At 40.5% G+C, this 144,179-nt stretch overlaps 3 protein-coding genes across 5 annotated transcripts; 2 read left to right on the forward strand and 1 right to left on the reverse strand.

Moving 5' to 3' along the window:
* Window positions 1-9,601: 9,601 nt before the first annotated feature.
* LPXN (leupaxin) lies at window positions 9,602-72,749 on the reverse strand. 2 transcript variants are annotated; one of them, XM_049892010.1, is made up of 9 exons: window positions 69,441-72,749; window positions 45,320-45,474; window positions 37,762-37,808; window positions 31,632-31,731; window positions 27,858-28,025; window positions 26,654-26,827; window positions 26,454-26,535; window positions 10,883-11,031; window positions 9,602-10,551 (listed from the first exon to the last, which is right to left on the reverse strand). In XM_049892010.1, the coding sequence occupies exons 1-9, from the start codon at window positions 69,451-69,453 to the stop codon at window positions 10,282-10,284; spliced, it is 1,158 nt and encodes a 385-aa protein (XP_049747967.1). In that variant the 5' UTR covers window positions 69,454-72,749; the 3' UTR covers window positions 9,602-10,281. The 2 variants fall into 2 exon arrangements, with proteins under 2 accessions (XP_049747967.1, XP_049747966.1); XM_049892009.1 differs by lacking the exon at window positions 69,441-72,749 and adding an exon at window positions 67,760-69,431.
* A 51-nt stretch (window positions 72,750-72,800) lies between these two features.
* ZFP91 (ZFP91 zinc finger protein, atypical E3 ubiquitin ligase) lies at window positions 72,801-107,572 on the forward strand. 2 transcript variants are annotated; one of them, XM_049892007.1, is made up of 11 exons: window positions 72,801-73,266; window positions 78,590-78,618; window positions 93,861-94,073; window positions 94,329-94,365; window positions 95,213-95,314; window positions 95,865-95,999; window positions 96,969-97,019; window positions 97,629-97,707; window positions 98,643-98,757; window positions 103,445-103,544; window positions 103,840-107,572. In XM_049892007.1, exons 1-11 carry the CDS (start codon window positions 72,917-72,919, stop codon window positions 104,348-104,350), a joined length of 1,722 nt encoding a protein of 573 aa, XP_049747964.1. In that variant the 5' UTR covers window positions 72,801-72,916; the 3' UTR covers window positions 104,351-107,572. The 2 variants fall into 2 exon arrangements, with proteins under 2 accessions (XP_049747964.1, XP_049747963.1); XM_049892006.1 differs by having other exon boundaries at window positions 72,802-73,266; window positions 95,210-95,314; window positions 103,840-107,570.
* Window positions 107,573-107,723: 151 nt separating this feature from the next.
* On the forward strand, window positions 107,724-116,711 carry CNTF (ciliary neurotrophic factor). The gene is made up of 2 exons (XM_049892028.1): window positions 107,724-109,478; window positions 110,770-116,711. The coding sequence occupies exons 1-2, from the start codon at window positions 109,365-109,367 to the stop codon at window positions 111,229-111,231; spliced, it is 576 nt and encodes a 191-aa protein (XP_049747985.1). The 5' UTR covers window positions 107,724-109,364; the 3' UTR covers window positions 111,232-116,711.
* The last annotated feature ends 27,468 nt before the right edge of the window (window positions 116,712-144,179 follow it).

Below are 144,179 nucleotides of genomic sequence, written 5' to 3' on the forward strand. Positions count from 1 at the left end.
CAAGTCAAAGTAAAATTAACAATCAAGTCTTCCTGTATTTACTGTGATAATGTAAGCAAGAAGCGAAAGTAGGAGTCAGCACACCAGCATTCAATTTTCCCCATGGAATGGCAACGAGCAAGGGTCAGGTGAATCAATGCAGAAGGGGAAATAATTTTACTGTCCTGAACTCAGAGCTCCTGCTGTTTATGGATTCAGGCCAACAGGTGTGATACATATTGTACGGAAATCTCATAATCCCACTATTCTATCCTCAACTATGAGTATATAACAAATCCCCACTTTTCACTTCTCTGTTTATTTCTGACATCAGCTGCCCATGCACCATTTCTCTGGCTCTAGCCACTCAAAGCTAGGTCAGATCTCCGAAGTCAAAAGGACAACTCCCAAATTTGTGGGAGTCCAGGAGACACCCTCACTTCTGACCTGCTAGTCACAGATTCAGGGCTGGTTTCCCTCTAACCCTTCAGGATGTCAGCTACAAGTTCAGGAGTCTCCCCCCACCCCACCCCCCGGACTTCTTCACTTCTGACTTGCTGAATCTCACTACTCTTTTGTGTTTGATAATTTGCTGAAATGACTCAGAGAACTCACAGAGGTGCTATGCTTATGATTAGTTTTGTTATAGGAAAAAAGGACACAAACGAAGACAGAGTTCCCAGCACAAAGCTTTCATGTCCTAAAGGACATGCTACCCTACCACATTCATGGATGGCTTTCACCAACTTAGGTAGTCCATGTCCACAGCCTTTATGGGCTTCATTGCATACTAATGAATAACTGGATCAACCCCCCTTCATCCCCTTAGGTGGGCTGATATCAAGCCATGTGGTAGTCTTTCTGTTAAGTCTTACTCAACCCATTAGCATAAGCCCCTAGGTGTGGTCTAGAGGTTCAGATAACTAAGGCATCTCAATTACTAAGGAAATTCCAAGGGTTTTGGACTTTCAGGAACAAAGAACAAATGCCAAAAAATTGTTGTTGTTTTTAGGTGCCATCAAATCAGTTCCAATTCATAGCGGCCCTTTGTACAGCAGAAACACTGCCCTGGCCTGTGCCATCCTTACAATCATTGCTATGTTTGAGCCCATTGTTGCAGCCATTGTGTCAATTCATCTCGTTGAGGGTCTTCTTCTTTTCCTCTGACCCTTTACTTTACCAAGCATGTTGTCCTTCTCCAGGGACTTGTCCCTTCTGGTAACATGTCTAAAGTATTGAGATGAAGTCTCGCCATCCTCCTTTCTAAGGAGCATTCTGGTTGTACTTCTTCCAACATAGATTTGTTTGTTCCTCTGGCAGTCCATGGTATAGTCAATATTCTTCACCAAACACCATAATTCAAAAGACCTCTTTAAAGCATTAAAAAGCAAAGATGTCACTTTGAGGACTCAGGTACACCTGACCCAAGCCATGATATTTTCAATCACCGTATATGCATGTGAAAGCTGGGCAATGAATAAGGAAGACTGAAGAAAAATTATGGTGATGATCCTTAGAAGCGAGGATAGCAAGACTTCATCTCATGTACTTTGGACATGTTATCAGGAGGGACCAGTCCCTGAAGAAGGACATCATGCTTGGTAAAGTAGAGGGTAAGTAAAAAAGAGGAAGACCCTCAAAGAGATGGACTGACAGTGGCTGCAACAATGGGCTCAAACATAACAATTGTGAGGATGGCACAGGACTGGCAGTGTTTCATTCTGTTGTACATAGGATCACTATGAGTCAGGACCAATTCAATGGCACCTAACAACGACAAAAACATCTTTCTGGTATTCTCTGCCTTCCACCAAGGTCCATCTGACAACAGCAATGATACCCCTCTCTCTACATATTCTTCTGAATCTGGCTTGAGTTAATAATATTGTTCAATAGTTTCCACATTCTGTTGAATCACCTTTCTTTGGAACAGGCACAGATGTAGATCTCTGCCAGTTGGCTGGCCAGGAAGCTGTCTTCCAAATTACTTGGCATAGACGAATGAGCACTTCCAGCGCTGCACCCATTTACTGAAACATCTCAGTTGGTTTCCCACCAATGCCTTCAGCAAAGCTCAAATTTCTTCCTGAAGTATCATCAGTTCTTGATCATATGCTACCTCCTGAAACAGTTGAATGTCAACCAATTCTTTTTGGCACAGTGACTCAGTGTATTCTTTCCACCTTCATTTGATGCTACCTGCATCATTCAATATTTTGCCCATAGAATCCTTCACTAGGCTTGAATTTATTCTTCAGTTCTTTCAGCTTGAGAAATACTAAGCATGTTCTTCCCTTTCAGTTTTCTAATTCCAGGTCTTTGTACATTTCATTATAATACTTTGCTTTGTCTTCTTGATCTGCCCTTTGAAATCTTCTGTTCAGGTCTTTTACTTCATTATTTCTTCTATTTGTTTTAGCTACTCTACATTCAAAAGTAAATTTCAGAGTCTTTTCTGACACCCATTTAGGTCTTTTCTTTCTTCCCTTTGTAATGAGCTTTTGCTTTCTTCATGTATGATGTCCTTGATATCATCCTACAACTTGTCTGGTCTTCAGTCATTAGTGTTCAGTGCATCAAATCTTTCTTGAGATGGTCTCTAAATTCAGGTGAGATATACTCAGGGTCGTACTTTGGCTCTCATGGACTTGGTCTAATTTTCTTCAGCTTCAACGTGAACTTGTGTTTGAGCAATTGATGGTCTGATCTACAGTCAGCCGCTGACCTTGTTCTGACTGATGATATTGAGCTTCTGCATCACCTCTTTCCACAGATGTAGTCGATTTGATTCCTGTGTATTCCATCTGCTCAGGTCCATGTGTACAGTCATCATTTATGTTGTTGAAAAAAGGAATTTGCAATGAAGTCATTGGTCTTACAAAATTCTATCATGTGATCTCCGGTGTCATTTCTATCATCAAGGCCATATTTTTCAACTACTGATCCTTCTTTGTTTCCAACTTTTGCATTTCAATCACTAGTAATCATCAATGCTTACTGCTTGCATGTCTGATCAATTTCAGGCTGCAGAAGTTGGTTAAAATCTTCAGTTTCTTCATCTTTGCCATTAGTGGTTGGTGCAGAAATTTGAATAATAGTCATGGTCTTCCTTGTACGTAGGTATATGGATATTATCCTATCACTTGACAGCATTGTTCTTCAGGATAAATCTTCAAATATTCCTTTTGACGACGTTCCTCTTCAGTTTGTCATTCCCTACGTAGTAGACCCTATCGGGCAGTTCCATTCTGTCCTATAAGGTCACTATGAGTCAGAATCAACTTGATGACTATAGGACACGGTGACCTATAGGACAGAGTAGAACTGTCCCATAGGGTTTCCAAGGCTGTAATCTTTATGGAAGCACACTGCTAAATCTTTCACCTGCAGAGAGATAGGTGGGTTTGAAATGCTGCCCTTTTAGTTAACACCTGAGCACTTATTCTCTGCCACCAGGGCTCCTCGGAAAAGTATTGAATCAGAGTGGAGAAAAGTCTCTTAGTCAACCTCCCCCCACCCACACCATAAGGAGGCTTTTGTGGTACAATGGATCACTTTTGTGAGGCCTTTCTCAATATGGTCTTGAACTCTCATCCAAGTGATAGGGTAGGACTGTGCAAATAAGGTAAATATGACCCACCAAGGGGACTGATCAGTTTTGCCACCCCACTAGTCTTAAAATAAGCCATCCCAAGGGGCAAGAAAGAGAGGATCTCAGCACCACCAAGAAAGAATAGCCACAAATGGAGCATGTCCTTTGGACCTGGGATCCTTGTGCTGAGACCCTCCTGGAACCAGGGAACCGAGAGAAAGAGAGAGAGAGAGCTATAACACTGAAGACAGTGAGAAATGGTGGCAGAGAAGTGTCATTAGGAGAGACTGGCAGGAGATGTGGGCTTCTCAGCCCATGGAGCTAAAGCTGAGCACCTTCACCCAAGGCTTACTGGCAGGGTGGGATGCCTCAGGGCACATATCAGCAGAGCTAAAAGAACTTTGTAACACTTGCCTGAGCAGTGGCAGAGGCCAAGGGCCAGAGAGAGGTGTGCCTCTTGGCAAGGTGAGAAGAGGCTGTCCTGATGGAAGAACTGTATCCCAAGCATTCCTGAACCTGAATTGTAAACTGTTCCTTCCCTAATAAACCTCATAACCATAAGTTTGGTCTGTGAGTTCTGTGTGGCCGTTGCAGTGAATTACTGAACCTAGCAGAGAAGTAAAGAGTGCTGTGGGAGTGATGGCTGGTGTCAGAATTGGTAAAAATGGCAGAGAGAGAAGGTGTGTCTGACCTCTGCCTCAAATGAACAGCCTTTGGACTGTTGTTCTTGATTCTCCTTCCCCCTTGTGAAGTTAGAGGAGATCAGACACTGCCCCCATGCCATTTTTACAGCCTCTGAATTGAGGCATCTGAACTAGGAATATAGATATGCCTGTGAGCATGGCTGGCCTAGAGGGACCTGAGTTCTCGACTGCAAATCCTCCCAGAAAACTGCAAGCACTAGCTGTGAAACAAGTCTGGTGTGGGGAGGGCAGCTTTCCTCCATGAGGTTTACCAAGCAAAGCTTTAGTAATTAGCTATGATCTGGCCTAAAAGATCACACATAGGATTTTGGCCTGGAGCCAGACCACTCAGTCATCCCAACCTGACCACATGAACCAAGAATGAGGGTGTTGTGGTTTCTTTTGAGAAACCGAAGTGATTAAAAATAAGGTTGAAAAATCTACTCCCATTCTATTTCGCATCCCCACTTATGTCTAGCCACATTATTCAACACAGCATATCAACATCCAAAGGCATTGAAATCCAAAATCAAATTGTCTTACCTGCTCTGAGTTAGTGTTTAAAGGAAGTCAAGTTCTCTTCGATTTCTTGTTCTGCTCATTCTCAGCTATAAGGGTTGTTTCTTCAGCATCTGTAAGCTGAGCTGTCCCTCACTGGAATTGAGGTAGTTATCCCAGGCAAAATGGTGTTTCCAAACACAGTATTTGATGAGATTTGGTGATATTCAAAAGGAGAAGGGAAGATGGATTGCTCTCACTAGGATTCTGGAAGTCTATGCCAATAATCTAGAACCCTTGGTCTGTGAATTCAATTTAGGAGATATCTTCCCACAGAAAGTTAATGTAGGCACTATGAATTTACTATATCTGGGGTGGCGGGGATTCTCCCGCATAAACTGTCTCCTTTCTTACAGAGTCAAGTTAAGGCATTGAAGCCTTCTAATAATGTTAGAAATTTGCAAGCACAACTCCAAGCACCAGCTCTTATGTGAGGTTTCTTTCTCATCCAGTGGATCCCCACCCACTTATGTTTCCATTTTCCCTTTGTGTTTTGGGTTTCCAGCACTTACCTTCTGCATTGATGGTAGGGTCTCTCTAGTAATACACTCCCCACAATATCTTGGGGACAGGCAGTCACTTTTTTCAGTTCTGTATCTCAGTGGCTGCCAACACTGTTACGGTTAAGGAACTGTTTATGGAGTCCCTGGTGGCACAAATGGTTAAGCACTTGGCTACTAACTGAAAGATTGGCTACTAACCAAAAGGTTAGCAGTTCTAAACCACAAAGAGGTACCTTGGAAGAAAGGCCTAATGATCACTTCTGAAAGATCACAGCCATTGTAAATCTTATGCGTGGTTCTTCTCTGAAACACATGGATTCTCCGTGAGTCAAAATTGACTCAACAGCAACTTTTTTTCTTTTTTTTTTGCCCAAGGTACCTGCTTCTGAGGGAAATTGTCACTCCTTTTCACCTTTATTTCAGCTGGAAAATATCCCTGTTCGGGTTCCCAAATTGAAGCTGCTTTTGATGCTTCTTAATGCTGTGCTTCTAGGGGCCTACAGAAGACCATACCTCTGCCATGTGTTCCTTGTGACACCATCATTCCTACTGTCCTCTGCTTCTGAGTTCTGTACATTTCTCAGACGTGTTGCCTCTGGGCACTGGCAATACCTACTTGCTTATCTGCTGTAGCATCTTGAAACTCAGAAACTCTTTATTATCTTCATTCTTGAACATATATAATCATGTGAATTCAACATTCATTACTCCCTCCTGCCTTCCTACCAGTATCCAAATTTCTGTTTAATATTCATACCTCCTCCACAGACCCCTCATGTTTTCAGGAAACATAGTCCTACCCCCACTCCAAGAACGGTCCAGTTTGGTTTAAGCCAAGCTGTACAATGTACTCCCTCAGCAAAAATCATTGGTGGGCAGATAACCTAAGCTAGTCCCAAAACCAAACCAAGCACATTGCCATACAGTCAATTCCAATTCGTAGTGACCCTATAAGACAGAGTAGAACTGCCCCATAAGGCTTCCAAGGAGAGACTGGTAGATTCAAACTGCCAATATTTTGGTTAGCAGCCAAGCTCTTAAACACGAAGCCACCAGGGCTCCACAAAAAACTCCCCCAGCAAAAATAAGTGGTGGGCAGGTAACCTAAGCTACTCCAAAAAAAAAAAAAAAAAACCTCAGTGCTGTAGAGTCAATCCTAACTCATAGCAACCCTATAGGACAGAGTAGAACTGCCCCACAGGGTTTCCAAGGAGTAGCTGGAGGATTTGAACTTGCAATCTTTTGGTTAGTAGCCAAATGCTTAACCACAGTGCACCAAAACCCATTGCCATCAAGTCGATTCCAACTCACAGCAACCCTATAAGACACAATAGAACTGCCTCATAGGGTTTCCAAGGAATGGCTAGTGGATTTGACTGCCGACATTTTGGTTAACAGCCAAGCTCTTAACCACTCTACCACCAGGACTCCTATGAGTCAGAATCGACTTGACAGCAATGGGTTTTAAGCTAGTCCAGTTAGGATAAATCTTAGGACTTTTACTTGCAAAGCTAGAGCAAACTACTCTTTCTCCCCCCTTTTTGGTCATGAAAAAGGGAACATTTGGCTGGTGTCCATTCTGCAACCATAAGAGCAAACCAAAAACATAACCCATTGCCGTCGAGTCAATTCCAACTCATAGTAACCCTGTAGGACAGAGTAGAATTGCCCCAGAGTGTTTCCAAGGCTGTCTTCTTTACAGAAGCAGACTGCCACATCTTTCTTCAGCAGAGCGGCTGGTGGTTTCAAACCCCCGATCTTCAGGTTGTGCTACAAATTGTATGGAAAAATAATTATTGTCTCTGTCAAAATACCATCGTGGGGGACTCTTACTTATTCCAAAGAAGATCCTACTTCTGCTCAAACTCATTGAGGATGACTCTTTGAGCACATTATTTTTTATACATATACTCACTGGTGGAAAAGTCCTGTCTTTTGAGGGTGGATTTTCTTTTCTGAAACAGCTAAAAGTTATTCAGAATCAAGAGTGAATAGGTGGGTGATGAGGTTGAGTAATGATATTTCTGGGTTAAAAAAAAAGTAGAACTTCTTACATATGGGTGGTTTTCTTGTTGCTTACACACTGGTTCTGAAGGCAAATCTTTTTTTGGACAACTATGGCCACAATTTCATTTTGAAAAGAAAAAGTTTTCATTTCTTACTTTTACCCTAGTGAACTCTGGCTTTTCTCAGACATTTTTAAATATTTAGATTCAACTGAAATTTTAAAACAAAGCCAATTCTTAAAAAATAATAATAACATCTGAACATGACTTCTTAAGGGCTAAAACCCCAAGTTTACTTTGTCAAGTTGCCAAGGTAACCATTAACATGGCCATATTAACACCCGCATATGACCTCATAGCATGAGGACACTGTAAAGAAGGTGTTTAGAAGTCGAACAAGTATTTTACTAAGTCTGGTACTCTCAGCCAACCAAAAAAGGACGCAAGTCCAGATGGTTTCATAACTGTGTAGCCTCCCACATGTCTTGGATGCATTTAGAGTTTGTGTTTTATAGAATTAACTGTTGCCATTTCCTTTTAACTTTTGAAATCCCTTTACCATCCATTCCAACAAAGATAATATATATAACAAAGCTTGGAAAGAATCATTTAATCCATTACATTTCTCCAAGAAGTACTGTCCGCAAGCAGCCAAAAGATGCCAAATTCTGTCCTATTTTTAAAAATACTTCCAATGAAGGAGTTTGCCTCAGTAACTTATTGCTGAACCATGGATCCTAAAATTCTGGTTTTGTTATAACAAATAATCAGACAATTATTTTGAGGACCATGGTAAGAAAGTACAGTAGAGGTCTTATCAGTGCTGTCTTTTGAGGAAGCATGATTCCTTGTAAATCTTACTTTTATAAATAAATTAAACTGATAGGATACAAGAAAATCAGATTGAATAATCTGACAAACTTTTCTACCAATTCACTTATAATATTTTGCAGAGAAGCAAATAATTAAATGGAGATTTCTCTTTGGAGTTTGGATTTCCCAATACAGACTAGAAGATGATCAAGCGATATTTTATAACACCTTTCTTCGGTGAGGCTCTGAGAACAGACATCTTATTTGTTTCCATGAGACAATTGTGAAGTTGGGGCAGATGCATGTTGCATTTTTTTTACTTTAGAAATGAATTTTTAAAGTGCCGAGGGGAGAGACACTTTTTTTTCTTATTTAAATGGAGTGATGAAAACGATTTTAAGAAGCTTTGCCATCTTTTTAGATGATTCAATCATCTAAGTCCAAAAAATAAAATGAGTGTTATAAATTGGACTAAACCAAAAGCAAATAAGTTTCTTGAATAAACTGAATGCTTCAAAGGCCAGTGTAGCAGGGGCAGGGGTCTGGAGACCATGGTTCCAGGGGACATCTAAGTCAATTGGCATAATAAAATCTATTAACAAAACATTCTGGATCCCACTTTGAAGATGCATCAATTGGTCTCAACCCACCTGGATCAAAGGATAATAACGAACACCAAGGACACAAGGCAATTGCGAGCCCAAGAGACAGACAGGGCCACATGAACCAGAGACTACCTCATCCTGAGACCAGAAGAACTAGATGGTGCTTGGCTACAACCAGTGACTGCTCTGAAAGGGAACACAATAAAGAACCCCTGAGGGAGCAGAGCAGTGGGATGCAGACCCCAAATACTCATAAGACCAGACTTAATGGTCTGACTGAGACTAGAAGGACCCCGGTGATCATGGCCCCCAGACCTTCTGTTGGCCCAGGACAGGAACCATTCCGGAAGCCAACTCTTCAGGCAGGGGCTGGGCTGGACAATGGGTTGGAGAGGGATGCTGGTGAGGAGTGAGCTTCTTGGATCAGGTGGCCACTTGAGACTATGTTGGCATCTCATGCCTGGAAGGAAAATGAGAGGGTGGAGGGGGCTAGAAGCTGGAGAAATGGACACAAAAGGAGAGAGTGGAGGGAGAGAGCAGGCTGTCTCATCAGGGGGAGAGTAATTGGGAGTGTGTAGCCAGGTGAATATGGGTTTTTGTGTGAGAGACTGACTTGATTTGTAAACTTTCACTTAAAGCACAATAAAAATTATTTTAAAAAATGAGTGCTATAGATTGAAACTAAAGAGAAAAATTAGTAAACAGGAGTCCTTTTAATCTCTTCTGATTTTAAAAAAAAGCGCATGCTGTATGGAAGGAACAAGAGGTATTATACAGGTTTAGGTTCACATAGTGCAATATATATACACACACATATGGGAAGCAGAAAGTTTATCTCTCAAACAAATACGACAATGAGTCATTCAAACTGCAAGCCATTTTATTTATCAGTGATGTCAGGACTCAGCATTGTCCAGTTAAAATCCACTTCCCCTTGAGAAAGAGAAATACACTGAGGGAAGATATAGTTTAAGAGAGGTATCACAATTCTCGATAATGGGGATAAAGGCCACAGCAGTGACTGTGGGAAAGTGAGGCACTGGAAAATGGGAAACTGAAAGGGGAGAGTTACGAGGGCCACAGGGGAGAGGATATAAGCTGGGCCATCAGTAGGGGGTAAAAATTGAGAAATGTGAGAAAACCAGTGGCACACTGATTATGTGCATGTGGAAAATACATCTGCAGAGGGATTAGACAGCAGGACCCAGATCTAAATTCAGGCACCTGATTAGAAGAAGAAGTTGAAGAAGAAGAGAAGGAGGAGGGGGAGGAAGAAGAAGGAAAAGGGGAAGGATGAGAACTGGAATTGATCAGCACTGTTAGGATTTCCAGAGAACACATAATTGGCTTGTTGCCTTATTTAGTGACAACATAGATTGCTAGCATGGAGGGTAATACTGAAATTTTTAAGCCCTGTCATGGCCTAAACTTACTTTCTCTATAAGCCTATTAAGCAGAAGGTCAGTAACAGCAACTGTGCTCTTTCATCTCTTGGTTTAAATTTTCTAGAGGGTCTGAAGCTGCTGTGGGTTCAAGGTAAGATTACAGGGGGAAGAGCTTATTGAAGCAAGGTAGGCAATAAGTCTTGTCATTCTGCTCCCTGAAGATGCCCTTTGACAACTGTGTCAGGCAGAAAGAACACACAAAGTGCTCCGGATGGAACTTGTGCCCCATGGCACTGATGCAGCGGCCAGTGATGGGCTGACCACACCCACGGCACAGGGTTCCTCGGCGGTGATGGTAATGAAGCTCGCAGAACGGACGTCCATCCAGTTCAAAGAAGGAACCAGTAGAAAAAGTGCTGAAGCAGTCCTGGGGGTGCGAAGAGGACAGGGAAAAGGAACACAGAGGTCAAGAAGCAAAACTCTCCAGCAAAGTAAAACTTTAGTCTTGAAATTCCTGCCAGTACCTGCCAGTCCCAGGGATTTCACTTGGGTCCTTGGCAAGTGGGGGCTAGAGTAGTGCCCACTTGGAAAGCAGACAAGCAAATGCCCACAATAGATGTTACGGTTTGTTTCTCCTTAGGAAACCGACATGAGTTCCTTAGCCAGGACTGTGAACACTTCACTACCTGCAGCTCTGCCTCTCAGAGAGGAGAACCCCTGGCTTTCCCTAAATCCAAAAGATAAGTGAGTATACAGACCCCACACACAAAGCACTCTGGGTGCCAGACAGTGTCCATGGCTGACAGGTAGTTCTCCAACACTGGGCGATTGCATCCACCACACTTGGGTGAGAACATGGCTAAGAAATCCTTCCGGCAATATGGCTTGTTGTCCTTCTCATGAAAGCCTGCGGAGATAAAATCAAGGATTCATGGCTGTAGTTTGAGCCCTTAAAGCTAAGTTGGAGTCTGAGAAGAGGCCAATGATCTAACCTCTCCCTATCTTATAGTCAAAATGTGGCTAACAATAGAGACCTACCTCAAAGGGCTGTTGTAAGAAATACCTGAGACAATGCAGGTAAAATGTTTTCATGTTGTGCCTGGTTCATAACAAGCATGTAATAAGCATTGGTGGCTGTTCCTTTTCAGTGCCTTTCCACTAGGTATCCCCTGGGCCTGGACAGTTCTGCCCCAGACCTTGAAATGGCTGCTCCTTTTTGTGATTCAGGAATTGGCTCAAAGATCAACTTATCAGAGAGGCCTCTCCTCGTTCCTTCTCTATCACTTCATCTTCTTTCCCTCCCCCTTCTTATCATTTACCACCATCTAAAGTCATCTTGTTTCTGTTCCACCTTCCCTCATTGGAACATGAGCTCTGAGAGAGACTAGATATTGTTGTTCTTGTCACCATTACATCTCTCTCCAGAATCTAAAACAGCACTTGGAAAAAAGTGCTTAATATTTAAAATAAGATACTACTAAATAATAATAATACTCCTTATCCAAAAACTCAACTTATGACAGCAAGAATAGCTAGGAATAGCAAGAATTCTCAAAAAAGAAAAGACAATTCTAGGTGGCTTAGCCCTACGTGTATTATGTATTGTCGTGGTTGTTGTTAGGTGCCATCGAGTGAATTCCGACTCATAGTGACCCCATGTGACAGAGTAGAACTGCCCATAGGGTTTTCTAAGGCTGAAATCTTTACAATAGCAGACTGCCAGGTCTTTTTCCCACAGAGCCACTGAGTGGGTTTCAGCCACCAACCTTTGGTTAGCAGTCAAGTGCTTAACCGACATGCCATCGGAGCTCCTTAAATGTCATTCCAACTCACTGCAACCTTATAAGACAGAGTAGAACTGCCCTATGCACAGGGTTTCCAAGGCTGCAAATCTTTACAGAAGAAGACTGTCACATATATTTCTCCTGCAGAGAAGCTGGTGGGTTCGAACCACCAACCTTTTAGTTAGCAGCCGAGCACTTTAACCACTGCACCAGCAGGGCTCCTTACATGTATTATAAGCCTCTATAATTAAATGAGTGGAATACTTGCACATAAGTAGACAGACCAATGAAACAGAATAGAAAGTTCAGAAACTGACCCAAGTGCATACGAAAATTTAGTATATAGTAAGGTAACATCTCAAATCAGTAAGAGAAGATACATGTCAGTACTGGGACAACAGGGGTGTCATGTGTAAGACAGAGAGACAGACAGATGGGGGTGAGGAGGAGAGAAAGGGAACTGGATACATTCCCCATATCATATGCCAGAAGGATTTCCAAATGAATCCAAGATCTACGTGTAATCATTGAAACCATACAAATACTTGAATTAAAAACAGCTAGATTCATGTCCCTGGTTAAATTTATTCCTAGATATTTTATTCTCTTAGATGCTATTGTAAATGGAATTGCTTCCCTAACTCCCCTTTCAGATTTCTCATTGCTGTGTATAGAAACTCAACTATTTTTTGTTTGTTGCCCTTACACCCTGACACTTTGCTAAATTCCTCTATTAGCTCTAGAGGTTTTCTTGCAGACAGTGAATTCTACATGTAGAAACTGCTGAATTGGAGTATGTTTTGCTGTGCATATTCTCAACAACAACAAAACAAATAAAATTTTAAGAAAATGGAGGGATTCCTCTTTAATATGGGAAGTAGAAAACTGTATAAATAGGTATCATATTTCAAAAGCAATTAAAGATTGGTAAATTTATCTACATTAAAAAAAAAGCATGACCAAAAAACACCATAAGCAAAGTCAAAAGACAAGCTGAAAAAAATATTTGCTAATTATACCCCAGAAAAGAATAGCTAATATGCCTAAAATAAAAAGAGCTCTTAAAAATTGTAAAAGAAAAAAAATTAAGTCCAAAAGAAAAATGGACAAAATTATGCAGAGACAGTGAATAGATTTATAAAGGGCAAATGGCTCATTAACCTATGGAAAGGTACACACCCTTACTTACAAAAGGAGAAATACAAAACTAATGTAAAATATATACATTTCTTACTTTTCAAATTGGCAAAAATCCAAAGGTTTGACAATTTACTCTAAAAATAGCCCCTCTTGTACATTGCTGGAGGAGCCCTGGTGGCACACTGGTTAACCACTCAGCTACTAACCAAAAGGTTGGCTGTTTGAACCCACCAGCCACTCCTTGGTAGAAAGATGTGGCAGTCTGTTTCCATAAAGATTAATAGCTTTGGAGACCCTATGGGTCAGTGCTATTCTGTCCTATAAGGATACTAGGATTTGGAATCAATTCAATGGCAATGGGTTTGGTTTTTTGGTATACATTGCTAGTGGAAACACAAAACAGTACAACCACTCTGAAGGGGTATTTGGCAATACCCAATAAAATTACATATACATAAAAAATATATATTTACCCTTTAATCCATCATCCTAATTTCTAAAAAACCTATCCCAATGATATACTAGTGAAAATTCTTTTAAAAATCATGTACACAAATCTATTCACTGCAATAATATTTATAATAGCAAAAGACAGGAAACAACTCTAAAATCCATTACTAAGGGATTGGTTGAATAAACTATGGTATATCTTCACAATGGAGTACTATGCAGTTGTTAAAAGGAAGGATGAAGATCTCTTTATATGACATAGAATGATTTTCTGGATACAGGTAGTTCTGACTTACAACATATTTGAGGTACGTCCACCACACTTACAATCATCCTTTTTTTTTTCTTTTGTGTGTATTATCATTAGTAATATGTACTACATACAATGTTGCAACATGTAATTTCCTGGTGTTATCATTCTCAGATGTAATGTTTCCAACTCCCAAAGACAAATACAGATGGGATTTATAAAGACTTTGATAATAAAAGGCAATAATAATGAAAAGTAAAAAAAAAAAAAAATGAAGCATTCTACTTGTGTCAGACCCAACTTATGACACAGTAACTGTTGGAACGGAGCCCTGTTGTAAGTTGGGGACTACCTGTATATTTTTACGTCAAAGAAGCAAGTTGCATCAGAGCGGTCCAGTGTGCTACTTTTTGTGTAAGAAAGGGGGCAGAGTGTACATTGTTATCTGCAATTGCTTATAATTTCAAAAAAGAAACAATGAGGGGATAAACTAATCTAAATTGGTTACCAATCAGCAGAAGGTAGGAACAAGGTTGGGGGAACAGGAAAAGAAGCAAAACATCACTGAGTACACTTTGTTCCATGCTACATACTTACAAAATGTGTTGTGTTGTTGGGTCCATTGAGTCGATTCCTACCCATAGCGACCCCATGTAAGAGAGTAGAACTGTCCCACAGGGTTTTCTTGGCTGTAATCTTTACAGAAGCAGATCACCAGGTCTTTCTCCTACAGAGCTGCTGGGTGGTTTGAACCACCAACGTTTTGGTTAGCAGTGAAGTGCTTAACCTTTGAGCCACCAGGGCTCCTTTTACAAAATAAGATGTTTTATAAAATTTCAAAACAAAATAAATAAATAAAAAGGAAAAAATAAACCCCTAAAAAGTTGAACTGAATTGAAACTAACTGTATATCTAATTGATTAAATGACCAAAGAAATTCATTCATTCATTCAAGTGGCTTTAAAACACAGCACTATAATTCTACCTACATATGTATCACACAGTACTATGTGTAAAACAGGATTATAATGGATATATTCTAAAGACAGAAAGTTACAAAGAAATCTTAAACTGTTTTCAATAATCTTATTTGCAATGTTTATATTGCTGTTTTCAAATTATTATATGTAGAATATTATTATACATATAATAATAATATTATATTGTAGAATAAAGCAAAAAAGCAACTATAGTAATATTTTTGGAAAGCAAGATTTTCCATGCAAAAATAGCAGAAATACAAGTATAACTTTAAAAGTCATGTAAAAGAACAAGTAACTTACATTTCAATTAGAAAAAGCAGTATGAACTTGTGAGTTTTCTTTTTTTTTTAAAAAAAAAGAGTATTCCAAGCCTTGTCCACTGAAAAGCCTAGAATTAATGACATATCAGAAGCAAAGAATACTCCTAGCACCCAGAGGTATTCTTTAAATGTTCTTTCTCACTAAAAGAAACCAGTTTCATTGGAGAATGGCTGATACCCAGTGTGGGGCAGGTCTCACAAGATGGGCCTGATACACCTTGATGTGCCAAGGAGAAGGGGCCATGTTAAAATGATATAGTAACCAACATGAAGGGGCTACCACTGGTCTCAGATAAAACAATTCGAGCATTAAAAAATATTATTGCAATTAATCAAATCACACGAAATATATAAACTCCATGTGTTTAAATTTATATTAAAACAATAGAAACAAATTGGTTCACCACTGGGTGCTGTTAATGAACCCTTTCATTACTCTTATAAAGGAAAAGGATCAAACATCATTTATCCCACCTTTCCTTTCTGAAATGTATTTTGACTGTCTTGAAGATATTTGGTGGGGGTAACCAGTTGATGAAGAAAAATTACTTTTTATATAATTCCAGCTAATAAGTATAGAAGGAATGATAGGAAAAAATGCCATTTTGCAACACCTAGTGAATTAATGGAAACCCTGGTTGCATAGTGGTTACATGCTACAGCTGCTAACCAAGAGGTCGGCACTTCAAATCCACCAGACGCTCCTTGGAAACTCTATGGGGCAGTTCTACTCTGTCCTATAGGGTCGCTATGAGTCGGAATCGACTGCACAGCAGTGGGTTTGGTTTTTCGGTTTAGTGAATTAATGCATCTAGGCTAGGCAATGATCGGGTTGACACTGTTTAAAAGCTGAGGTCAATTTTACATCAACGAAAGTGTGACAACCAGTCGTTACATACCTCTTGATACGATACAATATCAAGAGGTATATTAGGCATGCAAAGCACCCACCATGTATAAATTATTCCTTTCAAAAAAAAAGGAGCACTGGTGACGAAGTGGTTAAGAGCTCTGCTGCCAACCAGAGGTCAGCAGTTGGGTTCCACCAGTTGCTCTTTGGAAACTCAAGCCCCTTAAAAAAAAAAAGGAATCTGAATCTAATCAAGTCTCTAGATCTAAATTAACAGTTTAAAGAAAATACAGGGGGATAAAGCAAGTAAGTTAAACAATATCAACAGGAAGCAGCCAGACAAACCAAGAACTTGGGACATTTTGCAGGACATAGGTGCCAGGTTCTTAACAATCAGTGGTATGAAAAAGTGGAAGAAGGGGGGATTCTTATAGAATTTTAGAAATTTGAGGAGATAAAGCAGGCGAATAAAATGCATACATTTTTCTTGTGTCTTAATTCCAATAAACTAAGTAAATTAAACCTTTTTTAGAAATTTAAGGATTTTGGATATGGGTTTTAGGTGATAATAGAAAATTATTGTTAATTTTGTTAAGTGCGAAGGTGGTCACGTTTCAGAAAAAAAAAAAAGTCCCTATCAGCTAAAGATGCATACTGAAATATTCATAGTGAGATTACATGAATTCCAGGATTTGCTTTTAAACACCCCAGTAAAAAAAAAAAAAAAAAAAAGGTGAATGGGTAGGTGGGTAATTAATTTGGTGAAAGATTGATATTTATTGAGGCTAAGTAAATAAGTCTTTTTGTGTTTGAAAATTTCCATAATAAAAAGTTAAAAAATCAATTCGTTCAGTGTAAGTACTTTCTCTTCAATGTGTGAAATTTTCATCATTAGACACATATAAAAAAATTCCTGGCTCGGGTCTTACTGATCCCTGCATTCAGGATGAGAAAACCTATGTTGCTTGTTTTTTTTAAATCTTTCCCCCTTACAAATTGACAAATAGCCAAGAAGAAATAATTTTAGTAAGATGTTCAACATTATGAGTAAGCCAAGAAACTCAAAAGAATGAAGTTCTATTTTTTGCTAACTAAGTAGTAAGAATAGTGCTGGAAAATACATGGAGAAGTTCACATATTTGTATATCCCTGATGATAAAGTTAAATGTTTTCATTCTTTTGGAAAGTTATTTGATAATGTGAATCAACAGTAATGAGTAACAGACAGATATCTCAATCCTGGGAATTAATCTATACAGATAATTCAAAAGAAGGAAATATGAAGTTTAAATATATTTATCACAGCACTACTAAAACACAGAAGTAATCTAAATCTACTATTATGAACACATTTAGTTGTTTCCAAAATTTAGAACTATAAAATTATGCCACAATGAACATCTTTAGCATATAACATTTTATCTTTTATAATTTGTTGACATAAAGCCCTAATGGAATAACGGATATTATAAAAATTGTGGTCATAAAACTATGAAGCAACATGGAGAAATGCTTAAGTGGAAAAAAAGGAATGTTAGGTATAACTTCATGTATAAATATGAATATAGACAAATATTGGTAGAGAAAAGACTTACTAAGCTTATTAGAATAACTAATAGATTATGAGTAAAATTTTCTGCAAGGTATTTTTATCTTCTCTACACAAAAAAAGAAAGAAAGAAAAATATAATAAACTAATTCCTCTGCAAGCCCTTAGTCAAGTAATATGTCCTCTCTGCTTTGAAACTCATTTCCCCCAGGTACCCAGGTGCCTTGGTCCTTCGCTTAACTCAGTTGTCTGCTTAGGAGAACAACTGATCTCACTACCATAGCTCAAATAGCACCGCATCACTCTCTCTGCTAACACACAGAATAAGTTAGTGAGCCAGTTAGTTGGCTAGTTTGATACTTGTCTGTCTCTCCTATATGATTATAAGTACCATGAAGGCAGGACTTTGTTTTGGTCACTGTGTCCCCATTACCTAGGGCATTATCTGACACAGGCATAGTAGTCACTCAGTAAAAAACTGTTAAATATAAATGAATGAGTAGACATGTGGACAACATTACAACAGCAAAATTGAGACCACTATCTCCAAAAGTATGTTGCAGTTTGGAGCCTCACTCCAGATTTGCATAGAAGATGTACAAACAGGTATGCTTTTCTGTAAGGAATTCTCCTTAGCATGCTCTTGGAGAAGCTGCCTAAGGTGTAGGTGATACCATTAGCAATTCCACTTATGGAGCACCTGCTTTGTATTGGTTCCAAATGAGGGCCTTACCTACAGTTCTGAATGTAAACGGGATTCTGCACAGCAACCCTCTGAAGTAGGTATTAGCCCCATTTTACATATGAGAAAAAAGAAGCTCTGAGAAGAAACATATATAACTAGTCAGAAGAGGTGCTGAGATTCAAATCTAGGCCTAGCTTCAGAGCCTAACTTAAGTGCCACTCCCCTAATTTTAATTCATCCTGACCTTGAGGTTTCTGTGAATAATATAAAGCTGAGTATAAGTATCACAGCCCAATAACTTCATACATATAAGAGCGCTACTCCTGCTCCACTAAAATAACATGTAACCAAAGTGTGCGCCATGTGGTGGGAAGTAGCCCAGTCAAGAAAGTCCACTTTGATAGTCGTGGCCCTCTCAAAAAAGGCAACAGGAGCACCCAGGGGTTGGGATCCAAATCATGTAGCTTCAGGCTTTTCATTCCCATGTCACTTTCGGACATACCTTGCCTTGTTCAACTATCTGTTTGACAATTTATCAGACGATTTAGCAGACTTTTGAGGCCCAGGGATCTAAGAATCTCGGGTAGTAATTGTATAAGCTGTCCTGTGTTCTTCCTCTAAACCTCTGAGACACAGCTCACTTTCCTCTTTTTCATTTTATTACAGACTTTCTAGAGTCTGACTAAGAGGGCGGTTCAGTGGTTAAGTGGTTCGAACCCACCAGCTGCTCCCCGGGAGGAAGATGTGGGAGTCTGCTTCCATAAAGATTACAGCCTTGGGAACCCTATGGGGCTGTTCTACTCTGTCCTGTAGGGTCGCTATGAGTCACAATCAACTGGACAGCAATGGGTTTGGAATACAGGAAGGCCCACTATTTAAGAAAAACAGACACACACTCACAACCATCTTTCTTGCTATTGTGTGTGGCACAGTCATTCTCAAAACTTTAGCATGCATGAATCACCTGGAGGGCTTGTTAACACAAAGACTGTTAGGCCCTGTTCCCCGTTTCTGATTCTATAGGTCTGGGATAACCAAAAAAAAAAAAAAAGAAAAACCAAACCCATTGCCATTGAGTTGATTCGGACACATAGCGACCCTATAGGATAGAGTAGAACTGCCCCATAGAGTTTCTGAGGAGTGCCTGCTGGATTTGAACTGCTGACCTTTTGGTTAGCAGCTGTAGTTCTTAACCACTATCCCACCAGGGTTTCCAGGTCTGGTATGGGACCCAAGAATTTGCATTTTTAACAAGTCCTTAGGTGATACTGATGCTACATAAAGCAAATGATATAAAACTCACCTTGCCTATAACTAGGTGGGACTTGAGAAAATTATAAGGCATGCCAGCTAACCTAGAAATGACCCTCATCTAGGCCTCTGCAGGGTAGCTGGTCTCAGGAGTCGGACAGCAGGGAAGTAACAGCCTCTCCTTCAACTTGGGTGAGTCTCCGGGGAAGAAACAAAAGCAATCAGCCAAACGTGCTGTGATACCCCTCCATTTAGTAATTCAACAAGTTGAGAAAGTTTCAAGACTTACTTTCCTGGAGCCTCTCTCTGGGGCCAATTACCTCAGGAGGGCTGTTCAGAAACACTGACAATTAAAAGTGCCAATGAGATGGGAAGGGTGTTTATACTCTGGTGGGGCTCTTAGCCACAAGGGAAATTAGCAAGCACCTGAATGGCCCAGATAATGAACAATTAAAAACAAAGACAGGCACTGAGGACCTGCTCCCTGTGGGAGGATGCTAAGGGCCTGATGTGGTTAGAAACTTGAGCCTTAAAGAGGAATTCTCTGCACTGAAACAAAAATGTAGATGAATTTAATTTCCCAGGAGGCTCGGTAGTTAAGCTGTCATTATAGAAACTCTGTGTAACTATGTGGCTTGGGGTAAGGCAGGGCACCATCTGATTAGTGGACTGACCATATGGTAGGAAACCCACTTCCAGAAAGCCAACAGTCAAAACAGAAATTCAAACCAAGACGAGCTGTTGATTAATAAATGGCCCTTTTTGTCAGGTGTCACAATGTATAAATGTGGCTTCCTATTTACGTAAAGTCATAAACGACCCAAACCAGTATGCGAGAAGCCTTGCTGTTTTAGAAGGAGCCCAAGTCAAGCACAATGAGAACTAGTTCCCTCCACGGTGCTTTCTGGTCATCCTATAAATATTTTTCTTTTGTATCTAACTGATGTCTCTCCTTGAAATGTGTCTGTATTGCGTTATTTTACTCTCAGACAATGCCCACATAATCATTCATGGGCAGTATTCACTTGCTGACTGTTCTACTCAACTAACTCTCAGACTTCTGTGGCTATCCATACAACATAAATTTACCATGACACATTTTAATAAGACTTAGATTGAGTCTCAATGGAAAATGCTGCTTAACTAGAGTGCAGTCTAGAAATAAAATACATAATGATTTGTGAAAAGCATCGAGCAAGCTTCACTGAACCAGCAAATTACTACAAGACACTTTGCTAGTGGATTATGTCCCTGCCACTGCCTCCAGGTTTGCTGCCAAATAAAGCATAACGTGATGGTACCAACGAAGTAAGGAAATCCAACAGCAGAAGCAGAACTGAGTCTCAGTCAAAGGGCAGCTGTGATGTGGTAGAAAGAACATGGAACTTGGAGAAATGAGACCTGAGTTTAAATCCTAACTCTTTGACTTTCTAGTCTAAATAAACAACTTGGGGCCAAGACACCACCTTTGGCAGCCTTTGACAAAGGCCAGTATAACAAGATGTAAGGTATCAAGACATAACAGATACCAAATTCCAAACTGAGCTGCAAGACATCCCCCAAAATAGACAGCCAAGGGACTGTTTGTGTAATTTTTGAACTCCTCATCCACACTGAGGACATAAAATGAGTAAAAAGAAAAGGTAAACTGAGAGGTATTTCTTTGGAGAAAACTGTGTTATATGATAGGGAAGGTGCCCCATCATTACTACCGGGAGGGGTGGGGTATGGTTCCTGTGTCACCTCCAGTCAAGAGACAGGCTTCAATGGGACCACTCAGGGAGCTAGATATGTATCCCCCATTAGTGGGACACAGTTGATGGTATCTGACTTTTCCCTGAAAAAATTCCGTAGGTGAGAATCTGGCTGATGTGGCCTCTGACAGGAGAATAGAGAGATGCAATTCAAAATTAACTATAACTCCATTGACTGAGAAAGAAAGGTGCAAATTTTCCACGGTCCACATATGGACATGAGAGAGAAAGAGATGGCCTGGAAGTATTTTAATTATTTTTAAGGGATCAGCTGGAGGGAAAAATGAGAACCCCAAGAAAAACAATCTGTGCAGAGCGGATTGTCAAAAAAGTGTGCTGAGAGAAGAACAGCTAGCCGAGACATGTAAAGAGCACTCAAGAGTTCACGATGGAGCCTGTACCAAATGCACAAAGCATCCAAGAAAAAAATGTTAGAAGTCAACATCTGCCAGGCCCAGGGAACACAAAGCCAACTTAGGAGAGGGCTAGACAAGTCAGGACTTCCTTGCCCTGCATTCTCATCTCCTTCCTCCCCCATGCTTCAATTCTGGGGGGTCAGAAATCAAGGTCAACAAAAGGGGTGAGGGTGATGTATGCCAAAGAAGGCAGGCAAGGAGGAAGGAAAGGCCACACTACCCTCCCCTGGCCTCCTGCAGCTTGAAGGCCCCATTAGGGCAGAAGACCTGGCTGTCACTTTAAATAATAAGCTTTAGCGATTACATAGACTGAATTGCCTAAAGACGTAGCTTTTGTGTTTTTTAACTTGAACTGATTTTCTATTTAAAACTTTTTATTAAGGGTAATCAGAAAACACATGAGACTACCTAAGTTTTTATTTAGGAGAAAACCTTCTCACTAAATTAATTTAAAAGGATAGAAAAAGAAAAAATAAAGAAGCTTTTTGATTCCATGCATGAGTCATATTTATTCAAAACAAACATAAAAGAAAGGAGCCAGAAAAAAATTAAGAAAATGCAGTAAACAGAAGGAAAAAAAAAAAAAAACTTGCAAAGAGGGAAAAACAGGTCACATAGAAAGGATCAGGAGTAAGAATAAAACAAAACTTCTCAACCACAGAAGCTAGAAGTAATGTCTTTAGGCTTACGAAGAAAAATAGTTTCTATCTAGAATTCTATGCCCAGGCAACTTAATCATAGGATAATAGGATAAAAATATTTTCAGGCGATCAAGGTCTCAAAAATTTTACCTCCTATTCATTTTTTCTCAGGAAGCTACTGGAGTATGCATTCCACAAAAATGTAGAAGATAACATGCATGTATTAAAAGATATGGGATCCAGAAAACAAGAGGTCTAAATAGGAGAATAGTGAAAGGAATTCCTAGGATAACAACCCAGAATAGTTACTTCTCAGCAGGCCTGAAGAACATTGAAACAAAAGGTCTCCTGGAGGAATGGTTCCAAAAAAAAAAAACAGTGGAACTGACAAAGTATCAGATGTGGTTGACCATTTTGAGAAGGATTTCACAATTCCATCAAATAAATTAGTGGTAAGTACAATGAAATCTACAATGTTCCGCTGCTATTCATAATGTTTTCACTGGCTAATGCTTTTCAGAAGTAGACTGCCGGGTTCTTCTTCCTAGTCTGTCTTAGTCTGGAAGCTCAGCTGAAACCTGTTCTCCATGGGTGACCCTGCTGGTATTTGAATACCGGTGGCATGGCTTCCAGCATCACAGCAACACACAAGCCACACAAGCCCCCACAGTACAACAAACTGACAGACACGTTTGCAGCAAACAGATGCAGCGCTAGAAGTGCTCACTGGTCTATGCCAAGAAATATGGAAGACAGCTTCCTGGACAACTGATTGGAAGAGATCCATATTTATGCCTATTCCCAAGAAAGGTGATCCAACCAAATGTGGAAATTAGAGAACAATCTCATTAATATCACACATAAGCAAAATTCTGCTGAAGATCATTCAAAAATGGCTGCAGCAGTATATCGACAGGGAACTACCAGATATTCAGGCTGGTTCCAGATGAGGATGTGGAATCAGGGATATCATTGCAGATGTCAGATGGATCCTGGCTGAAAGCAGAGAATACCAGAAGGATGTTTACCTGTGTTTTATTGACTGTGCAAAGGCATTCAACTGCGTGGATCATAAAAAACTATAGATAACACTGCAAAGAATGGGAATTCCAGAACACTTAATTGTGCTCATGAGGGACCTTTACATAGATCAAGAGGCAGTTGTTTGGATAGAACAAGGGGATACTGATTGGTTTAAAGTCAGGAAAGGTGTGCGCCAGGGTTGTACTCTTTCACTATACCTATTCAATCTGTATGCTGAGGAAACAATCCGAGAAGCTGGACTATATGAAGAAGAATGGGGCATCAGGTTTGGAGGAAGACTCATTAACAACGTGTGTTATGCAGATGACACAACCTTGGTTGCTGAAAGTGAAGAGGACTTGAAGCACTTACTAATGAAGATCAAAGACCACAGCCTTCAGTATGGATTGCATCTCAACATAAAGAAAACAAAAATCCTCACAACTGGACTGATGAGCAACATCACGATAAACGGAGAAAAGACTGAAGTTGTCAAGGATTTCATTTTACTTGGATCCACAATCAACATCCATGGAAGCAGCAGTCAAGAAATCAAAAGACTCAGTGCATTGGGTGAATCTGCTGCAAAGGACCTCTTCAAAGTGTCGAAGAGCAAAGATGTCACCCTGAAGACTAAGGTGCGCCTGACCCAAAAAAAAACTAGTGACCCAAGCCATGGTATTTTCAATCACATCATATGCATATGAAAGCTGGACAATGAATAAGGAAGACCAAAGAAGAATTGACACTTTGAATTGTGGTGTTGGTGAAGAATATTGAATATACCATGGACTGCCAAAAGAACGAACAAATCTGTCTTAGAAGAAGTACAGCTAGAATGCTCCTTAGAGGCAAGGATGGCGAGACTGCGTCATACCTACTTTGGACATGTTGTCAGGAGGGATGAGTCCCTGGAAAAGGACATTACGCTTGGCAGAGTACAGGGTCAGCGGAAAAGAGGAAGACCCTCAACAAGGTGGATTGACACAGCGGCTGCAACAATGAGTTCAAACATAACAACGATTGTGAGGATGGCTTAGGACCGGGCAGTGTTTCGTTCTGTTGTGCATGGGGTCACTGTGAGTTGGAGCCGACTTTACGGCACCTAACAGCAACAACAACAACACAATGAAATCTAAATTAATGGAAAAGGGATCCAAACATTAACTCCAAAAAAAAAAAAAATTTATACAAAATGACCACCGTGATAATAATAATTACAAAAAAAATTTTTTTTTTTTTTTTAATCATCAGTCATTACTATAAAGTCCCTGGGTGGCTCATAAAAAAAAAAAAAAAGAAAGAAAAAAGTTTTTTTTTACTAACCTAAAGGTTGGTTTTTTGAATCAACTCAGCGACACTATGGAAGAAAGGTATGGCAATCTGCTTCTGTAAAGAGCACAGCCAAAAAAACCCTATGGAGCGGTTCTACTCTAAAAAAAAAAAAGCAAAAAAAAAACCACATGGGGTCACCATAAGTCAGAATCGACTTGACGATGACCCGTTATACCTCCGTGTGCCGGTTACTGTTTTAAATACTAAACTGGTATTGTCTCTTAAAATCCCTATAATGTCCCATAACATCTCTTCTGGGAGTTATTTTTACTGATGAGGTAAGTGAGGCACAGTGAGGTTAATGGCTTGAACAACATCGTACAGCTAATAAAACTCACAGCCCAAATATGAACCAGGCGGTCTGATCCAAAAGCCATGCTCCACTATAATCATGCTTTGCTACATAGCTCAACTGGGAGCAATATGTACATGACTGCCAATGATATGTACCCACTGAATACTAATCTAACCTGGAAGTCTGACATTATTACCTATTGAGAGAATGGGGAATGGTGAAGAGGGATGCGTTGGAGGTGAGATGGAGCAATAATAACATTTCTAAATCCCATCTTCCCTTGTAGAAAGTCAATATACAAGAGTTACAAGTGAAAAAAAATTCAAGTTATAGCAATATAAATATATTATTTAAAACACAAGTAAATAACAAAAAGTAACAGAAGGATCAGCTAAAAGAATTTTGAGAGGAGGACTGGATTTAAGGGTAGGGAAGGGAAAAGCAGGCATCTGCTCTTTTTCCTTATTAATTTTGAAGTAATAGTTGAGTTTCATAGTATTTCTTTTTTTTTTAATTGTACTTTAGATGAAGGTTTACACAGCGATTTAGTTTCTCATTAAACGATTAATATGCATATTGTTTTGTGACATTGGTTGCCGACCCCATGACATGTCAACACTCTCCATCTCTTGACCTTGGATTCCCCATTAACACCTTTCCTGTCCCCTCCTGCCTTCTAGTCCTTGCCCCTGACCTGGTATGCCCATTTAATCTTGTTTTGTTTTATGAGCCTGCCTAATCTTTGGCTGAAAGGTGAACCTCAGAAGCGACTTCAGTACCGAGTTAAAATGGTGTCCAGGGACCATACTCTCTGGGTTTTTCTAATCTCTGTCAGATCATTAAGTCTGATCTTTTTTTGTGAGTTAGAATTCTGTTCTACACTTTTCTCCAGCTCTGTTTGGGACCCTCTATTGTGATCCCTGTCAGAATAGTTGGTGATGGTAGCTGGGCACCATCTAGTTTTGCTGAACTCAGTCTGGTAGAGGTTGTGGCAGTTGTGGTCCATTAGTCCTTTGGACTTTCCCTTGTGTCTTTGGTTTTATTCATTCTCCCTTGCTCCAGATATAGTGGGATCAGTGCAACATCTTAGATGGCCACTCACAAGCTTTTAAGACCCCAGATGCTACTCACCAAAGTAGGGTGTAGAACATTTTCTTTATAAACTATGTTATGCCAATTGAGCTAGATGTCCCCCAAGACCATGGTCCCTAGCCCTCAGCCCTGTAATTCAGTCCCTCAGGGAGTTTGGGTGTGTCTGTGAAGCTTCATGACCTTGCCTTGGTCAAAGTGCTGACTTCCCCCAGAATTGTGTACTGTCTTACCCTTTACCAAAGCTACCACTTATCTATTGTCTAGTAGTGTCTTCTCCTCCCCATCCCCACATCCCTGTACTATTTCTCCTACTAAAAAATTCAATTTAAACAAAAATTATGAAGTTGGGGGAAGGTGGGGAGAGAGGGCATCTAGCACTAAAATGAGCACTTGGACGGTAGTGTAGGAACCATGAACACCACACAGATCGGGCAGCAGAATACAAGGAAAAGTTCTACCAGTCTTCTTGTAAGCAACCCCTGGGCTTTGGGATGCAGCACCCTGGTTGTACCTTCTGTTCCAAACACCTCTCCACAGTGAGAGCAGAAGAAGTGCTCTGGGTGCCAGGTCTGGTTCATTGCCGTCAGCACTTTCTGGAAAAGGAGCACATAGAAAGATATCAGAATTTTGCAGAGCAAAAGCACAACCCCCGTTCTGAATGAGTAATTCAATGCTGCATGAAAGCAGATTGGGGAGAGGGGCTTTACTTACATCCAGGATGGGAGCAGCACAGTAGGCACAGCGTGGAGAAAAAAGGTGGTGGTAATCCTTGGAGCAGTAAGCCAAGCCACCCCGCTCAAAAAAGGGGCTGGAGCTGATCTCTCCTTTGCAGTGAGTGCAGACAAAGTGCTCTGGATGCCATGCTTGCCCTAGAGCATGGATCACCTGGGGAATGAAATAAAGCCAGGCATGGAGGCCCAGTAAGGTGCTCTAGGCCCTATAGCCTGCACAACTCCAGAAGGTAAAATTCACACTGTATTCTGTGTAAATGGCACTCCCTGGAACTATGCAACACCTAGGTTCTACCTAAGACTGTTGTCCGTGTTTTATAGATGGCAAAAGGGTGCCCACTTTCCTGACTGATCATGCTGACAAAAAGCTTATGAATGTTGGTTACCAGTCTGTCTCCCCAGAGGGTGGTAGAAACAGCAGACAGCCTGGTGGTGATTGACAAGGTGACTACAGCCCTGGCATTGAAGGAGCCCCTGGAAGAGGAAAAGGCCTAATGACAGTTTTTATTCTTCTGGTCTGAACACTCATTTCAAGCCCCATGCAAAGTCAAGACTCAAGACCCTTTATCATGGCTTTGGTAAAGGACGATTCAGAGCAGAATTTTGTGGATATGATTTGTAACTGAGCTCATCTAAAAATTGTAATCAATTCATTTAGACAGGGAATGTTTGGACAGAAGGAACAATAACAAAGCTCCTCTCAATAAAGGCAGTACAGAAAAACGTTTAAGAGCTCAAACTCGGGAGTCAGACTCTCGTGAGTTCAAATCTCACCTCTACCTCTTACTAGACCTTAGGCAAGTCAGTTAATGTCTCTGAGCCCTCGGTTTCCTTATCTTTACAAAGGGAAGAATAATAGAGTTTCCCTTGACATACTGAAGTGACCACTGAAAGAGCGAATGCTTGTAGCAGTAGCTTATGCCTTGAGCACTACCAGTGATCAGTAATTATTAACTATTAACTAAAATGGTGATCTGTTTCCGTTAAGATTACAGCCATGAAAACCCTATGGAGCAGTTCTACTCTACATACATGGAGTCACCATGAGTCGGAACAACAACTCATAGTAACTAACAATAACTGAAATGTCTTAGAATATGAGGAGAAAGAGCAATCCTTGGGAGGACAGAGACAGACATACACACAGACATAAATGGCTGTAGGACCATCTTGGCCCGTCCCACCTTTCCAGCAATCGGTTTCTGGCAGGAAGCACAGTGACCCTTGGGCACTGTGGCAATCCCAAGGTCCTGCAAGTCCTGCTCCAAACCCCCTAGCATGGAGTCCAGGGAGGCCTTGTGATCCTGCTTGTCTGATAAGTGCTTCTTGCCCACATCTGCTTTTACTACAACCTGATACCAAGGAAAGAACAACGAAAAGGATCAGCCTTGTGTAACTTTACCATCATTGACATCTTCTACATGACTCGATAAGCTCACCTCCACTGATTAATCACTTAGCCCTTCCTTTACCTCTTCCAAGACACTGAAAGAATCCAACATTTTAACTCCAATAAAAATGCTTTCATGTCCCTTTCATTCTTAGATCCTTGAGTTGAATAAAATCTGATTAGTCTTCCTCCATTTGTAAATCTTTTCTAACTGTAGAAAATTGAATGTATAAAGATGATACTCTTTCTGGCTCTTACAATCAACAACTAGTCATATTATCCTTTTATTCATTTATTCTGCAATATTTATTGAGCATCTGGTTTTATTGTTGTTGTTATTGTTGTTAGGTGTCATCGAGTTGGCTCTGACTCATAGTGACCTTATATATAACACTGTCTGGGTCCTGCACCATCTTCATGATCACTGTTGTGTTTCAGTCAATTCTTTTGGCTATAGTGTCAGTCTATCTCATCGAGGGTTTCCCTCGTTTTCACTGACGCAATGTCCTTTTCTAGTAATTCATCTTTCCTGATACTATGTACAAATTGAGCCAAAATCTCTCCATCCTTGCTTCTAAGGAGCCATTCTGGTTTTACTTCTTCTGTGACTGATATTGAGTATACAATTTGTGTCAATCACTGTTGTAAGCGCTTAGTGCAGAGCAGTGCACAAGAAAGACTGAGTATCTACTTACAAACCAAAACCAAACCCAGTGCCGTTGAGTTGATTCCAACTCATAGCGACCCTATAGGACAGAGTAGAACTGCCCCCCATAGAGTTTCCAAGGAGCGCCTGGCGATTCAAACTGCCGACCCTTTGGTTAGCAGCCATCATAGCACTTAACCACTACACCACCATGGTTTCCTGAGTATCTACTTACCCTCACGGAATTTACATTCTATGGCGTGATAGGCAATAAACAAACAAATAAATATATGATTTAATGTCAGGAAGAGATGAGTTATAAGTTGTATATGGAGACAGAAGTGACAGAGGGTGGGATAGTGAAGAAGTGTTGACTTAGATGAGGGTGTTAAGAGAAGGTTTCTCCAAAGAGGTGATATTTGAGCAGATATTTGAGTGATACACTTGAGGACCCAGAAATACTGACTGATATTTACAGGAGGAGCATTGCAGGTGGGAGAGAAGGCCTTGAGGAAGGAAACAATTTGGCGCATTGGAAGAAGAGTATAAAGGTCAGTGGAGCAAGAGCAGAGAGTGAGACGGCGTGTGGCAGGAGAAGATGATGGAGAGAGAGCCAAAGTTCACAAGGTCCTTTGTAGTAAAAGCTTGGTTATATTCTAAGTGTAATGAGTATTTCAAGGGTAAGAGCGAAGGAATCTGATTGATAAGATCCTTGTGGTAGCTGAGCAGAGAATTAAGGGCGCACAAGCAAGAGTGAAAGCAGACTAGGAGGGAGGCTAACAGTTTACACCAGAAGTGATGACTTTGGCCAGTGTTAAGAGAGAAGGTGGTGAGAAGTGGTCAGATAAAATTTGCTGATGGATTGGATTTATTTAAACCCAACTCCAAAACAGTTATTAAAAACTAGTCAAAGGAAAGGTCTCAAATTACAAAAAAGATGCCTAGCTTATCCTTCATTGCCTCATGTCCTGGTTCTGTCTCTCTCCACTCCTTTCCAACTGGGCTACTGCTACCATCTGCCTACTACTCTGCTTCAAATCTGCACTCATCAGCCAGGTGTTCAAAGTCTCCAGTCCACTGCCTTCCTTTACCTTCTCCATCTCATCTTTTATTACTCAGTAAAAGGCCTCAGTTATTTAAGCCCAGCCAGGCTCCCTACAGTGTCCTGAATGCAATGTGTTACTGTCTCTCTCCAGGCTTCTCCTTATCCTAATTTTAATGCCTGGAATAACCTCACATTATCTCTTTAATCCAAAATGCTCACTTCCCTTCAAGAAACTTTCATCATCTGACAGAATTCCTTCCTCCTCTCTTATAAAATGGCAATTAACATTAACAGGTTAATGTTTAAAAGGCTAATATCTGAAAGGCCTGACAGGATGACCGATATTAAGTATGAGAACTAAGTAAAAACATAAAAATACACCTATAGCTATATCTACATCTATATTTATATCTGTATCTATATCTATTTGCTCGTACATTCCAAAATACTTCTAGACAGATATGTAAGAAACAGGTAACATTGACTACCTCGGGGCAGGAGGGCAGGGTGAGGTGGAGAAGGAGGCTGGATGGCTGGGGGACAGAGATGATAGGAGGCCTGATGGCACAATGGTTAAGCTCTGGGCCAGTAACCATAAGATCTGTAGTTCAAACCCACCCAGCAGCCCCATAAAAGAAAACAGCTGGAGACCTGTTCCTATAAAGATTAAAGATTTGGAAACCCTATGTGGCAGTTCTACTCTGTCCTATAGGGTCTCTTTGAGTCAGAATCAACTCGATGGCAAACAACAACAACATACTTTTTGTACTTTTGATTCTTGTACAATGTGAATGTATGGACTTTTCAGAAAATAAACAGATATTTTTAATTAAAATTTTAAATAAATCAAGACCAATGCTAAATTGATTCAAAAACACAACTAAAACTCCTAATGTTGTTTTATTTCTATCATTTTCAGATATACTGTACAATGAGCCAATCCACCCAGCTTATTGTTGACATTAGCCCATCAAAGAACATCAGTCATTAATGAAAACTTGTTCGTGATGTTTATTCATTTGTCCCTTTAGTAGAGATGTACTATTATGTGCCAGGCTCTGTGCAGTCCAAAGATGAGCCAGAAAGATAAGATCACTGCCCCCTCATCACCCATATTGTTATACACAGCCTTCAAATTATTTCATTGTCACTTCATGTGTATATATCAAATCCTCGAACCAGATTTAGAACTTCTTTCGTTTAAGAACGCCCAGCTGTATTTTCCTTAATAAATCCTTAAGCCTACTTCTCAGATTTACATTCCCTGCCAGGCCACATGAGCTTGCCACTTATGATTTTGAGGGTAGAACAAGGAAGAGGGTATTATCTCAATATGAAGCTTAGGACTCCTCATCCTTTCAGAGACACTTGACCTTCCCTTGCTCTATCTCAGTTTGCGCACTGGTCGCCTCTAGCCTGCTAGGCAGGTCTCCTTAATAGTCCTTCCACATTATACCTGGCCTTTTTTGCCTATGCTTTCCGGGCTCACTCCAAATAAAAAAGCCTCCCCTTCCATCTCTTTACATTCAAACCCTACCTATCCACCCCGGGTCCCATTCCCCCTCTCTGATAAAATCTCCATGGTCCCTCTACATCCCTAATGTATGCTCCACATATTTTAGCAAACCACTTGTCTTTTATTCTATAAATATTGCAGAAATATATGCCTTATTTTACCATGCACACTCCAAGCTCCTTGAGATTAGGGCTATCATATTTAACCTTTCGTGTCTAGATAATACACAGCACAAAGTTAAGCTCATCCACTGTATTATACTTAGTCTAGAAAAATGAATGACAACATAGAAGACTTCCTACAGGAAATAAGCCAATGCTATTCTGGGTCCTGGAAGTTTTACCACAGGGACTGTACTCACCTCGGGCTGCATTTCACACAGGTGGGCCATGAGCTCATCCAATTGAGCAGCTGCTGCGGTTTTAGGAGGTGGTGGTGATTTCTTTGGCTTTTGGAGCTTGCTACAGGGAAGAACAAAAAATCACACCAAGGCCTCAAAATTCAAATGCTAAATCACACATAAAATACCAAAAAATGCTTTTTCTTCCTTAGATATTGAGTCTAAAACCAACGACAGAGGGTATTTTTAAAATGGGTAAACTAGACTAAAAATCTGAACAAGGTCTCTCTGCCTCTTGTCTCTATTTCTTTCTCTGATCATGTCAAAAACTGACCTTGATCTCATGTGCATAAAGGAAAGGGTTGGCCATGTACCTGGTAGGCCATTCTCCCTGTCATGGATTGAGCTGTGTCCCCCAAAAATATGTGTCCACTTGGTTAGGCCATGATACCCAGTATTGTGTGGTTGTCCTCCTTTTTGTGATTGTAATTTTATGTTAGAGGATTACTGTGGGATTGTAACACCACCCTTACTCAGGTCACATCCCTGATCCAATGTAAAGCAGTTTCCTTGGGGCATGACCTGCACCACCTTTTATCTCTCAAGAGAGAAAAAGGAAAGGGAAGAGAGCAGAGTTGGGGACCTCATACCACCAAGAAAGCAGTGCCCAGAGCAGAGCGCATCCTTCGGACTCAGGGTCCCTGCGCCTGAGAAGCTCCTAGTCTGGGGGAAGATTGATGAGAAGGCCAACAGAGAAAGGAAGCCTGCGCCTGGAGCTGACACCCTGAATTTGGACTTGTAGCTCACTAGACAGTGAGAGAATAAATTTTTCTTTTTTAAAGGCATCCACTTGTGGTATTTCCGTTACAGAAAAACTAACTGACTAAGACACTCTCCCAACACCTTGGTACAAAGAGACCCCTGAACAGAGCTTTAAGACCATGGCCCTGTATTTTTCATTTGAATAGCATTTTTTTGCTATTATTATAAAGAATTATGTCTTCTCTCAGTTACAGCCAGACAAAGATAAAAGATAAGAATAGAGAGTAGGCATCAGCAACCTAAGGAGTCTGGGCCAAATCCAGCCATGTTATCTAAAGGTTATTTACATTTGCATGTTATCTACAGCTGCTTCCTGTAGAGCTGAGTAGATTCAACACAGACCCGTTGGCCCATAAAGCCTAAAATATCTACTATCTGGCCCTTTACAGAAAAGTTTTACAGACCCCTAATATAGATTTAGGTAATGTACATGATGTTGGTTTTATACCCATATTATATGATTGTAAATAAATTATTAATAAATAAAACTTTGGATCCAAAAAAAGAAAATACAGGTTGTATTCAAATACCTGTGCAATCACTAGAAAGATTCATCATGTTTGAGGACACCAAATCAATCTTCATAAATTCTAAGTAAATCATACAAGTAATATTCTTTGCTAGCAGTGAATAAAAGTGCAAATCAACCATTAAAAAAAAAAAAATCTATCCACTTAAGAAAAAATAAAGTGCTTCTAAGTAGCTCTTGGCATGATGAAAAAACAAAATTAATGGAATTTTCAGACTATTTAGAAATAGCAATGAAACACATACATACACCCCTTGGAGTTGAAGGCAAAATGGCATTGAAAGGAAAATATACACAGTCCTAAGTACAATTACTGAAAAATAAGAAAGATCAAAAACAAAACATCCAATGCAAAAATCTCAAAAAAAACCCAAAAACAACTAAATAATTAAACAGAAGAAATATAACATAAATTAATGAAACGTAAAAAAAACAAAAAGCTGTTTTATCAACTATTTGAGTATATAGAAAAATATGGAAAATTACCCAAGTCATTCTATGAACCTAGCAGAAACTTGACACTAAAACTGGACAAAGACAGAACAACAGATGTGTGTGCATGTGTATGGAAAGCTTAAATAAAAACAACAGAAATGTGTTTTAAAAAATTATACAGCGTAGCCAGATAATATTTATTCCAGACATCCATATTAGGGAAAGGATTAACGTAATTCATTACACTACCAAATAATAGAAAAATTTTCTAAACATAACGATAAAAGAAAAAATCCCATTGCCATCAGATAGTCCATTCTGACTCACAGTGACCCTATAGGACAGAGTAGAACCGACCCACAGGGCTTCCAAGGAGTGGCTGGTAGATTCGAACTGCCAACCTTTTGGTTAGCAGCCAGGCTCTTGACCACTGTGCCACCAAGCCTCCAAACATAACAATAAAAAAAAAAAAAACTGTTGCCATCAAGTCAATTTCAATTCATAGCAACCCTACAGGACAGAGTAGAACTGCCCTGGTAGGGTTTCCAAGAAGTAGCTGGTGGATTTGAACTGCCAAACTTTTGGTTAGCAGCCATAGCTCTTAACTGCTATGTCACCAGGGTTTAGGTACTAAAAAAAAGCTGTTGAAACTCAAACTCAACCACAATTACTGTTGTTGAAGATCTAAGGAAAAAAAAAGAAAGCCACAACTTGATAAAAGGTGTCCACAAGAAATCTATAGCAAGCCTCATATTTAAAAGTCAAATATTAAGCACATTTCTAAGCAGAAATGAGCAGAACAAGAGTTCTACTATCATTGCTGGTCTTCAACGCTATTCCAGAAGACATACCAAACACATTTTCTCTCTCACACACAAACACACACACACACACAGCCATAAATAAAACTCTATATCTTTCAGTAAATAGGGTCACTATGAGTCGGAACTCACTCAGCGGCAACAGGTTTAGTTTGGTTTGGTTTTCAGTAGATATATTTTCAAAATGAAAACATGCTTTACTTATTTTTGTGTGTTTACCAACCAGGAAAAAAGTAGAAGGACAATGGACATCTTTCTCTCTTAAGAAAAAAAAAAAAAAGACTGTCTTTTGGGTACCTGTCCCACTGCTGACATACCTATTTGTGAGTATTTAACCCCCAGGAAAAATGTAGGAGAACAATAGATATTTTCTCCTTTTAAAATTTAAGACTTAGTCTGGTCCTCTGCCACAGCCAAGATTTTACTATTATTATTTTTTTAATCTGGGAACAAAAATGATCGGGCATGCAAGTAACTGAATTAGTCCCTCTTGGAAGTTTCCAAGGAGCCCTACTGGCACAGTGGTTAAGTGCTCAGCTGCTAACCGAAAGGTTGGCTGTTCAAACCAGCCTCTCTGTGGGAGAAACATGTAGCAGTCTGCTTCTGTAAAGATCTACAGCCTTGGAAACTCTGTCCTCTAGGGTCCCTATGAGTGGGACTCCACAGCAATGGGTCTGGAAGTTTCCAAGAAAGTACAGAGGAGCTCTCCCTCTCAACTCTTGGCAGCTATAATCCATTAGTAATTTCTTCATCAGGCAACAGCACTGTGAGCACACTCTGCTGCCCTGTGCCCCCAGGGAAGAATAAATGTAGTTTGCTATAATCCTAAAATCCTGTCCATCTCAGTGTATAAAGAGAAATAGATCATTGCCATGAGATCCTAGTAGTAATTCATTTAAAAACACAATATTCTAAATAAGAAATGAGAGACCTTGAAGAGTTGATGATTACATCTTTAAAGTACCCACTGCAAGAAATGTTCCCGAAAAGAGAAGAACCTCAAATCAGAGGTCCTTTGACCTTTAGAAGATGGTAAATGTGCTTTGCTAAGTCATCAGCAGCAACTGAGTCCATTACTCAGAGATTTCAATAATGTGAATCATAAGAGATGCTTTTAAAAGAACCCAGACTTCTCAGGTAAGGGGATTCTTTGTGCAACTCTGCTGGATTTTTTTTTCCCATTCATTCCTCTGTAACATTTTATATGAGTTGTTCATCCCTGTTCTCACCAAAACTATTATTTTTGTTCATGTAAAGGGTACATTTCTAAATTATTATTCATACTGCTGTTGCTATATTAGAAATACATTACATTGCTATATTCACAAACAGCATTGGAATTATTTTCTAGATTGAAAGCAATGTTTGGTTCATTTAAGCAAGCTGGAGTAAATGGCAGAAACAGAATGCAGTAATCTAGTTTCTTGGTCTAAAATTCTATCTGTACATGCTACTCTTGCTGGCTCTGAATCATGGCAGCCTTAAGGATTTGTATCAGTCTAGTACATATTTGGAGCTCTGCTGGTGCAGTGGTTAAGAGCTCACCTGCTAACCAAAAGGTCAGCAGTTCTAGCTCCCCAGCCACTCCTTGAAAACCTTATGGGGCAATGCTATGACTCTGCTATGACTCATAATTGACTTGACAGCAATGGATTTGGTTTTGGTTTTATTACATATTTACTAGGTCACTTGGATTTCATAACTCTTTCCCACACAGGCATACACAGCAATTATTTCAGTAATGGGAAGTAAATCAGTAGAAGTCTAACTAGGCACACATTAGCAATGTGAGTAAACAGAGAATTTAATCCAGAAACTTGATTACATAAGTGATGGGATTGCTAAAAAGCAAAAGACTAGGAGACAAGACAAGGAGACAACCCAAAGATTAGCCACAGCAAGAAGCCATTACTACCTCTAGGCCAAAAGAACAAACAAAGTTTCAGAGGTATCAGAGCCTGGGGGCCCAGGAAGGAACCCTGGTGGTGCAGGGGTTGAGAGCTCGGCTGCTAACCAAAAGGTTAGTGGCTTGAACACACCAGCTCTCTGCAGGAGAAAGATGTGGCAGTCTACTTCCGCAGTTCTATTCTGTCCTACAGGGTCTATGAGGTAGAATCAGCTTCAAGTCAGCGTTTTTTGTTTTTGTTTTAGGGAGGGGGAGGGGTTGAAGCCCAGGTCACTGGAACCACAGCAGGTCTGTCTTGCTCTAGCTGAAGCCATAAAGGAGATAGAGCTATTGTCAGAGATAGTGCTGGAGGAACAGAGAGATTCGGGGAGAAGTATACCCTCGAGTTCGGGGACTCTCATCTTCCAGCCTCTGGAAAGCCCAACCTCCAGGGGTCAGCTCCTCCAGAATGCAGAGCAAGAGAGGAGGGAGGAAAGGGTCTGATGCGAAATAACCAGAGATCCACACTGTGGGGAGGGAGAAGGCAGATCAATAAATTAGTATTGGCGGGCCCTCAACTGATCATAATGCCAGAGATGCAGGAAAATGGCTGTTGGTTGGGCTGATCCGCATGTTTTATTTTTGCGCATTCATTTGTATTTCTATTAAAGTCTCAGTTTCCACGATTTTAAGAAATCCAATTTACCGAGTATGTCAAGCTCATTTGCTGTTGCCTTGCTTTGTTTGATTTTTTGTGGGGGTCAGGGTGTTAGGAGAAGTAGAGGCATGCCCACCGAGGAACTCTCTGGAACTGGATAAAACAGGAATAAATAATTCATTAATATGTATGAATCAAGTGGCCTCACTCCCACCAACGTAGGAAGCACCCTCAAGTGGAAAGTTTTAAAAGACTTCTTGATAGCACAGATCCTTCCAAGTACTTTCACATCGCGCATGTATGCTCTTGGCTGCAATCTGGAAACCAAGTAAGATGTGGTCTGGTACTCTTTACCAAGCATGAGTCTTTATTCTCTAAATTTTAAGCCTTTGTTTCCCAGAAAGTTTTCTGATTTAAAAAAATTGCAAACTAAATTGAAGAGAGAAAAAGAAAAGTGGCCTTTTAATTCTTCAGTCTACTGCTTTGGCCAGTAGAAATAATTTAAGAAGTGAACCTGTTTCAATATTTAATTTTATGATTAGGATATCGCTCCACCCACTAAATAAATTCTGAGCAAATATGGAAAGACTATACATTTGAAGGAGGACATATTCATTACTCTGCCATGGCGATGCACTGGCTCAGTTTAGTCCTGATCCCAGCTCTGATATCGTTGGCATCTTAAGTTTCTTCAGGTGTGTTTTCTCTTTTTGTGAAAGGGAGCATGGTACCTGTGGTGATTCTGGGACTATTTATACTTTTTCAAGTGGTGAAGGAAGTAGGAGGACCCACCACCCTTAACAGCCCATCTGGAAGCCAGGCACCTTGAGAAGTTGCCAAGTCAGCTTGGCAGAGTTCCAGCTCTGCCCAAGGACTGCAGAAAGAGGAGGAGGGTGGTGGGAGTTCTAATAATACACAATCACAAAGCAAGTTATTGTCCAAACATGGATTGACAATTATCTAATAATTTTTTTTTAGGATTTAATTAAAAAAAAAAGTACCTGTACGTATCGGGCTCCTGGATACTGGCAGTATACGCGAGCTGCGCCTAAGACATACAAATGACAGCGAAGAACAAAGAATGAATTTCTGTTACAGGAAGGTTGGTGCTTATCTAGAGTTAGAGGATGCTTTCAAGTCCTGAAGGGAACTGATAGTTGGCATGTCCTTGAAATCTCCTCTCATTAGGCAGAGGAATACCAGTCATCCTGTAAAGAAAGGCCAAATTCTAAACAGCATAGTTGGCAAGTGGGCAAATAATAGCGTGCCCACCTCCCCCACCCTAAAAGCACTGAAATAGAGAAGTAGACCAGCCTCAAAAAGGAACCATCAAACAAACAAAATGAGCCAGAGCAAAGTCCCTTTAACTGGACAGAATGGTATCCAGGCTAAGACTACGACATGATTAAATTTAGTATACCAACAGAAATAATGTGTTAGTCTAAATGGTGATTGGTCAGCAATACATTTCTTCATTGAACAAATATCGACTGACTGTCTTGTGTCAGGCCTGGGAATGCAGCAGTCAAAAGAAACCAAAACAAAACAAAGAAACAAAAACTGCCTACACAGGTGCTTACAGTCTGCTGATGAGACATAACGTTGTTGCTAGGTGCCATCAAGTCGGTCTCAACTGACTCATAAAGATCCTGTGTACAACAGTACAAAACAGTGCCCAGTCCTGGGCCATCCTCACAATCATTGTTAGGCCTAGGCCCATTTTTGCAGCCACTGTGTCAATCCATCAGTTGAGGGTCTTCCTCTTTTTCAACTGAACCTCTACCAAGCATGATGTCCTTCTCCAGGGACTGGTACCTCCTGATAACATGTCCAAAGTATGTGAGATGAGGTCTCACCATCCTTGCTTCTAAGGAGCATCCTGCCTGTACTTCCTCCAAGACAGATTTGTTCATTCTTTTGGCAGTCTGTGGTATATTTAATATTCTTAGCCAACACCAAAATTCCAAGGCATCAATTCTTTTTCAGTTTTCCTTATTCATTGCCCAGCTTTCACGTGCATATGAGGTGATTGAAAACACTAAGGATTAGGTCAGGCACACCTTAGTCCTCAAAGTGACATCTTTGTTTTTTTAACATTTTAAAAAGACCTTTAGCAGCAGATTTGCCCAAGGCAATATGTTGTTTGACTTCTTGACTGCTTCTTCCATGGGTGTTGATTGTGGATCCAAGTAAAATGAAATCCTTGACAACTTCAATCTTTTCTCCATTTATCATGAAGTTGCTTATTGGCCCAGTTTTTTTGTTTTTTTTTTTTTTCCTTTATGTTGAGGTGTAATCCATACTGAAGGCTATAGTCTTTGATCTTCATCAAAAAGTGCTTTGAGTCCTCTTCACTTTCAGCAAGCCAAGTGTCATCTACATATGCAGATAAGCAGATTAACATGTAAAATTAATCAGGGGAAATAGGGGAGAGACAACAAATATCAACGGGTTGATCAGAGGCCTGAGTGAGAAGTTGACCATTGAGCAAGGACTTATGGGAGGTGAGGGAAGCATGCAGATATCTACAGGTGATGGAACAGCAGGGAGAGCAACCTGGTGTGTCTTCGGAACAGCAAGGATGCCAGTGTGGCCAGAGCAGAGTGGACCTGTGAGACAGGGTTGAGAGTCAATGGTGCCAGATCACGTAGGTACGGTGACCATATAATTTATTGCCCAAACCAGAACACTTTAGAGAGTAAAAGAAGATGCTAAAATGATTAAATTACATAATTTTTTAAAGGAGTAATGGTTAAGTTTTGGACTACTAACTAAAAAGTTGGCAATTCCAACCCACCCAGAGGTGCCTTGGAAGTAAGGCCCAGCAATCTGCTTCCAAAAGGTCGCAGCTTTGGAAACCCTATGGAAGCACTCTACTCTGCACACATAGGGTCTCCATGAGTCAGAAGCAATTCAACGGCAACTTACAACAACATATTTTTGAGGTATGTATTTATTGACCAAGGGTTCCTGGATAGTGTAAGCTGTTTGTTCTGAGCTACTAACCTAAAGTTGGCAATTTGAATGTACCCAGTGGTGCTGTGGAAGGAAGACCTGGTGATCTGCTTCCATAGATACTACAGCAAAGAAAACACTATGGAGCAGTTCTACTCTATCACACAAAGGGTCACCATGAGTTGGAAGCGGCTTGATGGCAATGGGTTTTGTTTTGTTTTGTTTTTATTGACCAAAATTAAGTGTTATCATACTGGTGGACCTATAAAATAATTTTATTCACACTTATTTTCAAAATATAATTTTCTAAAATATTTTAAAATGATTCACAGCTATGAACATTAAAGCAAAAAATGTTTTAAAACTTTTATATTATCTGAACCTTTAAAAATAAAAAAAAAATAGCATAAGCAAAAAATTGCTGACAATATACATTCACATACCTTAGTTGGCTACTTAGTCTTTGCTGTCTCTAATACTGTGTTGCGGAAATGTTTCTAAAAATGCTTTTTCTTTTTTCCATATAGTCTTATTATTTTCATAAAATTTTCATCTTCAAAGCTGCACTTCATGGTTAATATATTTGAAATTGTTGATACTTGTAGACTGTAATATTTTTATTTGAGAAAGTACTCCCTCTCTAGATTCTGATGGGAAACACTGGTGGTGTAGTGGCTAACTAAGAGCTATGGCTGCTAACCAAAAGTCGGCAGTTTGAATACACCAGGCACTCCTTGGAAATCCTATGGGGCAGTTCTACTCTGTCCTCTAGGGTCGCTATGAGTCGGAATCAACTAGATGGCAATGGATTTGGTTCTTGGTTAAATGCTGATGAACCTATAAGACCAAAGCAAATTCTGCTAAATGGAGGAAATTCTCAATTCTATTTTTTTTATTTCAAAAATGGGTAAATATTTCAGCCCCAATATTTTCACAGGTGCTGTTTTTCTGCCTCCATTCAGACCACCTTCTTCAACAAGTATTTTTACAATATAGAAGTTGTAAGTTGCCTCTCTTTGTGATTCTTTTTAATATTTTACAAAATGTATATGCTGCAAAATCACCGGCCTTCATAACTTCATTCCATTCTGGTAAAAAAACAAACTGGTGGAATATATAAATTAATCCAATAAAAATTAGGGGCTTAATCAAAGTCAGGGTTTTTCCAAAGTATAATTTTCAAACTAGGTAATTAAAACAACCCAAGATTTCGTCTTTTTATTTGTTCAATTCCTCCCTGACTTTCATAGGGAGAAAAATAAGCTTCTTCCATTCTGTAAGCTTTGTTTTACACAGCTGAAATTTGCTAAAAGCTTCAAAAGCGGAATTTTCATGTTATGTTCACTGAATAATTTGATTAAAGATTTCCAACTGATTTTAAACATAATGCAACTTAAATTTAAGCTTGCCAAAAATGCAAGCATTTCTAAAATCTGGTTGCTGACAGGCAATACAGAGAAATACATGTAGTCGTTCAGAAATTCTTTTCTCATATTCAACATCAGCTTCTATCACAAAAGTTTTATAGATCACTTATATATGCTGTGTATACATAAAATATTTGTAAATTTTGATAATTATAGTTTCTATTTTGATTCGTAGAATACTGCAGCTTATTTGGATATAATAATGAATTTTGTGCACACCACGACCAATTCCAAGTACATTTCTGCTCCATAGGTTTGTTGCTTTTTTTAAATTGTGGTAAAAAATTTACATAACAAAAATATGCTGTCTCAATAATTTCTACATTTTAAATTCAGTGACATTGATTGCATTCTTCAAGTTTTACCCCCACTCCTCATTGTCACCATCCTTTTCCAAATCATTGACCACCATTAACATAAACTTCTTGTTGTTGTTAGATGCCATGGAGTCAGTTCCAACTTACAGCAACTCTATGTACTACAGAACAAAACACCGCCTAGTCCTGCAACATCCTCTTTTTTGCTGACCCTCTACCAAGCATGATGTCCTTCTCCAGGGGCTAGTCCCTCCTGATAACATGTCCAAAGTACATGAGACAAAGTCTTGCCATCCATGCTTCTAAGGAGCGTTCTGGCTGTACGTCTTCTAAGACAGATTTGTTTATTATTCAGGCAGTCCACAGTATATTCAACATTCATACACTTAATATTCATAAACTCAATGCCTATAAGCATAAACTTCCCCTTTCCTCCTCCTTTCCACCCCTGGTCAGCACTAATAATCTTTGGTTTCTACGTATTTGTTTACTTCATATAAATGAGATCCTTTTGCAAACGGATTTATTTTGTTTGGCATGATGTTTTCAAGGTTCATCCATGTTGTGACATGCATTAGGATTTCATTTCTCTTTATAGGTGACAGCCCTCATGATGCAGTGGTTAAGTGCTCAGCTGCTAACTGAAAGGTCAGCCATTCAAATCCACCAGCCACTCCATTGAAGAAAGATGTGGCAGTCTGCTTCCATAAAGACTACAGCCTTGGAAACCCTGTGGGGCAGTTCTGCTCTGTCCTGTAGAATCGCTATGAGTTGGAATCGACTCCATGGAAATAGGTAGTATTCCCTTGTGTGTACATACCACATTTTGTGTATCCATTCATCCATTGATGGACATTTTGGTTATTTATATCTTTTGCCTATTCTGAAAAGTGATGCAATGAACATTGGTTTGCAGGTTTCTGTTTGCGCTCCTGCTTTCACTTCTTCTGGGTATACATCTAGGATGGGGATTGCTGGGTCATATTAGTTCTATGTTCAACTTTTGAGGAACTGGCAAACTATTTTCCACAGTGACTACACCATTTTCCACAGGTTTTTTTTTTTTTTTTTTAAGTCAATAAGAACATTGTTTTTACTGCAATGCTGTGCTCAATTAAATTTACATTAACAATGTCAGGTGTTTCATTTTTGACAGAAGAATGGACTTCCAAATGCTTTATTTTGATCCTTTGAATTGGATAAAAAAAAAAAAACTGAACCATTTTGGAATTAACAAATTTTCCAATTGATATTAGCATCTGATGGCACTGATACAAAACTGACGACATTTAACTGTTTGCAAAGGGAACGAACTCATTAATCATCACCAGTTCACTTTACTTACAAGCACAAGAAGCCTTGTACCCGAAAATGAGCAACAGTGTGGATGGTAAATGTTGACAAACATTTGTGCCAGTTATAGGAATTCAATTAAATCTGGTTTAAACCTGGATTTTAAGTTCACCATCAACTTTTTTTTCGAGAAAATTAAACGCACTTTTGGTATGCTATGGTTGGGCTTTTGAGCCAATTGCTGCTGAAAAGCAATAAAGCGTTTATTGCAAAATTAAAAAGTGTTAGCAAACAGTAATAAAATAGTTAATAAAAGGATTGCCTTGCCCATTACCCATTGCTGTCAAGTCAATTCCTGCTCATAGCAACCCTATAATTATATAGAGACAACAGTACAGCCTTACATATATAATTAATGACAAAAATACTGTAGCAAGGGCATTTACTACGTTATGCTCTAAGTGGCAAGAACGCTCACATAATTTTTTTAAGCTACCTAGCCCTGGTGGCCCAGTGGTTAAACCGATCGACTATTAACCTAAAAGTCAGCAGTTTGAAACCACCAGCGGCTCCGTGGGAGAAAACTGTGGCTGTCTGCTTCAGTAGAGACTGGAGGTTTTGGAAACCCTATGGGGTTTTTATGAGTGGGAATCGACCCAACGACAGTGGGTATGAGCTACCCTGACCCTGAGGAGGCTCCATGCGACTCACAGGCCACCACATGGGCCATGGCAAAAGTGGTGCTTTACCAAGTAACTAGCAGGGGAAGGAGCATCACAATTCTCCTGCCACAACCTAACAGCAGGAGTTAGCTGTTCCTAGCTGCTTGTGCTTGAGTTAGCTTTAGCAAGTAACCTGCTGCTGTCGAGTCAATTCTAAATTCATACAACACTATAGGGCAGAGTAGAGCTGCCCCATAGGGTTTCCAAGGCTGTCGTCTTTACGGAAGCATATCACCAGGTTTTTTTTTTTCCCCGTGGAGCAGCCGATGGGTTTGAACCACCAACCTTCTGGTTAGCAGCCAAGCACTTAACCACTACACCACCAGGGCTCCTTTTTTAACAGATGGCATCCTGAATATTCCTTAAAAGGATGCTGCTTGTTAGGTTTTGTCTGACCAGGGTGTGGGAAAAAGAGACGATGTCATTAGTCATCTTTTGGATTTAGCCATAATAAAGTGAGAACTCTGTTTACTGAACATGTGTTTTACACACTGTTAGATGAGACCACGGAAGAAGCCAGAAGAACGAAATGGAGGTCTATTAATCATGGTGGCTCACTGTAGTGCAAATGCAAATAATAAAAGTTCACAAAAATTAAAATCTGGGGTAAAAGGATCCCTGATGGCATAGTGGTTAAGTGTTCAGCTGTTAACAAAAAGGTCAGTAGTTCAATCTACCAGGCACTCCTTGGAAACACTACGGGGCAGTTCTACCCTGTCGTATAGGGTTGCTATGAGTCGAAATCATCTTGACGGCAACGAGTTTGACTACCCACCCCCACCCTGGGATAAAAGCTAAATCAGTAGGAAAACGGCATGATCCCTGGCTGTCCCAGGCAAACCAGAACATATTATCGGCCCACTGAGGTCAGTGTCAGAACTGTGGCTTTTACTGTGATGGGAAGAATGACATTATCTGACTTAAGTTTTAAAGGATCACTCTGGCTGCTATGTTGAGGTTAGTCTGGAAAGGGGTAAAGGCAGGGAGGCCAGGTGAGAGCCTACTGCTATAATCCAGCAGTGACAACAAAGACAATAACTCCCTAACAGAAAGATGAACGTGTGTCCTTAAAATTGTGTGTATTTGGCTGGAGGGGAGAACGGTTAGAGAGGTGATCTACTCCTGAGTTCAAATTTCAGGCCTGTGTTGCTGGTTATTCCACATAGTATACAAGGATACATGAGAATATCATAGTTCAAAATCACCAGACATGAAGAGCAGCTACTTAATCCCTCTTATGCTAATTCAATTCTCATCGAGCAAGTTTTTAATTACAATGTAGGCTCAGGTAGACTCATCCACAAGAAGAGACTACATATATAGCAAATATTAGTATCTGTTCTACTTGATAGCTTTAACTCTAACCGTTCCAGGGTTTTTGTTCTTGTGAGTTTAGTTAGTGTGAGTTGGTTCCCCAGAGCTTTGTCATCTTTGGATATACTAATAATTTAATTTCCTAATGTATTTAGCAGAAAATAAGACCTGAAAGGTGGTGGCCCTGTAAAGTCATTCTAAGAAGCCTTCCCCAGATGATCTCTGACTTTACTGAGTATAATTCCAGTCCAGCTGCAACAGCATCTCTGATGTGCAGACAGTAATTTCAGAATATCCCAAGCGAATGAGGGAATCTTCTACCTATTACCATTCCCTCATTAGGAAAAATGTAATTCTTCTGTGATGATTTTCTTAATTCTCCTCCTCTTTCCAAAAACAACCATCTTTAAATTACCATTAATTTTTTTCTCTTCCTTGGATATATCATTTCATTTTATGTGGGATATAATGAGTTTTCGAAAGTGCACTCAAACATCTATAATCAAGGCATGAAAATAATTGCAAAGTTACCTGCAAGGAAGTTGTGTCATCCTGAGAAGGAACCTTTGAAGTCTCAGTAAAGTCAGTCTCCTTTCTGGAATGCTGATTCAGGGGAGGAGAGGCTGGGCTGGAATATTCATCACTGTCCTGGAGGGTGGAATTTTCCAGTTCCTCCAATAAGGCATCTATGTCATAAGAAACAAGAGAATCGTAACGCAGAATCTGTAAGTCTCTGGGATAATTTTCCCCTTAAATAGCCTCACGGTGCCCCATTCGTTTCCCTCTTCTCTTGGGCTAAAGTTATTTTCAAACACTTTCCCTCACTCCTTACTTCAAGAACATGGTCTATCCTATCCTACTAAAAAGAAAAAAAGGATGTATAATACCTCCATCTACTGTGGCCTATTTCTCTTTCCTACAGGTGTATTTCTTTTTATAATCTCACTCTATAATTTAACTTCTTGTATGGCAGGGTATTGAATTTTATCATTTAATTAGGGCAGATCGCCCACAAAGGTGCTCAATCAGGAAACGAAAAATGAAATACGTTTCTTATTAGAAAAATATCAGCAATTATACTACAGCTTTTCACAATCCACCTGGACAGTAACACTTGTTCTTAACCCTGATTTTTCTTTGGTCTTAAATCACAAGAATTATTCCAAACAATATAACAATTTTTTAAAAACAAAGTATTTCTTCCAGAGTACAGAACAAAAAGGTGTTTCAGGAGAAAGCAGATAATGCAAAATCAAGTAAGACGTTGCAATCTATACAGCTGGAATTCATCTCTCTTGTAGTTTCCTTGGGAAAAAACAATGGACTTTACAAATAGTACGCAATTACCCTTCCATTATGATGAAACTTATAATAATAAAAGTTAATACATATCAGCCATTAAGCTCAAGAGTTTACATATTTCATTTAATCATTCTACCACTTTGAGGCAGGTGATATTATCCTTATTTTGTAGATTGAGAAACAGACACAAGGAGATAAGCAACTTGTTTAAGATCATGCTGCCACTAAATGCAGAACCAGGACTCTAACCTGGAAGCCCTGGTGGCATAGTGGTTAAAGAGCTAGGCTACTAACCAAAAGGTTGGCAGTTTGAATCCACCAGCCGCTCCTTGGAAACCTTACTGGGCAGTTCTACTCTGTCTTATAGGGTTGCTATGGGTCAGAAGAGACTTGAAAGCAATGGGTGGGTGGGTGACCTAATCCATAGTCCATGTACTAACTTCACGTCAGAATTCCAGTTCCCCTTCTCACACAGGTTTTCTGGGTCATCTTGAGCGTGGCATGTCCTTCTCTGAAGCTATTTCCTCATCTACATAATGAAGTGATTAGGTTAGAAGAGCATTTTTTTTTTTTCTTCAAATTGTGGATTGTGACCCATGAGTGGATCTCTAGTAAATTTCTTGTGGAAGAAAGGTCTGGCAATCTACTTCCGTAAAGATTACAGCCAAGAAAACCTAATGGAGCAGCTCCACTCTGTAACACATGGAGTCACCGTGAGTTGAAACTGACTCAACAGCAATGGGTTTGGTTTTTTTTGTTTTTTTTTAGTGGATTACTTGTAACAGGTTGTGGTTTTAAAAAGGTTGCAAAACAGTAGATTAGGGTATTTCCAACAACCTGCCTGGCTCTGAAGTTCTCAGATGCGGAAAATGAACTTTACAGACAGTTTTTTAAAAAAACTTTTCACTTATTTCACATTTTGGGGAGATAAGTATTTCTTAAAGGCATAAGGAAAGATTTAAGCATTTCTTACTAATGGAATCTTCTACAGATCCTTCTTGGTCATAAGTTTTAGGCACCATTGTAGAAATAAGAAAACTGAGCCAAACTCTTCAGGACAAATAACCTTTCAACAAATAAATTACAGTAAAACCTATGAAAGCGGAATCTGTATAAGGCGGAAACCTGACAGAGAAGGAAAACTCAAATGTTTTCCACTAAAATGAGCAGTAGAAAAGTGGTAAGTCTGTACCCTGTCAAAGGTGGAAAATTTGTGAAAGCCAGAAAAAGAAAGCAGTCCCAATGAGTTCTGGGTCTCATAGGTTTCACTACATAGTGAGAAAAAAGAGATGGAGGGGAAACCTATAGATTAAAAAAGATTTAAGAGACTTACAACAAACTGCAATGTATGAACATTATTTGGATCCTAAATAAACTGAAAAAGAAAAAAATGAAGCCATCAGGGAATATTGAACACTGCCTGGATATTTTATAATATTAACACTGTTAATGTATTTTAGGTATGATAGCGGCATTTCATATTAAGGATTTTATTACAATTAATTGTATATGCATATAAAAAAAACCAAAAATTTATTTTTTATTTGTTTTTATTTTATTTTATAGATTAATACTGAAATATTTACAGATGAGATAATATTTGGAATTAATTTAAAATAATCCAGGGATGGAAGGAATGGGTGGGTATGTAAATGAGATAAGGTTGGCCAAGGGTTGATGATTGGTTAAGCTTGTTGATGGGTATATCAGGTGTCCTTAAAATATTTCTCTACTTCAAATGCAAATGAAAACTACGATGAGATTCCATCTCACTCCAACAAGGCTGGCATTAATCCAAAAAACACAAAATAATGAATGTTGGACAGGCTGTGGAGAGATTGGAACTCTTATACACTGCTGGTGGGAATGTCAAATGGTACAACCACTTTGGAAATCTATCTGGCGTTATCTTAAACAGTTAGAAATAGAACTACCATACAACCCAGAAATCCCACTCCTCGGAATATACCCTAGAGAAACAAGAGCCTTCACACAAACAGATATATGCACACCCATGTTTACTGCAGCTCTGTTTACAATAGCAAAAAGCTGGAAACAACCAAGGTGTCCATCAACGGATGAATGGGTAAATAAATTGTGGTATATTGACACAATGGAATACTACGCATCGATAAAGAACAGTGACGAATCTCTGAAACATTTCATAACATGGAGGAACCTGGAAGGCATTATGCTGAGCGAAATCAGTCAGAGGCAAAAGGACAAATATTGTATAAGACCACTATTATAAGATCTTGAGAAATAGTATAAACTGAGAAGAACACATACTTTTGTGGTTACGAGGGGGGGAGGGAGGGAGGGAGGGAGAGGGTTTTTTACTGATTAACTAGTAGATAAGAACTGCTTTAGGTGAAGGAAAGGACAACACTCAATACATGGAAGGTCAGCTCAATTGGACTGGACCAAAAGAAGTTTCCGGGATAAAATGAATGCTTCAAAGGTCAGCGGAGCAAGGGCGGGGGTTTGGGGACCATGGTTTGAGGGGACTTCTAAGTCAATTGGCAAAATAATTCTATTATGAAAACATTCTGCATCCCACTTTGAAATGTGGCGTCTGGGCTCTTAAATGCTAACAAGCGGCCATCTAAGATGCATCAATTGGTCTCAACCCACCTGGAGCAAAGGAGAATGAAGAACACTAAGGTCACACAACAACTAAGAGCCCAAGAGACAGAAAGGGCCACATGAACCAGAGACCTACATCACCCTGAGACCAGAAGAACTAGTTGGTGCCCGGCCACAATCGATGACTGCCCTGACAGGGAGCACAACAGAGAACCCCTGAGGGACCAGGAGATCAGTGGGATACAGACCCCAAATTCTCATAAAAAGACCAGACTTAATGGTCTGACTGAGACTACAGGAATCCTGGCGGTCATGGTCCCCAAACCTTCTATTGGCACAGGACAGGAACCATCCCCGAAGACAACTCATCAGACATGAAAGGGACTGGACAATGGGTAGGAGAGAGATGCTGATGAAGAGCGAGCTAATTATATCAGGTGGACACTTAAGACTGTGTTGGCATCTCCTGTCAGGTGGGGGGATGGGAGGATAGAGAGTTGGAAGCTGGCAAAATTGTCACGAAAGGAGGGACTAGAAGCGCTGACTCATTAGGGGGAGAGCAAGTGGGAGTACGGAGTAGGATGTATATAAACTTATATGTGACAATCTGACTTGATTTGTAAACGTTCACTTGAAGCTCAATAAAAGTTAATTAAAAAAAATATTTCTCTACTTCTACAAATGTTTAAAATTCTCTATAACAAAAAAATTTTTTAAAACAAGGCTTCGAGCCAACATGGTGTCATAGACAGAAGCACCACACCGTCCCTCCACGACAAAGACTCAAAAAACAGAGACAAGGGTCAGTCCTAGAACCCGAAGTGTCAATTGAAGAGATAAAGAACTCAGCCAAGCACCAAATGGAATAAGAAACTGACAGAACATAGAGCGAGGATAGATATTGCAGAGGTCCCCTATCAGCTAATGCAAAGGGATTCAACATCTTGGACTCCTGTCAGAGATCAGCAGGCAGGGAGCGCGGGAAAGCAGCTTCACAGAGCTCCCAGCAGGAGACAGAGCACCCCATAACTAACAGTACAGGCTTTCCCACCCCACCCCCCATCCTCTCTCTGCCGCTCTACCTCCGTGCCTCCTGGCTGGCAGAGAGGGCTTGGCTGGCCAGGAAGCGCAGCTTCTGTGCTGCTTGGATTCACCCCACCCACATCCGAGATCAGTGGACAGGGTATATGGGAAAGCAGCTTCACGAAGTTCCCAGCAGGAGACAGAACACCCAGTAACCAGTAATACATGCTTTCCAAATCCGCACCTTCCCCCCCTCCCCCAACTTGGCTTCCTCTGCATCCTGCTGGCTGCACTCTCTTGGCCTGGAGGCAACAGCTTCAGCCCAGGGCCACTTGGATTCACCCCACCCACACTGGCCAGCTCCCTGAGTGCCATTTCTCTGTTGCTGAAGTTGCTTTTTTCCTTTTCTCTTGGTTTCTTCCATGCCTCCCACCACCCCACCCCCCTTTCTTTCGAACACCTGGCTCCATGTGCCATCTTTTCTTCCTCTTGAAAGGCTATGAAGCACCACTCGACTGGGGAACCACTCCCCTGGCCCGTGGCACCATGCTGGTGTGGTCTCTGGGTTTTGTTTTTTTTTTTTTTTGCTTTGCTTTGTTCTGTTTGTTTTCTTTTTTTGCAGCTTGGGAGTCCCTACTAGCCGAGGTGTACTGCATGGCTTTGGAGCCACTCCCCCAATCTGCGCAGCTGCGTAGATGGGATCCATGGGGTCATTTCTTTGTCCTCTCTTTTTTCTTTTTTTTTTTTCTCTCTTTCTTTTTTCCTTTCTGCCTTTCTTCATTTCTCAGTTCTCGTCTCTCTATACTTACCTTCCTTTCCTGTCTCCTGAATACCTGGCGCTGTGTGACATCTATACCCCCCTAGCCAGGCTATATTGTGAAGCCTGGAAGCCACTTCCCCGGTTTTTGAAGCCACACTGGTAGGATCCCTGGGGGCTTTTCTTTCATTTTTTCCCCGAATTTTTATCTAGTTATTTTTTTCCCACTTTTTTTTCTTTTTGTTTTTCTCCATTTCTCAGTTTTTCATCTCTCCACTCCAATGGCAAGCCCCCTTAGCAGTCTTTTTCGTTGTTGTTGTTTGTTTTTGGCCCCTGTTTCTCTCTCCTCTTTCCCATACCCATATTACCTTCACACATCACAACCTCCCCCTCCTTTCTGCCTACCTGCACCATGCGCTGAACATCACACCACCAAGCAGCACAGGCATGGCCTACCACAACCTGCCCAGAACTGATTCCTGGCCCACCCTGTTGGCCCTAGTATGTGCCACAAACAACACATCCCAGCCCCTCCTCTTCAGCTGGACCTGCCCTGCTGCACCATAGTTGAGTGACTGGCCCTACCCATTGGACAAGGAAGTGAAAAGTATCATGACCACAGATGAGTAAGCAACAAATAACACACAGCCTGCTTGTTCAGACATAACTAAATAAAACAAACAAACAAACAAACAAAAAAAACAGGATGAAACAAACAGATCTACAATCAAAGAAAATAACTACTGAATGTCCCGAAGACAGCAGACAGTATTAAAACATACATAAAAACAGAACAGGATGGTTCCAGGAGGCATGCAAAATAAAACACCAGATGACTTTCCAGTAGAAGAAAAGGCACTAGAACTACCTGATGGGGAACTGAAATCTCTAATATTCAAAGCTATGTTTTTGCTTTATGCAAGAGCGGAAGCAAAAACTAGAAAAAAATAAGGAAAATAGACAAATTCATGGAAAAGGCAGACGAATTCATGGAAAATACTGACCAAAAAATGAAAGAATTCAGAAAAATAATACACTAACAAAATTCCAATATAAATTCACAACTAGAAATCATACAAAAACAACAATTAGAAATCCAAAAGATAAACATGATCTCAAAAATGGACAGTGTCATAGAAGGGCTGAGGAGCTGGTTTGAAATGCTGGAAGACAGGATCAGTGAAATTGAAGACAAACACTTGGATACAACTCTGAGGAAAAATCAAAAAAGAAATATGAAGAAACCCTAAGAATTATGTGGGATACAATCAAAAGCAAAAATTTGCATGTGATCAGAGTTCCAGAACGGGAGAGAAAAAAGAAAATATGGACAGGATCATTAGAGAATTGCTGACAGAAAACTTCCCTAATATTATGAAAGACGAAAAGCTGACCATCCAAGAAGCTCAACGAACCTCATATAGGATAGACCCCAAAAGAAAGTCACCAAGGTATATCATAATCACACTCGCTAAAACTAAAGACAATGAAAAAATCCTGAGAACATCTCAAGAAAAACAGAAAGTCACATACAGAGGAGAACCAGTAAGACTAAACTCCAATTATTTGGCAGAAACCATGCAAGCAAGAAGGCAATGGCATGACATATATAAAACCTTGAAAGAAAAAAACTGCCAACCAAGAATAATATATCCTGCAAAACTCTCATTCAAATATGATGGTGAAATTAGGACATTTCCAAATAAACAGAAGAGACTATGTAAAAGCCAAACCAAACTTACAAGAATTATTAAAGGGAGTCCTTCGGTCTGTGAACAAACATCAGACCACAGCCTCAATCTAGGATGCAAGACTGTGCTAGCCAGATACCAACCTAGGAAATGAACTCTCACCAAAACCCAAACCCACTGCCATTGAGTCGATTCTGACTAATAGCAACCCTATAGGACAGAGTAGAACCGCCCCCATAGAGTTTCCAAAGAGCACCTGGTGGATTCTAGCTGCTGACCTTTTGGTTAGCAGCTGTAGCTCCTAACCACTACGCCACGAGGGTTTCCATGAACTCTCAAGGACTATCCAAAATGAAAAGAATTACAACAGAGAACCAGAGAGGTTAATCTGTAAATGACAACAAAGCCAGAACAATAAAAGAGGGAATAAAACATGTAGGTATAGAACTTTCTGATGGAGACGAAGGCAAGGCAATACCAAATAATAATATACAGGTTCAAACATAGGAAGATAGGGTAAATTTCAAGGTAACCACAAAGAAAGTTAACACACCTATTCATCAAAATAAAGAAGAAAAACAAAAAGTCTCAATAAAAAACAAAATCTACAAAAAAAAAAAAAAAGGAAACGAAAAAGAAATCCACAAACAAAAGGAATTCAGCACAGGCGAGTAAGAGGAACAAAGAAAATGTCAGTACCACAAAAAAAAAGCACTACAAAATGACAGAAATAAACTCACACCTATCCATAATTACACTGAATGTAAATGGCCTGAATGCACCCATAAAGAGACAAAGAATGCGTAAAAAAAATAAAAACACGATCCATCAATATGCTGTCTACAAGAGACACACCTTAGAAACAGATGTAAAGTTATTAAAATATATATATATCAAGCAAATAACTGCAAAAAAAGAGCAGGAGTGGTAATACTAAACTCAGATAAAACAGGCTTTAAAACAAAATCCACCATAAAAGACAAAGGGCACTACATAGTGATTAAAAGGATGATCAGTCATGAAGGCATAACCATAATAAATATCTACACACTCAGTAACAGGGTACCAAAATACATAAAACAAACTCTGAAAAAAGAAACTGACAGTCCCACAATAATAGTAGGAGACTTCAACACACCATTCTTGGTAAAAGACAGAACATCTAGAATGAAACTCAACAAAGATACAGAAGAACTAAAAGGCACAATCAGCCAACTTGACTGTCACAGACTGAATTATGTCCCCCCAAAATGTGTGTATTAACTTGGTTAGATCATGATTCCCAGTATGCTGTGGTTGTCTTCCATTTTGTGACTGGAACTTTATATTAAAGAGGATTATGGTGGGATTTTAACACCCCCTTTACCCAGGTCACCTACCTCATCCAGTATAAACAGAGTTTCCCTGGGATGTGGCCTGTACCACCTTTTATCTCTCAAGAGATAAAAGGAAAGGGAAGCAAACAGAGAGTCGGGGACCTCATACCACCAAGAAAGTGGCATCGGGGGTGAAGCGTGTCCTTTGGACACAGGGTCCCTGCACCCAAGAAGCTCCTCAACCAGTACAAGATTGAGGACAAGGACCTTCTTCCAGAGCTGACAGAGAAAGCCTTCCCCTGGAACTGACTCCCTGAATTTGGACTTGTAACCTACTAGACTATGAGAAAATAAATTTTGCTTTGTTAAAGCCATCCACTAGTGGTATTTCTGTTATGGAAGCACTAGCTGTCAAAATAACAGCAATAAACTCACACTTATCGTTAATTACACTGAATGTAAATGGCCTGAAAACACCCATAAAGAGACACAGAATGGATTAAAAAAACCACAATCCATCAATATGCTGTCTACAAGAGACACACCTTAGAAACAGGCGTAAATTTATTAAAAATCAAAAGGGTGGAAAAAATATATCAAGGAAATAACTGCAAAAAAAGAGCAGGAGTGGCAATACTAATCTCAGATAGAACAGGCTTTAAAACAAAATCCACCAGAAAAGACAAAGAAGGGCACTGTATAGCAATTAAAGGGATGATCCATCATGAAGACATAACCATAATAAGCATCTATACACCCAACGACAGGGAACCAAAATACATAAAACAAACTAACACCACTGAAAAGAAAAATTGACAGTTCCACAATAATAGCAGGAGACTTCAACACACCACTCTCGGTAAGGGACAGAACATACAGAAAGAAGCTCAAAAAAGATACAGAAGAGCTAAATGGCACAATCAGTCAACTTGACCTCATAGACATATGCAGAACATGTCACCCAACAGCTGCAAAGTACACATTCTTTCCCAATGCACATGGAACATTCTCCAGAACAGACCACATCTTAAGTCACAGAGCAATCCTCAAAAAAAAATCCAAAACATTGAGATAATACGAAGTATCTTCACTGACCACAATGCCGTCAAAGTAGAAATTAACAACAGAAAGAGCAAGGAAAAAAAATCAATTAACGCTCTGCTTGAAAACCACTGGGTAAGGCTTAATGGTCTGTCTGAGACTAGAAGGACCGCAGAGGTCATGGTCCCCAGACCTTCTGTTAGCCCAAGACAGGAACCATTCCCAGAGCCAACTCTTCAGACAGGCATTGGCCTGGACTATGGAATAGAAAATGATACTGGTGAAGAGCGAGCTTCTTGGATCAAGTAGACACATATGAGGCTACGTGGGCATCTCCTGTCTGGAGGGTAGATGAGAGGGCAGAGGGGGTCAGAAGCTGGCCGAATGGACACAAAAAGAGAGAGTGGAGGGAAGGAGTATGCTTTCTCATTAGGCGGAGAGCAACTAGGAGTATATGGCAAGGTGTATATAAATTTTTGTATGAGAGGCTGACTTGATTTGTAAGCTTTCACTTAAAGCACAATAAATTTTTTTTTTTAATTTCAGAAGCAAAAAAAAAAAAACAAAACACTGGATAATAGAAGAAATCAGAGATAGAATAAAAAATCCCTAGAATCAAACGAGAATGAAAACACATCATAACAAAACCTTTGAGACACACCAAAGGCAGTCCCCAGAGGTCAATTTAGACCAACAGATACACACATCATAAAATAGAAAAGGGACAAAATCAAAACATTAGCTACACAACTTGAACACACAGAAAGAGAAGAGCAAAAGAAGCCCACAGCCACTGGAAGAAAGGAAATAATAAAGACCAGAGCAGAAATAAAAGAAATAGAGAATAGAAAAACAATGAAAGAATCAACAAAACCAAAAGTTGGTTCTTTGAAAGGATCAACAAAATCGACAAACCACTGGCCAAATTGACAAAAGAAAAACACAAGAGGACACAAATAGCCCAAATAAGAAATGAAGTGGGGGACATTACAACTGAAATAAAAAGTATCATAACAGAGTAATACAAAAAACTACACGCCAACAAATTAAAAAACCTAGGGGAAATGGACAAACTTCTAGAAACACACTACCTACCCAAACTAACACAACTGATATTGAAAATCTGAACAGATCCATAACAAGAGAAGAGATTAAAAAAACAAAAAACTCCAAACAAAAAAAAAGCCCTGGCCTAGATGGTTTCACTGGAGAATTCTACCAAACATTCAGAGAAGAGCGTATGCCAATACTACTTAAACTATTTCAGAACATAGAAGAGGAAGCAATACTTCCAAATTCATTCTATGAAGCCAGCATAATGTTGATACCAAAACGAGGCAAAAATACCACAAAAAAAGAAAATTACAGACCAATCTTTCTCATGAATATAGATGCAAAAATTCTCAACAAAATTTTAGCCAATAGATTTCAGCATCATATCAAAAAAATAATACACTACGACCAAGTAGGATTCATACCAGGTATGCAAGGATGGTTCAGCATTAGAAAATCAATCAATGTAATCCACCACATAAATAAAAGGAAAGAAAAGAACCACATGATCATCTCAGTCAATGCAGAAAAGACATTCAACAAAGTCCAACACCCATTCCTGATAAAAAAAAAACTCTCAATAAAATAGGCATAGAAGGGAAATTTTTCAACATAATAAAGGGCACCTATTTTTTATGCTAAACCAATGGCTAACATCATTCTTAATGGAGAGAGGCTGAAAACATTCCCCTTAAGAACAAGAACAAGATAAGGATGCCCTTTATCACCACTCTTATTTAACATTGTGCCGGAAGTTCTAGCTAGAGCAATAGGCAAGAAAAAGAAATAAAGGGCATTCAAATTGATAATAAAGAAGTTAAACTGTCCCTATTTGCAGATGATATCATACTGTACATAGAAACCCAAAAGACTCCATGAGAAAACTACTAGAACTAACAGAAAGACTCAGCAGAGAAGCAGAATACAAGATAAACATACAAAAAGCAGTTGGATTTCTATATACCAATAAAGAGAATGATGAAAAGGAAATCAGGAAAACAATACCATTTATAAAGCCCCTAAAAAAAAAAAATTCTTAGAGTTGGGGCCAAGATGGCGGAGTAGTCAAATGCTTCCGGTGATCACTCTTACAAGAAAGACCCAAAAAATCAAGTGAAACAATTATATATATGACAAGCTATGAGCCCTGATCATCAAAGGCAAAGTTAGGAAATCCGACTGAGCAGCAAGGGGAGGGAGAGACAGTTCAGAAGGAGCGAGGAGTTGCCGGACCTAGTGTGGTGGGAACCAGCACCCCTGAGGCATAATCCCCTGGAGCAACCACGACGGGGCTGATGGTAGCATTCAAGACACGGTTTCCTCAGGGATAGAGTGAACCTCACAGTCTACACATACCTCCAGAACCAGAGAAGAACAGCACTCTTAGCAAAAGCTAAGTGCTTGCATTTATTTTACCGCACTTCCAGCCCCCAAGCTGGTTTTAGTGGCTATTGATTTCCCTGGGCCTGACATAGGTCCTGCTGCAAGCCATGAGCCATTCTCTCAGCCTTGGAGAAGGAATAAATTAACAATTGGGGAAAAATATATTCTGCGAGCTCCACTAAGCTGGGGAGCTCAGGGCAGAAGTGGCTCCTATCCAGGCACAAATGGTCCATGGACTTTGAATACCTTTCACCCCTGCATGGACCTGTGTGGGCCCATTTCAGGAGACTGTGCTTGAGATCTGACTTCAACTGCTTCAGCTGTGTGGTGGAGAGGTGGGTTTTTGATATCTGACACTGGTTTGCCTATTAAATAGGGTCCTCACCTACATACATCAGCGGCCTGAGGACTTGTGGCTCTACCCACAATACCTAGCCACACACAACAGGGCTAAGTGGTGCCTCCCAGTCCTTACAACCAAAAGCACTGGGTGCTCATGGTCCAGCTGCAAAACCCACCCACTGTACACTCTAGGGAACAGAGACGCACTTTCCTCACAGACACTCAGGGGACAGTTGTCAGCCCCCGCCTTGTTCACAGTGTGACCCCCTGCTGCAACCAGATACCTGTGCCTACACAAATAACCCTTGCTCCTCTAAGACTGTAGGACAGAGTTTGTACAACACACTTGATGTTCAACTATCTGGACACCTGAGCTGAATCCGTACAAGAAAAGTGAATGAGCTCCTAGGCTCATATACTTGGTAACAGCTATAGACATCTGGTGACAGGACGTTAGAGGTTCAAAGGCAAAAATAATCAAGGTAGCTCACTCAGCTAGCCTATTTGGGTACATCAAAACAAAACAAAGCAAGAACTAGGATACAGTAAGCAAACATAAATTAATACGATAACTTCTAGATGGCTCGGAGACAACAGTAAATATCAAATCACATAAAGAAGCAAATGATGATCAGTTCAACAAGCTCTGAAAACAAAGATTCAAGGAATCTTACAGATGAAGATGTATTCCTGGAATTACCAGATGTAGAATACAAAAGATTAATATACAGAACTCTTCAAAAGATCAGGAAGGAGATCAGGCAAAACAAAGAACAAGCCAAGGAATAGACAGATAAAGCAGTTGAACAAATTAAAAAGGTTATTCAAGAACATAATGGAAAATTTAATAGGCTGCAAGAATCCACAGAAGAGAAAGCAATCAGAAATTCAGAAGACTAACAATAAAATTTCAGAACTAGACAATGCAATATAAAGTCAGAGGAGCAGAACTGATGAAATGGGAGGCAGAATTAGTGAGATTGAAGATAAAACACTTGGCACCAAAATATTTGAAGAAAAATCAGACAAAAAAATTAAAAAAAAAAAAAAAATGAAGAAACCCTAAGAATCATATGGGATTCCATCAAGAGAAATAACCTACGAGGGATTGGAGTACCAGAACAGGGAGGTATAACAGAAAATACAGAGAGAATTCTTGAAGACTTGTTGGCAGAAAACTTCCCAGATATTGTGAAAGATGTGAAGATATCTATCGAAGATGCTCATTGAACCCCACATAAGGTAGATCTCAAAAGAAAGTCACCAAGACATATTATAATCAAACTTACCAAAATCAAAGATAAAGAGAGAATATTAAGAGTAGCTAGGGATAAATGAAGAGTCACCTACAAAAGAGAGTCAATAAGAATAAGCTGGGACTACTCTGCAGAAACTATACAAGCAAGAAGGCAATGTGCTGACTTATAAAAAGCATTAAAGGAAAAAAAATTGCCAGCCAAGAATTATATATCCAGCAAAACCGTGTCTCAAAATGAAGGCAAAATTAGGACATTTACAGATAAACAGAAGTTTAGGGAATTTGTAAAAACCAAACTAAAACTACAAGAAATACTAAAGGGAGTTCTCTGGTTAGAAAAACAATAATATCAGATATCATCCAAAGACTAGAACACAGGACAGAGCAACCAGATATCAACCCAAACAGGGAAATCACTAAAACAAATCAAGATTAAAAAACACTCAAAACAGGGAAACAGCGATGTCATTATGTAAAAGATGACAACACTGAAACAATAAAGAAAAAAACACATAAACAATAAAGAGGGCCTAAAAAATGTAGTCATAGTTCATTTGGAGAGGAAGTCAATGCTATATAAAGAAATAAATGCTAGGTTTAAACTTAGAAAAATAGGGGTAAATACGAAGGTAACCACAAAGAAGACTAACAATCCTACCCATCAAAATAAGATACAAGAAAAACACAATGACTAATCAAAAACAATGAATAAAAGGAAAAGACAATATATAAACTACTTGGCACGAAAAATTAAGTGGAAACAAGAAACTGTCAACAACACACAAAAAAAGCATCAAAAGGATAGCACTAAACTCATACCTATGCATAAATGCACTGAATGTAAATGTACTGAATGCACCAATTAAGCGACAGAGAGCGGAAGAATGGATAAAAAACACCATCCGTCTATACGCTGCCTACAACAGACACACCTTAGAGATACAAACAAACAAAAACTCAAAGGATGGAAAAAAATATATCAAGCAAACAACAATCGAAAAACAGCAGGAGTGGCAATCATAATTTCGGACAAAATAGACTTTAAAGTTAAATCCACGATAAGGAAGGACACTGTACAATGATTAAAGGAGGATGTAACCATATTTAATATTTATGCACCTAATGACAGGGCTGCAAGATACATAAAACAAAGTCTAACAGCACTGAAAACTGAGATAGCTCCACAAGAATTGTAGGAGACTTTCACACAAGTTACAGTGAAGGACTCGGAAGATCTAAATGCTACAGTCAACCAACTTGATCTCATAGACATATACAGAACACTCCACCCAACATTAGCCAAGTATACTTTCTTTTCTAATGCACATGGAACATTCTCTAGAACTGACCACATATTAGTCATAAAGCAAGCCTTAACAGAATCCAAAACATCAAAATATTACAAAGCATCTTCTCTGACCATAAACCATAAAAGTAGAAATCAATAATAGAAAAAGCAGGGAAAAGAAATCAAATACTTGGAAACTGCACAACACCCTGCTCAAAAACAACTAGGTTATAGAAGAAATTAAGGATGGACTAAAGAAATTCATGAGTCGGAATCGACTCGACAGCACTGGGTTTTTTTTTTTCTGGGGTTAAAGAAATTCATAGAATCCAATGAGAATTAAAACACTTCCTAGCAGAACCTTTGGGACACAGCTAAAGCAGTGCTAGAGGTCAATTTATACCAAAAAAATACACATATCCAAAAAAGAAGAAAGAGCCAAATTCAAAGAATTATCCCTACAACTTGAACGAATAGAAAAAGAGCAATAAAAGAAATCGTCAGTCCCCAGAAAGCAAATAGTAAAATTCAGAGCAGAATTAAATGAAACAGAGAACAAAAAAACCACTGAAAGAGTTAACAAGACCAAAAGCTGGTTCTTTGAAAAAATTAACAAAACTGATAAACCATTGGCCAAACTGACAAAAGAAAAAGAGGAGAGGAAGCAAATAACCCAAATAAGAAATGACATGAGCAATATCACAACAGACTCAACTGAAATTAAAAGAATCATATGAGATTACCTTAAAAAATTGTACTCTAACAAATTTGAAAACCTAGATGAAATGGTTGAATTTCTAGAAACATACTTCCTGCCTAAACTAACACAAACAGAGGTAAAACAAACAAACAAAAAACTACTGCTGTCAAGTCAATTCCGACTCATAGGGACCCTACAGGACAGAGTATAACTCCCCCATAGAGTTTCCAAGGAGCGCCTGGTGGATTCGAACTGCCAATCTCTTGGTTAGCAGCCATAGCACTTAAACACTACACCACCGGGGTTTCCGAAACAGAGGTACCGAAACAGAGGTAGAACAACTAAATAAACCCGTAACTAAAGAAAATATTGAAAAGGTAATTAAAAAACTCACAACACAAAAAAGCCCTGGCCCTGATGGCTTCACTGGAGAATTCTACCAAACTTTCAGAGAAGAGTTAACGTCACTGCTACTAAAGGTATTTCAGAGCATAAAAATGGATGGAATACTACTCCCAAACTCATTCTATGAAACCAGCATATCCCTGATACCAAAACCAGGTAAAGACACCACAAAAAAAGAAAATTACAGACCTATATCCCTCATGAACTTAAATGTAAAAATCCACAACAAAATTCTAGCCAAAAGAATTCAACAATAAACCAAAAAAATAATTCGCTGTGACCAAGTGGGATTTGTACCAGGTATGCAGTGATGGTTCAACATTAGAAAAACAATCAATGTGATCCATCATAGGAATAAAACAAAAGACAAGAACCACATGATTTTATCAATTGATGCAGAAAAGGCATTTGACAATGTCCAACACCCATTCATGATAAAAACTCTCAGCAAAATAGAAATAGAAGGAAAATTCCTCAACATAATAAAGGGCATTTATACAAAGCCAATAGCCAACATCATCCTAAATTGACAGAGTCTGAAAGCTTTCCCCTTGAGAGCAAGAACCAGGCAAGGATGCCCTTTATCACCACTCTTATTCAACATTGTGCTAGAGGTCCTAGCCAGAGCAATTAGACTAGATGAAGAAATAAAGGTCATCCAGATTGGTGAGGAAGAAGTAAAAGTACCTCTATTTGCAGGTGACATGATTTCATACACAGAAAACTCTAGAGAATCCTCAAGAAAACTATTGAAACTAATAGGAGACTCCAGCAGAGTATCAGGATACGAGATAAACATATAAAAATCAATTGGGTTCCTCTTCACCAACAAAGAGAAGTTTGAAGTGTAAATCACAAAATCAGTACCATTTACAGTAGCCCCCAAGAAGATAGAATACTTTTTTAAGAACAAATCTTACCAGAGATGTAAAAGACCTATACAAAGAAAACTACAAGAAACAACTACAAGAAACCAAAATAGACCTACATAAGTGGAAAAACATTCCTTGCTCATGCATAGAAGACTCAACATCGCGAAAATGGCTATTCTACCAAAAGTGATCTATAGATACAAAGCAATTCTGATCCAAAATGCAACAACATTTTTTAAAGAAATGGAGAAACAAATCACCAACTTCATATGGAAGGGAAAGATGCTCCAGATAAGTAAAGCATTATTGAAAAAGAAGAACAAATTGGGAGGCCTCACACAACCTAATTTTAGAATGTATTGCCACAGCAGTCAAAACAGCCTGGTACTGGTACAACAGATACATAGACCAATGGAACAGAATTGAGAATCCAGACATAAATCCATCCTCATAGGAGCAGCTGATATTTCACAAATGCCCAAAACCAGTTAAATGGGGGAAAAGACAGTCTCTTTAATAAATGGTGCTGGTATAACTGGATATCCATCTGAAAAAATATGAAACAAGATCTATACCTCACACCATGCACAAAACCTAACTCAAAATGGATCAGAGACCTAATATAAAATCTAAAACGATAAAGATTATGGAAGAAAAAATAGCAACACTAGGAGCCCTAATACATGGCATAAACAGTATACAAAAACATTACCAACAGTGCACAAACACCAGAAGAGAAACTGGATAACTGGCAGCTCCTAAAAATCAAATACTTATGCTCATCCAAAGACTTCACCAAAAGAGTAAAAAGATTACCTACAGACTGGGAAAAAGTTTCAGCTATGACATTTCTGATCAGCATCTGATCTCTAAAATCTATGTGATACTGCAACAACTCAACGACAAAAAGAAAAATAACCCAATTAAAAAATGGGCAAAGGATATAAAGAGACACTTCACTTAAGAAGACATTCAGGCAGCTAACAGATACATGAGGAAATGCTCACAATCATCAGCTATTGGAAACCTTGGTGGCATAGTGGTTAAGTGCTATGGCTGCTAACCAAAGGGTCGGTAGTTCGAATCTGCCAGGCACTCCTTGGAAACACTATGGGGCAGTTCTACTCTGTCCAGTAGGGTCGCTCTGAGTTGGAATCGATTCAACAGCACTGAGTTTGGTTTGATTTTTGGTCATTAGCTATTAGAGAAATGCAAATCAAATCTACAATGAGATACCATCTCACTCCAACAAGGCTGGCATTAATCAAAAAACACAAAATAATAAATGTTGGAGAGACTGGAACACTTACACACTGCTGGTGGGAATGTAAAATGGTACAACCACTTTGGAAATCGATTTGGCACTTCCTTAAAAAGCAAGAAATAGAACTACCATATGATCCAGCAATCCCACTCCTTAGAATATATCCTAGAGAAATAAGAGCTTTACATGAACAGATATACGCACACCCCTGTTCACTGCAGCACTGTTTACAATAGCAAAAAGTTGGAAGCAACCAAGGTGCCCATCAAGGGATGAATGGATAAATAAATGATGATAAATTCATACAATGGAATACTATCCATTGACAAAGAACAATGATGAATCTGTGAGACATTTCATAACATGGAGGAATCTGGAAGGCATTGTGCTGAGTGAAATTAGTCAGGCACAAAAGGACAAATCTTGTACGACACCACTATTACAAGAACTCAAGAAATAGTTTAAACACAGAAGAAAATGTTCTTTGATGGTTATGAGGGTGGGGAAGGACGGAGAGGGGTATTCACTAATTAGATAGTAGTCAGGAACTATTTTAGGTGAAGGGAAAGACAACACACAATACAGGAGAGGTCAGCACAACTGGATTAAACTAAAAGCAAAGAAGTTTCCTGAATACAATGGAATGCTTCAAAGGCCAGAGTAGCAGGGGCTGGGAATCTGGAGACCATGGTTTCAGGGGATATCTAGGTCAATTAGCACAATAAAATCTATTAAGAAAACATACTGCATCCCACTTTGATGAGTGGCATCTGGGGTCTTAAACACTAGCAAGCAGGATCTAAGATGCATCAATTGGTCTCAACCCACCTGGAGCAAAGGAGAATGAAAAACACTAAAGTCACAAGATAATTATGAGCCCAAGAGACAGAAAGGGCCACAGAAATCAGGGACTACATCAGCCTGAGACCAGAAGAACTATATGGTACCCAGCTACAACTGATGACTGCCCTGACAGGGAACACAACAAAGAATCCCTGATGGAGCAAGAAAGCAGTGGGGTACAGACCTCAAATTCTCATAAAAAGACCAGACTTAATGGTCTGACTCAGACTAGAAGGAGCATGGAGGTCATGGTCCCCAGACCTTCTGTTAGCCCAAGACTGGAACCATTTCCAAAGCCAACTCTTCAGACAGGGATTGGACTGGATTATAAGATAGAAAATGATACTGGTGAGGAGTGAGCTTCTTGGCTCAAGTAGATACATGAGACTATATAGGCAGCTCATGTCTGGAGGCAAGGTAAAAGAGCAGAGGCGGACAGAGGCTGGCTGAATGGGCACAGGGAATACAGAGTGGAGAGAAGGAGTATGCTCTCATTAGGGGGAGAGCAACTAGGAGTACATATAGCAAGGTGTATATAAATTTTTCTGTGGGAGACTGACTTGATTTGTAAACTTTCACTTAAAGCACAATTAAAAAAAAATACTTACGAATAAATCTAACCAGAGATGTAAAGGGCCTATTCAAAGAAAAATACAAAACACTACTGCAAGAAACCAAAAGAGATCTATATAAATGGAAAAACATACCATGCTTATGGATAGGTAGACTCAACATTGCGAAAACGACAATTCTACCCAAAGCAATTTACAAATACAATGCAATCCTGATCTAAAGACCAACGATATACTTCAAAGAGATGGAAAAACTTATCATTAACTTTATATGGAAAGTGAAGAAGCCGCAGATATGTAAAGCACTACTGAAGAAGAAAAAAAAGTGGGAGCAGTCACACTACCTGACCTCAGAGCTTGCTATACAGCTAAGGTAGTCAAAACAGCTTGGTACTGGTACAACAACAGATACATTGACCAATGGAACCGAATTGAGAACCCAGATGTAAATCCATCCACCAATGGTCACCTGATCTTCGACAAGGTCCCAAAGTCCATCAAATGGGGAAAAGACAGTTTTATGTTTTTTTTTTCCTAAACAAATGATGCTGGCAAAACTGGATATCCATCTGCAAAAAAAAATGAAACAGAACCCATACCTCACGCCATATACAAAAACAAATTCTAAATGGGTCAAAGACCTAAATATAAAGCCAAAAACTCTGAAGTTCATAGAAGAAAACATAGGATCAACACTAGAAGCCTTAATACACGGGATTAACAAGATACTAACTACAACCAACCACACAAACTCCAGAAGATAAGCTAGATAACTGGGATCTTCTAAAAATTAAACATTTATGCTCATCAAAAGACTTCACCAAAAGAGTAAAAAGAGAACCTAGAGACTGAGAAAAAAAATTTGACTATTACAAATCAGACAAAGGTCTAATTTCTAAAATCCACAAGAAAATCCAACACCTCTACAAAAATAAGACAAATAATCCAATTAAAAATTAGGAAAAGGAAATGAACAGACACTTCACCAAAGAAGACATTTGAGCAGCCAACAGACACATAAGGAAATGCTCACAATCAGCCATTACAGAAATGCAAATCAAAACCACAACAAGATACTATCTTACCCCAGTATTACAGGCATTAATCAAAATAACAGGAAATAACAAATGTTGGAGAGGCGGTGGGGAGATTGGAACTCTTACGTACTGCTGGTGGGAATGCAAAATGATACAACCATTTTGGAAAACGATATAGCGCTTCCTTAGAAAGCTGGAAACAGAAATACCACATGATCCAACAATCCCACTCCTAGGAATATATCCTAAAGAAATACGAGTTGTCAAACAATATGCACACCCATGTTCATTGGAGCATTGTTCACAATAGCAAAAAGATGGAAACAACCTAGATGACCATCGACAGGTGAATGGAGAATCAAACTGTGGTACATACACACAATGGAGTATTACGCGATGATAGAGAACAACAATGAATCTGTGAAGCATCTCATAACATGGATGAATCTGGAGGACATTATGCTGAATGAAATAAGGCAATCACAAAAAGACAAACATTGTATGAGATCACTACTGTAAAAACCCATGAAAAGGTTTACACACAAAAAGAAATAATCTTTGATGGCTACGAGGGAGAGGAAGGGTAGGGATGGGAAAACACTAAACAGACAATAGATAAGGGGTAACTTTGGTGAAAGGTAAGACAGTACACAATACTGGGAAAGCTAGCACAACTTGTACAAGGCAAGGTCATGGAACCTCCATAGACACATCCAAACTCTCTGAGGGACCAAATTGCTGGGTTGAGTGCTGTGGGGACCATGGTCTCAGGAAAAATCTAGCTCAACTGGCATAACTTAGTTTATAAAGAGAATGTTCTACATTCTACTTTGATGAGTAGCATCTGGGGTCTTAAAAGCCTGTGAATGGCCATCTAGGATACTCCACTGGTTTCACCCCCTCAGGAGCAAGAAAAAATGAAGAAAACTAAAAGATACAAAGGAATGATTCATCTAAAGGACTAACGGACCACACCTACCTTGGCCTCCACCAGACTGAGTCCAGTACAGCTAGATGGTGCCCAGCTACCACCACTGACTGCTCTGACAGGGATCACAACAGAAGGTCCCGGACAGAGCTGCAGAAAAATGTAGAACAAAACTCTAACTCAAAAAGAAAGACCAGACTTGCTGGCCTGACAGAGACTGGAGAAACCCTGAGTGTATGGCCCCCAACACCTTGTCAGCCAAGTAATGAAGTCACTCCTGTGGCTCATCCTTCAGCCAAAGATTGGACAGGCCCATACAACAAAACAGACTAAAGGGGTGCACCAACCCAGGGGCAAGGAATAGAAGACAAGAGGGAACAGGAAAGCTGGTAATAGGGAACCCAAAGTTGAGAAGGGAGAGTGTTGACACGTCATGGGGTTCTTAACCAACGTCATAAAACAACACGTATACTGTTAAATGAGAAACCAGTTTGTTCTGTAAACTTTCATCTAAAGCACAATAAAAAAAAAAAAAGGAAAGAAAAAAACTAAAGTAGAAAGAGAGTGAGACTTATTGTCTTAGAATGTTGGTAGGCAGGTTGAGAAAATTCAGGAATTCCAAATTTTTATTCTGTCTCATTTGTATTTTCTAAGCTTTGCTCCAACCAGAAGTCAAAGATCCTTCTGGATTCAAAATAAAAAGTCATTTACAATAAAGGCTGGGGGAAAGGGGAGACCCTGTATAAGAGAAGTAAACCATACCACTAAGAGTAGGGGTTACGCTTAGAAGCACGAGCTAGCCAGAATTATTAAAACTCTCCCTTTTGGGCTGTGAGTTAACAGGCCTTTCTCTTCCTGTTTTCTGTGAGTCCACATATCACCAACATACTGAGGTCATCTTGCCAGATTTTGTAATTTGAACATGACTAATTTCACTATGACAAATACAGGGCTACCAGTGGTGGTGGCAGAGGGGACGGGAAGATAGTGGTTGGGACAAGACTGAAAACTCTATAGCCCTTTATCTCACCGATAGCTCCAAACCCCCTCCAGTAATGAAATATCAACATTAAGAAGAAAGGAGTAAAGTGGGATCTCTCAGGAGTCCCCATGAGCTGCAATTTCACAGTCTGCTACTGGTTCCCTTTATGTAGCACACCTGTGTATTGAGAATTTAGGTAAAATCTTCTGGGTAGATAAAAGCTACTAACCTAGGAAGTTCTACAGAGGGAATATCTGCCCCTTTGTGCTAATCTGCCTTCAGTGCTATATGCCTGCAGAGGAGAAGAGGGACCCACCCGAAGACTTACAAGTAGCTATTAGGCTGATGACAATATGAAGAAGCTGTTCAGGTGTCGACATCAACAGCTACTGAGGTGTAGCCATCTGGATAATCTACACAAACGTTAGCTTCCAGGCTGCTTGGTACTTTCTGTATTTCTAGACCAGATTTCTCTACCATTCGTCTTGCTCAGGAAATGCAAAACTGTGCAAATCTACTTGTTTTTTATTATGTGGGTTGTTCCATTGGGGGGAACACCTGAGCCAATGCACTTTTCAAAAAAGGAGAAATGCCTTGTAACTTAATTGGCTTTGGCGTCAGATGCTCCTGAGAGTGACCTTGAAGAAATGATTTCATTTTTTCCTGGTTTCTCATCTGAAAAAAAGTGAACATTACCTACTACAGAGGGTTGCTGCAGACCCTAGAATGATTCGCATATATAAAAATGCCTCACTTTAGCCTGAGACACTGAATAAACATTAGTTCCTGTTTGAATAACCTACATGAAAACTATTAGGTATGCCTAAAATTTAAAAAAGTAGAGAGAGAGAGACAGAGAGACTACTGGAACTTGGCAGAAATGTAGATATCCCCAACCCTCACACACAGGATAAGAATTTGGATTCTACCCCAAGTCCAAAATGCATCTATCCCCAAGGATCAAAATAGACTTTACATCAACAATAGTTCGATGTTTGTTAAACAACACCTTCTCCTCTTCATTCAACGGTCTTCTCTTTATAAATTGGAATCAACTCGACAGCAGTGGGTTTTGGTTATTTGACTTTCTTGCATCCTCTATGTGCCCAGCCCTCAAATCACACCCCCAAAACAATTAGGAAAAAAAAAAAAAAAAGGACAATGTCCAATATGTGTTTTTTGTTGTTGTTTACACTTGCAACACGCTAAAGCCCAGGACACTGTAGAATTAATACAGCTTGGAAATTGGGTAAAGGTTAGGGAGTGACTTGGTGTCAGCAAGGATGCTGGAACAAACATTGGCAAAGCCTAAAAAAATAAGTCCCAAGAATGATAGGCTTTACTCCAAAGGTCTGAAAGCGGGACCTCCCCAGTTAAAGTGGCTAATCGTTCCACTGCTGGTTTTAATTGCCTTGTGGTGGGAGGAGGTATCATGTTTGTAGGCCATAGTAATCTGTTCCTTCAGAATTCCTCTGAATAAAAAGCTTAGTGCCAAAATCACTGATTCAACACTAATCCAGAAACAAAAACGAAACCACCTTGGCTTTTCTCCAGCCTCTGCAGATCCCTCATTCTTGTGCTTCGACTCCATTTCTCTTCCTCAAAACACCCTTTCCCCTTCTCCATTTTCTTTCTTCCTTTCTTCCCCCCAAATCGCATCCCTGTAGCTGTGTGACTACCCTATAATCTCCTGTATCTCCCAAGGGGCAAAATGCCCATGTTAAAAATGACAGTTTCAATCACGACTCAGTCCAAAAGTATTTCTGTAAAGTTTACCCTGTGGTTAGCACCAAGCTCTCTGTTGTGCTACTACAAAGAGTGAACCTGGCTTTCCCCCAAACAATCATAGTTCCTCATGTCTCACTCTTGGTTGGCCGAAGAAAGCAGAGAAGTGAAAATAAAATCTCCGAGTACTGCTGTCAATCTGGCTAGAAGTACATCCCACCATACATAGACAGGGCAGCCAAGTCTTCATTCCCTCAGTTTCTCCTCAAAGCAGCTCCACTCACCCAACTCTTCCATTGTCACACACCCAAGATACTCTGGTCCCACAGGTTGTAAGGAACTGCTTTTGCATGTGCTGAAGAAGAGGACCACAAAGGAACTGAATGAGACAGCATGAAGCAGCCTCTATAACCCTTTCTGGTTCCTGTATTTGCTTAGCACTTCCTCTCTTTTGATTTGGTGATTTTTTTTTTTTTTTTTTGGTAGGTCACAGTTTTAAAATGAAATAGGACATAGGCAGGTTGTAAGATTTGAATTCCTGTGGTGGACTGGCAAGGAAGAGTCAAAATAATTTAGCAAAATTTCACTACTTACTACATGCCAGAACTCATCTTTAAGTCATGGAAATGGCAGATTTGTGCTTGTGTATTTTCTCAGTGTGGGTCCCACTGTGACTGTACATCAGGAAACTTGCTTTCTTCTGTGAACGTGGGTGACAATAGAGGCACAGTGATCATAAAATTTCCATCAGAGCTAACCAGCACCCAATTCATTTTGTTGTCTTTTTTTTTTACTTCATTATTCAGAAATTACACTTATCCCTTTCCTGAATAAATTGTAAATCCTTAAAAGGCAGGGTTGATGTTTATTCACATTTGCATTGCCAGGGCCTGGCTTATTTCAGGGGTTCAAAAGTCAAACATCTATAGAGGGCCCGTCATCAGAAAAGATCATATTTGGTAAAGTGGTACTGTTTTTGTTGGCTGCTGTTGAGTCAACACTGACTCATGTGACCCCATGGTAAAAAGGGAAATCCAACATGAGATGGATCAACATGGTGGCTACAGCAATAGGCTCAAACATAGGAACGATTGTGAGGATGGTCCAGGATAAGGCACTGTTTTGTTCTGTTATACATAAGGTCACCATGAATAGCGCCAACTCAACAGCCGCTAACAGCATGAAAAAAGAAAAATGAAACTGGAAGGTTTAAGACAACAGGTGCTAAACTGGTGACATCTCGATTCAGCAAACTTCCTGCCTAGCTGCATTGCCTTAGAGCAGTTTCTTTGCAAAGTGATACTGAGGTTAACTTTCACCTTTTTACCACTGAGATTTTACTCACCTTGAATGAAATAAAAATTTACCAAATGAGTCAGAGAAGGCAGTATGTAAAGAACTACAATTAGGGTCCTGTGAAATAAGTATTATCACCATTTTTACCAGCGGTGAAATAAGTTCAAGGATAGTAACTTGCTTGACAGAATTAGTAGGTAGCTTTGTTAGCTACGTACTATAATCCAGTTTGACTTCAAAGTCCATCATCTTTTCTCTACAACACAATGTTCTCTTTTTAGGTTAATCTAAAGAGATCATTCATTTTCCATTCCATTGTGTCTGTAAGACTTTTTTGTTTTTTTAATTAAAAGATTCCCGTTCTGCATTACTCCCAGTAACCACTGGATGTCAGTGCTGTTCCAAGAGCCTGCTCACTGCAAGCATGGGTATGAAAAAATTTCCATCCACACTCTATCAAACAGTTTTTACAACTGAAAATGACATTAGTTCTATGAAAGTGCAAAACACTCAGTAGAGAATATAAAACATTTGCCTAACCTTAAGTGGTAACTGAGCCAAAATACTGGAAGGAAAACCGCACTTCAGCACTTGGCTGGCAAGTAACTGCACTGCATCTACAGTTTAACTGAATTTTTAACGTGAAATCTAGAATAGGATCCCAGATCCTGTTTCCATTCTCATCCTTCTGGGGCTTTTAACCTCGGATGCTTTATTTTCCAGAGTTAAAGGACTGTTCTTTCAAATCGTTCCTTGAGTATAACGGTCGAAAGAACGAGATGCAAGAGGCCAACTGCATCACTGATTGCAACTTAGAAATGAGCAAATGGAAACTCCCTTTTGGCGCATCAGGACAATTTAGTTACACACGGTATTGGGCAGACAAATAACTTCTCACAAAGCTGCAATTCTGTGTTTCCTGTGCAGTTGAAACATTCATAAACCGCAGGTGTCTTCGGGACAGGAAGCATGAGGTAGACCTTCAGCTTCCCTGGGGAGGTCACCTGAGACACGCTAACAACCGTTTGCCCTTCCCTCCATCTCAGGAACCACAACCCAAAAGGTATGCAGCAGTCGCCAGCTTCTTGATGCCCTAACAACGTCTGGTAGAGAATCAATTCTATAATTCGTTCCACAAACTTTTATTAAGAGCTGACTGAATGCTAGGCATTGCGCTAGGCCCCTCAGGACCTAGCCAAATCAGATTCAGTTCCTGCTTTCCAGAGGTCCACAGGCTAGTAGATCAGAAACAGGATGGCAACACGAATAATGTAGACATGAACCCTAGCCTGCCCCGGGGGAGATGCCAAGGGAAGAAGCATTACGCCAACGCTAAAGAAAAAGCCCAAAACAACCCTCGCTGACCAACAGCTCCCTCGCCACTTGGGCTGGCACTGCGCAGGCGTCACGCCCCACCCCGGAGGCACTGCCAACCTAAAACCCAGTGCCGTCGAGTCCCTAGAAAAGTAAAATCGGACCGCGGAGAGTAAACTACTTTTCCCATGGAGCACCAGTCACCAGCACCAGCACCCTCTCCGTCTCGGTTTCTTTTTTTAGCCGCAGGCCAAAGTAGCTAGGACTTCATATCCCAGGGTACCTTTGGGAAAGTTAACCATACGCATGCGCCAAGAGGCGGGCTCTCATTGACCCCCACGACCCCGCCTCCGTTCTACCACCGCCATTTTGTTGAGACTTTCATCCGGCAGCCGACGGGACTTTTTTTCTTAAAGGAGAAGCGACAGCTGAAAAAAGTCCCCCGTCACTGTGCAAGACCTGGCGACGCTGGGGATAAAAAAGCCAAAGACAGGAAAGTGGGACTCAGGGTGGAGGCAGAAGAACGACCAGACTGTTTCCACGAATTGAGGCTAGAAAGAGCCCTGGTGGCATTAGCGGCTCCTAAGGCAGGTGCGCGCGCAGCCAGTCCAGGGTGCGCGCCAGGCGGGGAAAGAGGTGCGTTTTCTTCCTACTAGCCTCCCTCGCGAGACCTGCCCCTCCCACCACCTCTAGCGCCCGTTGATCTCCGGAGCGGGGGGGGGGGGGGAAGGTCACTTTCGGATTGTCGCGAGACGCAGCCGTTTAACGGTGAGAGTGGGTGCGCGGGGAAGGAAACCTCGCGCGCTCCCTTGAAGCCGTTTCCTGATTGGTCAAAGAAAGGGGTGGGGGAGGAAACCCGGTACGCCGCTGCGTGAGAGGCCGACAGGGGCGGGGTCACAAGGCCGTTCCTCCTCTCCGATTGGTCCGTGGAGCGTCCGTGTCGGGCGCGCGCGCGGCGCCAGCGGCTGCGGGCAGTGAGTGGCAGGGGGCGGGGGGGCTCCCTCGGAGCTGGGAGGAGGGGAGGGGGAACAGGAACGCAGGGTGAGAGTGAGCCCGAAGCTCCGGGAGGCGAAGGGGGCGGGGGGAGCAGCGCCGCAGCCGCCTCCGCCTCCGCCGCCTGGGACGAGGGGGTGGGGACGGACGAGCCCCGATGCCGGGGGAGACGGAAGAGCCGAGACCCCCGGAGCAGCAGGACCAGGAAGGGGGAGAGGCGGCGGTGGCTAAGGCGGCTCCGGAGGAGCCCCAGCAGCGGCCCCCTGAGACGACGGCGGCGGCGGCGCCTGCGGGGACCACTAGCAGCCGCGTGCTGAGGGGAGGCCGCGACCGGGGCCGGGCCGCTGCGGCCGCCGCCGCCGCTGCTGTGTCCCGCCGGAGGAAGGCCGAGTATCCGCGCCGGCGGAGGAGCAGCCCCAGCGCCAGGCCTCCCGACGCCCCAGGGCAGCAGTCCCAGGCCGCGAAGCCCCCGTCTCCAGCTCAGGGCAAGAAGAGTCCGCGACTCCTGTGAGTAACGCAGTGTTTCAGGCGGTGGGAAAGACCCCCCTGTCCGCACGCAACCCTCCCGGCTCCCGTAGAGTCCACTCCACGTGACATCCTGCCTGCTCTGCCCCCTGCCGGCTCCGCACGCCTAATGTCACCCTGCTTTCCCAGTTACCCTTCCGAGCACTCCCCTCCGGCCCCCCATGCCTTCTGCCTTTTGGGGACACTTCCCGACTCTCTGAAATCATCCTTTGTGGAATACACCCCTCCCTGTCCCCAGTGGCCCACTTGTCTGCCGCCGTAGGCTTATTCCGCGCTCTGGCAACTGCACGTCTTTGTCAACCTATCCGTTTTCCTCTTACAGCCACCCTCCTATATTACATCACGTCTTCGTTAGGAAATCCGCAGCACGATCTTAGCCTTCAAAAATGTGTCCCTGTCTTCCCATTAATTAGCCCAAGAGCCACTTACACTAGTATCTTTATGTAGCTCTTTTTCACTCAAATTTTCACATAACTTTCTCCTTTCTGGAAATGGACAACTTACTGGTGGGGGTAAAAACGTGGCTGTGCCAATTTTTAAGTGTGGAGTCTTTTCGTATAACAAAATAGATGGATGTTCTTTAGTTTTTTGTTTGTTTTTTCCCTGAGTAGAATTTGTTTTTGCATGTTTTAATGAAGGAGCTTCGTCCTTAAAATTAGACTAATTTGAAAAGAATTCCTTTATTACACAGAGGTACTAGAGGAACCGTGAACAGAGAACCATGGACATAAAGATTTTAAATTGCTTACTAAAATAAAACTCATGTAAAGAATCCCAAAGCCCACAGGTTTGTAAATTTGGGGAATTACTCACGTTAGCGATTTATATTTAATTCGTTACTGAAAGCATCATTTGTGTCACCATCAGTTGCCATCAAGTGAAAAAAATTATTGAAAGCGGGGAAAATTGAAAGTGAGAGAAAAACAATCAGTTTTTTAAGTGCCCACCCACACTCCCCCATAGGGGTAGTGGCAAGATTTGACCTGTTCCAGAATTAAGAATTAAGTCTTGATTTGTCATGCCTGCCTTAGAAGCCTCTCAGAAAGGGGAATAAAATTCAAAGTTATACTGTGTAACTAGGTGTGCTTTCGAACTTTTGAATGTCATTTAAGTTTACGTCCTTTAGAAAATTGTGTGAACTACAATCTGTGGGCAACAAAAATCTGAATTTACAAATAATTCTGAAGTTAGAACTTTTAATAATTTGAAAAGATACATAAATAGCTTTGTTTGGATTTAAGTTTATGAAATTAAATATGACGTGTGAAGCATTTAGCACAATGCCAAGTAGAGGAGTGAAAGTTACTGTTTTGAGTGGCAGTGGTACAGAGCTACAAGTATTGTGTAGTAGTGGTTTTCATGTAAATTTTGCAAGTTCTGCGAAATTGAATCTTTCATATTTTATATTAGCATACATAAAATCACCGCAGTTGCCATCAAGTTAGTTCTGACTCGTGGTGACCCCATGTGTGTCAGAGTAGAACTGTGCTCCAGAGGGTTTTCAGTGGCTGATTTTTCAGAAGTCGATCATCAGAGCTTTCTTCCCAGACACCTCTGGGTAGACCGAAACCACCAACCCTTTGGTTAGCAGCTGAGCACAATAACCGGTTGCACTACCCAGGGACTGTTACCACACATAGAGAAATTAATGCTTAAAATATTTTAAAAATTCCTTTCCGTTTTCATCTGCTGTTTGAGAGTCGTTGTTAGGTGCCCATCCAGTCGGTTCCGACTCATAGTGACCCTGTGTGCAATAGAACAGAATGACACTGGGTCCTGCACCGTCTTCACAATTGTTGATACACTTGAGCCTGTTGTTGCAACAACAGTGTCAGCCCATTTTGTTGAGGGTCATCCTGTTTTTCGTGACTCTCTACTTTACCAAGTATGATGAGAATTAAATATCTCCTTGCCACCTTTTGCCCTCATTGTTCCCCCAGTTTTACTTATCAAAGATAATTATACCTAGGGTGGTTTATTTTTCCCTAACTCTTGGCAAAAAATACTAGTGAGTCTTTGCACTTCCATAATATAAAAGGGGTTAACAACAGCTGAACTTCCGAAAGGATGGTGAGAATGACTTGACTAAATCCCTGCAGCTCTTTCTCCATAATATTACTTTTGGGGAGGAAGGGATAGTCTTAATTCTTAGTATCCCTTTCTCTCATCTAATATCATAAAAGGTAATCAGTAAGTATTCTTCTCTCAGCCTCAGAACTGTGTCTTGATTGTGTATTTAAAATTACAGTTCTTATCAGATTGTTAAAATTTCATCATCATAATGTTTTTGTTACACATTTTCAGTTTACTGCAGGGCAAATCATAAAAGCCCTAAACGAGTTCAGCTTACATCATCTTGACTGAGAGTAACCCAGCCTGGTACTGCTAGTTAAAAAAAAAAAAAATTTTTTTTTTTTTTAGTGGGCTATAAATAGGCGTGGTCCTAGTCCCCTAGGGCCATGCAGTGTTAAGGGGGATGTGCATTGATTAGTGAAGATTTGTCAAACATATGTTTGGTTTACTAATTTTCCAAATGAGAAAACACATTTTAACAATAATTTTTCCTACTGAATTTAATCTTTTAATTCATTAAGACACTGCAGGAAGTTTTGAGTATCAGTTACTGAGCTGTGGTCAAGTGTCTTCTGACCTTGATTCATCTCTATTTTCCAAATAACTTGTTTCATTCAAGTCTTTATTCCATATCCCACCTTTTTCCTTGATTGAAGAGACAGCCAGTTGTACAACAGCTTAAAAAATCATGAAATACAGAGATTCGCATCGATTGAAACCTGTTCATATTAGAAAGCAAAATACGATAGTGAAAAAACCTTGGACTTTTAGCCAGTAAACCCAGGTTTCAATTTGCAGCTTTTTACTACTCATTAAGTGACCTTGGGCAAGTTATTTAACCTCTCTGCTTCCTCACCTATAATCTGATTGTTTATGAATTTGGGAAACGAGCTTTAGTTTATAGTTGGATGATAACTAGGGTACAGTTTTTATGAAGCTTCTTAAATTAAGCTTAGAACAACTTTCTCCATTTGCTTGAAGTGTTCACTAGAACATTTCAAAAGAAGAAAGGGAAATATTTGTGAATAAAGAGGAGTTAAAAACTTGTTTTCCATGAACTTGCTCAAGGGAAATGCATAAAGTTAAATGCTTAGAGTCATAAATTAAAGTTTAGGAGGTGTAGTAAAGAAAGATAAACTAAATTTGAAGAATGGTATGTTACGTACTCAGTACCGTTTAAGAATTAGGCTAATCATTTTTAAGCTAGAGTTAAGATTCTTATATTTCAAATGCAGATGTTAATATACTCTTCTTCAAATCTTTAAATTAATATTATTTGACAAACACATGGCCGCATTAGCATAGTAGTTTTCAGGTATATATATTTTTTGATAAGTTAAAACATCCATGCTTTCAATAGAAATTGTCAAACCTAAGATTAGGTTAAAATGCAAACAATCTTTTTTTCTTTCACCTTTTTATAGTAAGCCCTTTGTTTATCCTGTCGGTGTGTAAGTTTAAAACTTTAATAATAAATGCTTTTTAAAACTTCCATTGTAGCTGTCGAGTAATCGTTCTAGCGGAGACTGAGCATTTTTAGAAGTCTTCCACCAGGTTCAGGTGAATTACAGATGAAGGAAACAGAAGTATTGCTCTATTTATTTTTTGGTGGATAGCATTCCATTTTTGGTATATTTTCTTGGTAAAAGTAAAATGATAAGGCTTTGGATGACACTTTCTTGCTATTTCCTTTAAGGAAAATGTGAGAGTCATGAGTAGTGAGGACGAAGAGGCAATAATATTTTGAACTAGAAAATCTTTGATGGCTCTTTGAGGAACGCTTTAGTTGTACAAGACGCAAACTTTTTCTCCCAGGGTGATCAGAATGGTAATAGAAACATTGAGCGATTCCAAAAGGTTTTCAGGAGGGTTATTGTTTAATGTTTCAAAATTTTAGCAGTTATTTCTGTAGATTTCATTTAGAGTTTGAGGAAGACTAGCAGTTACCCTATGTTAATTTTAGTTTGGGCATTGGTAATATAATTTAAAAAAGAACTAGAATACCAAGCTTTTAAAAAAAATAAGGAACAAAAAATGGTAGCTATTCTTTCTAAAGAGAACAGAATTTGTACTATGCTGTGGCTTCTATATTTGCCTGAGTATTCTCTGGGTTTACTTGCTGAACACACACTCACACAACTTTGTACTATTCAGAGAGATTGTAGCATCTTTATGGTAAAGATACAAGGCATGTTGATTTTTGAAGTTGGGTGATGGGTATAGGAGAAGTCATGGTATTATACTCAACATTTATGTATGATAGAAATTTCGCTGGATTAACAACATGGGAATAACATCTTTTTTTAGTCTGTCAGCTGTTAACACTTTAAGCCCCTTACTGTTGCTATCTAATCTGTAAAGTGCAAATTACATTTATTTCTGATCATCTATTGCCTCTTTAGAAATAGATTTCAACATGGGTTTAATAGTGGATTTTTTTTTTTTTTTAGGTTTCTTTTAATGTTTATTATGGAAATTATCAAATACAGAAAAAGAGAAAACAATATTATGAAATATCAGTATCTCAGCAGTTAGGGAGATTTTCACATGCTTGCTTTATCTGCCCCTCCCCTTTTTTTGCAGAAATATTTTAGAGCAAATCCCAGACAGGGCATTTCACCCCTACTTTCTGCATCTGGGAGCCCTGATGGCATAGTGGTTAAGAGCTTAGCTGCTATCCAAAAGGTTGGCAATTGAAATCTACCACCCGCTCCTTGGAAACCCTTTGGGGCAGTTGTACTCTGTCCTATAGGGTCACTATGAGTCAGCAAACGGGTTTGGTTTCCTCCCCCCGCCCCACATTTGTGTAAATGTGGGCATTTTCTCATATGACCTTTTATGGCATCACACCTAGCAAAATCTAGCAATATTTTCTCTGTATTAATGTCTTTTTACAGTTAAAACAATTATTTGGAATGCTCCTCTAGAGCTCTGCACTCTCAGATAAGATAGCACATGTGGCTATTTAAATTTACATTTATCAGAGTAAAAAATCTAGTCCCTCAATTACACTAGCTATTTCAAGTGCTCAGTAGCCAAATGTGGCTGCTGTATTAAGCACTGTCCACGTAGGACGTTTCCATCGTCACAGAAAGTTGTGTTGGACAGCACTGTTCTAGGTGCTTTCTACATCATTCTGGAGATTAATTTGTTACCTGAAAGAGGTAAATATTTGCATTTTAAGAAAATGTACAAAGTTGTTCATTTAATATTTGATTCTCATTTCTTTCAGATGCGTAGAAAAAGTGACAACTGATAAAGGTAAGATTTGGTCATATTTACCTTCCACATTACACCAATTACTTGTGATCTTATAGTAGAATGTGCTTCAACCTGGTAATTCAATTTAGTTCCCGTTTAAAAGTGACTTATTCAATAAAGAATTACTGAATTGTGGAGAGAAGCTATTTAGATGACAGTAGATTTGGCAGAAGACTATCTTGACGTTACTTAGAAGCCTTTAGGAAAAATCAAGTTGTTTGATGTCTGTTAACTGAAAAATTTTTAAGCCGTTTGTTTTTTTATGAAGGAATAAAGAGAGGAATATATAGATTTAAGTGTAGACAAAGTCTTGCTGCTGGTAGAGGCTCAAATTATAAATGCAGTTTGAAGAATGCGGAAAGAAAAACGTTCCAAGATTTCAACCTGGTGAATAATTAAATGAGGTCATTTCTCTTTAGAGTTTTAGCATACCAACTATGTGTGTATTGAATGTAGTCTTTTGTTTATCTGGATTATCAAAGGTAGCTAATGTCTACTTTTCTTTTTTAAATATTTCTTAGAAGACTTTGTTTAGGCTGTGTTTTGGCTTTGTAGATTGGGTTATTAAAATTGTTCCATCATGTTGGGCCAGTTGCTCATTCATTGCATTTCTTTTTTTTCCCTAGTTATTGGCTGTGTTCCTTGATGCTAAATTCAAATAACACAGGATCCTTCTTAAAACTGGAGCAAATACACTTTCAGGCATATCTCATATATTGTGTCTGATCTTAACCCAGTCCTGACAACAGCCACTTTCTAACTCCTGGAATCCACTTAGTTATAACTGAGAGCTGACTGGTTAGTTTTATTAAGGTCCACTTATAGCCTGCTACTGTTTTATATGTATGTGTGTGTGTGTTTGTAATCTTAATGAAGATTTTTCTCTTCATAAAAAATACTCTGAGAATATGTATGAAGTTTAAAATCTGGCTTTTATACCGTTTAGAAGAATGACATTGTGATTAGGAACCAGTAACTTGAATTAGTGGCTGCTTTGTAAATAATTAGGTGTCAATACTCAGGTTTCTCTGAATTTTAGAATTGGAGGCTAGTACTTCATCACGTACCAGGCAGATTTTTTTTCTTTTTTTGATAAATTTGTAGGAGTTTTGTGATTTTTTTTTTTTTGTAAGTATAGAATATAGAAGGCTTTACATGACTGTTTTGTCTAATGGGTTTTTGGTTTTGCTCCTATTGCTATCATTACTTGGAAAGTAGGTATGCCTGCCAAGAATGTAAGGTCTTATGTTCCTTATTTGGGGATTTTGTGATGTGGGGAAAATGTAGAGACAGGTGGCAGTCAAGCACTAGAGCAGATCTGATTAAAGCACAAACCAAACTCCCTAAACCACCTTCATCAGAGCTAAAATTACCTCACGTGTCTAAAGAGTAGGCCTGTCTAGAGAAATGATTCTGCGTTGCCTTGAGAACTTCTTAGAGAATGTGGTGGAATTTCCTAATTTTCGGACAGTTAAATTAGATAATCTTCATTCATGTGGCTGTCTTAAACCGAAAGTTGACGTGTTAAGTAGCTATGCAGCTATGAAATTAAAACTGCATTCTAGGTATTTCATCCCCAAAATCACTCCCATTTTAATCCACTAGTTTAACGCTCTGGATCTAGAGTTAGAGCTCAGGTTTTGAGTTTGAGTTTTGTCCTTTGTTGCAAATAATTCAATACTTGAAATCCCGTAAGCACTCAGTAAAAGGGGGTTTGTAACAGAAACCCTGGTAGCATAGTGGTTAAGAGCTACATCTGCTAACCAAAAGGTCAGCAGTTCGAATCCACCAGGTGCTCCTTGGAAATCGTATGGTGCAGTTCTAATCTGTCTGTCGTGTGGGGTCGCTATGAGTTGGAATCGACTTGACGGCAACGGGTTTGGTTTTGGTATGTTTGTGACATTTGAAAGAAATATTCACTCTCAGGCTCCTACCCCCATTTCTTTATCAGTTTACCTAATGAAGCCATTTATTAGGTGCAATTAACCATAGTTGTTGAGCTCCATGAATAGTGTATAGGTACACAACCGTACCTCACATAGGTTTGCACAACAAGGTCAGGGAATAAAGAAACAGAAGCTTTAGTAGTCACCTTTTCCTGTGCCGTTTAATATTTCAAATTTACTTCAGTTCTCCTTTGGTCTTGTTATTTAACTTCACGCAAAGTTCTTCTGTTACTCTAGAATAGTCTTGATGCTTATTCTGCTGAATTTTAACTGAAGTAATTCATGCTCATTCTAAAAGTTTGAGGCTTTTTCAAAACTTTGAACAGGTTTGGATATTTTTTAGAGGTATGATTGTCCATTTTATTGATAATGAAAATGTGTTTTCAGGGTTGTTTTTACTTATATTTACTCAAACAGTTTGAGATTATATTCTCTTTTTAAGTTGGAGATAAAGGTTGTCCTTGGGTGGCGCAGAAGGCGTGTGCAGGACTACTAACCTAAAGAATGGTGGTTCGAAGGCACTTGGTGGTGATGTGCTTCCATAAAAGTCACAGCCTTGAAAACCTCATGGAGAAGAAGTTCTGCTCTAACACATGGGGTCGCCACAAGTCAGAATTGATTTGATGGCAACAGGGTTTGGTTTGGGGCTTTTTTGAGTTGATATGAACCTTTGACGTGTTTAAACAAATAATATCGTACACACAAAGCAGCTTTCTAGTATTTTTAAATCATTTAATTGCAGAGTACAATATTAATTTTTGGTCCCTGTTCCTGCTACATTTATTTTACTCTGATAGGTGTATATATAAAACATGGGAAAGCTGCTTTGCTAAAAGAGTGTTTATTCATTCATTCAGCGACTAATGGTTGAGCATCAACTATGTGCCAGCACCACTCTAGGCAGTGGATGGTACTAGTAATCAAGTAAGTACAATGAAGATATTAAAACAGGGTAATATGATAATGTTTGGTCAAGTGGGGACAAGGGTTAAGTTTAGATAAGATTGCAAAGGAAGGCCTCTCTGAGGAAGTGACATTTGAGCTGAGACCTGAATAATGGTAATGAAACAGCTATGCAGATAGCTATCTGGGTGAGGAGCTTTCCACAAGGAAAAAAGAAAAAAGCTGAAAACTTGGTTTACCACTGCCAGAGGATTACGTTTGTCATTGTGAAACTTCCAGGAGTATTAACAGAAGTCTGGAGGGTCAGAGGCTTTTAAACTAGGCTTTATGTTTTCCTTCTTTTCTCTCTCGGGTTGTTACATTTGTGTTAGTAAAGGGATAGTTCACCTCAATGTAATTTATTAACAATCCCGTGTTACTTATCCTCGAATTTTCATTTCTTTACTTTCAAATCTCCAACTAGACAGATTAACATGGTGCAATTTGATTATTTTCTCTCCCATCTGTTGGATCCTTTGGGATGAAAATAGTTAAACTTGGCCATCAAGATTAAAACATCATAAAACAGGAAACTCTAAGTATTAAAGAGTTAAATAAATGTGGGCAATGCTGAGCCATCAAAGCTAGATTACTTATTGCAGGATTTCTCAGAGACTTTGATTTTCAGTACAGATGGACTTTGATATCCATGGGGGATTGGTTCCAGGACCCCCACGGATGCCAAAATATAGGAATGCTGACGTTCCTTATATAAAATGCCGTAGTGTTTGCATGTAACCTATGCACATCCTCATTTCGTGATTACTTGTAATACCTACTGGGAACACTGATGCTGCCTGGGCATTTATTAGCTGATGCCAGTCCACCTGTGATCTTGAAGTTCTTGAGGCTGTAGCTCTTTACAGAGCTAGCCAGCCATCCCTCACTTGCTGGAAACGCCTTCCTCTCGCGCTCCTCAACCCCTCACACTTAGCCTCTGAGGGATTGCTTTGACTGTTATTCATTGCTTTTTAGGAGCAATTTTTTCACAGAAACAAAGGGTGCACACAACACAAGTAAGGAACAAACAAGAGGTGAGGCAAGCAATGCTGAAACAGTTGAGTGCTGGAGAGAGACTTAGGATCCATAAGATGGTGGGAGGCTACAGCAGGGGATGCCTACACATCACTTCATTCCTGTGGATTCAGTGTCCTGCTCTGAGTGTGGCAAATGCAGATTTTGCTTTTTGGAACTCCCGCCACTCCCCACCCCCCAAATACTTTCAATCCCAGGTTGGTTGTTGAGTCCATGGATGCAAAACCCATGGATATGGAGGGCCAACTGTAGTATGCAATATAAATGCCAAAATGTGGCCAGTTACCTAACTTTTGACTTAAATAACTTTTGACTTAGACTCCCTTTTTTTTTTTTTCAGAATTATCTCATAAAATTAAAGTTGTGGGAAACATACTCTGGTAGTAAGCCTGCATGCTTGAAATTTTGATTGTATTAAACTTTGGCTTTCACCTTTTATCCAGAATCATTTTACAGTTTTCAATTGTTAAGTAGCAGTAATGTTTGGGAAAGATTGGTTAAATATGAAATGAGTTCATAACAGATCTGGAATTTTTCTTAAACTATGTTTAGGCCCTTTTTTTTGTCTTATCTATAGTTTATAATCAGTATAGTGTCTAGAATTATTACTAAAAATATAAAGTAGTTTGGTCCCTTCCTTCCACTCTGAATCACATCCTCAGTTTTTGTTTTTATTGATTTTGTCTAGTTTATAGATTATGCCTCTAAACCTTTTTTGTTTTAATTGTGCTTTAAGTGAAAGTTTACAATTCAAATCAGTTTCTCATACAAAAACTTACACAAACATTGTTCTGTGACCCTAGTTGTTCTCCCTACAATGTGACAGCACACTCCTTCTCTCCACCTTGCATTCTCTGTGTCCATTCAACCTGCTCCTGGCTCCCTCTGCCTTTTCACTCGCCTCCAGACAGGAGCTGCCAACGTAGTCTCATGTGTCTGCTTCAGCCAAGAAGCACACTCCTCACCAGTATAATTTTATGTCTTACAGTCTAAACTATAATTTATTTTTATTAACATTTTTACAGTTTTTATTTCAACAGAGTATTTTACTTTTCCTGTGTTTGGAATGCTTTTGGTTCTCACTCTCATTCGATTGTACATATTCATCTCTGCTTCTTGACTTGCAGCCTTGGCACATCGTAACTTCGACTTTCAACTTTCCTTTACAGATGTATCTCATTTCCAACATCTTTAGACATTATTTGTATATATTCTTACAGATACATAACAAGTATTCTCATCTTTTTTTGCCACTCAAGTGAGAAAATCTAGCTTTTGCCACCTTTACCATTCTGTACAAAGAACGAAGTGAGAAAGCATTCAGGACATTGCCTTCACAATTCTTTATTGAAAGATTTTGAGTCTCCTTGCTGATGATTTGGTTTCCTTAGTTAGTCCTGTAGGTTTTGAATAGAAGACAGCTCTGGAAGGAAAGTAGATGAAAGGGGTCATATATGTCCAATCTTAACCCTCAGATTTGCCATAGTTTTTAGCTGACATGCTCTCCTTCACAAATTAACTGGTATTCTTCTAAAGCTGTCTTAAATACAAGTAACCAACCAAAAACCAAACCCAGTGCCATTGAGTCGATTCTGACTCATAGCAACCCTATAGGACAGAGTAGAACTGCCCCATAGAGTCTGCAAGGAGCGCCTGGCGGATTCGAACTGCTGACACTGTGGTTAGCAGCTGTAGCACTTAACCACTACGCCACCAGGGTTTCTAAATACAAATAAACAAAAGCAAAAAAAATAATAATAATAACTCTTAACCTGACTTTTCTTAACACTGCTGAGTTTGGATTATCTTGTAAATGGACTTTTCTAATTACGGAAAACAAAGTGGAACTAATGATAGAAATACAAACTGGATAGTTGGTCAGGTTTCAGAAACACAAATTTCTGACTTTCTTATAATAATGCTCATGCCTCAAAGGACTGACAGTACATTAGATAGGCGTTTTATCTGGCCTTTTTCCTTCCTTGCTGTTTATCTTACTGTAACAGGAACCATATTAATTCCCTCAGTATGACAAGAATGGTCTACTTAGACATCTTGTTCTTTGTTGGGAATGCCCCCAGATCCTTGAAACCACTTTTCTGCTTCAGACATTCAAACTTCCTATGGTTCTTCCGGAAACCCCGGTGGCGCAGTGGTTAAGTGCTGTGGCTGCTAACCAAGAGGTCAGCAGCTCAAATCCGCCGGGCGCTCCTTGGAAACTCTGTGGGGCAGTTCTACTGTGTCCTATAGGGTCACTATGAGTCGAAATCGACTCGATGGCACTGGGTTTGGTTTTTTTTTTTTTTTTTTTTTTGATCTTCCTCTCTGTTCTAGCTTCCTGGAAGAACAGACATGTCTCATTTATGATATATGTAGATTGTGAGACAGGCTTAGAAAGCCTTGATTATCAACTCATTTGAATTACAGGACATTTATGAGTCCGGTGAGTCTGTTCCTTACATACGAGGTGCCTTCGTCATGTAGTGCTGCTGTAACAGAAGTACTAAAAGTGGATGGCTTTTACAAAGAGATTTATTTTCTCACAGTCTGGTAGGCTAGAAGTCCAGATTCAGGGCGTCAGCTCCAGATGAAGGCTTTCTGTCTCTTTCAGCTCTGGAGGAAGGGCCTTGTCATCAGTCTTCCTCTGGACTAGGAGCTTCCCTGCGCTGTGCTCCCAGTCCCGCTTTCTTGGTGGTGTGAGGCCCCCATGTGTCTGCTTTTCTCTTTTGTATCAAGAGATTGGCTTAAGACACTGTCTAATCGTGTAGATCTCATCAATGCAACTGCCACTAATCCATCTCATTACATCATAGTGATAGGATTTACAGCACATAGGGAAATCACATCAGATAATAAATGGTAGACAATCATACAAGAAAGGGAATCATGACCTAGCCAAATTGACACATATTTTGGGGGGACACAGTTCAATCCATGACATGAGGAAATAACTTCTCTAAGTTTGCTCATTGTAATTCAGTTCAGTTCATTGTGTCATCTCTGACACAGCTATAATTTCGTTCCGCCATATACAGTAATTATATTGAGATACCTTTCCCTGCCAGAATCACTTGAGAGTTGCAGCAGAATGTCCTGGCATAAGACAAGAGAAGCAGAGGAAACCAAAGGTCCTGAGCGGGGAAGCCCATATTCAGCCCCTAAGAGAGATGCAAATCTACATGAGGGCCTAACTGTCCTCACACTGAGATGATCCTGAGTCAACAAGATCCTTTGACAAAAAGGAATTGACCTGATTTAATTAAGTCCAAGGCTGACAAAGCTGCTCTGAATTAAAATTAGCCAGATTGATCTAACTGCATCTAGGCAAAGGCCCCTTTTGCTTCAGTGCAGTTAATTCCCTTGGAGGTAACTGTGGCCCTGCCTTCTGCCTGCCTACCTCATTAAATTTGGCCTGCCTCTTTGAAACTAATTAACTCCCAACTTGTTTCCTAGCTTCTTATTTACAGCTTCTGTCTGTAACTTTGCCTCTGACAATTTTTAAACCTATTGTTTTCTTTATTGTAACTAATGCATCAGTTATTTCTGTATAACAAACCAAAAACTTAGGAGCTTAAAAATATAAAGATTTATTATTTATTGGTTGGCTCATTCTTTCTCCTTTGATCTTCAGTCCAGGCTTCTTCATATCATGGGCTGCCCCAGAGCAACATTCCAAAAGACTGTAGGCAAAAGCTGCAAGACATTGACAGTCAACAATGTCAAATTTGCAACTTTCTGTTAGTTAAAGCAAGTCACAAGGCTAGTCCTTTTAATGTGAGGAACAGCATAAAGCCATGAAAGCCATGTTTTCCAGTCTACACAACTCTAAACCAGCACAGTTACCTTTCCTAAAATTAAGTGTGGAAGTGTTCTGGTTACAAGTCAACAAAGTGTAAAGATTTTACCTGTTGCCATCGAGTCGTTTTTGACTCATAGGATGGAGAAGAACTGTCCCATAGCGTTCCCAAGGCTGTAATTTTTATGGAAGCAGACTGCCACATCTTTCTCCTGTATAAAGTTCTTAGCATTTAATATTTTTATCTTTTTGTTCCTGACCACACTTATTTGTATGATTATCAGGAGTCATGATTTCTGTACTGAGCACTGTATAGTATAAAATCTGTTCTCTCTAGTGTTAACTTGTAGGAAGGGTATGGAGCAAAGAAAGTGTGGGGCTTCTAAGTTTTATGTTTCAGGCGTTGTTATATAGGGTATCTTTAAAGATGCCTATGCAAGTATGGTGAGGCTTTTCATTACTGGATGGCATAAATAGTTTGCATTCAACTGCTAACCTAAAGGTTGGCAGCTCAGATCCACCCAGTGGCACCACAGAAGAAAGGCCTGACAATCAGCTTCTGTAAAGATAATAGCCCAGAAAACCCTATGAAGCAGTTCTGCTCTGTAATATATGGGGTCATCATGAGTCGGAATCAACTCGAAGGGAATAGGTTTTGGTGCTGGAAGAGAGAAATTGGTGAATAAGCCAGATGTTAGGAATAACTAAAAACAACTCATTTCATAAATATTGAAAATGATCATTTTATGTGAACCATGCTAAATCTAGCCCAGAACAACAGTTTATTTTTATGTACTGGCAATTCCCAATTTTATATATGTAGCCAAGAACCCCTCTGAACTTGAAGCTTGTCGATTTTTGGCTCAGCAGACATCCCAAACATAATGTGTCAAAAACTAAACTCATACTCTCCTTTCCTTCCTTTCTGTTCATGCTCAGCTGGCTGATGCTATCTTTGAAATAGGAAAGGAAGAAAATAGAAACATGCATAGAGATAGTAAACAGGGAATGAGAGGATTAGAAAAATCTAGGTATTAACCAAGCACACTTAACAGTTTTGATTTAAAAATGAGTCAACAGGGTTAGAATATAAAAATCACTTAGTTTCTTAATGATTAAGTTCTTAACCAGTTTTTTTTTTCCTGGTTTTTAAAATGTACTTGCTTTAGAATATATGTAAAAGTATATCTCGTTTAAAAATATTTTCCAGTTCCCTCTTCTAAAACATAAGGAAATGGGTGGGAATGAGGCAAATCAGAATTAAGCTCTTACACTAGTGCTTTCCCGTTTTTCTCTTTTACATAGTTAAACAGCAAACCCTTTGCCATTGAGTCCATTCCAACTTATGGTGACCCTGTGTGTTACAGAGTGGAACTGCTTCATAGGGGTTCTTGGCTGTAATCAAGTGTCAGGCCTTTCTTCTGCAGCACCACTGAGTGGTTTCAAACCGCCAACCTTTAGTTGTCGAGCACAAACCATCTGCACCACCCAAAGGGCCTTTTATATAATAAAAAAAAAAAAAAAAAAAACCCAAACCCGCTGCCGTCAAGTCGATTCTGACTCAGCGACCCTATAGGACAGAGTACAGCTGCCCAGTAGAGTTTCCAAGGAGTGCCTGGTGGATTTGAACTGCTGACCTTTTGGTTAGCAGCTATCGCTCTTAACCACTACACCACCAGGGTTTCCTTTATATAGTTAGGTGTGGTACAATAGAAAGAAAATAGACTTTGGACTTAGATATACCTAGATTCAAAGCTCTGCTCCACACCTGAATGTGTGAGCCTAGGGAAGTCAGTGACTTCTTTTCCTTGCCTGTAAAGTTAGGAATAATTACTTCATAGGGTTATGAGGACAAAATTTAGAGAAACGAAAAACATATATAAATGTGCCATCTGGCACTTACTGAGTATTTAACACTTGGTAATTTCTCAGAAGAAAACTTGAATATCTAAAAAATAGAGATGAGAAGACGTGTCCTAGTTTCCCCCAGTCTATCAATAAAACACACCCTGTTTCACCCAGTCATCAAATATTAACTTTGTAATCTTGAGCAAGTCATTTAACTTCTGTAAGCTTCAGTTAGAAAAATGGGGCAATGTGAAGGTCAGAGGACCAGATGATATTAGAATGATCCTCCTAACTGCAAGTACTTCAGCATGACAAAGTGGCTATCTTTTGGCATTTGAAGAGGTAACTTGTTTTGCAAAATGAACTGTTGCTTCAGAATTGTATTGAATCACTTACATTTCATCCTTTGGTACTTAGAAGAATTAGGGGAAAGCTTTCTTGTCACTACTACCAATAATAGCTTATTATCTTAATTCATGTTACTCTTACTTGTCCCTTCCCCTTTCAAGAATGTGGTTATATTCACTGTTGCCAATTTGTTGCTCAGGCAGTGGCTTACCTGATGTCTTCCTTCACTCAGGCTGCTGTGGCTTTTTCTTCTTTTGTCTTGTTTATATATCTAGGAGCATCTTCAAATTCAGTTGCTATTATGAGAAGCAACTAGAAATTTTCTTTTAAGTACCACACAGAAGAAGCTTGGTTGTTTTCATATCTGGTTGTGATTGTTTATCCTAATGTATGGGTTTCCCTTCTATTGCCAATTTCTACTCCTAAAACATGCTTTGTTTTGTTTTTGAGGTGAAATTCATGTTAACAAAAAATTCACCATTTTAAAGCATAGAATTTATTGGCGTTTAGTACATTCACAGTGTTGTACAGCCATCACCTTTATCTAGTTCCAAAACATTTTTATCACCCCCAAAGGAGATCCTATACCCATTAAGTATCAATCTCTGTTCCCTCTTTTCCCCCAGCCCTTGGCAACCACTAATCTGCTTTCTGTCTCTGTGGATTTACCTAGCCTGGGTATTTCATATTAATGGACTCAAGCAGTAACGCTCTGTGAACCTTCGTGTACATGTGTATACTTGAATACCTGTTTTCAGTTCTTTGAGGTGTTCACCTCGAAGTGGAATTGCTGTATCATATGGTACTTCTATGTTTATGGTACTTCTATGTTTAACTTTTTGAGGAACTGCCAAACTATTCACATGAGCTGCACCATTTTACAGCCACCAGAAATGTGCAGGGGTTCCAATTTTTTTACATCTTTGCCAACACTTTTTATTTTCTGATTTTCTGTTCTGTTTTTATAGCTGTCCTAGTGGGTGTGAAGTGATACCACATTGTGGTTTTGATTTACGTTTCCACGATGACTAATGTTAAGCATTTGTGATGGTTAAGGTTGTGTTCCACCTTCACTGGGCCATGATTCTCAGTGGTTTGGCACTTACGTAATGAGGTAGTTTGGCAGGTACATGATGATACGGTTTGGCGGTTACATAATGACATAATCATCCTCCATGATGTGAGCTAATGTGAGCAGCCAGTCAGTTGTGCGGAGAGTTTCCTTGGGGGTGTGGCCGGCGTTCAGTATATATATGGATATTCTGGCAAAGCTCACATGCTTGCTCTGGATCTTGCATCTGGCTCATCATCATCTGACCTCTGGTTCTTGGGACTTGAGCCAGCTGCCTTCCGTACTGCCTGCCGATCTTGGGGATCTGTGAGCCACCAGCCTGCCATCTTTCTTGCTGATCTTGGATTTGTCAGCCTCCACAGCCTGCGACCTAGCAACCTGTCGCCTGATCCACGGACTTTGAACTTGCCAGCCTCTGCTGCCGAATGAGCCATTTTCTTGAGATAAAACCACCCGTAAATCTGTATAAATACATGCATCGCTTAACATCCATGATAAATTCTGTGAAATAAAACATTATGTGATTTGGACGTCGTGTGAACATCGTGTTGTATACAGGCAGTCCTGGTACAATCAGTAGTTAAATCCCCATAAAGCCTATTAAAACCTTATGAGAGCCTGTTGGACAAAGCCTGAGAACTGTATCCACTGGGTACAGGAAGCCAGACTTGCCAGGTGTGCGGCTGGGCTGAGCAGGGGCTGTGTCGGCTGCGCTGGCGGCCTTATCAGGATTTTGCGCATGCAGACCAGGAGTGGGATGGGGGGGCACACAGAGGTCTTGGAGCGGTGGCCATGGGAAGTAAGTAGGACTGTCCCATAGGGTTTCCAAGGTGGGTTCGAACCTCCAACCTTTTGGTTAGCAGCCAGGCACTTAACTATTGTGTAGCCAGAGCTCACACTCTCTCTTTCTTCCGCCCTCTGTCTCTCTCTCTGCCTTATGCACCACAACAGCACAATCTGCAGTCCATCATAGGGATGGTGTAGGACTGGGCAGCATTTCGTTTCACTTCGTATGAGTCTACCAAGAGCCAGGGACCGACTAGATGACAGCCACCAGCAATGATAACAGTACTTCTGGAGGGATACACAAAAATCGATAAAAGCTGGTTACTTCCAGGAAGGGGAATTGGGTGGCTGAAGGATGCAAACAGGAAAGACATTTTTACTGTGTCCCTTTTTGTACTTTTTGAAGTCTGAACTACTTGAATGTATTTTCATTCAAAATGTAAATAAAATGTAAACAAATACTTAACATCCAACAATTCCATCTCTAAGTATCTACCCTATGAAGATAGAATGGCATATGGAAGTTCACTATATAGTATGTTTATAAAAGCAGAAGAGTGGGAACAGCTTAACCTGAATCAATGAATAAACCATGATGTTTACTATTATGGGATACTCTATAGAGATACCACTTTGAGGACTAAGATGCCCCTGACCCAAGCCATGGTGTTTTCTTTCACCTCTTACGCATGCGAAACCTGGACATTGGATAAGGAAGACTGAAGAAGAAGTGATGCCTTTGAATTACAGTGTTGGCGAAGAATATTGAATATACTATGGACTGCCAGAACACATCTGTCTTGAAGTACAGCCAGAATGGTCCTTAGAAGCAAGGATGGGGAGACTTTGTCTCATGTACTGTGCACATGTTTCCGGAGGGACCTAGTCCAGTCCCTGGAGAAAGAGATCATGCTTGGTAAGGTAGTGGGTCAGCGAAAAAGAGGAAGACCCTCAATGAGGTGGGTTGACACAGTGGCTGCAACGATGGGCTCAAACAAAGCAACGATTATGAGGATGGCACAGGACAGGGCAGTGTTTCATTCTCTTGTACATAGGATGACTATGAGCCAGAACCATCTGGACAGCACCTGACAACTATAGAGATGTTTGTATAGAATAACATGGAATTACCTGCAGAAATATTGTTAAATAGAAAAAAAAAAAAGACAAAACAATATATACAGTATGATAACATTTTTGGTTAAAATGTGTAGAACAGGTTGGTGACTGGGGGCTACTTTAGTGTTAACTATACGGTTTGAAAGTTTTTTGAGGATATATTGAGGTAGCAAAATGAAATTGGTTGGAATGTAGAGATGAATAGCAGTGAGAACACCTTTAAAAACCTGACATAAATCAGTTGTGCGTTTCTTTTCAGTTATCTTTTCCATTTATTACAGTCTTTCTTACTGTCCTCCTATTTGAACTATTTTAAGTGTTCAGGAAAAAAAATATTAGAGTTGAAAAACCCTTTAAAGACTATTTAGTCTAAGTAGAATCTCGTGATTTGTACCCAGTAAAGTAATGGGAAGGCTAAAGAAGACAAATTGTTCAGGACCACAAAGCTAGATAAGCAGACTTGGATCTAGAAATCATGGATTACAACTAGTCATCAAGGAGTTTAACATGTAGGTCATAGCTACGTTTAAGAGAATTTCTTCAAAGGGAGCAATTAAACAAGCACACTCTATAAAGTATTATAGCATTTAATAATAAAAAAAAAAAACACTAGGAGGCAGTAATGAAGGAAATGAAAAACACAAGATACGAGGCATATAGAAAAGTCTGCACGAGAAAAGGTGTGGTGGTCTGCTTCTGTAAAGATTACAGCCTAGGAAACACTATGGGGCAGTTCTACTTTGTCATATAGGGTCACTGTGAATCTGAACCTACTTGACGGCATACAACAATGAAGTATATATATGTGTGTGTGTGTACACGTGTATATATATATATATATATACATACACACACACACTTTACACTTTAAAGACCATCTAGTCTAGGTACAGTCTTATAACTTGTACCCATAAAGTAATGGGAAGGCCAGAGATGACTTTTTCAAGATCACAAATCTAGATGAGCAGACTTGTATCTAGAAGTCATGCCTTACAACGAGTCATCAAGGACTGTTTATATATGTATCATAATTCATATAACCAGTCCCCTCCAGATATTTAGGTTTTTAGTCTTTTACAACTTAAAAATAAGTCATTTTATAAATGTGATGACAGTTTTATAGGGTTAATGTCTAGTAGTAAAACTTGAGGAGAAAAGGTATGTGCATTTGTAATTTTGGTAAATATTGCCAGATTGTCCTTCCTAGAGGTTGCGCTGATGCGTACACTGACAGCAGTGTATTAGAGTGCCTTTTTGCTGACAGCCTTCCCAGTACAGTGTTGGCAGGTGTTTGGATCATTGCAGTATGATAGGTGGAAAATGGTATCACACAAGTTTTTGAGTTTCCCTGGTTACTAGGGGTTGAACTTTTTGCTTGTTTTGTGTTCATACGTTTGAAAGCTGTGTGGCTTCGCTTTTACTGAGCTGCCATTTTTCTGTTGAGCTGTTAGACTTGGCTTATGAAGGTTTTTGCCATGCAGAAATTATTTTAATGTTTAAGTAGTCATATGTATCTGTCTTAATGACCTCTTAAGTTTTGTGCTATTCTTAGAAAGGCCTTTCCTATTTTGAGATTACTAAAAAAAAGTCTGCCATTGTCAAGTGGGCTTGTTTTTAATATACTAACTTGTATAGGTCTAAGCAATGAAAGCCGGTATCTAATACTAAACTTTTTATCAATTATTGCTTAGGAGAGGATGGCCTACCTCACTTCACTCTTTAAGCATGGGGAAATAACAGAGGTGTGTGTGTGCGCGCGCACGCAGTGTCTCATAAGACAACTGAAATAGAACAACACTAGAGCTTGGACTTTGCCATGGGATGCCCTAAAGATGAATTCAAATTCATGATGTAAGCCCTGAGTAAAAACGTTTTAATACAATCAAGGGAAGGCATTCCTATTATGGAATTCCTTTTTAGCAATACCTCGCAATGTTGTTTTTTCATGCCTCTGTCAGTCTGGTTATCTTTCTTTCAACATTTAATTAATGTGGTTTTTTGTTTTGTGTTTTTTATAACGTTAGAACTAAAGGTAAGAATTCCCGAATTGAATTACTAGGTGAGTTTCACATACTTCTCTTATGGCTTCATTTTTGGTAGATTGAGCCATATAAAATTACTTTGTAACATGAAGTATTTTCTTTAGAGTGATGGTATTAAGGATAAGTTTCATACAATTTTCTTTTCATCTGTTTTTTCTATTTTGGTAAAAACCTGTTAATTTTTTCCTAGGAAATTAAACTGGTTTAATTTATCCTATTGTCATGGACTGCATTTACAATAGTAACTGTGTAGAAAAGGTTATTGGTTAACTGTAAACTCAAGATGGATGCTGTATGTTTTCATTTAGATCCCAAGGAAGAGAAGGAGGAAGAAGACAATTCTGTCCTTCCTCAGGAAGTTTCCATTGCTGCAACGAGGCCTACCCGGGGCTGGCGCAGTAGTAGCAGGACATCTGTCTCTCGCCATCGTGACACAGAGAACACCCGAAGCTCTAGGTCCAAGACTGGTTCATTGCAGCTCATCTGCAAGTCAGAACCAAATACAGATCAGCTCGATTATGGTACAGTGCAGATAGGCTATGGGTACTTAAGAGCCTGTTGATTTTAAAAACGTAATGACGAACGTTGACCAAAACAACTTACCTTTCTGATACTGGGTGTGGTGGCATAAGGATGGGGTTTTTTGAGGACAATTTACAGATAGTCTCATTTGTGTAATTACCCAGGCAGTGATTTGTTTTCTTTCTCTTGGCTGCAAAGAGAAAACATATTTATCGAGACTTCTAAATTTTTATTTTTGCTATATTTTATACCAGATGTTGCAGAAGAACATGAGTCTCCAGGTGGCATTAGGTAAGAAACCTTCCATTGTCTGCATTTAAACCTATGGGGACATAGAGCATAATCACAGGAAATGATTAAGAAGATTGTTTTCTATATGAAAGCATCTTTAGCTATAGCAGAGAAATTAACTTGCTCTTAGGTAATTCAGTTTTAGTATTCAATTTAGATCCAACCCTGTCCTTGATTAGAGCTTTCATCATGCAATCTTCAGTTACTCAGTTCAGAAACCTGTCTTATGTACCTTACGTTCTGACTTTTTTCTTGCTAGGCACTAATGTGAAATGTGGGTATTTCGGCCGTTGTTTTGGAATGTTATCCATATCTTCTGTGATAAACCATGTGATTTTGTCTGTCAATAGGTCTTTTTCTGATAAAGCAGAATACTAGGCATAGTATTATAAAGTGATTTGTTTTTTAAATCTTCAGTGCCATTTAGCAATCATCACCCTACCTTTAATGAAATGACAGCATATCTAGAATCTAGATTTTTTAGTTTCAGTTATTATTCTTTAGACTAAAGCAGCTAGATTGCAGTCCAACTAAATTACCCATTGCCGTCGAGGCAGTTTGGACTCATAATGACCCTATAGGACCGAGTACAGCTGCCCAATAGGATTTCCAAGGCGTGACTGGTGGATTCAAACTTCCAGCCTTTTGGTTAGCAGCTATAGCTCTTAACAACTATGCCACCAGGGCTCCCAACTAGATTAAAAAAAAAAAATTAGAAGGATGAAAATCCTAAATAACTTATTGTGAATCTTTGGCTACCACTTTATCAGTAAATTACCAAATAAAATCCTGTCAGATGTGATCATTACAACTAGAATTTCTCATCTCTGTTCTCTTCTTTTAGTAGCGAGGAGGAAGAGGAAGAAGAAGAGGAGATGTTAATCAGTGAAGAGGAAATACCATTCAAAGACGACCCAAGAGATGAGACCTACAAACCCCACTTAGAAAGGCATGTATCAGACTTGTCATGTTTCAGACATGTCAATGAAAAATAAGTAGGAAAGCATTGTTGCATATTTTATTTCATTTTGTTTTCTAACTAATGGGTATAGACTTAATTCTACGTGAGCAATTAATTATGCACTTGTTTTATAGATCTAATATGATCTTATTAGTTTCATTATTACCTACTCATAACAGTCCTCTTTTCTGTTTGCAGAATATTTTGTTCCTATCCAAATTATGATGTCTGCATGTTTTATCTTAAAGCACCATGAATTACCTGAATACTTTGAATTTTTTTACTTATTATCTTGTTTCTCTTTACATCTGTGGTGAAATTTGATTCTGGGGCATGTTTAGCCTGGGCATCATCTCACAGGCATTATTATATATCATTACTACGTATATGAGGAATAATTGGTGGGAGATCACATTTCATGAGCTGAGGATAATTTATAATAAGTCAGTGATATTCCTAAGCTTTTCCCTGTTACCATGGTTTTCCTTGAGAGGATCCTTTGCTTTATACCAAAGTTGAAATGTATTTGTGTTTTCAGGGAAACCCCAAAGCCACGGAGAAGATCAGGGAAGGTGAAAGAAGAGAAAGAGAAGAAGGAAATTAAAGTGGAAGTAGAGGTAGAAGTGAAGGAAGAAGAGAATGAAATTAGGGAGGATGAGGAGCCTCCTAGGAAGTGAGTAGGCAATTATTGCTTTAAAAAAAAAAAATCAGATTTTGAAGATACTAGGGGTAAAAGAGGGTGGAAATATGGGGAGGGGTGATAATGTATATCATACTTAAATATTTTTTGTACTTAAAAAATTTGGCCTCAAGCAGCTGAAACTCTTAAGAGCTTACAAAGTGTAATTTTAATTCAAAGCAATACTTGTGTGTGCTGTTGATTCCCACACGTAGCGACCTTACGGGAGAGAGTAGAACTGTGCCACAGGGTTTTCAAGGCTGTATATAATCTTTATGGAAGCAGACTGCCACATCTTTCTCCCATGGAGTGGCTGATGGGTTCGAACTGCCAACCTCTGGTTAGCAGCTGAGTGCTTAACCATTGCGCCTGCAAATGAGCAGGGAATACAGTAGCTATAGGGATGCAGAGATAGAGACAACAAAAAAAAAAGTATGGCAAATGTGGACGCTCAAAGGAGTAGTAAATAGGCAAATGATAGGATAGCCTCAGTCATGTAAAAACTTTTTGCTTAGCAACCATTTATTGTTGCAGAAATAAGATTTATTTAAGTGTTCAGACATTTTTGGTTCTTTTCAAGGAGAGTATAGTTTGTATTCTTGGGGTTTTTAGATAATAGATTCATTTATTCTACTTTCTAATTGACTAAATTTAGGTGGTAGATCTTTCAGTGTAACAGTTCTTCAAGTGATAACCTTGAGGTTTATCCCGATCTTCCATGGTATTGCCCAATTCTTAAAATGCGTATATTTAATTTGTGATGCAGGCTCATCTGAAAGTGAAATCACTTCAGAATGAAATATTTCCTTGCTTTGCCAAATGTTTCTTTAGCTTTATGTGTTCTGGGTTACCTTTTGTATATGACACCTGCTCTTTGATCCTGACTGTATGTTTTCAGCCATCTTTCACTTGATAAGCTTCAATCTGGAATGCGTGGACAGTTACTCTGTTCTTTAATTATAGGAGAGGAAGAAGGCGAAAAGATGACAAAAGTCCCCGGTTACCCAAAAGGAGGTGAGTAACTCACACTATTTTACCCATCTGTATACCTAGGTACAGAGCATTTAGCTACTGACACACCATTTGTTTTTAGCCACTGACAGTCTCAATCCATTACAGCTAGTAGGAACAAACTGGGCTAGGTATTAGAGCTACCACTAATTGGAGTATGTCCCAGACAATTACATGTATTATCTTCATAACAATCTTATAGGTGAGTCCTACAAGATTGTTCTGAAGATGGTATTTAGCCCTTATAATAATCCTGCAAGGGATGGCTATTTAAAACTTTCACAAAGGCAACTTCGTTAATGTCCCTGATTCAAGGTTAGTATGATGTTTTCATATCCATTGCAGGATCTTGAGGTTTCCAAAAATCTTAATACTTCCTCTTTATCGTTTTTGGGGGGGTTTACTAGTTCATTTGTATTATTATTTTTAACTCCATCAGGGATTTGGTAATTTGCAGTTTAATTCTAACAAATTCTCTGAAGACTGTGTACTAGTAAAGAGTTAATTCTTCACAGTGTAGGATAGCTATTCCCTATAGTAAATTGGAGTTAAAGGCCACCGTGCCAACCGCCACCTTTCCATTGCTAACTCTTCCCCTACATTTTGATACAGAAAAAAGCCTCCAATCCAGTATGTCCGTTGTGAGATGGAAGGATGTGGAACTGTTCTTGCCCATCCTCGCTATCTGCAGGTCAGTGACTTTATTGTATAAAGTAGCATTTTAGGTAGGTTTCATTACTGGTTTTCATACTTCATCAGACTATAAATTTGTATGTTTGACGTAGGCCTTGGAGTTTTCTAAAAGAACAGAAGGACATAAGTAATGTGAAGAAAAATATTTCTTTAAAGATAAAATTATTTCAATCATGTTAGAAAAATGACTAAGAAACTGAGGCCCAACTGATGACTTTCCTTGGAATCTTGGACTATTCCAGCATTTCCCAGTGAGGCTTAAATCCTTGTAGTAGGAGAAGTGATTCATAAGAGAGATCACCAAGACTCAGATTAACAGATTTTATTAATGTGTATTAGAAAAAATAAAACTAGCAACTCAAATCTGTAATTTTTTTGGATATCGTTTAGAATCAATAAGAGATTTTTTAAGTGAGTAGATATAAAGAAAAAAGTAAAGGTGTGATTTATATATAGGTCTGGCAAAAACCATGAAGATGAAATAGTAATGACAAAAGCTTAGGAAATATTTACTTGATTTTTAGTTCAGCTGCAAGTACAACATGAGATTTTGTGGACTCTGATTCTGTTGTAATAATGATAGCTACTGTTCTTTTACTTTGTGCCAGCTAAATACTGTGCAATATGTGATCTCTATATCCCCACAACACCATTAGAGATAGTTATCGTTATCCCCGTTTTACAAATGGGAACTAAAGCTTAAAAATATTTCAGTACATCTCCTCTAAGGCTGTATTGCTGATGAATGACAGACCCAGACTGGAACCTAGATTCATATTTTTGACCAGAGCTTGTGTTTTTAATCAGAATATACTGCCCACCTAACCATACACAAGGTATTTGGTTTTCCTTTAGCATTTTTGACTTAGCAAAGGAAAGAGCTTTCAGGAAGCCTTAATTTTTAACCCTTTTCACTTTCTTTTACTGTTTTAGCACCACATTAAATATCAGCATTTGCTGAAGAAGAAATACGTATGTCCCCATCCCTCTTGTGGACGACTCTTCAGGCTGCAGAAGCAACTTCTGCGACATGCCAAGCATCATACAGGTATTTTTAAAAAATAGAATATTTATTAAGTGGCTAAATGCACTGTACCTGGAGTTAATTTTTATATGTAATATAAGGTAAAGGTCCAACTTTATTGTTTTGCATGTGGAAACCCAGTTGTCCCAATGCCATTTACTAAAAAGACTGTCTTGCCTTTTTGAGTGGAGTTGGCACCTTTGTTGAAAATCAGTTGGAAGACAGCTACCTGGCCAACTGGCTGGAAGAAAGCCATGTTTGTACCCGTTCCAAAGAAAGGTGATGTGACAGAACGCAGAAATTATCAAACAATGTCATTAATACCACGGTCAAGATTTAGCTGAAGATAATTCAATTACGGCTGTAGCAGTACCTTGACAGGGAACTGCCAGACATTAAAGCCAGCTTCAGAAGAGGACGCGGAATGAGGGATATCATTGCTGATGTCAGATAGATCTTGGCTGAAAGCAGAGAATACCAGCAAAATGTTTACCTGTATTTTATTGACTATGCAAAAGCATTCGACTGTGTGAGTCATAGCAAATTATGAGTAACATTATGAAGAATGGGTATTCCAGAACACTTAATTTTGCTCATGTGGAACCTGTACATAGACCAAGAGGCGGTCATTCGAACAGAACAAGGGGATACTGTGTGGTTTAAAGTCATGAAAGGTGTATGTCAGGGTTGTATCCTTTCATCATACATATTAATTCTGTATGCTGAGCAAATAATCCAAGAAGCTGGACTGTATGAAGAAGACTGGCATCAGTATTGGAGGAAGACTTGTTAATAGCCTGAAGTGTACAGATGACACGACCATGCTTGCTGAAAGGCAGAAGGACTTGAAGCACTTTACTGATGAAGATTAAAGACGTAAAGGAAACAAAAAATCTCACACTTGGACCAATAAGCAAAATCATATAATAAATGGAGAAAAGTTGTCAAGGTTTTCATTTTACTTGGATCCACAATTAATGCCCATGGAAGCAGCAGTTGAGAAATCAAACAACTCATTGCATTGGGTAAATCTGCAAAAAATCTCTTTAAAGTGTTGAAAAGCAAAGATGTCACTTTGAGGACTAAGGTGTGCCTGACCCAGGCCATGGTATTTTCAGTTGCCTCATATGGACGTGAAAGCTGGACAATGAATGTTGAAGAAGAATTGATGCCTTTGAGTTATGGTGTTGGAGAAGAATATTCAGTATACCATGGACTTCCAGAAGGACTAACAAGTCTGTCTTAGAAGAAGTACAGCCAAAGTGCTCCTTGAAAGCAAGACTGGCAAAACTTTGTCTCATCAGTACTATGGATGCATTATCAGGAGGGACCAGTCCCTAGAGAAGGACATCAAGCTTGATAAAGTAGAGGGTCAGCAGAAAAGAGGAATACCCTCAACGAGATGGATTGACACAGTGGCTGCAACAGCGGTCTCACACAGAACAGTCTTGAGGATGGTGCAGGACCTGGTAGTGTTTGATTCTGTTTTACATAGGGTTGCCATGAACTGGAACTGACTTGATGACTCCTAACAGTGAAAACATGGCACCCTTGTCAAAAATCAGTTAACCATAGATGCTGTGGATTTATTTCTGGAGTCTCAATTCTGTTCCTTTGATCTATATGTCTGTCTGATAACATACAGAGGGTACACTTACCACTTTAGATGTGGTTCAGTTTTTGTCTAGGTAATACTGAATTCTTTATATGTAAGCACTCAGCTTTCTCAATCTGTAAGAAAGGAAAAAACAAAAACTTAAATATAAAATCTTTGGAAAATTTAGTTGTTTACTTTCTAAATTGTTTACCTAGATCTGGGTTAGTGGTAAAATCAAGATCAGAATGCTAGTTTTCATGTTGCTATTTAGTTTTTTAAGTATGTCTTAATACTACTGAATGTATAACCATAAACCAAAACCTGTTACCATTGAGTCGATTCCAACTCATAGCAACCCTGTAGGACAGAGTAGAGCTGCCCCATAGGGTTTCCAAGGAGCAGCTGCTGGATTCGAATTGCTGACCTTTTCGTTAGCAGCCGAGCTCTTAACCACTGTGCCACCGGGGCTCACTGAATGTACAGACTAATGAAAAAGAAAAAGCAGTATACATGCTTCATAAATTTTGTTTATCAAAAGTGTTTATATATTGGCTATGCTCATAGATAGGTAGACTCAGCATTGTGAAAATGTCAACTGTACCCAAAGCAATCTACAAATACAGTGCAGTCCTGATCCAAACAACATTCTTGAACAAGGTGGGAAAAATAATCATCAACTTTATATGGAAAGCAAAGAGGCCTTGCATTAAGTAAAGCACTATTGAAGAGAAAGACTAAAGTAGGACTCAAACTAATTGACCTCCGAACCTACTGTACAGCTATGGCAGTCAAAACAGCTTGGTACTAGTACAATGACAGACACATTGGAAAATGGAACAGAATCAAGAACCAGATGTAAATCAGTCCACCTACGGTCACTTGATCAACAAAGGTCCAAAGTCTGTTAAATGCAGAAAAGACAGTCTTTTTAACAGATGGTGCTGGCAAAACTGGATATCCATCTGTGAAAAAATGAAACAACCCATTCCTCACTCCATACTCAAAAACCAGTTTAAAACGGTCAAAGACCTAGATATAAAACCAAAAATTACAAAGGTCATAGAAGAAGAAAACATAGAGTCAATGCTAGAGGTCCTAATATAGCACAAATAGGATACAAACCATAACTAACTATACAAACACTAGAAGATAAGCTAGATAACTGGGAGCTCCTAAAAATCAAACACTTAAGCTCATCAAAAGACTTCCCCAAAAGAGGAGAAAGAGAATCTAGAGACTGGGGGAAAAAAATTGGCTATGACAAATCCAACAAGGGTCTAAAATCTATAGGAAAATCTAACACGTCTACAACAAAAAGACAAATAATTTAGTTAAAAAATGGGCAAAGGATATGAACAGACACTTCACCAAAGATGACATTCAGGTGACTAACAGACCCTTGTGGAAATGCCCGCCATCACTACTAGCCTTTAGTGAAATGCAGAGCAAAAATACAGTGAGGTATACCACTTCACCCCAGCCTTACTGGCATGAATCAAAAAAGCAGAAAATAACAAATGTCAGAGAGGCTGCAGGGAGCTTGGAACTCTTATTTACTGCCGGTGGAAATGTAAAATGGTACAGCCATCTTGGAAAACGATATGGCGCTTCTTTAAAAAGCTAGAAATGGAAATACTAGACGATCCAGCAGTCCCACTCCTAGGAATACATCCTAGAGAAATAAGAGCCGTCACGTGAATAGACATACACACATCCATGTTCACTGCAGCATTATTCATGATAGCAAGAAGATGGAAACAACTGAAGTGCCATCAACAGATGAATGGGTAAACTACGGTACATAGTCACAATGGAATACTACGCAATAGTAAAGAACAATAACGAATCTGTGAGACATCTCACAACATGGATGCATCTGGAGGGCATTATTCTGAGGGAAATAAGTTGATCACAAAAGGACAAATACTGTATGTGACCACTATTATAAACTCATGAAAAGGTTTATACACAGAAAGGCACAAGCTTTGGAGGTTACGAAGGAGGGGAGAACCGGGGTGGGAAAAACACTAACTAGATTGGCATAGTGGTTAAGTGCTATGGCTGCTAACCAACCAAAGGGTTGGCAGTTTGAATCCGCCAGGCGCTCCTTGGAAACTCTATGGGGCAGTTCTACTCTGTCCTGTAGGGTCGCTATGAGTCGGAATCGACTCAACAGCACCGGGTCTTGGGTTTTAGATAGTATGTAAGTGGTAACTTTGGTGAAGGTTAAGACAGTACACAATACTGGGGAAGTCAGCCCGGCTTGACCAAGGCAAGGTCATGGAAGCTCCGTAGACACTTCCAGATTCCCTGAGGAACCAAACTACTGGGCCAAGGGCTAGGGACCATGATCTAGGGGAACATGTAGCTCGGTCAACATAACATGGCTTATAAAGAAAATGTTCTACATTCTACTTGGGCGAGTAGCGTCTGGGATCTTAAAAGCTTTTGAGCATCCATCTAAGATACACCACTGGTCTCACCCCGTCTGGAGCAAGGCAAAATAAAGAAAACCAGAAACACAAGGGAAAGATTAATCTAAAAAATGGACCGCTACTCCCCCAGCCTCCACCGGACAGAATCCAGCACAACTAGATGGTGTCCAGCTACCACCAACTGCTCTGACAGGGATCATAGTAGAGGGTCCAGGACAGAGCTGGAGAAACCCTGAGAGATGGTCCCTGGACACCCTTTTAACTCAGTACTGAAGTCACTCCTGGAGTTCACCCTTCAGCCAAAGATTAGATAGGCCCATAAAAGAAAATGAGACTAAATGGGCACACCAGCCCAGGGGCAAGGACGAGAAGGCAGGAGGGAACAGGAAAGCTGGTAATGGAGAACCCAGGGTTGAGAAGGGGAGAGTCGTAACATGTCGTGGGTTTGGCAGCAGTGTCTCAAAATAGTATGTGTATTAATTGTTTAATGAGAAACTAATTTGCTCTGTAAACTTTCAACTGAAGTACAATTTTAAAAAAGAAAGTGTTTATGCATTGGAAACAGTATTGCTTTTACTCTAAATTTACTTGTCTGACCATTTGCTTATTAATTACGAGCTAGGAAAGACACTTAGAGGAATTCTAAATAGAACCCTAACTACATTATTTTTCTTCTTAGATCAAAGGGATTATATCTGTGAATATTGTGCTCGGGCCTTCAAGAGTTCGCACAACCTGGCAGTGCACCGGATGATTCACACTGGCGAGAAGCCGTTACAGTGAGTATTTATTTACTGGCGATCGTCTGGGTTTCACCAAATTAAAAAGCAGGTATTGATTGGGGGAGATATTCAGTGGCCTTATTCTCTTTCCTTTGTTTATAGAGCAAACAGTAGGAGAAAAACCTGATTTTTTTTCCATCTAAGTAGCTTTTCCTAATCTTTCGCAAATAATAGATGTTACTGGGTTTTGCTTACATATGTGAACTCTAAATCCTCACCAAATAAGACTCCAAAATAAGAGCTCTCTGTATTTCCCTGCTTGATCAGCTGTTTCCTCTTCCGTTCTCCTTAGATGTGAGATCTGTGGATTTACTTGTCGGCAAAAGGCGTCCCTTAACTGGCACATGAAGAAACATGACGCAGACTCCTTCTACCAGTTCTCTTGCAATATCTGTGGCAAAAAATTTGAGAAGAAGGACAGCGTAGTGGCACACAAAGCAAAAAGCCACCCTGAGGTGCTGATTGCAGAAGCTCTGGCTGCCAATGCAGGCGCCCTCATCACCAGCACAGATATCTTGGGCACTAACCCAGAGACCCTCACACAACCGGCAGATGGTCAGGGTCTTCCTCTTCTTCCTGAGCCCTTGGGAAACTCAACCTCTGGAGAGTGCCTACTGCTAGAAGCTGAAGGGATGTCAAAGTCATACTGCAGTGGGACGGAACGGGTGAGCCTCATGGCCGATGGGAAGATCTTTGTGGGAAGTGGCAGCAGTGGGGGCACTGAAGGGCTGGTCATGAACTCAGATATCCTCGGTGCTACCACAGAGGTTCTCATTGAAGATTCAGACTCTACTGGACCTTAGTGGGAGGGAAGACTTTGTATTTAAAAGATAAAAAGGACAAAAAAAAATTTAAAGCATTTAAAATCTAGTAAAATAACTGAAGGGCCTGCTCTTTCCATTGTGGATCACAGCACATAAACACACCCACCCCCTATTCTCCCTCTGTTGTCCCCTTGATAAAATTGATGCTGCGTTTACCAGAAAGGTGGACACAAAAAAGAAGTAGTAATTCTTAAAGTGAGGGCTATCCTCATCCTTAGTTCCAGCCAGGCAGATTTCCTGCGGATCCCTTTTTCCAACCTGTAACTGATGTGCTTTGGATCAGCTTCTAACTCTTATAATCTATTACTGCCCTCTAAATGCCTTCTTCTCCTTCACTGCTGCCCTATGGTTCTGGCTTGTACCCAATGCAGCACACTTATCCTCAAAGTATCATACAGTTCTAATCTCCAGAGGCTGGCAGCTTGACTTGGCACTTTAGGGCCCCTTAGCAGGATGAGCTGTTAAAACAGCACACATCTCTCACCCCCTTTTCCTCCATTTCCCACTGGATTTCGGAAAGGAAGGACACACGGGGACCATCCCCTTCCCCTTTGACTCCAGCACTTCAGTCCCCCTCCCAACACCTCCATATGGTTCTCAATGGTGCTCTCTTGCTTGAAAGCAGGCTCCCAGGAGGGAGGGGGCTGCCTTCTACACAGTCTGACTGTAAGACAGAGCTCTATCAGTGAGACAGTAGAAAAGTCCCAGGCTAATGGCAGAAATTTGCACTTTGAACATGTGTGTTTTTGTGTTGTGGAACTGAGATTCCTTATTTATTAATGGAAAGTCTGATTTTTTTTTTTTTTAAATCTTCTTTGCTATATTTTGTGGGGCTAGGAGAGATTAGATTATTCTGACGTGGGGTCCTTTCCACAAGAGGTACTTTTGAAGGCAAGACATAGGCTTGAAGAAGCACAGCCAGCCTCTGAAAGCATAGCTCGCCAGTAGCCTTTGAAGACAGCTGGTCCTCAGTACTAACAAAATCACTACAATAGCCTAGTGCTTGTTGGGAGCCTTTATAGGGACAGATGTTAGGTTCATGGTAACTAGAGCTCTTGAGATTTTTAGAGCATTGAGATCTTGGAGTTTTGAGGGGATGAGGAGGATTGTTCAGGGTCTTAATTACTGATGAGAGATTTTCTCCTGTGAATCTGGCTTTTATTTTTTGGGGTTTTTTTTTTTTTTTTTGTCCTCACCATTTCTTTACACATACCTCCCAATTTGCCTGTCTGTGGCCCCATGCTTTGTTGTTGTTTTTTGCATTAATTTATCATTGGTTCATTCCAGCTGCCTAGTATCAGTGAAGGACACTGCCATTAGTGAAGGAGCAAGGTCTGCGGATTGTAAAATTTTCAGTCAAAGAAAAGTGCCCTGTTCTTCTTCTTCAGAAGAGGGAGGGCTGAGTCAATAGATAAAAGTTAATATATATCATAATGGCCTTGGCTTTCACCTGAAATCTGGGAATTGCCACTTCCATTGGAATGGGGATTTTCATGGAGTAAATTCCTGCCTGTGGGAGAGACAGATAGTTTTTTGGTGCAAGTTTATAATCCCCAGAATATTAAAAAACCTATTTTGGCTCATTTTTAGAGAATGAGCGGGGCAATTCTTATCCTTCTGTTTACTTCAGAAACTGAAATTGAAGGCTCGCCCTATTCATTGTTCATTGTCTGAAATGTGTGATGGCTGTTGGAAAGAATGAAGTTTTGCCGAGAACAAAATAAGAAGCAGCTTGTTTTTCACAAACACTAAAAGTACAAAGTTTATCAATTTTCTCTTTGATTTATTTTTCCCATTAAGAGGGGTAACAAAATGCCATCTCTGAAAGAGACTTAACTTTCACGCCCACTGGTGTCAGTGGTTGGGCTGCCAGGGAATGGGAAGTGAGACACCTACAGTAAATGGGCTGAAATGCACTGTTGTTTCTCTGCATTGTGTTGCAGGCTTGCCATCCCTCCAGTGTGGGGGTAGAAAATCGAATAAGGATAGAAGGGATCTAGAATATGCTTTCCTGCCCACAGTAAGGGCTTGGAATTGACTGGTATGTTGAATAGATTTTAAAATAAGAGTCCACAACAAAGGTGTTGCACTCCCATATCAGTCCATTTTGTGCTGTTCGCTAGCTAGCATCTGTCCCCACGCTCATCCTTTGTCTCCCAAAATTTCATTTGCAGTGGTTAGTCATCAGATATTTTAGCCACCTACACAAAAGCAAACTAGTATATAAGGAAATCTTGTCTTTCTGCAATGGGAGGAAATTTGTTCTCCATCCCTATACCACCCCACTCACCTCTCCAAAAGCAACTAGATGTTTCCAATGATGAGAAACTTTTTATTCTTCTCTTGTTTTGGATCCTCTTCCATTTGCCTGCAGTTTTCCTTCAATAAATTATTGTAGCAGTTTTTGCCATCAATTTTCAAATGTTTTTTCATGGACTTTATTTTTCCTTTTGGGAAAGGATTGCTAGCATAGTCAAGAGTTGGTATAAGTAAACTGTCTTATACTAATCCCTCCCACCTTGTCCTTTCTGATCCCCATACTGATTATGTCAGTGTCCTCCTCAGGAGCTCTTTTAAAAGTCTGCGTTTCATACCCTTCATTGGATTCTGTTATATGTATCTTTTAAAATAACTCTTACCACTGTATGTTCCCCATCTTGAATTGGCAATTCTAAATCCTGATATTGAGATTGAGCTACAGCTGTTCAGTATTTCTGGGAGATGTACTTCCCCTTCTTTGTGGTTGCTGAGGGTTATTTTGCGTAATTGGTACTCCTTAATATGCTTCAGAGAGTTTGGATAAACACTGGCTGGGTGGACTGGGAGTAAAGAAGATTACTAAGGTATGGGAAAGCATCCACATGGAGCACTTGAACCTGCTTTGTACCTGTTTGGAGAAAAAAAATTCAGTGTACTATCAACCTGACTAAGATTATTACAGTCTGGTGGTTTGAAGTACCATTTTTTTCCTCCTGTCTTTTTCCCACTTTCCAGTGTAGTACTCAAGAAAATTGAAAAATTGTAATGGATCAGTTTAAAATATTTTATTTCCTCAAAGCCTTTTTTGCCTGTTGTAACGTGCAGGACCCTTCTCCTTTGATGGGAGAGACAGGTAGTTACCTGAATGTAGGTCGAAAAGGTTATGTAAAAAAAAAAACTATAATAAAAGGGATACTCTGCTTTTCAAATCCTTGTTTTCTGTTAATCTAGGTAAGGCATACCCAAAATAAATATGTAAAGAAGAAAAATAAAAGTCTTCATGGAAGCAACTTGTCTTCCTTGGTTGTACTGGGTTATAGTTAACTTAGGTATGAAACACTTGAAGCTACGAAGTGCCTCAGAGCACATATTATATGGGGGTTACTATTGTTTGGTGTTGTTGAGAACTAGATTAATTCTTGATTTCTAATGCTAAAATGCCATAGGATTCTGTGAATATGCAGCAAGCTGTTGGAAATCCCTCTGATGTTTCCACAGCCTTCTACTAGGAGAGGTCACCATATTAATCTAGTAGAGGAACACTAAGGATACTGTGAGGTTAATTTCACTCAGATAACGGCAAAACCTTGATAGTGTTTCATAAGAATCCTTCACAAAACTCAGTGTTTATGTGAAGCACTAATTTTAAAAATAAACTAGAATCCTCCTGCCTTCTTAAATGGCCTGATGTGACAGCTGCCCAGGCCTCATTTCTCTTTTTCTTATATTTCTTTTTTTTTTTTAACCTATGGAACTTTGCCCCTGAGAAGGCATGTATTTTAACTGAGAGGTAGCATCCATGGTATCCAGTAATGAAAGCTGATTGATTCATTTGGGGATGAACCTTGCAACCCTTACCCAATTAGCATCATCCTCTTACCTACTGAGTTAAATGCAATAGAATGACAGCTCTCCAAGCACCTTTTAACTCTTTTGCCCTCATTTCAAAGCCCAGCTCATTGTCTTACTTTGTTAAGAAGCATATGATGTGACTGGGATAGGGAAGAAAAAGAAAAGCACGTTGTCACTTGAGTGAGACTGGCTTAGAAATGTTACCAAGTCAGTGTTGGGTGTTTCCTTTCCTTTAAAGAACAGGCCTAAACAGTACCTTCCTCATCCGTAGCTACTAGGAAGGCATCATGATTGAAATTAGAGATGCTTCCTTGGTTGATTTTTATCAAGCGTAAACTAAACCAGCTTTAAGCAATACTTAACAAAAGAACAGGAGTGAAAAGTTGCTGCAGTTTTAAAGGAACTCTTTTTATACAAGTTTTGTTTCTTGAACAAAAAGTGAATCGTAAGGAAAGAATGAGATTGGAAAGTCAGTGGGAGAAACAGCTATAGACGTATATTTAAATCTTGAGTCTGTTGGATTTTGTGCATATTATTTAAACTCATTAAGCCTTGGTTTCTTCATACATAAAATGGGGGAAATATTTACCTCATAGAATTACCTGAAGGATCAAATGAGGTTTTGCCTGTAGCAAAGTATCTAGCCATGGTAGATACGTAATAAATGGCAGCTGTTATCTATAATAACAACTTCATATTACTGAAACTTTACCAGGCTAAGAAAGGAAAAAAAAAAAAGCATGGGAAGCATAAGAGAGGGTGATAATAAAATGAACTGACTATATGTGTATATAAAATAGGTTACATTAGGCCTGGGTATCGTGAGGATTAGTGTGATAGTGACCTTATTGCTAAGTACAAAAGCAAAACAATGACACAAAAACAAGTATGCTAAGCGCTGAGTGGGGGAGAGAGATGGAGACGGACACAGTAGGAAAAAAGAGCTGATTAAAAAGGGGCCTTTGATTCCACAGGCATGAAAATCCACAGCCAGGAATTCGCTGCCACCTCTGAGTCAGGCAGGGGTGGGGGTGGGGTGCACAATCCCATTAGTAGAGAATGCCCAGTGGATTTAGTCTGTGAGAGTCACATTTCTTATTTGGACCAGTGTAGATAAAAGCAAACCCAGCTCACTTGTTTCCTGGGACGGTTGAGTTAGGGGATGGCTTTCGCAGAGCACTCACCGCCGACCCCTCACCGCCGGGACCTCTGTAGCCGCTCTATCTGGCTAGCAAGGAAGATTCGTTCAGACCTGACTGCTCTTATGGAATCTTATGTAAGTTGCCTGTTTTGCTGTTGTCTGTTTTCACTCCATCTCTTCTGATCCAGGCCCTTGCCATCATCCTCCAGCACCATTACCAATTAAGAAAGCTTTAATCATACAGTCATTTATGTTTTGGGACCCGTTGTTTAACATGGCCCCTTCCCTTGAGAAAACTCATGTGACCTGATTTTCTTCCTCTAGGTCGGAATCGACTCGATGGCAACGGGTTTTTTCAAGGGCTGTTAGGAGATAATGTCATTCCTTCAGTAAGATAGAGTTCTAGGTAGGATTGGCTATGTGTCTTGGAGACAGTTCCTACTGTACCTACATTCTGAATTCTGTCATAGTAAATAACCATGGGCCCTTAAAGCTTTGAGTTTTTTTTCATGTTCTGAATTTTTTAACTGTGTAAATGAAAGGCTGAGTGAGGTTTAAAGGATTGAGAGCAGCAATACTATGAACTGGGGAGAAATTTGTAAACCCAACCAATTTCTTCTATACATTATTAGCCATTTATTTTTTAATCTTGTATATCAGCGGTGTCCCTGAACCTAAATAGAAAGGTCACCTAAGGTAACAAAAGGATCCTCCATAGAAAATTCATTGGGGACTTGTCGAAGTGCCAAATTCTGCCATGAAGTTCCCGATTGATTTTCTGATGGATTCCCATCAGTCTGCACTGAAGACTTGCTGTGGAAATACTCCAAGCCCCTGTGCAGAGCTGTGAATTTACGTTCTCTAAGAATTGGTTTCTTTTCATACAGTCCCATCAGTCAGAAATCAGACTCTTCGAAATAACCAGTTTTTCACTTTTTCCCACTGCATTCCTTAAAGGATTGTCCGCACCATGGAGAGTGGACAGTGTGGAGAATGAGGTTAGAAAAATCCTACAATAGCTACATTCTAGAATTTCCTAGGTGTGGCAATGTGCCCAGGTATGTTTAAAATACCCAAGTGTGATTAAAACACTCCAGTCTCTAGGAGACAGTTTGAAGTGGGGAGGAAAAAAATTTCTAGACAAGTGGTTTTTAACCTTTAGAATCTAATGAAAGCTGTAGATTGCCCCCGCAAAAAAAAACACATTTTTTTTTATTCAAAGTAGTATGTATAGTTTTAGAGTGTGGGGTTTTCCTTAAGTCCAGTCATGGACCCCAAATGAACAGGTCCTAGTGTAGACGTTTTCTTTACAACTTGGGACCACCTTGACCAGGGAGGTAAGTGAGATTTTGAGATTTGGGGGTGTGTGAATAAGGGCGTTGGGATAATGGCAGAAGGCATGATGCTTTCCTGTGTCCTCGGCCAGGTCAATCATCAGGGCCTGAACAAGAATGTCAACCTGGACTCAGTAGATGGAGTGCCAATGGCAAGCACTGATCAGTGGAGCAAGCTGACAGAAGCAGAGCGACTCCAAGAGAACCTCCAAGCTTATCGTACCTTCCATGTTATGTTGACCAAGCTTTTAGAAGACCAGCGGGTGCATTTTACCCCAACTGAAGGTGACTTCCATCAGGCTATAAGTACCCTTCTACTCCAAGTTGCTGCCTTTGCTTACCAGCTGGAGGAGCTGATGATGCTCTTGGAGCACAAGATCCCCCCCAACCAGGCTGACAGAACGTCTGCTGCTGTTGGAGATGGTGGTCTCTTTGAGAAGAAGCTGTGGGGCCTAAAGGTGCTGCAAGAGCTTTCGCACTGGACAGTGAGGTCCATCCATGACCTTCGTGTCGTTTCTTCTCATCAGACTGGGATCCCAGCACACGGGAGCTAATGATCAGAAAATGTAGCAGTTACCCTTTTTGCCTTGCTTTCTTTTCTAATGGAATATACATAGCTCTCTGGGACCTCACTTTCCCCATCTTAACTTTTTGAAAACCTCCAAGACCACAAATATTTTCATCAAGTAGGGTTAGAGACATGGGCAAATGGGCACGTAGGTTTAGTTTGGGGTGCTGTGCGTGTGTTTGGGAAGGTAAAGGACGGGCTGGGAGTAATATCCCTTCACCGCAGTGCTCTAACCTTTTCTACCCGGTAAATAGCCTGTCCTTCCTCATGGAAGGAATATATTTTTAACTCTAGTTCTGGATGACTCTTCTCAGAAGACTGAGTGAGCTAAAAATCATGAACTCTCTAGTCAATTCAAACTCGCAGATAATAAAAATAGCAACTAACATTGAGTATCTACGGATATGGAGGCATTATGCCAGGGGCTTTATATATATTATGTATCATTTTCACAACAACCCTGTGAGTGTTTGGCAGATGAGAAAACAGACCCACAGAGATTCGTGACTTGGTCAAGGTCACACAGCAAATGTTCGAGCCCCGTTATTTGTCATTCCAAAGCCTATGTGCCCATTAGAGGCCTGGTCATGAACCTGTGTTGCTGCATCTTTAGCTGAGGAGAATAGAAAGATGTACCTATGAAATATATCCCCAGCACTGAAAAAGCAATCCCCATTACGTGCCCTGATAGAGCCGTGGCACAATTTTAAGTGTCGAAAGCAGTTATTTGTTGCCCATACATGGTAAACAGAGCAGCCGGAGATCAACAAACTTCTGAACGTAGAAAGCTAGATATGTGTTATAATACAGCCTGGTTAAAGTGCCCACTAGGGTTCTTGAATATTGGGTTGGACACAGCTTGTACCAGGTTACCTCGCATTTACTATAATCAGTGAGACAGTGATACTGGCGCTGTAACCCAAGCATTCGTATACAGCGGGTGGAATACTACTCAGGTTAAAAAGTCACAGAACCCCTTTGCCACACATTCTCTGGACTCAGTCATGAGGAGAGGGTGAGGCCCACTCTATCCCCACTAGAAATGCCAGAGATTGCACCAATGTACAGTGAAGCCTCCCTGCTGCACAACAAAGAGAGAGGCTTGGGCATTTAACGTTCCTGTGAGACCACGCGTAGTACGAAAGGCACTAACTGGTCAATGTGGGCATTAATGGAAAAGGTGATTCCTAGTAAGCCTTGTATACTAAAGGTGCCTTGTGAGTCTAAAAGGTCCCAGGAGTGTTTTTTATACTTACGCACTTAATTAAAATCCAGTATGTTTATTCTCAAATCTTAGTTTGGGGGGCCCAAATGAGTTTGAGGCTTCTCTTGAGTTTTTAGAGACAACTGTGTTCTTAAACCATGATTCAGGAAGGTTTAGTGCCCATAGGTTTCACAAGGCGGGAATGGGTAATTCAGCTTGTGTCCAGACTCCATCGAGTCACTATTAGGTGAGGACTCTTGACTAGGCATTGCGGACAGACAGCGTGCTTGGTAAAGTAGAGGGTCAATGAAAAAGGAAGACGCTCAACAAGATGGATTGACACAGTGGCTGCAACAGTGGGCTCAAGCACAACGATTGTGAAGATGGCATACGTAGGGTCGCTGTGAGTTGGAACTGACTCAGTGGCACCTAACAACTGCGCTAGGCATTGTGGCAATACAGGGGAAGTAAGGCTTTGATCTCTGGTATGCATTTGTGGAAGCAAGGCCTTATCCGTATAAAATAAGGGGATAATACCAGATTGGGATTGTAGGGCACAGGTTTAAGTGTTACTGAGTGTCTTGGTCATCTAGTGCTGCTATAACAGAAATACCACAAGTGGATGGCTTTAACAAAGAGAAGTTTATTGTCTCACCGTCCAGTAGGCTACAAGTCCGAATTCAGGGTGCCGGCTCCAGGGGAAGGCTTTCTGTTTCCGTCGGCTCTGGAGGAAGGTCCTTGTCAATCTTCCCTTGGTCTGGGATCATCTCAGCGCAGGAACCTCAGGTGCAAAGGACGTGCTGTGCTCCCAGCACTGCTTTCTTGGTGGTACGAGGTCCCCACTCTGCTTGCTTCCCTTTCCTTGTTATCTCTTGAGAGATAAAAGGTGGTGCAGGCCACACCCCAGGGAAACTCCCTTTACATTGGATCAGGAATGTGACCTGGATAAGGGTGTTACATCCCGCCCTAATCTTTTTTAACATAAAATTACAATCACAAAATGGAGGACAACCACACAATGCTGGAAATCATGGCCCAGCCAAATTGATAACACACATATTTGGGGGGACATAATTCAGTCCATGACACCGAGTTCAAACGAAGGAGATGAACGAGAGCCCAGAAGGTTGGCTGAATACAAAAGAGAGAAATTAAAACCAAAACCCACTGCCATCGAGTCGATTCCGACTCATAGCCACCCTATAGGACAGGGTAGGACTGCCCCATAGAGTTTCTAAGGAGTGCCTGGTGGATTTGAACTGCCGACCTTTAGGTTAGCAGCCGTAGCACTTAACCACTATGCCACCAGGGCTTCCAAGAGAGAAATCAGGAGGAGAGAAATAAGGGATAGTTGCCTGGTTAAAAGAAAGCTAAACATTCGGGTCCAGCTACCAGTAAAAAAAAAAAAATTTTTTTTTTTGATTAATTTTGCTTCGTGCATAACTTTGTACAGGTGTATAGTTCGCCACCAAATGCATAAGGCTAATTTAATTTAGCTTTTCCTTATATAAATTGTTCTGCTTAAGAGCATTTTCAATTGATAAAAGTATCTGCTAATTAATGTGACGCTCTTAAATTTACCTGGGTAGTATTTTAGTCTCTTTTGTTTAATGGAGAAGGATGTCACGAAGATTTCTTACTGGGGAATGATCAGTTATGAACTAACCGACTCTGAAAGAAGTGACCCCTCCCCAAGGGTGTGTTTTATATCCAGCAGATGTGGCAGGGCAGACATCTGCAGAGGTTTCAGAAATCAGTGAAGCCTAGCTTAAGCTCTCCCGAGTTGCGTTTGAAGTATAAACATGAGAGGCAGATCTGAAGAGGCAGAGGATCCAGAAAAGGTACCGTTGAATGAAAGGCAATAGGAAGTGTGAGTTTCAATTGGGGCACAAAAACAGCAAGTGCTTACTGAGTGCATTCCCAGCACGCTAAAAACTACATACCAGTTTCTCCTTAAGAAACTTAACAATATGCCTCAAAAGAAATATGGTTAGAATAGGCAGAGTGAAGGGGAAATGAGCACTTAGCCATATTAACAGAGACATGAGCATGTATGAGATCTCTGAATGTGTAGACATTGCATCAAGTTTATCTGAAATGTATAAAGCGAATTAAGAGCCTGACAATAGGCCAGTGTTCTATCCATGGGTTTTATCTTATAGGTAGGGATGATGAAGACACTAGAAGTATGTTTTTTTAAGGATCCACAACCCAAAAGGAATTTTTGACCTTTAGATTTTAGATCCCTTGGTTCTTAGATATATATACGGATAGGAAAGTTTTTGATGTCTGGGGAACCATATAAATATGAAAACTGTATTTATATAGAGAGAGTTATTTGTAAAGTGCATGCATTTAATTCCTATTCTCTAACTCATTTTGTAAAGAGTATTCCTTCCATCCCGCTGGCCCCAGGAAAGTCCTCTCTGAGATTGCGTTTTCCTGAATCCATCAAGGAATTGCATGGGTGAGAGTTGAAAAATTTTGCGTATACTGATTTAATAGAGTAACTTGGTAAAGGCTTGCAAATTAGCACAAATTTAAAGGCCAAGCATGGAATAAACATTAGCTTTAAGATAATCAGGTTGGGGGTAGTGAAAGTTTTAGTAAGAATGGAAAGTGTAAAGTCATAGCGTTGGTATTGCTGTTATTTCAGGCCGCTGTGGATTGAAGCCCAATGGATGACTCATTGTTGTGACCACTGGTAGAGGGAGAGGACAAGTAGATATTTCAGGGAGCCACATCTGCAAAGTTCTTTAGAATGACATTTCTGAATCTTCAGCTTCTCATGAAGGCAGCTGAACACGCTTCCCTCTTTATGGGGGTAAAATAAAGATGCAGGAAACTGAGGGGCCTCTTTCCCTACCAGAATGTGAAGGAATTGGTGAAGAGAAAAAAGGAGGGGGGTGTAAAAGGAGTAAAATTTGAATATTACTCCAATTGATTTATTAAATATATTGTTGCTGCTATTAGTTGCCTTCGAGTAGATTCTGACTCAGGGCAATCCCATGTGTGCAGAATAGAACTGTGCCCCACAGGTTTTCATGGCCATGACCTTTTGGAAGCAGACTGCCAACCTTTTGGCTAGTAATCGAGGGGTTAAATGTTTGCACCATCCAGGGACCCCTATTTACATATGTACACACTCATACAAACACACTTTCAATAAAAGACACTAGCATAATTTAGGCCAGGGCATTCTTTTAAAAAAAAAATTGGCCTACTGCCTCATCCCATCTCTATGTCAAGCATCAAACCCAAGAATGGAGCCCTCTGAACACTGGTACATTGAAAAAATAAAAATGATAAAAATTCATCTTTTGACTCAAAAGTTCGTATAGAGTCTTGAGGTCTATAGATAATGACAGACTAAAAAGACAATAATTTGATCTTTTGATGAAATGTGTGTGGGGCGAGAGAAGAAAATATGTGTGCATGTGACTCTTACCATAAAATATATTACTTGGCTCCATTTTTGGCACATAGGAAATAAAAGGTGCAAGAACAGCTAACAATAAAAACTACGAGTTCTTTGATTTCTGTATTTTGAGATGAGCAAAGGAGGTTTCAAGTGATGTCAACATTGGAGGAAATATATTCCCCCCACCCAGGGCCAAGCTCATTCAAGTGTGCTGGGTAAATCTTCAGGATGCCGGGCCACTGGGCTAAACTCCCAAGGCCAGTCAGCCCCTCCACTGACAGGTTAATGTGCTCTGCCCTCTGGCTATGCTGTTTTATCTGCTAGCCTGAAAACGAAGATTCCTTTCATATGATGTGATTGTAAGCATTTGACACCCCCCTCCCCCCAACAAGCCTTTAAAAGGCAGAGAAGAACCCAGATTAGGCCATTTCTAATCAGTTTGAAGGTAGAAATTATGGTTAAAAAAAAAAACAAACCTGCTGCCATCGAGTTGATTCCGACTCATAGTGACCCTATAGGGCAGGGTAGAGCTGCCGCATAGAGTTTCCAAGGAGCGCCTGGTGGATTGGAACTGCTGGCCCTTTGATTAGTAGCCGTGGCACTTAACCACTACACCACCAGGGTTTCGCAGTCAAGTTGACTCTGACTCACGGTGACCCAACGTGTGTCATAATAGAACTGTACTCCATAGAGCCTCCAAGGCACCTTCAGAAGCAGATCGCCAGGCCTGTCTTCCAAGGTGCCTCTGGGTGGGTTCGAACAGCCAGCCTTTTGGCTAGTAGTTGAGCACTTAGCTGTTTGCACCACCCAGGGACTAGAAATTAAGTTGTGGCAAATCGCAAAGGAGAAAATTTGAGATGCTGCTGGGATATTGCCTATTTCTATCCACATGTTCAAAGTAGTATGGGGGAGAATAATGCATTTATTATTTGCCATGTCAGGCAGCACTCCTCTGTTTTATGCCATGTGATCTTCTAAGATTTCTCTCTTTTACAGAGGAAGGAAATGAGAATGAGCATTAACTTGCTCAAGTTCCCTTGACTAGTGTGATAGGGCTAGAGTATGAATTCTGACTCCAAAGCTCAGTCCACTCCACTCCACAGTCATAAAACGCCTGATAATTGAGATGACGTGCTGAGTTCTATTCATGTCAGTAATTCACTTCCCTTAGAAAAAGCCAGTACGGACTTGTGCCAAATCTTGCTCTAGGACAAAGCCTACGTTAGTTTCCAAACCTTGGGACAAGTCACTTTTTCTCATCTTCAGAATCATTTATGAAATGGACAGGATGGCAACCAAATTTGACAGGTCGTTACGTGGTTTAGTCACGATTGACTATCTGAAAGTACTTGTACATGACATACAAACATCGCCAAGTGTATTTAATCTAGTGTCTCACCTTGGATTCAGCTTAGATGTTTGATTGAAGAGAGAGTCTACAAGAATCTCAGAAATAACAGTGGCTTCTCAGATCAAGGAAACTCTGGTGGCATAATGTTTAAGTGCTACGGCTGCTAACCAAAAGGTCAGCAGTTTAAATCCACTGAAACTTGGAAACTCTGTGGGGCAGTTCTGCTCTGTCCGACAGGGTCGCGATGAGTTGGAATCAACTTGATGACAACGGGTTTGGTTTTGGTTCGGTTTCTCAGATCAAGCTGGTCATAGCCTGTTGCATCTTTGGGCCTTTGGCCACTAGAGGCTGACTGAGTCTCACCCACAGCCTCCAGGAAGCATCCACCTTAGAGCATTGAGGCCCAGGCAGTTCAGAAGACAACTTTCACAGTGGGAGGGGCCAGACAAGTCCTGGAAAAGCCTGGCAAGCTCCAGAGGGAGCCAAGGAAACATGCAAAACCAAGGCAACACCCCAGGATTTGTTAAAGCATGCACTTAGAATCATCCCCCCTACCCACGCCCTCCTCTTAAAGGAAAAAATTCAAACTTCATTTACTTCGATCTTTTCATTAAATACATCACCACAAGAGAGCCAAAGAGGTTCAGCAATCTCTCCTGGTTCCCCAGCTAGAAATTGGAAGATTTAGAACTATAGCTAAAGTTCAGGGCATTCTCCACTGCACCTCCCTGCTTCCCTGTTCCAAAAAAAAGAAAACCCATTGCCTTCGAGTCAATTCCAACTCATAGTGACCCTAAAGAACCGAGTGGAACTGTCCCTTTATGTTTCCAAGGAATGGCTGGTGGATTCGAACTGCTGACCTTGTTCGATTAACAGCTGAACTCCTAACTCCTAATATGCACCACCCGGCCTCCGTATTAGACCAAGTTTATTTGAGGAAACATCTGATATATCTTACATCCAGCGCCATGTAGCTCCCTTATGTCCAATAATCCTTTGGAAGCTCCAGGAACAACTCGCAACCTAGACTTTCTGCCACCTGAACCCCACCTCCCACTATAATTTGGTGGTCGTACATGCTGTTCCCTAATCTGATGGCAGAAGTGAAACACATTCTGAGGTAAATGAATTCACGTTCATGTGGTAATAGCAAAATATGCTGTTCTTTCCAGGATAAATGACATTTGAACGAAGTCCCAGGGAAGCTTTTTAAAAATAATGTTCTTTAGGCAGATGTCTGTCTTTAGGTTAGACCAACCCTTATACCATGCCACTAGATAAAAGGTTGGGGCCACTTTCTCTTCTCTTGCTTCACAATCCCCAACTCCTATCCCCAAATCTTGGGGTGGGGGAAAGTTGGAGAGTTATACGAACAACTTCATAGGCTGCAAAGAAAATCTCAACATCTCCAACCTGGTTCTAAGCTCTACAGCTCAGTCTTTCAGAGGTGTCCTGCCCTACTCCAATCAAATTTATTGGCAATATATATTGAGGCCTCCTTTGAGCTAGTACCAAGGATACAGAAATAGATAATAATAGTAGCAAACTTTTATATGGTGCTTTCTATGTGCCGGTCATTGTTCTAATTGCTTTGCACGCATTGTCTCCTTTTGTTCACATTAAGAGCCCTATGAGTTAGGTCTAAAACGAAACCAACCCGGTTGCTGTTGAGTCAACTCTGACTCATGGCTACCCTCTGTGTGTCAGAGTGGAACTGTGCTTCAAAGAGTTTTCAATGGCTTACACTTTGGAAGTAGATTGTCAGGCCTCTCCTCCGAGGTACCCCTGGGTAGACTTGCGGCGGAGCACATTATATCACCCAGATACTCCATAAGGTAGGTACAACAATCCTTATTTCACAAATAAAGAAACAGGCACAGAGAACTGGTAGATTCTCGCTCTTGAAACACTCCTGATCTCTTGAGAGAGACAGCAAGTACACAACCAACTATGACACAAGTCAGGTGTGGCTAGTGCCACAGGTATAACAAAGCTGTGGGAGCTCAGAGGAAGGACAGATTGGAGACAGCTTCTCTGAAGAGGCACTTTTGGCAGTTACACCTTGAAGGGAGTTGGGCTTGATATTTTCAGGTAGAAGCAGCAGCACTTGTGATGGCTTGGCTGCTGGAAAGCATATGGCACGTTTGGGAACATTTGCCAAGACTGGAGCTCAGGGTTCTCTGAGGGCTACTGTGAGAGATGAGAAAGAGTGGTGTCAAGTGAAGATGGCTAAAAGAATCCATGGAAAACTCTTGAGGAGGGGGAGTGCTAGTCTGTACCCTACATTTTAGAAAAAATAATTCAGGGATCTATGTAAAAGCTGTATAGGACATGAAAGCAGGTGGAGGCAGAGAGGATGCTGTAATGCCCAAGGTAATGTGTGTTCAGTTATTTGCCAGCAACTACTTACTCAGCAGCTACAAGGTGCCAGGCACAGTTATAGGCACCAGGATACAGGAGTGAGCACAACATAGAGTTCAGAGTCCTGAACTCTGAAGTTTGCACGCTGGTGGGGGAAGACAGGCAACACACAGTAATGTAATTTCAGCCAGTGACAAGAATTGTGTAGGTGTTTTAGTCATCTAGTGCTGCTATAACAGAAATACCACAAGTGGATGGCTTTAACAAAGAAATTTATTTTCTCACAGCCTAGTAATGTTACCAGTCCAAATTCAGGGTGTCAGCTCCAGGGCAAGGCTTTCTCTCTTTGTTGGCTCTGGAAGAAGGTCCTTGTCCTCAATCTTCCCCTGGTCAAGGAGCTTCTTAGGCGCAGGGACTCCGTGTCCAAAGGACACGCTGTGCTCCTGGTGCTGCTTTCTTTGTGGTATGAGGTCATCCACTCTCTGCTAGCTTCCCATTCCTTTTATCTCGTGAGAGATAAAAGGAAAACTCCCTTTATGTTGGATCAGGGAGGTGACATGGGTAAGGGTGGCATTACAATCCCACCCTACTATTTTTAACCACAGGCAAAGATGATTATTTATAACACACAGGAAAATTACAAAATGGAGGACAACCACACGTGGCCTAACCAAGCTGATACATTTTGGGGGGGACATAATCCATGACAGTAGGAAATAAAAAAAAGATGACATGGTTGAATAAGAATCTACTTTGTAAACTTTCACCTAATGCACAATTAAAAAAAAATTTTTTTTTAATGACATTATAGAATTACTGAGAGTAGAGTACATGAAGGCCTTTCTCAAAAAGTGGGTTTATTGTTTGTTACAATAAAGAACATACACCTCGGGAAACATGGGCTGTCTCAGTAGGAGGGTGCTGCTGTTAGCTCCTGACTCGTGGTGACTCCATGCAATATGGAAGGAAATCTCGCCTAGTGCTGCACCATCCCCACGATCAGTGCATCAGACTGTTGGGATCCACAGAGTTTTCTTTGGCTGATTTTCAGAAGTAGAACACCAGGCCTTTCTCCAAGGCCTATCTTAGGCTGGAAGTTTCCCTGAAACCTGTTTCACACCATCACACCATAGCAACTCACAAACCACCAATGACAGACAGATGGTGGCTGCACAAGAAGTGCGTTGGCCGGGAATCAGACCTGGATTTCTCACGTGGAAGGTGAGACCTCTACCACTGAACCACTAATACTTTAAGAGGATGTTGAAAAGCAACTATTATAGGATTCGTGCTTTGGTGGGTGAATTAGGGGAAGGCCTAAGAAGGCAGGATTTTGCTCTAGGTTGGATGCTGTCGGAATGTGGGAGCAATTCTACGATTACGCATTTTTTGGAGTGGAACAGAGATCTTGTTGTCTGTGTTTAGACAAAATTATAAAGTGGCCTTGTTTTGGTTCATTTTATCATGGCCTCAGAGTAACTTTTTCTGAGGTTGGTATTCTGGGAGATTGTTGATGTCTGTGAGCATCAGGCCAGCTTGTAATACTCCTGAGGTCTAGCTCACAGTTTTAAAGTGAAATTTTAAATTACTTTAGATTTGTCAAATTTTCAGGAGCTCCCATGATAACTGGAGACCATCTGGTTTATGACAGCCCCTCCCTATGTGGTAAAGAGAACAATCACTAGAAGGGATGGGATTTGGACTAAGCCTAAACTAAAAAACCTATTGTCTTCAAGGTGATTCCAACTCATGGAGACCCCATGTGTTGTGGAAAAGAACTGCTTTATAGGGTTTTCTTGGTTGTAATCTTTACAGAAGCCGATCACCAGGCCCTTTCTTCTGTGATGCTTGCTGGATGGGTGCGAAACGCCAACCTTTAGGTTAGTCGTCGAGAGCAAACATTTTGTGCCACCCAGGGACCTAAGCCTAAACTAGAGACAGAGAAATTGGAGATAAGGGGTGGGCTTGGGAGGCGGGTTCAGAGGTTTACCAGGTCCTGCCCTTGTAAGTCCTCCACAGCTTCTCAGCTTTGTATTAATTTCTTTTCTTTTTTAAAGGATATATGGTGGTTTAAGGTCCCTGGGTGGTAGAAACGGTTTCTCCTCAGCTACTAACCTAAAGTTTGGTGGTTTGTGCCATAGGAAAAAGACCTGAAGATCTGCTTCTGTAAAGAAGACGGCCAAGAAAACCTTATGCAGCACGGTTCTCCTCTAACACATGGGGTCTCCATGAGTTGGAATCCACTCAACAGCAATGGGTTATGGTGGTTTGTGAATTCTTATAACATAAAATTCTGAAAAATGAGTTAATCAGGAGGGAAAATAAAGGCAGAAAAAAAAATGGAACCAGGATTGAGTTTAGCAACAAAAATGTGGAAGGGCCTGTACTGCTGTCAAAGAGACCAAAAGTTGATTCTAAGCTTTCTAGAAGTCAAAATAAAGAGGAAACCTCTTTCTAGAAGTCAGAACAAAGAGGAAGACGACTTTGTTTTGCATGACTTACTGTGTCCATAAGATAACAACTCAATTGTACGGAAGAAGCCAAAAACATTGCATAATGTCCAAGGAGCAACTCCCTGACAGTAGTACAGTGGTCTCCTTTCTGTCATCAGCTGGAATGAGATTACAGCAGCCTCTCCACCCAGTTAGTCTGAGCTCTACAGGGATCTTTGAGGCAGGATGGTTGCAACATACTATCACTTCCCTCTTTCCCATTCCTTTGTTTGTTTGTTTGCTTACTTGCCTAGAATATTTTTGAGATAATGAAAACTGAGTTTTATTCATCTTCGTATTTATTCTAGCACTTGTTGTTAGGTGCCATCAAGTCAGTTCTGACTCATAGGAACACTATATACAACAGAAAGAAACACTGTCTGGTCCTGCACCATCCTTACAATCATTGTTATGCTTAAGCCCATTGTTGCAGCCACTGTATCAATTCATGTCATTGAGGTTCTTCCTCTTTTTTGCTGACCGCCCACTTTCCAAACATGATGTCCTTCTCCAGGGACTGATCCCTCCTGACAACATGTACAGAGTATATGAGACATAATCTTGACATCCTCACTTCTAAGGAGCGCTCTGGCTGTACTTCTTACAAGACAGATTTGTTCACTGTTTTGGCAGTCCATGCTATATTCAATATTCTTCACCAGCACCACAATTCAAAGGTGTCAATTCTTCTTTGGTCTTCCTTATTCATCATCCAGCTTTCACATGCATAGAAGATGATTGAAAACACCATGGCTTGGGTCAGGCACACCTTAGTCTTCAAGGTGACATCTTTGCTTTTAACACTTCAAAGAGGTCTTTTGCAGCACATTTGCCCAATGCTGCAACTAAACTAAACTGAAATGAAATCCTTGACAACTTCAATCTTTTCTCCATTTATTATGATGTTGCTTATTGGTCCACTTGTGGGGATTTTGTTTTCTTTATGTTGAGGTGTAATCCATACTGAAGACTGTAGTCTTTGACCTTCATCAGCAAGTGCTTCAAGTCGTCTTTACTTTCAGCAAGCAAGGTTGTGTCATCTGCATAATGCAGGCTGTTAACGAGTCTTCCTCCAACCCTGATGGCCTCATTCTTCTTCCTTAGTCCAGTTTCTCAAATTATTTGCTCAGCATACAGATCAAATAGGTACGGTAAAAGGATACAACTCCGACACACACCTTTTCTCCTTTTAAACCATGTAATATCCCTTTATTCTGTTCAAACAACTGCCTCTTGAGCTATGTATAGGCTACTCATGGGCACAATTAAGTGTTCTGGAATTCCCATTCTTCCCAATGTTATCCATAATTTGTTATGATCCACAGAGTCAAATGTCTTTTCATAGTCAATAAGACACAGGTAAACATCTTCCTGGTATTCTCTGCTTTCAGCCAGGATCTATCTGACATCAACAATGATATCCCTTGTTCCACATCCTCTATGGAATCCAGCTTAAATTTCTGGCAGTTTCCTCTGGATCTGATGCTGCAGCTGCTTTTGAATGATCTTCAGCAAAATTTTACTTGCATGTGATGTTAATGATATTGTTCGATGATTTCTACATTCAGTGGGATCATCTTTCTTGGGAATAGGCATAAATATAAATCTCTTCCAGTTGACTGGCAAAGTGAGTACTTCCAGCATTGCATCCATTTGTTGAAACATCTCAAGTGGTATTCCATCAATTCCTGGAGACTTGTTTTTCATCAATGCCTTCAGCAGCTTGGACTTCTTCTTTCCGTACCATTGGTTCCTGCTCATACAATACTTCCTGAAATGGCTGAGTGTTGACCAATTCTTTTTGGTATAGTGACTCTGTCACTAACCAAGTGGTGAGCAATTTGAAACCACCAACAGCTCTACCTGAGAAAGATGTTGCAATTTGCTTTTGTAGAGATTTACAGCCTTGGGAAACCTATGGGGTAGCTATGAGTCAGAATGACTTGATGGCAGTGGGTGTTTTTGGTTTTACTATGTGTTTGGAGCTTCTAGGTGGTGCAAATGTTTAACACACTCAGCTGCTAACCAAAAGGTTGGAGGTTCCAGTCTACCCAGAGGAGATTTGGAAGAAAGGCCTGATGATCTACTTCTGAAAAAATCAGCCATTGAAAACCCTATGAAGCACAGTTCTACTCTGACACACATGGGGTTGCTATGAGTCAGAGTTGACTCGATGGCACCTGGCTAACTAGTTATTATGTGTTCTGCCTGATACTGAGCTCTCGAAGTAACTACAATGAGCAAGACACTCATACCCATCAATTCAAAGAACAAATGCAGAGTGATATGCTCATTCTAACAGCCACTATAGGGATTAAGAGCTATGTGGGGAGGATGAACCAAAACCAAAAAACCCACAGCCCTGAATCCCACCCCCTCCACTCAAGTTTTGGAGCCTGCTGGGCTCTTCTTCCTTTTCCAGGGAATGAATTGAGACCAACAGAAAGAGGCCTTCAGTTGTTTTGAAAGGCCCCTGGTAGGCCAACAGAACAGAACATGTGCCTGGCCAAGGCCAGTGGGAGAGCCACATGTTGTTTTACACAGCTTGAAGACCAGCTACCTTAGTCAAAGCAGTAGAGGAGAGGAGTTCTAGGCTACCTGTGTCAGTCCCACATCAAACTCTCAGTTTCTTTCAAGGAATGCCCCATTTCCTCCCATCCATTTAATCTTTCTTCGAGGCCCAGATGATATCACACCCCATTCCAATTAGAATTTGTCTCCCTGCTGCATTTTTTTCATAATGTTTTGTTTGAAGCTCCATCATGTTATTATTGCCATGGGTAGTTTGTATTTTGTATATATTTGCCACACCCAACTGTGAGCCCTGCTTATACTTCTTTGCATTCTTCTTAGTACCTAGCGCTCTGCTGCTCACTTCCATGCATCACCATCAGAATAGTCATCAGGGTCATGCATCCTAACAGCTAACAGTGACACACCAGGCACTAGACAAGGGATTTGCATGCATCATCTTGTTCAGTCCTCACAGCGATTTTATAACATCAGTCTTATGATAATCCCCATTTATAGATGAGGAGATTATAATTCTCAGTGAGCTGAGACATTTGTCCATGGTCACAGAGCTAATAAGCAGCTAGGCTGGGACTCGAGCATGGGTCTGCCTGATTTGATTCTGGAGTCCCCTTCTTCAAGCCATGGCAAATCGGACACCATAGTGTCAGCATTATATTTTGAATATCCAGATACAGAAAGGCCAGGCATGGTTCCAATATGCCATACATGAATTAGTTTATTTAATCCTCTCAACTGGTCTATGAATTTGACGTGCTAGCTCCATTTTATAGATGACCTGAGGCACAGGGAATTAACAGAGGCCAGTATTTGGCCCAGATCAAGGGCACAGCTTTATCGTTAAACCAAGCAGCATTTTCCTGTAAAAGCTACTTACTTTCTTTGAGTCTCAGTGTCCTCCCTGGTAAAATGTGAATAATCTCAGTGCCTAACTAAGAATTAGTACTTAATTCTTTTCGAAGAATTAAATGAAATAATCTTTGCACAGGCAAATTCTAAAGACTCAGCACATATTGTTGGTGGTGGTAGTTGTTGCCATTGAGTTGATTCCAACTCATGGCAACCCTATGCGTGCAGAGTAGAACTGCTCCTTAGGGTTTTCAAGGCTGTGGCCTTTCAGAAGCAGATGGCCAGGCCTGTCTTCTAAGGTACTTCTGGGTGGGTTTGAACCACCAACTTTTCAGATGGTAGTTGAGTGCTTGTTTGTGCCACCAAAGGACTCCTCAGTAAATATTATCCATTATTTTTATTCTTCCTAATATTTGAGTTTGACAAATTTCGGCTTATTGTGTGACTTGGGCAAGTTCCTTAACCTCTCTGAGCCTTAGTTTTCTTAACCATTCAATGAAATAACTTACTTATCTGACTTAGGGTTTGTGAAGATTAAGTGAAATGCCATTAGAAAGGTATTTTTCAGATAGAGAACAAGTCTATAAGTGGTAGCAACATGGCCTAATCAGACCAATGGGAGAAATGATACTAAATGTGCCCAAAAGTTTTGGATTTCAATTGCCTCTTCCTCTCATGATTCACGGAGTTTGCACCAATATCATGTCATCAGTATACTGAGGACACATCTTTGTTGATATATTCCAATCTGTAGCTAGAGTAGCTGAAACACCAAGTGAAATGACTCCCTTAGGGTCATTCAGAAAGTCCTAGAAGTAAGGTCTTTTCAACTTTGAGACCCCGTGCTTTCCAACAACCAGCACCCATGTTCTCTCTGCAGGCCTCCAGAATTGGCCCATGGGGCCCTGTCTTGGATTGAATTGTGTGCCCCCAAAATATGTATCAACCTGATTAGCCCATGATTTCCAGTTGTGTGATTGTCCACCATTTTGTCATCTGATGTGATTTTTCCTATGTGTTGTGGATCCTACCTCTATAACGTTAATGAAGAAGGATTAGAGGCAGTTATGTTAATGAGGCAGGACTCAATCTACAAGATTAGGTTGTGTCTTAAACCAATTTCTTCTGAGATATAAAGGAGATAAGCAAGCAGAGAGACATAGGGACTCATACCACCAAGAAAGGAGCACTAGGAGCAGAGTGCATCCTTTGAGCTCGGGGTTCCTTTGTGGAGAAGCTCCTAAACCAAGAGGAGATTGATACCAGGGATCTTCCGCCAGAGCTGACAGAGAGAGAGGGCTGTCCCCTGGAGCTTATGCCCTGAGTTCAGACTTTTAGCCTACTGGAATGTGAGAGAGTAAAATTATGTTGGTTGAAGTCATCCCCTTGTGGTATTCCTGTTGTAGCAGCGCTAGATAACTAAGACAGAATTTGGTACCAGGAGTGGTGTGCCGCTCTAACAGATACCTAAAATGTGGAAGCACATGAATGGATAGAGACTCGAAGAGTTTTAAAGTGTCTAATAGTAAAAGCCTAGATTGCCTTGAAGAGACTGTGGATGGAATTATGGACATCAGACTCAGAATGAAATGAGGAGAGTTGTTACACCAGTGACAGTGCAAATGGCGAAAAGCAGCATCAGAGAATTGGTAGCAGCAGAGAAACTGCAGAAGCAGAGCCAGAAGACTAGCATAAGACGGCTCTGGAGCTGACCCATGGAGCAAAAAAACTGAGTACCTTTGCACAGCAAGCTTCCTGGAGGAGTGGGATGCCTATAGGCACTTACTGGTGGAGCTAGGCTTTCCAACCCATGAAACAAGAGAGCTGAGTGCCTTCCAGCTGAAGTTTACTGGTGGAGTAGGGTGCCTCCAGGCACTTATCAGTGGAGCTAGAGAGCTTTGGAACACTTGTCCCAGCAGGGCAGATGCAGGTGGAGAGGCCTGAAGCCCAAGAGGCCAAGGAACCAGGAAGCAGAAACTGAAGAGACAAAGAACACAGGAAGCAAAGCTGCCTTAGTCTCAAAAGGTAGAGCTGCCACTCAGATGGACTAGGAGAATGGGGCCACCCAAATTCAAGGAAGAAGAGCTGCCACGTGGGCCTTAAAGACTGAGCTAAAGCCCAGGGCAGAGGGGCCTCCACTCAGAATCTGGAGAGGGCAGCTTACAACCAGAGTATGGAGGGCAGTGTCATTGCCTAACTGGTCTCAGAGAACAGAGGATTATTTTTAAGTCTTTAGAGCTAATGTAGTGTGTTCTGCTGACTTGCTTGGTGCCTATTATCCCTTCTTTCCTTCCAGTTTCTCTCTTTTGTAATGGAAATGTCTACCTTGTTCCTATTCCACCATTGTACTTTGCAAATAGATAACTTGTAATCTAGACTTTGCAGACGAAGAGGAATTCGTGGATTTTGGACTTGAAGTTGAATTAAGACTTTTGCTATGATGTGGTGGGGTAAGTCAGACATTTGTAATCCGGGAATTGCTTGGACTTATTTAGTAAACAAATCATTAAATGAAGGAATAAGCATTGGAAATAAGCTCCAGGGGGCACAGATACTATCTAATCAATCCCTTTCATTTTTCAGATGAAAAATGTGAGGCCCAGAAAGGGCTGGGTCAAGACTGAGAACCAAGTCCTCAGTCTGTAGACTATTCCAGGAAGGAGCTGCCTAGGGACCCTCACAGCAGACACAGGCTGGTGCTCTCCCACCCCAGCCTGCACAGAGAGAACCCCCTTTGGGAATCACAGGCAGGACTGAGACACAGAAAGGGCTCACCTCTTTCCTGGGCCCTGCGGGGACAACAGGCTGGAATGGAATGCTCAGACTGAGCTGGGCTCTGCGGTCAAGCCAAGCTGCCCCCTGCAGCCTCCTGTAGTCTCCTTTCTTGCAGCGCCTGAAGCCGTAGCTTACCACCAGAGCAACAATCATCACAATCACTATGGTGCCCACCCAGGCACCAGCAATAGCCCCAATGCTGGGCCCTGAGCCAGCCTGGCTCAAGAGCTGGGCCAACAGGGACTGGTCATTGCTGTCAGTCTGCTGCCAGTGGCCTGAGCCTTGCTACCTCAGCCAGACCTGCTGGCCACTGGAGTCGACCAGGATGGAGAACCAGTGGGAGCTCCCACTGTTGAGCAAGGGTGGCCAGGGGAGGAATGAGGGCAACCAAATAGCTGCTTGCTACTGGGCAAAAAGGGCCCCAATCCTGAGGCAGTAAAGGATTTGATAGCCATCACTGAGGTAAGCTTGGTGCTGGCTGTAGTCAGCTGGGCATTTCATGGGGTGGTGCATGGCACTGTCCTGGTAGAATACCTCCTTCAGGAGCCCAGGGTGCTCACCCTTTAGGAGGCCAGCCATTCCCTTGATTTCCCATCTGGCAGCTAAAGAAACCCCCAAAGAGGAGAGCCTGAGGGAGGCACCCAGCTCATAGTGGCTGCTGACACACACCATCAGATCGCTAAAGAACACCAGTGGGTAAAAAAAAGTAGGGAGGGTAGGCCAGAGCCCCAGTGAGAAGTTTTGGGCTGCCAGGGCTATACCAAATCAAACCCATTGCAGTCAAGAGGATTCTGACTCATAGCAACCCTATAGGACAGGGCAGAACTGCCCCATAGGGTTTCCAAGGTATAATCTTTTCCATAGCAGACTGTCACATCTTTCTCCCAGGAGTGGCTGCTGTGGGTTCAAACTGCTGACCTTTCATTTACCAGCCAAGGGCTTAACCACTGCACCACCAGGGCTCCTTATGCCAGGGCTATAGGGGCCCCCCAAAAGGGATGCTCTGAGAGGTGAGTAGGAAGGCCTGCTAGGGTGCACACAGGAGGTGACCAGGTGTACCATGCTGACGTGCTTACGGTGGTGCCTACAGTCTGGCAGCACTGCAAGAAGAGCCAGCATGTCTAGTGCTGCTGCTGGCACTCGGGGCAGGCTCACTCTGAATCTTCAGCTGTTTGCCTAAGGTGCAGGCCGTGCAGTTGGCTGGACAAGAGGTGTTGCCAGTGAGGGGGTTCAGGGTGTGGTAGGTCTGGCAGAGGCACTCAGTGTCCGGGCCTGACATGGCTTTGCATTCCTGGAAGACGCCTCCGAAGCTGAAATTGGCGTGGCCACTGCTGCGTGAGCCATTGTGCACATTGACCTGGGGGCTGCAGCCAGGTATGCCAGGCCTCACGCAGTCTGGGCACGTGTTGACCACGTAGTAGCGGTGGATGGCGCTGAGCACCGTGGCCAACAGAAGTTGCCCGGCAGGTGGGTACAGGAGTTCCAGCAGCACCTCCTGCAGGAGCAGCATGGACAGGGGCAGCCCCGACCTGCCAATGGCCACCAGCCAGTTGCTGATGCCCTCCTGCCACTTCTGCAGGGTGATGGGGTGGGGGCACGCGGCTGTGGCCCCTGTGTTGCTTACCTAATTCTAGGCGAGCTGGCTCTGCGCCTGGCAAGAGGCCACGTCCTTAGCGTTCATCAGGTGGAAGAGTACTGTCAGGGCAGTGGCTCTGATGTTGTTCTTCACTCCAGCCTGGCTGTCCATCAGCTCCTGCCTCACCTGGTGTACCAAGGTTGGCCTGGCCCCCAGTCGGTGGTAACGTGCGTGCCATACCTAAGCACCAGCATTTCCACTAGGCTCTCGGCCTTGTGGGTCCAGTTCATTCTTCAGGTGGTTGATGAGGGCTAGCAGATGCTTCGAGAAGACAGGCTGGAAGTCGGTTCCCGGACGACACACAGTACGTGCTGTGGCGCACCTGCACCGTGGCCATGACTGGTACTCCAGGTTGTAGGCTTTGACCTCCCGGCAGTCAGCCGAGTACCTTTCTGTGGAGTTTGGAGAGAAAAGGGAGCTCAGCGTTGACAGAGGCCGCGCAAGCGTCAGTGTCGTTGAGCCAGGTGGATGAGCTCCGAGTGGGTCTGCACTACTCTCTGTGCTGCGGCACCACGCATTTGTGGCCACGAATGAGGTAGCCTGCGTAGTCTTGCTGCAGCCCCTGTCCCAGCTCCACGTTGTGCAGGTTGTCCCAGCCACTGGCAAAGCACCCAGAACCAACAAGTCTAGTGCCTGCTTACAGCCTTGGAAGCCCTGGAATCCCCCGTCCCACTCCCAACCCAGAGAAAGACCAGCAGGGGTGCAAAAAGCAGTGGCATGGCTCAGGGAGGGTTGCCCCTTGGCAGCCAGCTGCATAGCTCCTCCAAAGCTGGAAGTTCTGAGGTCTGAGCAGAAGGGAAGTCTGTGCCCGGGAAACCAAAAGAATCCCAGTCACAGGGCAGTGACTCAGCCAGGAGCAGGCACCTCTTCAAGGGGCCGTCCCGTCCCAGGCAGCATCCCCTTGAAGTCTTCAGAGAAAGGCAGAGCACACCCCTTTTTAGAAGCAATGCCAAGGGACAGATTCCAGGTGTTGGGCTGGGCCAGGAACACCACCTGAGGGCTTTCCAGACACAGTTCCATGAAGAAAATCAAAATGTCACATTTTTCAGTCTCTCACTGATCCTTGCCGAAGGTTGCAGTTGGGTCCTGCGATTGCAGTCTGCAAGTGTAAGGCTCACTCAGACTGGACAAGGAGCTGACCCAGAGGCACAGCCAGGGGTGGAGGAGGACCTAACCAGGGCTGACTTCTTTCCGGCGGAGACCTGGGTCCCTGCCACCTGCCCCCAAGTACTCCCAGACACCCCTTCCCCAAGCCTGCCTGGGAAGTACTTGTCTGTGATGTTACATTCTCTCAAGGCTAATTTCCTGTAGATCTTCAGCAGCTGTTCTAGAAGGGAGCCACTTTCTGAACAAGGCAGGCTCAGGGCAGCGCTAGGAGGAGAGAGGAAGAGAGGCTCAGGCAGGACAGAACTTCTCACGAAGGGCTTAGCACACCCACAAACAGGCCCAGGGCCCAAGGACTTTCCTTGTCCTGTTCCTTCTGCTAAGAGCCCTCTAGGCCTCCTGATTCTGAGACTAGCAGCTGCTCTAAATGAGACCCTAGCCCATTTTAACCTCTCGCCATTCTCACTTTACACGTTAGGAAAATGAGGCCCAAATCAGTCAGACAAAGCACTTAAGGTCACAGTCGGTACAGGGAAGAGCCAGCATTTGAGCTCAAGATTCAAACCAAGGTTCATTGGTTCCAAATCACAGTGACCATTCACTGATCTGTGCTTGGTGCCTCTCCTTCCTATTCAGTGTCAGGGTCTAGATTTTATCCCTCCTAGGGCATTTGTCCACCACACGTCTGTCTATTTGTCATACTGTAATGGCTTGTGCGAAGACCTGGAGTTAGAAAACCTAAAACGAAGAACACACCTGGGCATTTCTCAAGCTGAAAGAACTGAAGAAAAAATTTAAGCTTGAGTTGCAATATCGAACAATTCTATGGGGAAAATATGGAATGATACAGGAAGCATCAAAAGCAGATGGAAGGAATACACAGAGTCACTATACCCAAAATAATTGGCCAATATTCAACCATTTCAGGAGGTAGCATATGATTGAGATCCAATTGTGTTGAAGAAGTCCAAGCTGCACTGCAGGCATTGGCGAAAAACAAGGCTTCAGGAATTGATGGGATTCCAGTTGAGATGTCTCAACAAACAGATGCAGCACTAGAGGTGCTCACTTGTCTGTGCCAAGAATTTGGAAGATAGCTACCTGGCCAACCAACTGGAAGAGGCCCGTATTTATGCCCATTCCAAAGAAAGTTAATCCAACAGAATGCAGAAATTATCAACCAGTATCATTAATATCACATGCAAGTTAAATTATGCTGAAGATCATTCAAAAGCAGTTGTAGCAGTACCTGAACAGGGAGCTGTCAGAAATCCAAGCCAGATTCAGAAGAGGATGTGGAATGAGGGATATCATTGCTGATGTCAGATTGATCCTGGATGAAAGCAGAGAATACCAGAAAGATGTTTACCTGTGTTTTATTGACTATACCAAGGCATTTGACTGTGTGGATCATAATAAATTATGGATTACATTGCAAAGAATGGAAATTCCAGAACACTTAATTGTGCTCATGAGGAACATGTACATAGATCAAGAAGCAATCATTTGAACAGAAGAAGGGGATACTGCATGGCTTAAAGTCAGGAAAGGTGCATTGGGGTCTATCCTTTCACCATACTTTTTCAATCTGCATGCTGAGCAAATAATACGAGAAGCTGGTCTGTATGAAGAAGAATGGGGCATCAGGATTGGAAGAAGACTCATTAACAACCTGCAATATGCAGATGACACAACTTTGCTTGCTAAAAGTAAAGAGGACTTGAAGCACTTACTGATGAAAATCAAAGACTACAGCCTTCAATATGGATTGCACCTAAATGTAAAGAAAACAAAAATTCTCACATGACCAATAAGCAATATCATGATAAATGGAGAAAATAGTGAAGTTTTAAAGGATTTCATTTTACTTGAATCCACAATCACAGCCACCATGTGTCTGTCAGTTTGTCCTACTATGGTGGCTTGTGTGATACTGGAAGCTTTGCCACCAGTATTTCAAATACTGTCAGGGTCACCCTTGGTGGATAGGTTTTAGTGGAGCTTCCAGACGAATACAGACTAGAAAGAAGGAACTGACAGTCTACTTCTGAAAAAACTGGCCAGCGGAAACCTTATGAATAGCAGTAGAACATTGTCTGATATGTTAAACCCTTCAGGTTAGAAGACATTCAAAATATGACGGGGGAAGAGCTGCCTCCTCAAAGTAGAGTTGAACTTAACGACATGGATGGAGTCAAGCTTTCAGGACCTTCATTTGCTGATGTGACACAACTCAAACTGAGAAGAAACAGCTGCAAGCATCCATTAATAATTAGAACTGGGAATGTATGAAATATGAATTTAAGAAAACTGGAAGTCCTAAAACAAAAGTCCTCACAACTAGACCAATAAGCAACACCATGATAAATGGAAAAAAGATTTAAGTTGTCAAGAATTTCATTTTACTTGGACCCACAATCAGCACCCACAGAAGTAGCAGTCAAGAAATCAAACAACACATTGCATTGTGCAAATCTGCTGCAAAAGACCCCTTGAAAGTGTTAAAAAGCAAAGATGTCACTTTGAAGACTAAGGTGCGTCTGACCCAAGCTGTGATTCTTCAATCATTTCATATGCATCTGAAAGCTGAGCAATGAATAAGGAAGACCGAAGAAGAATTGATATGTTTGAATTGTGGTGTTGGCGAAGAACATTGAACATACCATGGACTGCCAGAAGAACAGAAAATTTGTCTTGGAAGAAGTACAGTCAGAACGCTCCGTATAAGTGAGGATAGCAAGACTTCGATTCACATACTTTGGACATATTATTAGGACAAGTTATTACTGAACTACTCAGGAAGTATCAAAAGGAGATGAAAAGAATACACAGTCACTGTACAAAAAAGAATTGGTTGATGTTTAATCATTTCAGGACGTAGCATGTGATCAAGAACCGATGGTACTTAAGGAAGAAGTCCAAGCTATGCTGAAGACATTGATGAAAAACAAGGCCTGAGTAATTGATGGGACAAAAATTGAGATGTTCCAACCAACCGATGCAGTGCTGAAGGTGCTCACTTTTCTATGCCAAGAAATTCGGAAGACAGCTTCCTGGTCAACCAACTGGGAGTTATCCATATTTATGCTCATCCCAAAGAAAGGTAGTCCAAACAAATGCGAAAATTATTAAACAATATCATTAATATCACATGCAAGTTAAATTCTGCTGAAGATCATTCAAAAGTGGCTGCAGCAGTACACTGACAGGGAACTGTCAGAAATTCAAGTCAGATTCAGAAAAGGACATAGAACCAGGGATATCATTGCTGATGTCAGATGAATCCTTGCCAAAAGCAGAGACTACCAGAAAGATCTTTACCTGTATTTTATTGATTATGCAAAGACATTCAAATGTTACCAGGAAGGACCAGTCCCTGGAGAAGGACATCATACTCAGTAAAGTTAGAGGGTCAGCAAAAAAGAGGGTCAACAAGATGGGTTGAAACAATGGCTGCAGTAATGGACTCAAGCATAACAATGATCATGAGAATGGTGAAGACCACACAGTGCTTTGTTTTGTTGTTCATAGGGTCACTATGAGTCAGAACTAGCTTGACAGCAGCTAACAACAACATTAGGAGGGAGCAGTCCCTAGAGAAGGACATTATGCTTGGTAGAGTAGATGGTCAACTAAAAAGAGGAAGAACCTCAACAAGATGTATTAACACAGTGGCTACAATGATGAGCTCAAACATAGCAACAATTGTGAGGATGGCACAGGACCAGGCAGTGTTTCATTTTGTTGTACATGGGGTCTTTATGAGTCCGAACTGACTCAACAGCACCTAACAACAACAACAGTGGCTTGCGTGTTGCTGTGATGCTGGGAACTAAGACTTTGAAACTTCAAATACTAGCAGGGTCACCCATGGTAGACAGGCTTCGGCAGAACTTCCAGACCAAGAAAGACTAGGAAGACAGGCCTGGAGATCTGCTTCTGTAAAGATTATAGTTCAGAAAATCCCATGGAGCAGTTCTACTCTGTAACATATGGGGCTGCCATGAGTCAGAATTGACTCAATGGAAATGTTTTTTTTTTTTTTAATTAAAGTTACTAATTTTTTAAAAATTACAACAAATACTTGTTACAGAAAATTAAAAGAATAAAAATATTATGTTGTCATTGTTAGGTGCTGTTGAGTTGGTTCCGACTCATAGTGACCCTATGTACAATAGAACAAAGCACTGCCTGGTAGTGAGCCATACTCACAATCATTGTTATGCTTGAGCCCATTGTTGCAGTCACTGTGTCAATCCATCTCATTGAGGGTCTTTCTCTTTTTCACTGACCCTCTACTTTACCAAGTATGAAGTCCTTCTCCAGGGGCTAATCCCTCCTAATAATATGTCCAAAGTATATGAGACATGGTCTCACCATCCTTGCTTCTAAGGAGAACCCTGGTTGCACCCCTTCCAAGACAGATTTGTTTGTTCTTTTAGCAGTTGATGGTATATTTAATATTCTTCGCCAGTGCCACAATTCAAAGACGTCAATTCTTCTTTGGTCTTCCTTATTCATTGCCTAGCTTTCGCATGGATATGAGGTGATTGAAAACACCATGGCTTGGGTCAGGCACACCTTAGTCTTCAAGGTGACATCTTTGCTTTTCAACACTTTAAAGAGGTCTTTTGCAGCAGATGTGCACAATGCAATATGTTGTCTGATTTCTTGACTGCTACTTCCATGGGTGTTGATTGTTTAACCAAGCAAAATGAAATTATGACAACTTCAATCTTTTCTCCATTTATTATGATGTTGCTTATTGTTCAAGTTGAGAAAATTTTTGTTTTCTTTACGTTGAAGTGTAATCCATACTGAAGGCTGTGGTCTTTGATCTTCTTCAGTAAGTGCTTCAAGTCCTCTTCATTTGCAGCAAGCAAGATTGTGTCATCTGAATACCGTAGGTTGTTAATGAGTCTTCCTCCAATCCTGATGCCCCATTCTTCTTTATATAGTCCAACTTCTCGAATTATTTGCTCAGCATACAGATTGAATAAGATTGGTGAAATGATACAACCCTGACACACACCTTTCCTGACTTTAAACCATGCAGTATCCCCTTGTTCTGTTTGAATGACTCCCTATTGATCCATGCACAGATTCCTCATGAGCACAATTAAGTGTTCCGGAATTCCCATTGCAATATTATCCATAATTTGTTCTGATCCACACAGTCGAATACCTTAACATAGTCGATAAAACTCAGGTAAACATCTTTCTTGTATTCTCTGCTTTAATGATATCAGAAAAGATATCCCTGATTCCACATCCTTTTCTAAACCTGGCTTGAATTTCTGACAGTTCCCTGTCTACATACTGCTGCAGCTGCTTTTGAGTGACCTTCAGTAAAATTTTACTGGCATGTGATATTAATGACATCATTTGATAATTTTTGTATTCTGTTGAATCACCTTTCTTGGGAATAGGCATAAATATGGACCTCTTTCAGTTGGTTGGCCAGGTAGCTGTCTTCCAAATTTCTTGGTATAGACGAGTGAGCACTTCCAGTGCTTCATCCGTTTGTTGAAACATCTCTATTGGTATTCTGTCAATTCCTGGAGCCTTGTTTTTAACTAATGCCTTTCAGTGCAGCTTGGACTTCTTCCTTCAGTACCATTGGTTCCTGATCATATGTTACCTCCTGAAATGGTTGAATGTAGACCAATTAGTTTTGGTATAGTGTCTCTCTGTATTCCTTCCATGCATCTGTCATTTTGTCATACTGTGGGGGCTTGTGTGTTGCTATGATGCTGGAAGCCATGCTGCTGGTATTCAAATAGTAGCAGGGTCACCCATGAGTGGACAGGTGTCAGCTGAGCTTCCAGATTAAGACTAGGAAGAAGGGCATGGCACCTACTTCTGAAAAGAATTAGCCAGTGAAAACCATATGAATAGCAGCAAAACATTGCCTGATATAGTGCCAGAAGTTGTGCCCCTCAGGTTGGAAGGCACTCAAAATACGATTGGGGAAGAGCTGCCTCCTCAAAGTAGAGTTGAACTTAATGACCTGGGTGGAGTCAAGCTTTGGGAACCTTCATTTGCCAATGTGGCTTGACTCAAAATGAGAAGAAACAGCTGCAAACATCCATTAATAATTGGAACATGGAATGTACGAAGTATGAATCTAGGAAAACTGGAAATCATCAAAAGTGAAATGGATCAGTATCCTAGGCATTAGTGACCTGAAATGGACTTGGCTCCTGAGCTGTGAGAAAATAAATTTCTGTTTTTTTTTTTAAATAATTTTTATTGTGCTTTAAGTGAAAGGTTACAAATCAAGTCAGTCTTTCACATATAATACTCCCATTTACTCTCCCCCTAATGAGTCAGCCCGCTCCCTCCTTCCAGTCTCTCCTTTCGTGACCGTTTTGTCAGTTTCTAACCAAAAAAAAAAACCCTCTCTACCCTCCCATCTCCCCTCCGACAGGAGATGCCAACACAGTCTCAATTGTCCACCTGATACAAGTAGCTCACTCCTCATCAGCATCTCTCTCCAACCCATTGTCCAGTCCATTCCATGTCTGATGAGTTGTCTTGGGGAATGGCTCCTATCCTGGGCCAACAGAAAGTTTGGGGACCATGACCGCCGGGATTCTTCCAGTCTCAGTCAGACCATTAAGTTTGATCTTTTTATGAGAATTTGGGGTCTGCATCCCACTGTTCTCCTGCTTCCTCAGTGGTTCTCTGTTGTGCTCCCTGTCAGGGCAGTCATTGGTTGTGGCTGGGCACCATCTAGTTCTTCTGGTCTCAGGATGATGTAGGTCGCTGGTTCATGTGGCCCTTTCTGTCTCTTGGGCTCTTAGTTATCGTGTGACCTTGGTGTTCTTCATTCTTCTTTGCTCCAGGTGGGTTGAGACCAATTGATGCATCTTAGATGGCCACTTGTTAGCATTTAAGACCCCAGACGCCACATTTCAAAGTGGGATGCAGAATGTTTCCTTAATAGAATTTATTTTCCAATTGACTTAGATGTCCCCTTAAGCCATAGTCCCCAAACCCCCGCCCTTGCTCTGCTGACCTTCGAAGCATTCAGTTTATCCAGGAAACTTCTTTGCTTTTGGTCCAGTCCAGTTGGGCTGACCCTTCCTGTATTGAGTGTTGTCCTTCCCTTCACCTAAAGTAGTTCTTATCTACTATCTAATCAGTAAATAACCCTCTCCCACCCTCCCACCCTCCCCCCTCTCGAAACCACAAAAGAATGTGTTCTTCTCAGTTTATACTCTTTCTCAAGATCTTATAATAGTGGTCTTATACAATATTTTTTGTCCATTTGCATCTGACTAATTTCACTCAGCATAATCCCTTCCAGGTTCCTCCATGTTATGAAATGTTTCACAGATTCGTCACTGTTCTTTATCGATACGTAGTATTCCAAGGTGTGAATATACCATAATTTATTTATCCATTCATCCCTTGATGGACACCTTGGTTGCTTCCATATTTTTGCTATTGTAAACAGTGCTGCAATAAACACGGGTGTACATATATCTGTTTGTGTAAAGGCTCTTATTTCTCTAGGATATATTCCGAGGAGTGGGATTTCTCTTTTTTTTTTTATGGTTGTTCTATTTCTAACTCTTTGAGGAAATGCCAGATAGATTTCCAAAGTGGTTGTACCATTTGACATTCCCACCAGCAGTGTATAAGAGCTCCAATCTCTCCGCAGCCGCTCCAACACTTATTGTTTTGTGTTTTTTGGATTAATGCCAGCCTTGTTGAAGTGAGATGGAATCTCATCGTAGTTTTAATTTGCATTTCTCTAATGGCTAATGATCGAGAGCATTTTCTCATGTATCTGTTAGCTGCCTGAATATCTTCTTTAGTGAAGTGCGTGTTCATATCATTTGTCCACTTTTTGATTGGGTTGTTTGTCTTTTTGTGGTTGAGTTTTAGCAGAATCATATAAATTTTAGAGATCAGGCACTGGTCGGAGATGTCATAGCTGAAAATTCTTTCCCAATCTGTAGGTGGTCTTTTTACTCTTTTGGTGAAGTCTTTAGATGAGCATAGGTGTTTGATTTTTAGGAGCTCCCAGTTATCTGGTTTCTCTTGGGCATTTTTAGTAATGTTTTGTATTCTGTTTATGCCTTGTATTAGAGCTCCTAATGTTGTCCCTATTTTTTCTTCCATGATCTTTATCATTTTAGTCTTTAGGTCTTTGGTCCACTTGGAGTTAGTTTTTGTGCATGGTGTGAGGTATGGGTCCTGTTTCATTTTTTTGCAAATGGATATCCAGTTATGCCAGCACCATTTGTTAAAAAGTGTATCTTTTCCCCAATGAACTGACACTGGGCCTTTGTCAAATATTTACATCTGGGTTCTCAATTCTGTTCCATTGGTCTATGTGCCTGTAGTTGTACCCATACCAGGCTGTTTTGACTACTGTGTGGCTGTATAATATGTTCTAAAATCAGAAAGAGTGAGGCCTCCCACTTTCTTCTTCTTTTTCAGTTTACTTATCCGGGGCTTCTTTCCCTTCCACAGGAAGTTGGTGATTTGTTTCTCCATCACATTAAAAAATGTCGTTGGAATTTGGATCAGAAGTGCATTGTATATATAGATGGCTTTTGGTAGAATAGACATTTTTACTATGTTAAGACTTCCTATCCATGAGCAAGGTATGTGTTTCCACTTATGTAGGTCCCTTTTAGTTTCTTGTACTAGTACTTTGTAGTTTTCTTTGTATAGGTCTTTTACATCTTTGGTAAGATTTATTCCTAAGTATTTTATCTTCTTGGGGGCTACTGTGAATGGTATTGATTTGGTTATTTCCTCTTCGATGTTCTTTTTGTTTATGTAGAGGAATCCAAGTGATTTTTGTATGTTTATCTTGTAACCTGAGACTCTGCCGAACTCTTCTATTAGTTTCAGTAGTTTTCTGGAGGATTCCTTAGGGTTTTCTGTGTATAAGATCATGTCATCTGCAAATAGAGATAATTTTATTTCTTTCTTGCCAATCTGGATGCCCTTAATTTCTTTGTCTAGCCTAATTGCTCTGGCTAGGACCTCTAGCAGAATGTTGAATAAGAGCGGTGATAAAGGGCATCCTTGTCTGGTTCCCATTCTCAAGGGAAATGCTTTCAGGCTCTCTCCATTCAGAATGATGTTGGCTGTTGGCTTTGTATAACTACAAAACTCAGTGCCTTCGAGTCGATTTTGACTCATAGCGTATAGATGCCCTTTATTATGTTGAGGAATTTTCCTTCAATTCCTATTTTGCTGAGAGTTTTTATCATGAATGGGTGTTGGACTTTGTCAAATGCCTTTTCTGCATCAATTGATAAGATTATGTGGTTTTTGTCTTTTGTTTTATTTATATGGTGGATTACATTAATGGTTTTTCTAACATTGAACCAACCTTGCAAACCTGGTATAAATCCCCCTTGTTCGTGGTGGATTTTTTTTTTTTTTGATATGTTGTTGAATTCTATTAGCTAGAATTTTGTTGATGATTTTTGCATCTATGTTCATGAGGGATATAGGTCTGTAATTTTCTTTTTTTGTGATGTCTTTACCTGGTTTTGGTATCAGGGATATGCTGGCTTCATAGAATGAGTTAGGCAGTATTCCATCATTTTCTATGCTTTGAAATACCTTTAGTAGTAGTGGTGTTAACTCTTCTCTGAAAGTTTGGTAGAACTCTGCAGTAAAGCCATCCGGGCCAGGGCTTTTTTTTTGTTGGGAGCTTTCTGATTACCTTTTCAATCTCTTTTTTTGTTATGGGTCTATTTAGTTGTTCTACTTCTGATTCTGTTAGTTTAGGTAGGTAGTGTTTTTCTAGGAATTCATCCATTTCTTCTAGGCTTGTAAATTTGTTAGAGTAGAATTTTTCATAATAATGTGATATGATTCTTTTAATTTCAGTTGGGTCTGTTGTGGTATGGCCCATCTCATTTCTTATTCAGGTTATTTGTTTCCTTTCCTGTACTTCTTTAGTCAGTCTGGCCAATGGTTTATCAGTTTTGTTAATTATTTCAAAGAACCAGCTTTTGGCTTTGTGAATTCTTTCAATTGTTTTTCTGTTCTCTAATTCATTTAGTTCAGCTCTAATTTTTATTATTTGTTTTCTTCTGGTGCCTGATGGATTCTTTTGTTGCTCAGTTTCTATTTGTTCAAGTTGTCGGGACAGTTCTCTGCTTTTGGCTCTTTCTTCTTTATGTATGTGTGCATTTATTGATCTAAATTGACCCCTGAGTACTGCTTTCACTGTGTCCCAAGGGTTCTGATAGGAAGTGTTTTCATTCTCATTGCATTCTATGAATTTCTTTATTCCCTTCTTAATGTCTTCTATAACCCAGCCTTTTTTGATCAAGGTATTGTTCAGTTTCCAAGTATTTGATTTATTTTCCCTGATTTTTCTGTTATTGATTTCTACTTTTATTGCCTTGTGGTCTGAGAAGATGCTTTGTAATATTTCGATGTTTTAATTCTTCAAAGGTTTGTTTTATGACCTAGTATATGATCTATTCTAGAGAATGTTCCATGTGCACTAGAAAAAAAAGTATACTTTGCAGCAGTTGGATGGAGTGTTCTGTATAAGTCTATGAGGTCAAGTTGGTTGATTGTTGTAATTAGGTCTTCCATGTCTCTATTGAGCTTCTTACTGGAAGTCCTATCCTTCTCTGAAAGTGGTGTGTTGAAGTCTCCTACTATAAATTTGGAGGCGTCTATCTCACTTCTCAGTTCTGTTAAAGTTTGTTTTATGTATCTTGCAGCCCTGTCATTGGGTGCATAAGTATTTAATATGGTTATATCTTACTGGTCAATTGTCCCTTTAATCATTATGCAGTGTCCTTCTTTATCCTTTGTGGTGGATTTAATTTTAAATTCTATTTTGTCAGAAATTAATATTGCTACTTTTGCTCTTTTTTGCTTATTGTTTGCTTGATATATTTTTTTCCATCCTTTGAGTTTTAGTTTGTTTGTGTCTCTAAGTTTAAGGTGTGTCTCTTGTAGGCAGCATATAGATGGATCGTGTTTCTTTATCCAGTCTGAGACTCCCTGTCTCTTTATCGGTGCATTTAGTCCATTTACATTTAGTGTAATTATAGATAAGTATGTGTTTAGTGCTGTCATTTTAATGACATTTTGTGTTGTTGACAATTTCATTTTTCCACTTACTTTTTTGTGCAGAGACATTTTTCTTTCTAAATTGTGTGTTCCTCATTTTCATAGTAGTTGAATTTATGTTTGCTGAGTCATTATGTTTTTCTTGGTTTTTATTTTGAATTATGGAATTGTTAGACCTCTTTGTGGTTACCTTAGTATTTACCCCTATTTTTCTAAGTGAAAACCTAACTTGTATCATCCTATATCACCTTGTTTTCCTCTCCATATGGGAGATCTATACCTCCTGTATTTAGTCCCTCTTTTTGATTATTGTGATCTTTTACATAATGACTTCAGTGATTCCCTGTTTTGAGCATTTTTTTCTTTTTTCACTTAATCTTATTTTGTTTTTGTGATTTCCCTATTTGAGTTAATATCAAGATGTTCTGTTCTGTGACCTTGTGTTGTGTTGGTGTCTGATATTATTGGTTTTCTGACCAAAAAATTTCCTTTAGTAATTCTTGTAGCTTTGGTTTGGTTTTTGCAAATTCTCTAAGCTTGTGTTTATCTGTAAATGTTTTAATTTCACCTTCATATTTGAGAGAGAGTTTTGCTGGTTATATGATTCTTGGCTGGCAGTTTTTCTTCTTCAGTGCTCTATATATGTCATCCCATTGCCTTCTTGACTGCATGGTTTCTGCTGAGTAGTCTGAACTTATTCTTATTGATTCTCCTTTGTAGGAGACCTTTCTTTTCTCCCTGGCTGCTTTTAAAATTTTCTCTTTATCTTTGGTTTTGGCAAGTTTGATGATACTATGCGTTGGTGATTTTCTTTTGGGATCAGTCTTATATGGGTTTTGATAAGCATCTTGGATAGATATCCTGTCATCTTTCCTGATGCCAGGGAAGTTTTCTGCCAACAGATCTTCCACTATTCTCTCTGTATTTTCTGTTATCCCTCCCTTTTCTGGAACTCCAATCACACACAAGTTATTCTTCTTGATAGAGTCCCACATGATTCTTAGGGTTTCTTCATTTTTTGTAATTCTTTTATCTTATTTTTCTTCAACTATATTGCTGTCAATTGCCTTATCCTCCAACTCCCCCACTCGGCATTCCAATTGCTCGATTCTACTTCTCTGACTTCCTATTGAGCTGTCTAATTCTGTAATTTTACTGTTAATTTTTGGATTTCTGAATGCTCTCTATGGATTCTTGCAACTTATTAATTTTTCCATTATGTTCTTGAATAATCTTTTTGATTTCTTCAACTGCTTTATTAGTGTGTTCCTTGGCTTTTTCTGTAGATTGCCTAATTTCATTTCTGAGGTCATCCCTGATGTCTTGAAGCATTGTGAAGATTAGTTTTTTATATTCTGCATCTGGCAATTCCAGGATTGTATCTTCATTTGGGAAAGATTTTGATTCTTTTATTTGGGGAGTTGTAGATATAATCATGGTCTGCTTCTTTATGTGGTTTGATATCGACTGCTGTCTCTGAGCCATCTATAAGGTATTGTAATGATTTATTTTATATTTGCTCACTGAGTCTTATTTTGTTTTGTTTTCTTTCAATATACGCAGATGGGCTACTAGACTGTGCTGTCATGATTGTTGTAGCCTTTGAATCACTTATGTTCTATTATCAGCTGGTTTGGGCTGTTACCAGATATATAACCTAACAGTCCATTCACTATTCTTGAATAGAATCTGATTTTGCATCACCAAGTGTGTGGTGTAGGCTGTCACCTATTAACTTAGAGGAGTTGTGGTGATAGTTGTGTGCAGCAGATTCTAGTAGCAGCAGGTGGTCACACTCTGGGGGGGGGCAGGATGCTGACAGCCTTCTCCCAAGTGCCAGTGAGGTAGATGTGTCTCTATTCCTAAAGCACTCTGGTGGGTGGGCTCTGCAGCTGTACCTTAGGCACCCTATGCATGTACCTCTAAAGACTGGTAGGTGTTAGTATCCTCAGACCCCTTTGGCAGGTGGCTAGGTGGTTTGGGTAGAACTTCAGCCCTCAGTTCCCCATTGTGGATCAGTGAGGGCTCTGTTTAATGGGTAGAGATATCAGACCTGGAAAACTTGTCATTCCAGTGATCTCCTTAAAACAATTACAGTCAGATCCCTATCAGAAATGCCTTTGCATTATAATAGCC

This window comes from Elephas maximus, chromosome 7, assembly GCF_024166365.1.
Source record: "Elephas maximus indicus isolate mEleMax1 chromosome 7, mEleMax1 primary haplotype, whole genome shotgun sequence".
NCBI classification, from domain to species: Eukaryota; Metazoa; Chordata; class Mammalia; order Proboscidea; family Elephantidae; genus Elephas; species Elephas maximus.

Bases quoted from the DNA above. Each gene is read 5' to 3' on its own strand.
- ZFP91 (XM_049892006.1), top strand. From the start codon at position 72,917: ATGCCGGGGGAGACGGAAGAGCCGAGACCCCCGGAGCAGCAGGACCAG. The intron at 94,074-94,328 runs GTACAGTGCAGA...ATTTTATACCAG, and splicing joins TACAGATCAGCTCGATTATG to ATGTTGCAGAAGAACATGAG. The intron at 97,708-98,642 runs GTCAGTGACTTT...TTACTGTTTTAG, and splicing joins CCCATCCTCGCTATCTGCAG to CACCACATTAAATATCAGCA.
- LPXN (XM_049892009.1), bottom strand. From the start codon at position 67,811: ATGTCGACACCTGAACAGCTTCTTCATATTGTCATCAGCCTAATAGCT. The intron at 37,809-45,319 runs GTAACTTTGCAA...TGTATGTCTTAG, and splicing joins ATGACACAACTTCCTTGCAG to GCGCAGCTCGCGTATACTGC. The intron at 26,536-26,653 runs GTAAGTAAAGCC...CTCCTTTTCCAG, and splicing joins GTGCTGCTCCCATCCTGGAT to AAAGTGCTGACGGCAATGAA.
- CNTF (XM_049892028.1), top strand. From the start codon at position 109,365: ATGGCTTTCGCAGAGCACTCACCGCCGACCCCTCACCGCCGGGACCTC. The intron at 109,479-110,769 runs GTAAGTTGCCTG...GTCCTCGGCCAG, and splicing joins CTGCTCTTATGGAATCTTAT to GTCAATCATCAGGGCCTGAA.